Source organism: Liolophura sinensis, chromosome 8 (genome assembly GCF_032854445.1).
Source record: "Liolophura sinensis isolate JHLJ2023 chromosome 8, CUHK_Ljap_v2, whole genome shotgun sequence".
NCBI lineage: Eukaryota > Metazoa > Mollusca > Polyplacophora > Chitonida > Chitonidae > Liolophura > Liolophura sinensis.
Genome location: NC_088302.1, coordinates 37,662,235 through 37,806,413, shown reverse-complemented (window position 1 = coordinate 37,806,413; position 144,179 = coordinate 37,662,235). Strand labels below are relative to the sequence as shown.

General features: G+C 39.3%; 4 protein-coding genes across 4 annotated transcripts in view; 1 reads left to right on the top strand and 3 right to left on the bottom strand.

Moving 5' to 3' along the window:
• Positions 1-6,701, bottom strand: part of LOC135472953 (uncharacterized) — a 10,026-nt gene extending 3,325 nt beyond the window's left edge. Inside the window, exons 1-6 of the mRNA XM_064752698.1 lie at positions 6,604-6,701; positions 4,156-4,222; positions 3,519-3,584; positions 2,142-2,218; positions 1,477-1,591; positions 1-674 (exon numbers count right to left, since the gene is read on the bottom strand). The exon at positions 1-674 is cut by the window's left edge and continues 3,325 nt beyond it. Coding sequence (XP_064608768.1) covers positions 1-674; positions 1,477-1,591; positions 2,142-2,218; positions 3,519-3,584; positions 4,156-4,222; positions 6,604-6,675 — 1,071 coding nt within the window. The 5' untranslated portion in view covers positions 6,676-6,701. The remainder of the gene's footprint in view (positions 675-1,476; positions 1,592-2,141; positions 2,219-3,518; positions 3,585-4,155; positions 4,223-6,603) is intronic.
• Positions 6,702-6,847: 146 nt separating this feature from the next.
• On the top strand, positions 6,848-20,441 carry LOC135472867 (electron transfer flavoprotein-ubiquinone oxidoreductase, mitochondrial-like). The gene is made up of 14 exons (XM_064752573.1): positions 6,848-6,917; positions 8,383-8,493; positions 9,219-9,371; positions 10,179-10,255; positions 10,785-10,866; positions 11,163-11,281; positions 11,896-11,973; positions 12,383-12,595; positions 13,805-13,879; positions 17,188-17,331; positions 17,733-17,907; positions 18,470-18,652; positions 19,095-19,316; positions 20,000-20,441. Exons 1-14 carry the CDS (start codon positions 6,881-6,883, stop codon positions 20,161-20,163), a joined length of 1,833 nt encoding a protein of 610 aa, XP_064608643.1. The 5' UTR covers positions 6,848-6,880; the 3' UTR covers positions 20,164-20,441.
• Positions 20,442-27,527: 7,086 nt separating this feature from the next.
• On the bottom strand, positions 27,528-32,715 carry LOC135472565 (membrane-associated progesterone receptor component 1-like). Its single transcript, XM_064752121.1, has 3 exons — positions 32,403-32,715; positions 30,790-30,945; positions 27,528-30,226 (listed from the first exon to the last, which is right to left on the bottom strand). Exons 1-3 carry the CDS (start codon positions 32,713-32,715, stop codon positions 30,057-30,059), a joined length of 639 nt encoding a protein of 212 aa, XP_064608191.1. The 3' UTR covers positions 27,528-30,056.
• Positions 32,716-72,650: 39,935 nt separating this feature from the next.
• LOC135473491 (glutamate receptor-like) lies at positions 72,651-134,033 on the bottom strand. Its single transcript, XM_064753342.1, has 18 exons — positions 133,895-134,033; positions 115,817-115,969; positions 96,555-96,803; positions 93,841-94,043; positions 92,433-92,486; positions 91,452-91,613; positions 90,792-90,992; positions 89,526-89,633; positions 87,787-87,897; positions 86,776-86,851; positions 85,152-85,291; positions 83,890-84,245; positions 78,860-79,058; positions 77,993-78,237; positions 77,444-77,558; positions 76,432-76,632; positions 75,390-75,506; positions 72,651-74,646 (listed from the first exon to the last, which is right to left on the bottom strand). Exons 1-18 carry the CDS (start codon positions 134,031-134,033, stop codon positions 74,569-74,571), a joined length of 2,907 nt encoding a protein of 968 aa, XP_064609412.1. The 3' UTR covers positions 72,651-74,568.
• Between the last annotated feature and the right edge of the window lie 10,146 nt (positions 134,034-144,179).

The window sequence follows — 144,179 nt, the reverse complement described above, 5'->3', positions numbered from 1 at the left end:
ACTCTCCCCTGTCGATGGTTCCTCCTTAAGGTTTACCTTTCTACAATTCACACCGCTAACAACTCTGTCACTGTCATGGGCAGGCTGCTGCTGAGCAGGGTCTTGTCCTGCTTTAACAACATACGTTGTGTTTAAAGGGCAATCTGAGGGTCTGCCACTATCATAATCTAGAGTAATAATTTCATCTTCTTCACTCTCTGGTGAGCTTGGAATAACCACGTCATTGTTTCCTTGGACAGGTTTTAATTTCACCCCAGTAAAGTCAAGAGAATGTTTCCCAACAGCTTTTAGTGCCGCCTGACAAGCATTTGAAGGAGAACCGTTATTCTGGGTTACTTTTCCTCCTTTGAACAGGAGCTCTAGAAGTGGGTTGGTTTTTGGATTAGCCCTTGCAGAAGACGGGGGCATTTGTGACGTGGCAGTAGAGTCAGTGTCAATGTCGGCGTCATAAGACCTGCTCTTCTCGGTAGTTCGTTTGCTCATTGTGTCTTTGGGGTCCTCTTCTGTGTCCAGATCAGCATCATTGCCGTCACTTTCCTCGATCTCGTCATTACAGGCCACATCACTCTCTGAACCACTGGAAAAGTAACTGGAGTCTTCAGTAATGGTGTCTGCATCACTCGTTTCATCTACATCCTCTTCTGCACTTTCCTTTGCCACAGCCTCTCTGATCTCTGAAAACGAATGCATTAGTGAGTTTCTGAATTAATCTATTGATGAGTTTAATTTACTTGATTGTAGATTTACACCATAAGCAAGACTCTATTTAATTCAGTTTACAATGGCAGTCAGTTGCATGGGATGGAGGAAAACAGAGTGTTCAGGACACAGTTTCATGAAATGTACTTACCTAGGAAAGCCCTTGAATACCATGACAGCATGTGTTGTAGAGATATGACGTGCTCTAGGTTAAGGGATACTTAGCATGAAGTATGCCCAATGAAACCTACTCCAGGGTAGACCACTGACTTTGGCAAGTAACTGACAAGACTTTCCCACATGCATGGTACCGGTACACATTATAATAGGCACACCTTATTGTTGGAAGGCAACTGGTCTTCAACGAATGATTGACTCAGCAAACAGCCGTTCAAGTATTCTTGTGTGCATATTGTTATTAATGCTCCCCCCCCCCCCCCCCCCCAAACAACGACAGTGGGCCAACATATAAATTTTGTGCCCAGGAACAGGCTTTAACCCGCACCTCCTAACTCCTAACATCACATTCTACATTATTTTCGCTCAAAATTCAGAACTATTGCAATGTTGTGATCTGACCAAAATAATGCAGAAAGAATGAAAGATGTGGTTAATGCCACAATGGAAGCATATAAGCCATATAGTGGAGAAAAAAGATGAACTAAGGTCATTTTTGTAATATAGAAAGAGCAGTAGTCTCAGAGCAGAACAAAAGAAACATCTTCTCTACACATAAAAAGTTTCAGGATCTATAAGTTGTACCAAGAGGGAACTAACCTTCAATAGCTGTGATGTTTGCAGACTTCTCAGAAGCTGTGTACCTGATCATCCAGGACTCATCCTCCAGGGTACTGCGCACACTCTGGTTGTTGTAGGACACATACTGGTCCTGCTAGAATGAGATCATGGAAAGTCTCAAACTCTGCACTTGACTGAATCTTAATGTCAGATCTGTGTAATATGCTGATTTGCTGATACATACTTCATAATGAATGACAGAAAGCAAAAAGGAAAAAATGGACGGAATCTTTCATGGTCAGGAATTTTTTTTTTTTTTTTTTCAACACGTTTTCTTACAAATTAATTTAGTAATCACAGTTCACATTCACAAACATTTTGTCAATCAAGGTTTTGTAACTGATCTCATAATCTCACGGTGTTATAACCAAGATCATGCCATTTCAAAAGGCAGGTAATGAGAACTGGATATATAGCTCCATTGGTCCCAGACTGCTAAAGAACATTTAATTATAATATTGATCTCTGAATGTATACTTGACATCTAACCTCAAACCAGACAATACAAATGAAAATCCCACAAACATCATCACCAACAGACTATCAGCTACACTTTTAACTCATGGTTTCTGCTTAAAGTGATCAGATGCTGCAGATGGCTTTGACACTGTGAGAGGGAGAATCATTTTTGATGCGACAGTTACCCTTGACAGCTGATCATCATCCCCATCACAAGCAGAGGCAGAAGAAGCAGTTCCGTATGCTGAATCACTTGACCGATCTGATATACAAAAATGAGATTCACGTAAATTTAATTAATCAGGCTTGCTACCTGTAAACTTTTCTAATGAAATAGCTCTGAGTGCACTACAACAGAAATGCTACATATTTCACCCTCACAAACACCTCCAAGAAAATACTCATAAAGTTAAATGGTATTATTGTTCTACGTGAATGCAGAACCCTTAAAATTTGCTTTGAGTGTATTTTCATTTCAAAATATTATCCATCTAAACAGGTTCTTATTGCACGTTAATGGCATACTCAAGAATTTTCCAAAGTCCTAGTCAGGGGAGTTTTCTTATACATATACTTCCAATTTCAAGACTATACATCTGGTGATGTTGGAATACATGTACATGTATTTTCTTATCCATCTATCGGGGTTGATAGCACAGTTGGAAGAGAGCACTTCAGGAGCAGAAGATCCAGGCTTAATTCTAGGTCAGGTCACGCCTAAGACTTTAAACGAAGAAGTTATAGCTTCCTCTCTTGGCGTTCAGCTTTAAGGGGATAGTGCAACGACTGTTTCAGTATAATGGCTCGGGCGGGGCAGCTTACTTTCCTTCGGTAAGTTGTCTCAGTGAAGCAGCACTAGATAAAAGAGCCTTGGAAATCTGTTCTGCAACAAGGAGGCACATTACTCCTACATGCACACTGAGGACTCCTTCGTTGTCATATGACTGAAAAATTATTAAGTACGATGTTAAACCCTAAGCACTCCCTCACTTATATCCATTTGGTGAAGGTATGACAAATGTACCTCTTGGAAATGTGGTTCAAAGTTTTCTTGTGTAGCTTCTGAAAGTTTGATATATTAACTTTTGGGGAAATGCACTTCAAAGTTTTCTTTGATTTGTTTATTTATTTGATTGGTGTTTTACGCCATATTCAAGAATATTTCACCAGGCACAGCCCGGGGGAAACCCACGACCATCCGCAGATTGCTGCAAGACCTTCCCACATACGGCTGGAGAGGAAGCCAGCATGAGCTGGACTTGAACTCACAGTGGCCGCATTGGTGAGAGACTCCTAGGTCATTACGCTGCGCTAGCGCACTACCCAACTGAGCATGTTTTCTTTGAGTGGCTACTGAAAGTTTGACACACATACTTTTGGGGAATGTGGTTCAAAGTATTCTTGAGCAGCAATTGAAAGTTTGATACACCTGTTACCTTTTTAATATGCCTGGTGAAAGTTTGAAACATGTACTTTCTTGTATATCACTGTAAAGTGAGTCAAAAGTATCAAATCTGTACAATCATAATTTAGGACACTACAAACTGTAAGCCATAAGTTACCTCTTCGTTTTGTGATTTGCAATCTAGAGGCCCCAAAGTATCGTGGCTCAATGTGTTCAAGCTTTCCTGAAAATGAGAAGAACAGCTTTATCAATTAGTTAAGACATTAAAACAGTTCCAATAGTAATTTCTCTCCACTGAATTGCACATTCACTTTTATAGCTACTTGGGTGTTCATTTTAATGTTTTTAAGTAAAGTGTATAACACCAATCAAATAAACAAATAAATTCACTGGCATTTAGGTCATAATCAAGAACTTTACTTTTAATATACTACTATGGTGAGACTAATGGGTCATGTTGAAAGCAAAAGGAGTGTTTCGAATAAGCCACTGCCCTTTGCAAGATAACGGACAAACCTCCCGACTTATATATGTTAAACCAGGGAGAGCTGGATTTGAACATGAAATTTCATTGGTCAAGGAAAATCACAGCCAGTGAGAGACCTAGAAATTATTACTTATTTTTACTGTAATACAGAACATTTATAGTTAATTTCTAAATCAAAAAAAAAAAAAAAATAAAGATTATACAAGACAAGCAGTATCCTACACACTCAACTGGAGCCAACAATCATATCTACATGTGTATAGACTATTGCCATTGCTTAGATAAGATAGATGAGTTCCTGACTTACCATTATCCGAGACAACTTCAAAATTTGAAAGGTCTAATTCATCATCATCATGAAAAGGTCTATTGTACTGTAACAAAATAGAGAAACATTATAACTTCTTAGATAATGACCCACATCACAAAACTTATGTATTCCTTGTGTATCTTCGAAAACACACCAGGACAGAAAGATAACATCTAAATCTCAAGCCATGTTCAGATTATTGCAGCTAGCTCTTACCTTTAACAAGTAAAAGCATATTGCTGACGTCCCCTCATACAAAAACATTGGTATTAGGCATATACTCCTTGGAGTATTTGAAACAATATAATTATTTGTTTCACTTGTAGAAACAAAAACAACAATGTTAATTGAAGATGCAAGAACAACACTGCCAAGCCTGACCACAAAAACAGTATAATAGCACAACTTGATAGTTGACCACCACTAAAGGTCATGGTGAGCTGAGAAACTGTGCACAGCAAGGTTGGTATTTACCAGAATCCACCAATTAAACTTGCCAACAAATTTATACTCAAGTCTGACATGATGACCAGTCTGCATGGACACAATGTCTAATTGTTCTGTAAATTTATCAAGGGCCACTACTCAGCAGTTTGGTAAGTGTGTGCATGGAGAGCAGTGGTGAAATTTCATGTCGGTGTATATGCAGAATAACATAAAAAGAAAACCCTCCTGACCAGTCAAACACTACAGTTATCACTTTTATAGATTTGAGATCATAACGTTCCCAAAATGTATCCTAATCTATATATGCAACATCCTTTTCAGAATTACCAGTAGCCAGAGTTACTTTCAGGCCAATTAACACTGACCAAACTATACGCCATCTATGACCAGGTGACTTGCACTGGTTACTATTTGTTATGTATCATTATAGTCAACCTATGTGCGTCTGTTACGTTGGTGATAGAATTGGAATTGCCTACATACATCAATGTGTTATATCAATGTTAATCTTTTAGTCAGAATTTTAATGCAGATTTTTGTTATGTTGTTAACTGTTTCTCATCTAGTTCAAACATGTTCAGTCTATGCTGGAATTAGCTATGGCAACCATGCCAACTTTGGACATGACTGTTAAATACTGTTATATCCAATATATAAACTTTTTCCAGACTTCACTCTAGAGAGTAAAACATACAGTTAATAAACAGAAGTACAACTTTCAAGACAAGTGTCCAGAGCCCTTCCTTGATGTCACAGTTGAAGACTAAAAGCCCTCGTGATACATCCCCAAAGGACCCAATTCTCAAATCCCTCTAATTGGATGCACATGGCATTTCACATTGTGGCATAGATGAACATTTAGGATAATGTGGTGTTAAAACTTAAGCTTGTTGTATGTACCTTAATCATATGCCTGACATAAAGAAAAATGCCTGTAGTGTACAGACTGTAAACTAAATAACTTTCACATGACTTACGATATACATTTATTCATTCATTTGAATAGTGTTTTACGCTGTACTCAAGAATATTTCACTTATACAATGGCGACCAACATTATGGTGGGAGGAAACCGGGCAGGGCCCGGGGGAAACCCACGACCATCCACAGGTTGCTGCAGAGGATTATGATATATAAATCCAACAGTACATGTGGGCATACAGAGCTGTCTATCATTGAAGACTTCATGGTTTACACAATAAGTTTAAGTACATACACTCAGCCCTGGGCCCAGTTGTTCAAAACTGTTTCAAGTCTTAATACCAGATTTAAGTCAAGTCTTCAATTTTGTACTTAGCCCAAAGTAATTGTGTATCAGTATATTACATATGAACTAAATCTGCTGCTTTTATACTCTGACTTTGGACAAATATATTGGATGCAGAACTGGGTTAAAATCTTAAACGTACTTAATACCAGTATTACATAATACACATTCGAACAACTGGGCCCCGATGACAACTAGGATTGTGGAACCCAGAAATATTGGATATTACCATCTGCAATGTGAGTCCGGAAGAAATATGTTAAATGCTCCCAGTTTTGATAACTGACACAATGTAAAAGCAAGTCTCCAATTTGTTGGTCCAATCAGTGTTGTATGGATGTCTTTAGTTTATTTATTTATTTATTTGATTGGTGTTTTACGCCGTACTCAAGAATATTTCACTTATACGACGGCGGCGGCCAGCATTATGGTGGGAGGAAACCGGGCACACCCCGGTTGAAACCCACGACCATCCGCAGGTTGCTGGATGACCTTCCCACGTGCGGCCGAGAGGAAGCCAGCATGAGCTGGACTTGAACTCACAGCGACCGTACTGGTGAGAGACTCACGCTGCGCTAGCGCGCTGACCAACTGAGCCACATAGGCTCCCGTCTGACAGTTTAAGCTGAATGCAACAACAACAATGGCTTCATAATAAACATTCCTGACTTCGAAATTTCTAAATATTTTTCTACCTTTTGTTCTCATATTAGAAACCGTACAATCCTTACCTTTCGGATAATGCTTTCCAAGTTCAATCGGAACCGTCTTTCACTGTGCAACAGTTCAAAATTTACCGCCATTCTCGAAAACAATCCTTCTGCGCATTTTTTTATTTTGTTGCCGTAAACAGGTCTCTTGATTTTACGACAAACAGACTTACCACAAACCACGTGACTTTCGAGTCGAGTCCCATTGGCAGTGACAGCTTTAATAGGTTCGCCGTTCACATTTAGCTGTGAGCGCCTGGGAACGAGGACGATAGCCGGAAAGTGGTCCCACATAGTCATGGCGTTACTATCGAAGAGGTTGACATTGAAGAATGGTAAGAAGCCGTTCTCTAAAGTAGATGTTGTTCATTACTATCCTGTGTACCCTTATATAATCGTGATTAAATATGAAAGGCATTCCGTTCTTCCTGCTCAAAGCAGCGTCTGAGATTACTGTACTAAAGCTTGTATAAAATTGATATCAAGACGGTCAAGTTGACATTTACGACGTGTTGGCAGTGGTCAGTGTTATCAAACAGTCTAGAGGCAATTACGAAAGACTAACACATACTCAGTATCATTCTAGGGATCATTATTACCCCAATTTTAGTTTGAAGACCTAGAAATGATTCAGTTTTACTCTAATCTGAGCAGTTTGATTATGTACCAGCTAGTCATAGGTAGACTGCGTACTGTACCTGTATTTTACTACGCTACTGGTGTGTGAAAACATTGAAGTTAGAAATGTAGGTTTCATAATCAGCTTCAAAAATGAATTCATGGCAATTTCCACCAAATTACGCCACGGGGTTATAGAATTTTATACCAACTAAATATGTTTTTAATAGTACATGTAAGAAAGCACATTCAGAATGATATATGGTTGAATTTAATAATGATATTAGCTCTCATATTTATGTAGGCAGATCAGTATGGGATTCTTTATGAAATATAACCACAAAACAATGACAGGGCTACATGTATGTGAAAATTACCATAGATGCACATGTGTTAAATGGGCTGCAAATTATATGATGATGGGGGATGAAAAATTGGTATGTAGGTAAATCCTTGTCAGTCTGGTTTGAACTGCCTCTGTTTTGTATCAGCAGCTCTGTCTACTGTCAGAGGTAGGGCAGTTATTTCATACTCTACTAGTTCTAACCGGTGCATAAATATTTGCTGGAAATATAAACTATGTATAAGTGGACTTTGATCTCTTTCATTTGGATATGAAAGTAGGTCATAGTTTGCTCATATGTGAGTCACAAATTGAATTAAGTATCTTTGCCTTATTAGAGCTGTTCTTTGGTGCTAAGTTTATGAAGTTTAGAGGTTATCAAAATTGAATGGAATTGCAACACAATAATTATAAAATTGTTGGGGCTGATAAAATGTTGTTTGTAACATGACTCGTTTCATGTGTTTGCTTTTACTGGAAACTTTTTTTAACTTGACCTAGTCTCAGAGTATGAAGTCAGTTAAGTTACATGTATATAATTCTCTTTAGTTTGAATGGATTAAATTATTTTCCTCAGTTGGTTAGTGCGCTAATGATCCCAGGAGCCTCTCACCAATGCGGTCACTGTGAGTTCAAATCCAGCTCATGCTGACTTCCTCCTCAGCCTTATGTGGGAAGGTCTGCCAGCAACCTGCAGATGGTCATGGGTTTTCCCTGGGCTTTGCCTGGATTCCTCCGAACATAATGCTGGCTGCCGTCATATAAGTGAAATATTCCTGAGTACGGCGTAAAACACCAATTTATTAAATTTTAATAAATTAAATTATGTTCTCTTACAGCAAGATGCTATGTCAACTTGCTCAGACAGTTTTACAGATCGGAATCTTCTCTTCCCAAAATAACAACACATTACACAGTATTTCCCAGGGAGAGCGACCCTCGCTGGAAAGGTCAGTGTATAGCTGTGTTTGTATATAAGTCTATTTGCTGGTTTGGTAATTGTTGTGTATGTCCTCTTTGAAGGTTAAATAATTTTTATTTCATGCTTGACTGGCCCCGATGAATAGGAAAGGTACCTTTATATGTTACTATAAATCTGTTATGTCATGTTATGGACTTACACGTACATGTAACTAGAACTATACATGTGTATGTAATGAGGGGCCTTTGCGGCGGAGGGGTTTAGCACGCCAGCATGGCGAAATGACCCAGGAGCTTTTCAGAAATGCAGTCTGTGAGTTCAGGTCCAACTCATGCTGGCTTCCTCCCCGGCCATGCATGGAAAGGTCTGTCAGCAGTCTGCAGATGGTGGACGGTGGTGGATTTCCCCTGGGCTCTGCTCGGTTTCCTCCCGCTGTAATGCTGGCCACCTCTATACGAGTGAAATATTCTTGAATACGGCGTAAAACACCAATCAAATAAATAAATATATATGTAATACATGTATGAATTGTAAATACATGCACTGTTATCTTCATGTATTTGTGTACCAATTATTTATGGTTCCATTTTGTCATTTTTTTTTTCAAATAAACGCCCAAACTGTTAAATTCTTTATATTGGAAATATTTTTATACTGTGTAGCCAATCTTGTGTGATTTCAACATTGTACAGCATGTAAGCATCCTACATGTATATGTGTGTCTCCATTGCTGTTGTTGTTGTTGTTTGACAGATGTGGATATGGAGAGGTATGGCGATGAGGCAGACGTTGTAATCGTGGGAGGTGGACCAGCTGGACTGTCAGCTGCCTGTCGACTCAAACAGTTAGCCAATGAACAAAGCCGAGAACTCAGAGTATGCCTGGTGGAGAAGGCTTCAGAAATAGGTGAGGTTTATTTAGTAGGACAACGGAGCCCACTAATCCCTTTATTCCTATATAGATTGAGGTGCATAAATAATAGCAAACATGTACTGTACATGAAGAAAATACGAATGTTGGATATTACCTTTGTGCTGTGCCTATGATGTTAACATGTTTGTCAACAAAGCTAGTTGCATTTTTGTTGAAAACAATTGATCTTTGCTTCTATCATGCAAATAATATCTCTTCATTTACATATACAGCAAATAAGTTATAATTTTATCAAATTTTTCACCTTATTATAATTGCCATGTCCAGCGTTTAGGAGGGTGAAATTTTCTGTTAAATTTATTAAAATATTGGGTCTACTATACTAAGTAGGTGAAAAATCACATGAAATTGTATGTGATAAACAATAAATCACATCTAACTTCACATGATTTTTCGCCAGCTTATTATAGCAGGGTGAAAAAGGTGATATACTGTATTTATTAAGGAGGAAATTTATTTGCTTGTCTGTCGTATTAGCCTGCGGCCTCATTGCTTAGGGGCCCGTCAGTTACAGCAAGAACAACATCTCAACCAAACGAGTCAGCAAGAGCCCGTACATCATCGTTAGCATGCTGTTCAAGCATTCATGTTTATAGCATATAATATCTGAGTGTAATGTTATTGTGAAGTAGGCTACTATACCACATTGGTCTGGACAAAGAGCTGGTTCTCAGTGTTGAAAAATTAACTGTCTAAACTGTAAAGTCTTTCATACATTGTACTCCTCTCTCTCAGGTAGATAGGCTATTGTGAACAGTTGTCATTACTTTCTGCCCACAGGTGGTCACACTCTATCAGGAGCATGTATAGAGCCCCGGGCTATGTCAGAGCTGTTCCCAGACTGGGAAGAGAGAGGGGTAAGTGAGGAAGGAAAAAGACATTTTAATGCTTGAAATAACAATCCATGGTATGATGTTGTGTGACTATGATTCCTGTTTTATGAAATGCACAGGCAGTTATGTGCAAAAGAAAGTTTCAATTTCATAAAAACAAAATTTGAAACATGAAAAAATATTTTGTCGACATGAAAAGTGTTTTGTGTTATGTTAATACAAATTTATTAGTGTATGAACTTTTGGATGAATCAGCGAGGATCAAAAATCAACCGAGGAATCAGTTCCCAAGAACTGTTCAGTAAAATGTTTTTGAGAAAATGAAGTATTCTTGAGTAGGGCACAGACAGACTGAAAACCCTTAGCATCAAAGTATTAATGCAAGTATGTGAAAATGAGTTGATATGTAGATTTATTTTAATCTTGCTTTGCAGATAATAGCTAGATGTCATTGGATCTTTCCAGTTTCACACCATTTCTCTGATTGTATGTATTCACCATGTGTTTTGTGGTCAGTATATTAATTACAGCCAAATTGCTATGGTATTTGTAGGCTCCCCTGAAAACGAAGGTAACAGGTGACAAATTTTCACTGCTGACCAAGACAGGCAGAATACCTATTCCAGTATTACCAGGTACGATCACTAAACATATTGTAAACTAAAATATTATTGAGCCTGGCATGAAACACTCATGATGAGATAAATTGTAAAGAAAAGCCCTATATCATCATGACCATGTATAAAGACCATGGGAGATATTCACTCACAGTATGTGATCAGTACAGCTATGATACAGGTATTGTGGCTGTTAAAAGCTGGGAAAGGAACATAACACATTCTCTTACTAATAATGCCAGATATATCCCTCAATATTGGTGTAAGCAACATGATAATATTGTGAGTGTAATCTGCTACATATGTTCTTACAGGAATGCCTATTAATAACCATGGTAATTACATAGTGCGGCTGGGTAATGTGGTGAGGTGGTTAGGAGAGCAGGCAGAGGAGCTGGGGGTAGAGCTATACCCGGGCTATGCTGCTAGTGAGGTGAGTCAGCTGAGGCATTACTTTTTCTGGGTAGCAGTCACTGTATCAACTTTTTCTCTTTACTTTTTTGTCTGTCCAACTTTTGAGGACTGCATTTATAGGATACACTGCCATACTTTTTGCAGTTGAGGTGCCATACTCCTTATATATTATGATAGTGTGCTTAGGCATATTATTGGCACACAAGCAAGGTTATAAGAAGTTATAGAATGAACCACTGCACATAAGTACTTATGGAGAGAAAGGTATTTGAAAGCCTCATGTTAAATCACCAACTTTCATATAAAGTTTAAATACATGTTGTGCTAATTCTGTGCTACTTTAAGGCTATTCAGTTATGTGATGCAGTGCATTAGTGCTCTCCAGACTCTGCCCGTTTTACATCCTGACAGCGTGAAAGTTAAGTGTCATTGAGCATGGACTAAAATAAATATAGATATATCTAGAAGGTATCACTAATGGTAATTCTACACCATTCTACATCTATATGATATTCTACTATATTGATTCATGATTTACATGTTAATAATCCATTTATTTTTGTTACATTGATGTCTTTCATTTTTTGTACTTTTTTTTTTTTTTGATTTATTGAAAAAACTTTTTAATTTCAGGTTTTATTTCATGACGATGGAAGTGTGAAAGGTATAGCAACAAATGATGTAGGAATTCACAAGGATGGTTCACCAAAGGTAAGCAAATACTTTTATTGAGGGTTTTCTTTCCTTGATGTACATTGTTGCTTTATAAACTTCTTTGGTGATGATAGTATTATTTGTATCTGAAATCACCAAGTATTTTTTTTTTAAATGTTTTTGTCTTGTATCAAAGTGGTGTGTTATATGTATATGTAGTCTAGATTTTATAGCAAAATATTCTAACAGAAACATTGAATAATTTATTTATTTGTGCTTCATGTTATACCCAAGAATGTTTTACTTACTCACGACAACCAGCATATAATACTTTGTGTGTTCGCTGTGTTGTGTTGTGCGGTTAATAACCTAAAGATTTATTTTATGTTTAAAGGGTAGGACGTTTTCTGTGCTCACAATAGTTTGCATTAATTTTAAACATTTTATTTGTGTTCTTGTTTCTAAGGAAACGTTTGAGAGAGGGATGGAGCTTCATGCTAAAGTGACGATATTTGGAGAGGGTTGCCATGGCCATCTGGCCAAGCAGTTATACAAACAGTTTAACCTCCGTGAGAACTGTCAGCCTCAGACATACGGGATTGGGCTGAAGGAGCTATGGGAGGTAGCCCCAGAACATCATCACCCAGGCAGAGTGGAGCACACAGTTGGATGGCCATTTGTGAGTAGACATCCATGTAATATTACTCCACGCACACACTACAAGTGACAACTTAGCTCCTCTTTTCTCGTTGATTGTGGGTTTCCTCCCAGGTTCTGCCTGATTTCCTCCCACCATAATGCAGGCGCCCGTCGTATAAGTCAAATATTCTTTACGGCGTAAAACACCAATGAAATAAATGAATAAATCAATGCTTCTCTACCTGTAATTGCCAAATTTGTCATTCAGTCGTTCGACACACAGAGTGGGGGTTCAAATTCGGCTTTGTACAGGGAATTTGTACATTCACACACTCTGACTGCTTGTAGGGCCTTTCTGACAGTAAGTGGTTAACAACCCTGGCGATTTGCACAGTCTAACATTCATCGTCTTCCACTTGTATATGAGACTTCCACTTCCATAGGAGACCACTTGTCTTCCACTGATATGATGCAAGTCTGTATTTCCACTCATAAAACTGACTGCCATAGTAATTAAATGCTGGTTGAATAAATAGTAGCAGGGAAGACCTTCAGGTGATAACATAAATTCTCTAGTAATATTTCATCAAAACATTTAATGAAGAGATGAGTGAAAAATATCACTGGATGTCTTGATGTAAACTAGGAACATAAAACATCTCTGGAGTCAGTTGCTGCTCCTATTGTTTGATTTTACATTGGTCACAATAGAGTTATTTCCCTTGTATTGGACTAACGACCAAGAGCAGGCTGATGTACCCTAATACATGCATCCAGTCTATCTATCATCGCAAAGCCTGTAGCTCATGGCCTATGTTTTCTCGTTGCTATATTGTCCTACAAATCGACGTATGTATGGAAGCTCACTCAATTTTATCCCCCCACAGGAGGTACATGTTCATGTATTTAAGGGAGAGGGTTTCAGGTACCAAGGAATGGGGCTTACACTCACTGTTCACTGTGCACACTTTCACAGCTGATACAGTCCTGAAACAAAGTCTTGGTGTGATAGTAAGGCACACCTGAAAAATCAAAAGTCAGGGGTGAATAAATTTAGAGGTGCTAATGAAACTCCTGTTCTCTTCTAAGGGGTGATGATGTTGATAAAATTATAACTTCTTACTACCAGTCCTCCATGACATGAACAGAGGTTACTGATGCTGTATTGTGTGAATAAAACATGTAGTGATATATTAATAGGGTGCTAAACAAGTTGTGTGCGGTGGTTAACGTCTCCTTTTTCTAACAGGATATTCACACGTATGGTGGAACATTTTTGTATCATTTGGATGAAGGATCACCACAAGTCGTTGTAGGCATGGTGGTAAGTAATAATATATGAAGATTAATCTGATAAAACCAGGTTATCTGTGAAGAGTAAACTCTTTGATTCTATTATTAATCACTAATTGTTTCTATTACATTATAATTTACAGTCTTAATATATTAATACGTTAAACTTATTGCAGAATCCTAGATAAACTTCAACTTGAATTCAAATGGCACCAAGTCTTTGTGTTTTCTAGTAGATTCGTTCTCTATAAACACTATAAATTGCATACTTTAAGGTATGAATTTAATAATAGAAATTCATGTGGGTATGACAATGAATAGACTGATGTTTTGCATTTTTATGGGCCTACTGGGGAGAATCGCCAGAGTCCCATTATAGAGGCTTGAAGAAATGTGAAGAAAAATTGTTGGAAGTAGTTTCAATCAAGTACGACGTGTCAGTGCGCTTAATGAAATAGACCATGTGTTATGGTCAGATATTAGCTTCCTTTCATGATGGTTTCTTCATTGTTTTGTTGGGATCTATATGTTATGATTATGCATTGAATAAAAATTTTAGTTATGTTAGGAGTCATGCTTTCATTTATTATTTGTTTAGTTCCGTGCCACAAAAGGTTATCGAATGTGCTTGCACTGTTTTTAGGATTGTGATAGTAAATGTCAGATACCTGGAGGTACCTTCATTGTCTGTGAAAGTGTGAGCAGCAAAAAGATTTACTATAAGGTAGCCTACGTTCATATTAGTCACTAAAATGATAAAAATAAAAGTTGTCAGATGGCGGGTATGCCATTGGACCTTGACCCCAGTGCTATAAATAAGGGGCGTGCAGGCGTAAATGTGCTTAAAAATTAGATGATATGCTTCTAATATTAAAACAGAGCTTAGTACTAAATTCCTGAAAACTATGGAATAGTACATGCGAAATTTAAAGCAAACAGTCCTGTCAGAATTAAAAGTAGATCTCCAAAGTAGTTTATGTGCGCGGCGCTCTCCATGACCTGTTAGTTTTCAGAAACTGACGGTTACAGCAAAGGCTCATGTACCACTACCCCCAGTCACGGAGAATGACTGCTGTGATATTTGTATTTGTGACAATCTCTAGTGTTTGCCCTGAAGAAGATGTAGCAAAGCTAAAAAAAAGTGGTCATTTGGGTTACTGTACAGCAAATTCAGCTAATGCAAAGAAATACAACAATCACAAGAACAGCGAATATTCAGAAACACTTTAGATTTATACTGTATACTGCCACTAAGTAAAGCACAGATGATAAATTTGTAGGCCTGCATTTGGATTTAGCATAAGCGTATCATATTTTGATCCCAAAACGGCAGTTGTTCTTGTATACAGAAATGTTCCAACATGTAAAAAGAAATTACCAGTCGCATCAGGCAAGTTACCATAGAATGAAATAATACTGCAACCCCTGGTATCAAAGCAAAATGAAATTGTAAGGCTGTCAGTAAGTGGGTTATTGGAATAAACCCAGTAAACCTACAGGTTGAGGTGTAATAAATAATGTAGGCCTGTGAGTGTCATTCAGATTCATCCCTCATGACGAAGATTTATAAATAAGGAATTTATTCTAGAATGTTATGACAAGTCGTAATACGCAGTTTTCGAGTTACGCCAAACACGACAACAGAATGACGTCTCCGTGCAAAAAGACGTCGCCACATTATGGCACAGTAGGGCTAATTGCCTATCTTTTAAGATGGCAGCGAGCGTGTGTAGATCAAAGTAATGGTAGAACATCATTTTTTGTGCAATATTGGGGAATGCTAATTCACCCCTGAACACAATTCAGAAGATCAGTGTAATCCTTTCAATTACTTCTCTATATTTTGTATACCACCCCATGTTAAAATTACCAGATTGGCCCTACCGTGTCGTAAAGTGACAAAGTCATATCATAAAGGGACGTCACTCTGTCGTCGTAACGTCATATCTCGAAACATGCGTATTCTGGGCAATTGACATGCACATACATATACTTGTAGTCCTATATGTAACTACAAGAATCTCTGAACCGGTAGGCCTATACACATATGCACATATATGTCTTTTGATTTTCTCAACTCCCCTCACACAATGAACTTCACACTTTCCAGACATATTGCTGGGGACCCAAAATAGTGAAGCGTTCCGTATTTTCAAACCAATTGTACCGCAGTAGGCTTACCAAGTACTCCCTCACCCAGTATAGTAGGGAGTACCGCACTACCTGTGAAAATTACCTGTAGCACTGCTTGACCCCGTAAGTTACTGCCCAATAGTTTGTCTTCCTATTTGTGTGAATGCCAACAAACTTATTTCATAGTTCGTTGAAGAATTTACATGCATCTCTAAAATTGTGGAATGAGCTGTCATTTATGTTTGCTATAAGTGATGAACATTTGGATATAATCCTAAAAAGATTGACCGATCGTACATGTATTTTATGCGTCCTTACCATATTTGTACATGTATTTTATGTGTCCTTACTATATTTATACTGTTAAAGTACAACTGTACATTATAAAACAAGTATAATGATATGTTGCCTTGATCTATTGCCACATACAGCAGTGGTACAAATAATGAAGATTTTTGTGCTTGCACTAACTGAACAAATAGAAATGGAAATGACTTAGTTGAAAAAAAAAATTTTGAGAAAATGTCTACAATCTTACAGTATATCATAATATGACGTTCTGGTGCAATGCATTCTTTTTGAAGTCAAGTCATTATGCGGTGGGCTGGGTCCTCCATTACAAACAGAATAACTGATAGACACTTTGTGGGTGAAGATCAGTGAATTGTACTAGAAGACAATTGGTCATTAGTTACAACAAATATAAAAACAGAAGAAGAACAATAGACCCATTTCACAGTCCTTGGGCTCTAGGTTTAAAATATGTTTGCGCTATATATTTTGGAATTTGAGTTAACAGGATCGATGGTGATTGGCTGATGGTGAAGATAGGGTTTTCTGTGTTAAGCCCTGCAGTTTCGGTAATGCTTGAATAAACGTACCACATCTAAACTTCAGCTTAGACTAGGCATAGCCTGAGCTTTCCTTCACACCAGCCGATGAAAATTGATTCTGTGTACCTCTAAGATAAAAAAAAGCATGGAAGTACATATTGTTGCCCATCAAAAATAGTGAATTAATATTTGGACAACATTTGTTCAGTCCAGACTCTGTTTGAAAATTCTGTGTCAGGATCATATTTAACCAAAGCAGTGAACCCTCTATGTTTGGCCTCCATTACTTATCTTTTGCCAAAACCTCTTCAAACTCATTTGTACATTTTAATGTTGAGTTTTGATGTTCCAGTGTTATTGTGTATGTTTGCAGGTTGGTTTAGATTACAAAAATCCCTACCTGAGCCCCTTCCGCGAGTTCCAGAGATTCAAGCACCACCCATCTTTAGAACCTATGTTTAGATCTGGCACAAGAGTGGCGTATGGGGCCCGAGCTCTCAATGAAGGCGGCCTTCAGGTAATCCATTTTTGTCACACCTATCAGTGATGAAAAGTTATACGAATGGACGAGCAGGTATTGATCTGTGACATGTATGTTGAGTTAAAGTCTTGTAATATATCATCACTCGACTGTGAATTTAGATATTCACTTTTGAAAAATGTTTTTTTTTTAAGTCCTTGAAATTGCTTTATTTAAATATCACATTATATAATGTTGAAAAGGGACAAATAAACAAGGTACCCCGACATTATCTATTACTCCTCGTGAAGATCTATGCTTCTGTAAAGTGATGGAAAGCGCACAATATTAGGTCTTTGCAAATCCTTGAAATATTTTGGATGAGAACCCTGCTTACATGTTCTAAGGAAAAGCACATGTGAAAATATTTTCATTACTTTACATCCTGTTCTGTTCAGTCTCTTCCCAAGTTGACCTTTCCCGGAGGAGCTTTGATAGGCTGCAGTCCAGGTTTCATGAATGTGCCTAAGATCAAGGGCACGCATAACGCCATGAAGAGTGGAATGGTGGCTGCTGAGGCAGTGTTTCAGACCATCTGTGACCAGGAGACTAGCCCTACCTCAGCCACCAAGGGTGAGTGAAGTCCTGGAGAGTCATGTCAGTGAATGTGAAATGTCAAGGACTGTGGTGTCGATAACCCCTATACATTTGCCTAGATGAAGAAGAGAGTGCTTCCTTATGATGCATAGCTCTGCAGGTTCAAGCTTCTTCATCATAGTGTTATAACAATAAAAAATCGAGAAATAAGAACTGGAAGAAGATGGGTTTTCATCTTCATCAGTTTAATGATCTCACATTTATAATTGTAAACTAGAACTTGTTTTTTTAGGTTTTGTTCTGGTTTCTTTTACTCCCATTGTATGAGTGAATTGTTCTTGAGTTGAAAAAAGTAAATGAAATACTCTTCAGTATGGCACAAGACTCCAATCAAACAAATAAATAAAAAAATAAAATTGAATTGAATACTCGAAAAGCTCCAATACAGTATATCGCTGTGAGGCTGAATACCTTATTTTGTGACAGTTTGTGAAGTCATATCCTCTCCATTACTTAGAATATTTTCGGCTACACTGTTTACCGTTTAAATCTAGATAGGCTTTATTAAATAACTGTGTTGATGATTTCCTGTGATCAGGATTGGAGCCTGCTGTTTATGAAGAGATGATCCGTAAGAGCTGGGTGTGGGATGAGATTAAAGCTGTCCGCAATGTACGTCCGTCTTTCAACAGTCCCCTGGGGCTGTATGGAGGTTTGGTGTACACAGGTATCTTCTACTGCTTACTGAGAGGCAAAGAGCCTTGGACTTTGTCTCATAAAGGTGGGTCTTTACCTCAGATGTGTGAACCTGTTGACGTGTTACAGCTGAGACATCTGTTACAATGTTGTAACTGAATGATTGTGTTTCATCCCTGTAAAGTTGCTTGTCAGTTAAAAATTCATTTGTCCTAATTATTTATGTAATATGGGGAGGCATCTGTTTCTGCTTGGGTCTTCCGAACCCCACTTTGCTTTTCAACTTTTTGTGGGTGAGATATGAGTGATGCAACATTGTCTTTCCGGTTGCTCTAAGATTATTAGAAGTTGATATATAGAGTTCCCAAGCATGTCAGAAGAAATGCTTGTGAGCATTTAAGTCTGCTTTCGCCCCTGTCCTTAAATAACTCTGGTTATATCATGTGTTGTCTTTTCTTAATCATTTAAAATGTTGGTGAGTGAGTGCTGAGAAAACTCTGATATATCAATATATCAATGTTGTTTAGGAATGGACCATGCTCAACTGAAGCCTGCTGCGGAGTGTACTCCTATAGAATACCCTAAACCTGACGGAGTGGTAAGTTTTGACCTCCTGACCTCTGTGTCACTGACCGGGACCAATCATGATCATGACCAGCCTGCCCACCTGACTCTGATGGATGACAGTGTGCCTGTCAACCAAAACCTGAAGCTGTATGACGGCCCTGAACAACGCTTTTGCCCTGCAGGTAATGCACAGTAAATTGCATAATTTCAGGGGCTTGTTTAGTAGAATTGTACATTGTTTAAGATATATACATGGTACATATGGCTGTGATAATGCAAAAGGTAAAAAATAGTAATTTTAAAAATATAGGAGATCTATTAACATCGTTAATATGGATATGTTTTCTACTGTTGATATTAATGTCACATGTGCCCTTAAACCAGAACCTCAGTGAAGCACTACTAGCTAAAAGAGCGGAGGAAATCCGTCCTGCAACAAGGAAGCACATCACATGCACTCTAAGGATTCCTTCGTTGTCATATGACTGAAAAATGTTGACCTTTATCTTATGTCCTAACATAAAATGTGTTTCCACTGAAATATGAAAACATTCTCACGGTTACCATAGTCCATGACCAGTTAGGTCACAGCCTCAAATACGGCTAGTTTGGCTGCAACTGCAAGTGAAGAGTTTTGCAAAGTACCCAGGGAAGGGCGGTGGTTTACTTCCTCTCTCGGTAACCAATAAGCTTGATTGTCTTTTTGTAACTGGTAAGTGATTGATTGGTTCAAACAAAACCAGAAAAAGTATCTCTCCCTTTCAGAACAAGACATTGTCCTTAGTGGGGTATTAGTAGGGGAAAGAGGAGCGTAAGAAAAATAGTTCCAGCATGTGTATTAACACATGTTCTTACATTTTGACAGGTGTGTATGAATACGTAGAGCGAGAAGATGGCCAGGGCAGCCGGTTACAGATCAATGCTCAGAACTGTATTCACTGTAAGACGTGTGACATCAAGGACCCCAGTCAGAACATCAACTGGGTGTGCCCACAGGGTGGGGAGGGGCCCGCTTATAACGGCATGTGAGGCCTCATCACACTCATAGCAGAGCATTTATTCTCTCAGGTATCTTCATAGTAAGCAATTGCAATGCAGTGCAAAGTAATGGCTGCCTGTTGTGATAGAGTTTACCCCTCAGAAGAGTGAAGGTGGTGAACATTTATCTGAGGGTGGTGGCATATGCAATGTACACTTGTGAGATAATACTTCAAGGAAATAAAGATGAAAGCACATCACTTCAGTTGTAAATATATGCATGTATATATGTATGAAACCTATTTGTAGTCGTGTGAAATAAACAACAAAGTCCTTAAACTTTTGTTGGCTTATCCTTCTTTTCATTTATGCTTGATGTGAAAGTTTAGTCTCTCAGGCTTCTCTCTCGTTCTTACGGAGAGTCTTTAGTTCCATTAATCCAGATGTTCAACTCTTTTAATGATATAAAACCATTGGTAGGGAAATATTTTAATAACATTTTCAAGCATCTTGTTATGCATTGCTGTATATGTATGTTAGGTTATTGTGTAAAAACTACATCCTATACTCCTTTTTAAAATTCAGAAGCAAAACTGTTTGTCAATTATTGTGTATACCTAGATGTAGTAATATTGTGTACACAAACTGAACAATATTTACTCTGACATTCAGTTTTACGTATTTCACTGAAGAAAATATAATCTTTTACATCTTTGTTTTTGGTTTTTTTTAGTATTGGAGCTGAGCGCGTGACAATCCTCGATTTACAAATGATTAATGACCACGGTAGCTATAGTTGTCACAATTTTGCACTGTCAGCTGTTCTCATTCACATGGCAGTGTGTCTGCATTAGGACCCCTTGACTTAAACGCATCATTTGCTCTTGGACATTTGTGATGGTTTCATGCTACATTAAGTGAACTATTTATTTATTTATTTGATTTACGCTGTACTCAAGAATATTTCACTTGTGCGACGGCGGCCAGCATTATGGTGGGTGGAAACCGGGCAGAGCCTGGGGAGAATCCCACGCCCATCCACAGGTTGCTGGCAGACCTTCCCATGTACGGCCTGAGAGGAAGCCAACATGAGCTGGACATGAACTCAGAGCGACCGCATTGGTAAGAGGCTCTTGGGTCATTACGCTGCGCAAGTGCGCTAACCAGCTGAGCCACAGAGGCCCCCATTAAGTGAACTAAGTTTGCAGAAATAAAGTGTGGGCCTCTGGTTTTGTGAGAATGTAAGTGTGAGTAAGTTGTCTTTTACATATCACAAATTTTGGTTCTTGTTTTCAAATATGGTATAAAGTCATTTCAGAAAGTCAAGATCAAAATACCTTTATGCAATCAGTCCTAGTTCTACAGAGCTCCTACCACTCAAATCTGAAACTTCTTCTGTTATATACAAAAAGAATATATTGCACTGTATTTTTTTCCAAATTTTTGCAATTTAGAGAATAAATTTTGGCCACATAGAGTACCAGCCATATTTTTTTGTACATCTATATCCACTTTTACACAACTGTAATCCAGGAAAAGGAGTATTCTTTTCGGACTGGTTGTTTTCAATTTTGCAAAATACATGAATGACATTTATATCTGTGGCCATATGTTACAGTGTGGATTCTGCCTTGTTTTTGTGATCCCCCTGCATTTATATACCTGCGGGAATGTAGGCCAAAAACTTCCCCGGGACACTCTTATTTAATTGTATGTTATGTTCATTATTAAAACTGACGATGTTTTTCTGAACTGATTGGCAAAGCACGACCAGAATACAGAGAATTTGTACGCCCAATGAAGCGTGATAGCAACAGGTGTACTATGTTACAATGACCTTAAAGGTAAAACAACATCCTTGCTATATTAGTTTTTACATTAACCTATAGCCATATCATGGGAACTGATAGATAGGATACCAGTTACAAGTATTATTGAATGGAACGGTGCTGTAGTGTTTCATATGCTATGTATAATATAGCCCAAACACGACAGAAACGTCCCATATTGTATATGCCTACCACAGGAACATTGTGGCTCAGAGTAGCAGCCATACCCTACTGCGCGATTGTAACCGGTAGGCATGTTATTGAAAGTATAGGCCTACTCAACTAAAATATAAACTCACGATAAGCAATTTTAGCCTATGTTGTTTTCCCTCATTATTGAATAACTAAACTCATCAATTTGACTAAGTATTTATGAACAAATGTGGCTTCAATGCCCTCCAGATTTTCACATTTCAGGGCGGTAATGTGATAACCGACCACACTGTTTTCAAGCCGCCATAGCTCCTGGATTGTTGCCCTAAACTGTGAAAAACTGGTGGAAATTGAAGCCACAATTGATAATAAATACTTAATCTGTTACCCCGTTCACACGGGCAAAGTTTAGCTGGCTTAAATTGCGAAAGTAGCTTTGAGTCGGTTTGACGTCACCCGTGTAAACGCAAAGAGGGGGCATATTTACAACAGGCTTCGATTTAAACCATTTCAGATTTGATCCGGTTTAAATTTTGCCCGTGTGAACGGGGTATAATTGTTGAGTTTACACTTTATTTAATACTGAGAGAAAACAGTATAACATTGCTTCATCCGTTTATATTTTTGTTGAGTATACTTAGTGGCTGCACGCTGCGGTGTACTCTTTGGCCCACGACCGCACAGAATTAACCATGTACACTGAGCAGCGGATCATGAAGTGTATGGCTACACTGTATTGTATGGTGCGGTCACTGACTGGACGATACCGATATGAAAATGTTTTTTGAACCGTTCTGAGCAGTAACGCACGGCCCAAGACGGTTCAGTATAGCGTGATTTCACGATTTTGGCTAACATGCGCGCGCACACCTTGTTTGGGTTAAGATGACTTATGATGGGGTACACTCTAGATCTGTATATTATATATAACCTACATGCACCGAGCAGAACCAACTTTCTTATGGCCTATGTTTTGATAAACTTATCTTCCCCATAATCTAAATTCCCCATTGGCTTCGGTAAGCCAAAGTTGAGCCGCCAGATCTAAGAAGGCGAAACAGTTGACAGTTGACAGTATACCCCATAGTTCCTGTTTAAAAGTGCTCAACTTACGTGGTGTGCGCTCAATATCACTCATACGACGATGGTCAGTTTATGGGTGAACAAAAACCACATGGGAATCAGTTATAATACAGATTCACAGCACATATATCTATCTACATTCCGTTGGCTGAGAGTTTAGAACGCTCATCAGGTAGGCTGGATCTCCACGGATTCAAACAGGAGCACGGCCATAATGGAGATGACTTGCAAATCGACAATCCTTGCATTTCCCTGCAAACTGTCACCCCGAACCACGGGAGAGACCAGGTATTGCATGATTCACTCGGTTTCAGTATAGTGTAAGAGGATGGCGCAGTTAGCCCAGGGACCTGCTCAGTTTTCTCCCATCATGTACGCTGGCCCCAATATAAGTAAAATATTCTTGAGCACGACATAACACAGAAATCTAATAAATACATACATCAGTAAAGGATGTTTTACTTCTTAAGGCCTATTTAACGACCGTTGTCAGATTTATGGATGAAAGAACAGGTAGCGGTGAGCTCAGTGAAGACCATCATACCATCTATATAATATATACGTGTATGTATAACACTTTGAAGCCTTCGTGTTCAAATCAGTTCTTGTGATGTCCCAATGTAAAGGGTACGGTGCCAGTACATCTATCAGAGCAAAGTAAGTACAGGACTCCAGGATCAAGAAGCTGTCTTAGACATAAAGTCAGACTTAGTCTTATCTTCAAAGTAGTACCCTACACAAAATATTAGAGCTTAGCTTAGAATTTTTTTTATTACTGGTTGTCTTGCATGACTTTCATGACAAACTTTGATGATATAACTGAAAACTGGAGTTTAATTTCAAACAAAGGATTAAATAATACAAGTTAAGACTGGATTAAGCCTAAAAGAGCTTCATGTCCCTGGAACGAGGCCATCTATTCTAACTTTTATCTAGATGAATAAACATCATACAGTATAAACCCTTAAAAACGCCTGTACGACATCAGAAAATTACAGTGCAGTGTCCTGAGTGGGACTCGCTTGGAATCAGTGAAAAATCCCTCAATGGGTTAACCATCCCAACAGCGATGTTGTGAGAAACTTCAAAGAATCTGTCTTGGGTGTCATCCAGGAAAAGGATTATTCAGGGCGTCAATATATATACTTTATATCCCTCGATATATAGAATTATTTGCTCATTTCAAGATATCGAGTGATTCTGAAATATCTGTAAAGGTACATGTATCTCTCCATAACCCTTGTAGCCCAAGCTATAGGCCACTATATATATGTATGTAGAGCTCAGCATAGATCCTGTATGTAAGTCCATGCACGAGGAAAATGTTACTTACCTTCACAACTCGAATCGTCCTTATGTTTCGTGTACACTGAATCCTAAAGTGATCCTGTTCTCGAATATGTTAAAATCGACATTAATAAAGCCTTCTCAGTCAATGATTTAGTCATTGTAACTTTTGAATAAGTCAAATCACAATTTTTTATATACTCGAACATCCAGCAATGTACGTACATGTTGGCGGTTCGAAAATTTCTCCCAACGTGACTATTTCCATCGTTGATTATTTTGTTTTACAGGGTACAGGAGAAGTTTATGTCACACTGCGAGCGTCGTCATCCAATAACAGTGAAATTAATAATAAATTAAATGTTAAAGTGAACATAGTCTGCCACTATATATATATATATATATATATATATATATATATATATATATATATATATATATATATATATATATATATATATATGTAAAAAATTCTATTAAGATTTGAAAACCGAGATGGTGAAGTTCAGCATTGTGGATATGGCACTGATGGACAATTCACTCCGAGAAGCCATGTTGTAGAAATCCTGATGAACTTGGCCAATCACTAGCGCTTAAAGCGTTAGGTGATAACTTGCTGTCACGTCAAAAAACCTGTACGCTCTCCATTGTTAGAGGGGTTTCTTATAGTGGGTAGATACCTATGGATGCAATAAATTGGATTTTGTCGTTAGTGTAGGTGTTAAACTGATGGGTTTTGAACCACATATTTATGAGCAGGGAGCTGGGAACGACTACCCATGTCACAATGCGTACATGTTGGGCAGGATACTACAGTAACTTGTTTGGGTGAGCTGGCAAGAAACCCCTTTCGGGAGAGTCATTTCTTATTGTGAAAAATAAAAAAATATAGAAAAATATTGTGACTTTGTATTATTTTACAAAGTCAGATTTATCACGAAAATATCTCCCCCAAATCTGAATGAAAGAGCCTGATATAATTTAGAAGGTCCTGATATGTTCGGTTAAATCCCTGAAGTCGGTACAGCCAGCTATAGGCCAAGTGCTTACACCTATGCCGGACGAGGACGAGCAGGACCGCTAAAACAGGACGCTTGTGTCCACAAACATCACTCTGAACGAGCGCCAAACTAAAAGAAACATCGGCTCTTTGAACGCGGAACGGAGCTGATATTATCTGGTTGGGTATCAGGTCTTTTTGTTTGTATTTGCCATTGTCACATTGTTTAATACCAATGGTGCCAGAGAGCTCCTACGTTTTGTGACGTCACTGTGTATAGCTGTAACATGACAAAATGGCGTCACAAAATAAGTGGCTAGGTGCTGACGACTGTTTGCTATTTATTTTGTTGATAAGCGGTGTAGGATTTTTTAAGTATTTTTAGAACATTTCTGGAATACTACTTTATTAATTAATTCAGCTTTAGAGTTTATATTACTTTATTAGGGATATCTAACAAGCCCTACTGCGTGTATTGAACTCTGGTTGACCGCTTGTATATTGTATTCAATGTTGTGGTAAATATAACGGTGCATGATATCTCAAAGAGTACTACGAATAGTGAGTTCAGGTTTTGCACACGCGCAAATCACAATGACACAAGGTAAGGAAAGTCCTGTGTGCATATTAATTTCCGTAAATGATAAAATTCATGGGTTAGCCTCTAGTTGTGTACTGGAAGTAATATTAAGCGAAATGTTACGGGTGATATCTAATATAGCACTGCATGTTGTTAGCTCCAGTTTTGCGTACATGTAAAGCACAATAAAAAGAGATGGTTTTTGTATTGTTCATGCTCTGCATATGTATATTTTCTGTATTGGAAAGAGTGTTTAATACTGTACTTCAACACGCTGGATTTTTTACAAGGTTCTTTAACGGTGTAGTGTTTGGCTTATCTACAAACCGGATTAATTGGGGAATACGTGTATACCAAACATTTCGATGAGCTCGAGGTGTAAATTGTGGTAAGTGAAATTTAACTGCTGGAGTATACACAAAACAGTTGCCCATGGCCCTGAACAATAAAAGCCTTTGGTTTGATTGGTGTGTAACATCATACTGAAAAATTTGTCACTTATTTTTACATTTGCGCCCTGTCAGATTTATGGGTGAATGGAAGAAATCGGAGTGTTCGTATTTACATGTATATGCAGTAAAACACCGCCCTAACTACGCCAGGTACATGATAAACTTCCACACTTAAAGCCGCAGTCATCAACGCCCGAAGAAATCTCTCATCTGTTTAAAAGATGGTTCGGTCATCATCCAAAGTGAAGGGTATATGGCAGGCCATGGGAAATATTCCACGATCCGTTCGAAACAATTCATACCATTATTCTGAAATTATTTTGTATTGACAATTCTGATTGTTGGAACGAGGTTAAGATCACATATATTCCCACTAACCATTTTCACTTCTATGCAGTGACTGGAGTAGAACGCCGCGGGTAAACCGTGGACTCTCGTGCCGTCCATCGCCTATTCTAGAACTTTCGTACCTTGTGTATCAGCAGTTCGGAACCGCACACCTTACCATTGAGCCACCTGCCCAATGGTTCGTCCTTTACAAGTATGCTTGGGTTTTTACGTGGTACTTAACAATTTTCCAGTCATTTGACGACAAGGAATTATTCGGCGTGTGTGTACAAAATATATACTGTCCTCTTATGACTGGCGAGTCCATGTCGCCAAAGTGCTTCACCAATGAAGTATCGTGTCTAAGACACCCTGCACAGTCACATTATACTGACACCGGGCCAACCAGTCCTGTTTCCATGTTCTCCGGGTTTGATCCAAGATCTCCGGACTTCAAGGCGGACGGTCTTTTTGGCCACCGAAACAGTTCTAATCCTTGAAATTTGAGAAGATCATTAAACACATTACCAGTCAGCCCCGAAAGCTTACCACTAAAGGGAACCCCTTAATCTTGTGTCTCTTCCATCGAAACTTCTGTAAAGGCCCAACTTTAACATTATAATCTACACCATTAGTGAGATATAATGAGACTGTTGAGGGTATAATAAAGAGCGATAAACAAATTTTAAGTTAAACTAATTTTTAATAATTCCAACTTTATACAATATCATGATCATAATCGAAAAATTCACAGTTTGAAGACTCAAAAAAATATTGCAAACATCTTTGCTGTACAATGGACAAAGGCAGTATAGGTGATCCGCATGTGCCAAAACTTCAGGCTGAAGGTGGAGTGACGAACATTTTAAAGTAAATCACTAAGTAACATGATGGGAAGACACAACATATAGGGAAATGGAGCAGGACAAATCTAACAACGGGATGGATAAAATGCAACACATAATAAATCTTCTATGGTTATTTTTAAAATACATTTACAGGTTGTTGAGACAAACATATGGGTAGATTAAAAAGAATGATACAACCGGTAGACTTCTATGTAGGACGAACTAACCCCTCTGACCAGGGTTGTTTGAAGAGGCAAGTGAGAAATACCAAATCCATATATTTAGTTGGGTAACGTATATGTAAGTATACCAGGCAACTTTCCATAACTTTCATAATGTACCATATTTTTAGCACTCTTACAACTTCATAAATGTCACTATGGTTTGGTACCCTGGACAGAAAGTGCCCCAAGGTAAAATAAGGTGAGACGGTCGATCAAATCTCCAAAGTCATACTTTTCTATGTTATCTGCATTATGTCAACAGTAAAGGATACATGCAAAACCGATAGCTCATGGAAAAAGGCTCTACTACCTTGACAGTCAGTCATTCCCATATATTTCCACAAAGAACACCTTAAATCAAAAAACTGTGAACTACTCACAACCTTCAGTAGTATGTAAACTCTACGTAACACTACACGGAGCCAAGTAGGATGCCAGAACAGGGCTGTAGTAAACAGCCAACATGAAAAATAGTTTCCGGGTTTCATTTACTTTACTGAAAGATATGCAACATCTGGTATAGTAAAAGTCAAAGCACGTAAAAACACCACAACAGTACACATACAAGTAATTTAATATGCCATTGATTTCTGCTTATATACTTCCATACCTTGACAGACTTATTCTACAGGCTTTAAAGATATATCAAGATGAAGAACTCTGCTAAAGATCTATCCATTATTAAGAATTCTCTTAAATTACCATGTACAAAGACACTGTTTATCTATAAACAGCGTGTAATATATATCATACCTTGAATATATGTACATAACTCATTCACATACATGTACATGTATAGTTGGTTAATCCAATGACCCTGTACATAATTCATCCTATTTACAACGAAGAACAATACACACGTATGTTACAGTCTGAAATAGAAACAGGTTATGACTCAAAAGTGCTGGAAGAAGTGCGATTTAGAGCCTCTGATGGGCTCACAAATTTGACACAGAACCTTATTTTTTCAGCCAAGGAAGCGACTGGAGGTGGATTTGAATTTAAATCTAACAATCTGATTTAAAGCATAATCAATTACTGATACAGGCATATTTGGGGAAAAATATATAACGGAAATTAAACTGATGGACTGAAAAGAAAAGATGGATAAGTGGTCTGATGACTTGAACACATGTGAATATGCATATTAATACTCAAATAACAAGAAAAAAAGGTGAATATATACCAACCTTACTTTGAAACACAAGCAATGTCTGACACTATAATACTTCTATCTGTCACAGCTGGGATAACAAAAGGGATACTTCTACATGTAACTACATGTAATACTCAGCATCCAGGTTTTGTATTACTTCTTCATTGTAAAGAATTCAACTGAACTCAGTGATTGAAATATTTTTCCTGTGTCTGGGTAGTGGTCTCTTTTCAGAAGCACCATTCAACTATAAATATGGCAAACCTAACAGGTACAGCACCACTAGTATAAATATTCAATTACAGGAAATTTATTTGATTTGACTGGTTTTAATGTCTCACTCAGAATTTTCACTTATGTGACAATGGTCATCTTTATCATTATGGGTGGAGGAACTTGGAGTGCACTGTCTAACTCCTCACCCACCATGACTTGAAATAAAAAGTCAAAACCTAACCACCTCCTGAATTTACCAAGTAAAGCAGCCAGAATTCAATCCGCGAGCTGGTTGGTACAGCTGATTGGCTATGGAAAGCTTTAGCTCAAGGAGCCCTCAATATTCCTGATACTGCTTCAAGAGGAAAATTAAAAGAAACTATTAAGTGTGAGAAAAAAGTGTTTTGATATCTATCAGGTCTGGAGATCTTTAAATATTTTGTGACATACAGCATTTTTCCCTAAAACATGTGAGGTGGATAAGATTTAAAGTCAATTTAAGTGAAATGTTTGTGAACACTGAGCAAATAAAATGATTTTCGACAAGCTCAACGCACATCATCTGACCGAAGTAATCATCTCGCATGGATAAACTGACAACCGTACCGAATATGATTTCATACCACAATAAAAAAAAAAACAAAAACACAGGATTTGATGCGTCAGAATTACATTAAGCAACCTGTTTTAGGGTTACTCTAGTCGAATGTATAAACAATACATGCTGAATACACCACCAATTGGCTCACTAGTCCACTATGCTTGTATCTTGGCTAGTGGGCAAGTGATTTATAGAGATAGAAGACTTGATTTAGCATGAGACATTGCCACCTTTATCACTGTGACTTCTTTTCTGTAGCAGTGTCTTTTTTTATCATCGCCCTGTTCATCCTCAGTATCTGTATAGTCCGCAGGCTGTTCTCCAGGACGCAGAAGCTTACCAATGTATTCATACTTTTCTGTAAATTGACACAAAATATAATGTTTATGAATACAAAATCTGTAATGCTTGAGTTTTACAATGTTTCATACATTCTATTCTGCTGAAATTTGCATGATGGTGGTTTGTTAGTGAATGTGGAAATGATACAAACCGCCCTATTCCAGCCAACTTTTGAAGGAGCTGTGTGTGTGTGGTGGGGGTGAGAGTGCACTTGTACAATGTCAGCTCTCATCAAGAGATAAAGAGAGAGTGACAAGTCCCCCCCCTCCACCCTTTGCAGCAGGTATACAATATGTCCTCTCTTTGGAAAATTACATGGTCCCAATGATCACAGTGTTTAACAAGAAAGAATGAATGATTACAGCCTAACACCACCCTGGCAATCTCTCAGCCGTACTGCGGCGATGTTTAACAAAGAGCAACTTGAGTAATTTGACATTTATGTTATCTTCAGGCAGAATAATCTTTCTGTCAAGTCTACAATATGAAAACAGATAAAAACTAGATGGGTTGACAGACTGACTCCAATATAACATAAGAATCTGCATTAATAATGGGCCCGTTCTCATATAAATATACCTAAGAACTGCATCTCCCATTCTCGAACACTTTCCATCTGCATCGTGTTCAGGTCACTTAAATCATCAAATTCATCCTTGATGGCTTCTTCACTGAGAGAGAATGTGGCCAGTCCCCTGGAGGCGTCTCTCCCTGCGAACACTCCATACGGCCCACCTGAAAACAGAAAACATACACAAATACAGACGGGATATATCATATCTTTAACAGTTTACAAATGCATCAACTCCATTTTCTTAATTAAGACTAAATAATGCAGAGGAGGAGAACTCTCAATCTGATGTTCCATGCAGAGCTTAGGGTCTCATTTTCAGTGTAATTCAATATACAGATGCAGGTAGCTACACATGTATACATATCTACTTCATTCAAATAAATTGAACTACATCATCCAGTTAAAACTTGAAACTGAAGGCATGATCAACAACAATAGGTCACATCTTGCAACAGCCCAGGGTGGCCACTGATTACCACACCTAATGTGAATCATAACTGGAATCTAAGCCACTATATCTTACCACTGGCTAAATTCTAAAGAACTCAACAAGAGATGTACCATTCTTTGTCACTACTTTCTGTCTGAGTGTCTGCAAAATCTAAATGAACATTTCTATCACCAGTTATACTTACAGTATGTTCTCTAATGTTAATGTGATTCATAATACCGATAATAAAACCACTATGTATTCTATTCCAATGTGTATTACAGCTGGGCCCCATTGCCTGACCAATTGATTTGTGTTGTACATGACACTAAAGAATATTTATTGCCTCAGATGACCGAAAGAGCAAAAATTGAGTGAAGAAAACTATGATGAACCACAGTGTGCCTCCAGCTACCAAACAAACCTGACATAAACGGGCAGTTCACGCAAGCTTCTGTGCATGCATGATGACAATGCGTCACAATATGTGACAATGTGTACACAAGATTTCATCAAACAAAAGTAATACTGTCATAGTAACAAAAAAAATTTAACCTGATACTGACGCATTGTGGCATATCACCATACCAGGTTTGTTTCATAAAATCTTTCCATTATTAAACGATTTACACAGTACTAGGTCTGCATGACACACTGGCACCACATGAATGCAGCTGTTGCACTCACTTCAATTTTTAATAATGGTATATATATGAACAATATTGTTTAACACTACATTGTCTGTTGATCAATCACGAAAGTACATAAACCTGCAATACTGAATGTAATTTCTGTGTCACAGAAGTACACGTGCTACTTTTAGATTGGTTTAAGGCTATAACAGACTTGGCCTACTGCCTGGGTACGCTTAACTGTGTCGATCTCGGATTAAACAGGTCACGGTGAACTTATTGAAGGGCGTATTTATCTCGTCATGATTAAAATATTTACATTCACACAGTACGACACAAGTTCACTGTGACCCAGGGTTCAGTTTCTAGGCGAATAACCATGCTGCATGATCATCAGATTCTGTATATGCGTGTTCCACTGTCATAATAATGATGTAAACCTAAAGAAAGATGAGCTATGTCTGCATTTTGTTGCAGATGTTTGCATAGCACTGCTTCGCATCTGTCGACAAACTTCGCAGAGATTGATTCGAAAATCCTAAGTACATCATCATACCTGGCCCGTAAAATCTCTTGCCTCTCGTCACATCGAACACTTTGTTATTGACAGCGATCAAAAGACGACCGTCTTTCCCTTTCCCATCATACTCCCGTAGCTGTTCCAGAGTGAAATCTCTTTTCTTCATGCGCGGAAGTTGAGGTTGAACAGGTACTGGTGGGGGTTTTGCTCTTCTACCGGCTATGATTTTGTAGAGCAAATATGCACATATTGCTAACAGTCCAATGTTAAGAGGGCTAGTAAAGATCTCCTTCATAAGAGACGATAAAACACCGTCACTGCCCGTGTTGTTGTCGCTTCCCTCCGCCATTTTGACACACACGTTTGGGATGTAGCAAGTAAAGGTGAAGGACTCAGTGCAGGTCAAAGGCCAGCAGGCAACTGAGCCAATCACAGACGTGGGCGGCACATTTAGCCGGTTAGGCGGTCGACTTCTATGTCTGACAGATGTTAACCTACAAACCGTCTGTCTGTAAGACATTGCAACACCTGCCATCCAGATACCTTAATTTATAGCCGCCCTCTTGTTTTTTGTTATGATTCATTATAAAAACATATATTTCATGACTTTTACGAACAATAACTCAATTTTAATGGTAATGAAGCGTACTGTACACCTGTACTTCACTAAAGTACATGTATGAAGGACTGGGACTACATGTATCTAGACTATACTATATAGGCCCTCATTTTCCAGACTACAAGGCGTGTTTTTATACGTCTCTGTACGAACACCGAAACCACTGTCACAGTGAACTGGGAATATTTCTTATTTCAAAATTTCGACCTCTATAATAAAGTCAAATTTTCAGAAAAAAGACGAAATTCTCGTTTTTTTCTCCCCACTGTGGCAAGGCTTGGCAAAGCTGCTATGATGATATAGTCTAATACGCATATTATTTCTTCTGCTATAATGCGTTTTGTTGACATTCTTCGAGCAGTGTCTTGTTCTTGCGGCGTCGGCCTCGTGTGTCTTGGCTGTAGATTGTTCTGGAGCAATGATTGTGTGTATAGGCAGTTGTTAAAGCTGCAACAGATTTTCCCCAGCTGCAGCTGTTATCGGTCATTCACTGAATAGGACTGAATAGGACTGAATTGGGCGTGCCAGGATAGGAACACAATATACGTTCTATTAATGGAACAGCGTTTGTATTTAAAAAACAGCTGGCTTTAAATTCATGTTGACTATGGTCCTGCATACTCATTCAATATTCACGGTATACACTCAAAAAATGAATCTGTTAAGTTGAACATGAATTTTCCAAAATCTAAGTAAATTAGGCAATGTAATTCAATTTGGACCCGTCGCAGCTATCTCAATAACTCACATCAGTCCAACGCATTGACAATCTTTAGCGTACCGTTGTATTTAGCCATTACTTTTAATACCCAAACAATTACCCATATAGCTAAATACAATGTACAGTAAAACGATGCGATGAAAAGACTTTTATATTAACCACCACCTTATTCTCGATTGCCCACACATTTGCCCATCCACAATGACATGTGTATCAGAGGTACACAAATATAGGCCCTATACACAAATCCCTGTGGATATGTTATATGAACTACACAATTTGTGTACTTCTGGTACGCAAGATCATGTTGATATGCATTTTTGCCACAACTGTGTACCACTAGTACGAAGTAGTTTTAAAAACTAAGGCCAGTAAAGGGATATAGAATCTATTTTTGAATGGTTAATATGACAGATAAGTATTGTCAGAATAGGGGAGGGAACAAGGGTATAGGTACGGGTCTAGGTATGTCCAGGCTATGCTTAGCCCAAGCCGAAGGCATGGGACATTTATTCAAGCGTGACCAAGGCTGAAGGCTTTAACCCAGGAAACCCTTTGCCCGCTGTCATCAAATCAGTGTTGATTCTGTATCCTTTTAAATATGGAAAGGATTACATATATAAAGCAACACAATGTACATTGAAATGATGCAATCAAACGCTTTTATTTTATGGGACAAGCTTATTACTATATAATAATTTGAATCACTGGCCGCCGTCGTATAAGTGAAAATATTTCTGAGTTCGGCGTAAAACACAAATCAAATAAGTAAATAAATAAATAAATAAATAAATTTATATCACTATTGCGTGCAAAACGCATGCAAAATTTGTCTTATTGGCTGTACAACATTCGTTGTCATATTTCTAAAATAAAGACCATTATTTATGTATTGACTTCATCGATGAAAATTATTATATATAATAAGGACTATATACATCATAAGATTAAACAGAAGACGGTGCATATGGGTCCTCCGAGAGCAAAATCCGCTTCATTTGAATATACTGCCGGTATGTATGTGCAAGGGCTCGCCAAATACAATGTATATGCACTCACGCTTGCAAAAGATGGTACCGTATGAATTTATTCATATGTGTATATAGGCCTAGTCTCCCTGAAACTGACTGTTTTTTTTCTCGACATTTTGTAAAATGAAAGGTTGACTGTTTTCATATATCTTTATGTGACATTTACTACAATGTTATCAGCATTTTGCAAAGTCCTTAATTGCATGGTATTTACCAGTAAGAATTGTTTACAAAATCTGCGAGGAGATAGCTGGGTTCTCAGCGCTTTAGTCCACGGTTCTCCCTTGGCACTCAGCAAAAGGGGGTGACTATATAGGTATGGCTTGTAGGTCCCTATTCACTAACACTATATATCGCTGCATGGGTAGTGTTCCTTGACAGGTAATTTATCATAAATACTGTAAGTGACTATTTGACAGACCTGTCTGTATGTACATGTATATACAAATACACACAGAATACATAAACAAATGGGCCACTCCGGTAGCGTATAATGGTTAGAGCGTCCGCCTCGAAGTCGGGAGGCCAAAGACTCCAAAAATGGCGCTTGCTGCTGCCTCGCTTGACTCTCTGCGTTGAGAGGCTATAGTCCCGTGTCAGTTTATCGTGACTGGGTTGGATGTCATATCTGGATCCTTCGGCATGATACTTCAGTGGGAACAACACTTTGGCGACATGGACCCGCCCTGCCACAATATATGTACATACACCTAATGACTCCTCGTCGTCATATGACTGAAACAGTATTAAGTACGACAAGAAATCTCAAGTATGCATACATATATGGGGTTATGATAAAAAGTTATCGCTTCAATGATTTTCGTCGTTTTGTTTTTCTTCATCATCCTGAACTCCATGCCTGTTGCACATTATCCAGACATTCAGTACGATCCGAGACACCTTTGCTAATACTGGAGAATTCAGATGTTGCGTAAAGACGGTCTATAATATATAATGCGCTCATGCAGGTGATCTGACAAAGCGTTCAGTTCGTGGTAGCTGTCTGCGCCATACATATACGGATCTTTGAGAGTACGTATGTACCTAAATCTGCATAACGTCATAATTTCATTGATTATGCTAGCCAGCATGTGTATGGCTGCAAGCATGAATTACATTTCACACACCATGTGCATGCACGTGTACATATGGTTTATACCGTGCGACCGTTTCGGATTTTTCAAAAAGTCCCAAGCAGGGCATTCGGGATCATATGCATATTAAACTGGCGGAAAATATAATAAAGCAGTAAACAAGCTGACAGCACACTTGACAGCTTGTGTGTAGATCTTTAAGATAAGACATGATTAAACTGAACGTGGTTTTTCACATCCTGTAAGTTATTTAAAACAATGCAATAACCACTTAAATTTATTTATTTATTTGATTGGTGTTTTACGCCGTACTCAAGAATATTTCACTTATACGACGGCGGCCAGCATTATGGTGGGTGGAAACCGGGCAGAGCCCGGAGGAAACCCACGGCCATCCGCAGGTTGCTGGCAGACCTTCCCACATACGGCCGGAGAGGAAGCCAGCATTAGCTGGACTTGAATAACCACTTAAATATGCTATATATGACTATATATGCTTTTAGCATAGGTCTATATGCCTGACAGAAACACTGGTAGCATTTTGTAATCTTTCGTGAATTCAGGCATATAGGCCCACATCTTCTCATGAATGTAGGAATTGCATACATTCTCTATGCATATGCCTACGTGTAATGGTTGCATGGGAAAACTAAGATGAGACGTCTGTGTCTCACATATATTTTATATATATTTTAGGAGAACTAAAATATTTTCTGCAGAAACCAATTGAACATTGACTTGTGATTCTTTTCCTTTTACGATTCATTTCTGCAGTAATGCAGTATTAATAGTTAATACAGCCGCACTAGGATCAAGGGAGGCCACCTGTTCACAGCAATAATTATGAACAGTTTTTGGTGTTAGCTCCCCTTTATTTGTCGACAATATATTCATTCAATAGCAGTCAAATATAAACAGATTCCTGTCAAATTGATTTTAATCACTGTTCATTAAAACTACTTTTAAATACAAGGCCCTATATATCTTATTAATATATGTTCTCCAAAACCAACAGTGTAGCCTAAGTGTATGATAACACAGTCTAAATGGATACATCTGCGTTTGCTCACAGTGAGACACCACCTCTCATTAGCTTTGGTCATACAGATACACCACCTCTCATTAGTTTTGGCCACACAGATACACCACCTCTCATTAGTTTTGGCCACACAGATACAACAGCTCCCATTGACTGGTCACACAGACGCATCACCTCACATTAACTTTGGTCACACAGATACATTACCTCAAACTATGTGTTGGTCACACAGATACACCACCTCTCATTAGCTTTGGTCTCACAGATACACCACCTCTCATTAGTTTTGGTCATCCAGAGACACCACCTCTCATTAGGTTTGGTCACACAGATACATTACCTCAAACTGTGTGTTGGTCACACAGACACACCACCTCTCATTGGCTATGGTCACACAGATACACCACCTCTCACTGGCTATGGTCACACAGATACACCACCTCTCATTAGCTATGGTCACACAGATACACCACCTCTCATTGGCTATTGTCATCCAGAGACACCACCTCTCATTAGTTTTGGTCACACAGACACACCACCTCTCATTAGTTTTGGTCACACAGATACATTACCTCAAACTATGTGTTGGTCACACAGATACACCACCTCTCACTGGCCATGGTCACACAGATGCACCACCTCTCATTGGCAATATTCACACAGATACACCACCTCTCATTGGCTATGGTCATCCAGAGACACTACCTCTCATTAGTTTTGATCACACAGATACACCACTCATTAGTTTTGGTCACACAGATACATCACCTCTCATTAACTTTGGTCACATAGATTCACCACCTCTCATTAGCTTTGGCCACACATAGACGCCACCACTCATTAGCTTTGATCACACAGATACACCACCTCTCATTAGTTTTGGTCATACAGATACACCACCTCTCATTAGCTATGGTCACACAGAAACATCACCTCTCATTAGTTGTGGCCACACATAGACACCACCCCTCATTAGTTTTGGCCACACAGAGACACCACCTTTCATTAGCTTTGATCACACAGAGACACCACCTCTCATTAGTTTTGGTCACACAGAGACACCACCTCTCATTAGCTTTTGTCACACAGATACATCACCTCTCATTAACTTTGGCCACACATAGACACCACCTCTCATTAGCTTTGATCACACAGATACACCACCTCTCATTAGTTTCGGTCACACAGATACATCACCTCTCATTAGCTTTGGTCACACAGATACATCACCTCTCATTAGCTTTGATCACACAGAGACACCAACTCTCATTAGCTTTGGCCACACAGATACACCACCTCTCATTAGTTTCGGTCATACAGATACACCACCTCTCATTAGTTTTGGTCACACAGATACACCACCTCTCATTAGTTTTGGTCACACATATACACCACCTCTCATTAGTTTCGGTCATACAGATACATCACCTCTCATTAGCTTTGATCACACAGAGACACCAACTCTCATTAGTTTCGGTCACACAGATACATCACATCTCATTAGCTTTTGTCACACAGACACATCACCTCTCATTAACTTTGGCCACACATAGACACCACCTCTCATTAGCTTTGATCACACAGCTACACCACCTCTCATTAGTTTCGGTCACACAGAGACACCACCTCTCATTAGCTTTGGTCATACAAATACACCACCTCTCATTAGTTATGCACTACATTAGTCACACAGAATCACGTGCCAGCCCTCATCAGTTTTGTACTACATTACTCACACAGGAACACGTGCCAACCCTCATCAGTTTTGTACTACATTACTCACACAGGAACACCTGCCAACCCTCATCGGTTTGCACTACATTAGTCACACAGAATCACGTACCAACCCTCATCAGTTTTGTTCTATATTAGTCACACAGAAACACGTACCAACCCTCATCAGTTTTGTACGCTATTGGTCACCACACTGGTCATACAGAATGAACCCTTATCAGTCCTGTAAAACATTGGCCCCTCACTAACACAGCCGTAGCCATAGGGTTTGTACAACAATAGTTCCAATCTTTTGTGGGCCTAATTGGTTTTGTGTTTCATGGGAACAGACAGAGATACCATCCCTTATCGGTTTTGCATTAATATAACTAGATAGAGATACCAACCCTCATAGATTCTCTATTACAGTGGCCAGACAGAGATTTCAACACTTATAGGTTCTGTATTACAATAGCCGTATGCGGGAAGGTCTGCCCGAAACCTGCGTATGGTCGTCGGTTTCTACTGGGCTCTGCCCGGTTTTCTCCCACGATAATGCTGGCCGCCGCCGTATAAGTGAAATATTCTTGAGTACGGTACAAACCACCAATCAAATAAATATATATTACAAGAGCTAGATGGAGATACCAACCCTTATCGGTTCTGTAATACAGTGGCTAGATGGTGTGGCGTATAGGAAAGAATTTAAAAAGGTGGTAGGGGAAAATATCACAGAATATTATTTGTGAAAACCAAAGAGAATCTAGATCCATACTGTATAGCCAAAGTTATAAATAAATAAAGTTATAAAGAAATAAAAATCATCCGTGGAGATACAGGTACTTTTTGTCTGTTTCATGAAGAAGTAAAGATTTTTATCTAGTATTTGTTACTCATGTTGATAGAGTAAATGTTGAGGAGTTCTAACGTTAGGAAGTGGCGCTACAATATATATATTGCATTTCCAGTAAGATAAAATTCTTTTTGGCAGGTAAAAGGTGTGGGAGAGGGGGCAAGTATATTTGGGCCACATCTACTTGAAACGTGAGGGGGTTTCCCCCTTTCCCCCTGATTCCGAACCCAATGCATCCCTTACAAGTTTTTCATTATAATGGTAGCATCATCCCTCATGTGGGTCAGGGGATGTATCAACATTTATGTTTATTCGTGTTTTTTACATCATCTTGGTGATTTATGAACAGGTGCGATCAAAGCGCGACTAACATATCTACATGTATATTTGTATTTGACCTGAAAGTACCACGCGCAGACGATGTGGGCGGGGAACCGAGCGTAGTGTAATTTAAAACAAAATCATGCCCGAGGCTTTATTAAAGCTGTCACATTTGGTGATAGGCGCTCTAAATTATACGTCCAGAAGGGGAAAAATAGATCTGTTTCTCTAAAGTAGAACTTTTTGGAATTATTTCGATCAGTTCACCATGAAATTGACCAGCAGACAGATCACAGTGCCAACATACTTATAGTACTCACACCAGATATGGAAACCACCCAACGTGTTCTGACACTATGTGTACCAGCACGTGGTTTGTTCCGTTATGCTGACCATCACCACATACAGCACGGACCGTTGTAGATTAGTGAAGCGAGAAAGGCGCGCTATTTTGTTTTTAATCGAAGTTAAAGCGAAATGTTATCAAGTGAGCAATCACTACAGTTTCTAATTCATTTCTTTGACAGAGTTCTTATAAATGATAGATGTAGGAATGTCGATGGAGAAAAATCAGGGACCTGGATTCCAAGGTCATGAAAACAAGTACAGCAAAGGAAACCCAGGGCATACTAGTACCCGGTATGCCTTGTTTGCTGGTTACAAGGCGTTAAACACCAAATTGAATAAAAAAAACTAATAAATAAAATGATGCTTGTGAGTATTTTATATCTTTAATCTAACTTTTTTGGCGTAACTGAAATTGCAGACAGCGAGAGAGATAGACAGAGATGCAAAATGTAACTCCTTCACTGATGTAGCATCGTAATGGGTCAAGAGTTTTGAAATTATTGCAGTCAGGATTACTGGTTTTTGCTGGTTGATGTTAAGATACATACATATATATTTCCAAATTCGACAAAGTAATTATAATGCGTGTATTTTGCCAAGAGAAAGCATCCACCACACCAACTTTACTGGGAAAGAAAGACAAAAAACATTAATAGAAATAGAAACAGAAATAGATTTTGTATTCTGTTCAGATGCTTGTTTAGCCAATATCGAACACCCATGAATACTGGGAACAGTATGTGTGATGTTGCGCTTTTATGCATCTATTCATATATTAGTAATTAGTATTGGAATGTAACTGTTAGTGAACCAGTTACTGGTGAATCTTGAAATCACTCTGGAATAGTGAAGATCTGTGTCTTTGGTCAGATGTCATTGGGAAAAATTCAACAGTCCATTCCAGACGCAGTTATACATACTAGATACAATAAGTAATTGATTTGTTTGTCGTGTTGTGAGGGAAACACATTTCCTACTGTGTTCAAACCCTAAACAGTAGAGAACAAATCCCGCCACTAATCTATAGTAGCATTCAAATGCAAATATTATAGAACTACAATATGTCTGCATGGCTATCGAAGGAGTTAGGTTTTAGGCATTGAACCGGGTACGGTTAATTTGCCAACGTATAGAACATTATTATATACCTATAAATGTGGGCCGGATTGTACCTCGTGACTGTCCTGTACTTCGAGTGATATTGGACCCCGGAAAGTTTAAAGTTAGTCGGCGTCTCGTCCAATACGGATTTTCCACACAACAAATAAACTCGTACAATTCCACTCCATAATGTACAAAAACACTTCACAATAACCTAATATCATTCGTTGGACATGTATTGAAATAATTCCTGTGAACCTTGCGGTCGGTGTAATACATATAAGTAATGAAGTAGGCCTAAATGTTATGAGGACAGAGCGTGATACTGTAATTTTCTGTAGCCTAAAATTTCCTCACATTGTTGTATTTGTGTCACTTGAATAGGCTTTAGGGAATACTTAAAAAAGAAGAGATCTAAGAGAAAAATGGGGCAAGGTAATATAAAATATACAGATAACATCACTCTACCTTAAAAAAAGCACATCTATACAACAGATCTGTGCATTTTCTTCTGAAGAAAAATATCGTATTGTAAGTAAGACAACTTCTAATCTATGTACTTATTGATATGAAACAAAATTGTTTTGAGATGATAAATGAAGTTTAGGATTTGTCATTATTACTGAAAAATAAGTAAGTATTTGGTGTATAGTTACTGTATGTCTTTAAGTTTACGCTGTTTTGTGTCGCTCACAGAAGCTTGAGGTTTCATCCGAAGAGAACAGCCTTCATTGTATTGACGTGTTTAACAGAACAGCGGTGCGTTAAATGTATAGCAAGTGTCACTGTGATTGGAAGAGAAAAGGCCGCATTCAGACAATGAAATTCAAAATGACAAGACAAATTTATTAGTCTTCGTCGTGGAGAGAACAATGGGGCTAGTCTTGGTGTAGTGGATAAAACAATGGGCAATGGATCAGAGGGTACTAGGTATAGACTCATTTAGACTCAGTATATCCAGACAAACTGATGAGAAAATAACAGCGCAAAAAATGTAAAAAGTTCCGTGGCAATTTACTTTGGAAAAAAGGTGATGCTCATGTATTTAGGTTAAGTAGGGAATCTTGTTTGCCTTCATTAGGATAGTGGTAAATTGAATAAAACCCAACATCTTTGCAAAACGCCATCGATTTGTCTGAGCCCGTGAGGAAGTTTTGGTATTTTTTTTGTTCCTATCAATGAAACCAAGTTATTTGTAAGGACAAATACATGGTTGTTTACTGTAAAGTGACACATGGAGAAAAGTAGAATTTCCAGTCCAGTCTGGCCTAAGCTCTGAAAGTAATGCATAATTTAACCAGAGGAAGCAAAGATTTTGTCCAGAAATTCTTCCGGGCATTCTCTTTTAAACAGTTGTCTTGCAATCATGTAAGAAAACAACAGGCCTTTCACATGAGTGACTCAGGCCGAAAAAACCCTCACCCATAACCTTCCCTGAACCAGATCATATCAATGTATACATCAATGAAGTATACAAAGAAATATTCGACGAAATCCTTAAAGTAAGATGTCAAACACATCAAAGAACAGACAAATTTTATTGCTTTTCACATTTTCAAAAAGGCTTTTCTTCCAATCGATAAGCAGACTGGCTTTATTTCCCGTCGTATATGAGCGTGGACGAGATAACTGATGCTTGTGACTAAGGATGTCCTATCCACTTCCGTCTCAGGAAACCTTGGTAAATTAGGGTCAGGTCTTGAGGTGATGGTCAGGCCGAGGAAGGTTTTCGCTGCCTGATGTCTGATGACGCAAAATGTCTGTGGATGTCATCAGAATAATAGACAGGATTCATATCAGCGCCTAACGTCTGTCGCCGATGTCACAGGTAAAAGAGTTAGGGAAAACAGCTGTTCTCCTTGGCGCCTTGCCAGAACATATTGTCGAAATGACTTTCACTAGTACGTTAACTAGAATTAGTATGTGTGGATTTTGAAATATGAGGTAAAAGTGGTAGAGTATACAGGAGTTCATATTGGCGCGTACCAAAACGTGTACATAAGGTTTACTAGTATGTATTTATCACACCGAGAAACAATATTTGTAGAAGGTATATCTGTAATCAGAAACCACTGTTATTTGGCTGGTTACTAACGACAACCTTTCTCATCTTCACCTGCGGATTTACATAAAAGTAAAACGCTACCAACGTATTGTGCCACCAAGGCGTCATGAACGTTGGAAGGATTGGAATCCACATTTCACCGGTTACGTGTGGCCATTTGCCAAACTATCACGCTATCGTCGTTGTTTGGTTTTGTATATTCTCTGTGCAGTAAGTCTTTTATTATATTGTACATTTCAGGCACGTGCTTTCAAGTTTACTGCTACTAATATTATTTCAGCTATGATGCTGAGATTTTCATAGTTGTCTAATATCTAATATTAATAATGTGTGTAAAATATGAAAGTCTTACTTTTAATTTAATTTAATTCTTTACTTGTTTATAGAGGATTTCTTACAGCCGAACGGTCAGTATGAAGATCTCCTCACCACAACAAAAATGTTTTGAATAATTGTGTGTTATCGTTTTTTATAGCCCAACCGACAGACTACAGCATAACCTGCCAGAACTAAAATTGGTCACTCGGCGCATTTAGCCCGTGCAGTATGAAATAGAGAATAAGTCTTGCTATAAGTCATCATTATGACTACAAAGCACCTACTATTTACACAACATATATGTATAAGTCTGACTGAACTAAAAAACACATCCGACGATAAAAACAATGTTGTCTGTTATTATCAGCATGTATGTCCATATACTTCCACAATATTCACCATCAACCTAACCTACAACAGCATCCTTTCTACACACAATGTTTCTAAAGCTGATCAAACAGTTCATGACTTCCGCACAGATGAAAAAGATAAATCTGTGGGCAGTTCCTGAAAGCCCTTGTTATAACAAAAAACTGCTCACATTTGTGAACGTGAATATATTACACGCTGAAAGAAGAGAGAGTCGTGTCTGCGCATGTAGCAGTTCTTGGGATAGCTATGATTGCGTATTGTTGTGTAACGAGATGAAACAGTAAAGTGTGTGACACGTACATTCTTATAATACGTGGAGTGGTTCAGTGAACATCACCTTCACCAACCATAAACTTGATCGACGTTACATATGTGCACTATTTTCGAGTGCCAGTTACACCAGGCAGTCAAGTGCAAAAAGATACAAATTATGTTTCCTTAATTATAATAGAATGTTATTTTCCAGTGGCAGTGATGACTGTATTAACCTGAAATGATTTTTTTTATTATATAAATATGGCTTGTCTCCACCAATAATCTTTGCCATTGTGTGGGTGAAAGGTTTGTAGACCACAGTTTAAGTGGCAATTGCGTAAATAATACAGAAAATAAATGGCAGTTCATTTACAGCGAATTACAGACTGTAATGTTTTATTGCAGGAGTGACTAATACACAAACTGCCGCGATATTACAATTTATTGTTGATAAATATAAACAAAATTAATCAACTGAATTACAGCATCTTATAAGAGATTTGGCTGTGAAACAGAGTAACAACAGACTGAAGTGTAAGCTGCCTACATAACTACATTGAGAAAGAAAGACCGTCAGAATTGTACAGTATTAACTGTCCTAAAGTAGTGGATATTTTAATTGACGAACTTTAGTCCTGATAAAGACATTTTCGTTCCTTATTCCATCTTTTATCACTGGTCATTGTTGTATGTTGATTTATATTATTATTATTTCTTGTCGTTTCTAATTCTTAGTGACAGTCAGTTTTAATTTCAAAACTCAATTATTTATAACCTCATTATTATCTATAAAATTAACTGTCATCTAATTGTCATAAAAATCAGTAAAATAGAATTATCAAGAAATAGAAGTTTAGATCTTTGTTCACGATGATGTAGTAATGCTCTTGTAGTGTCAAGATAATAAAGTAATGAAGGAAAGAATAAACGTTATTATTTTTCAGGTTAAGGTTGATTCCTGGAGATTTCGGGTAAAGGTTGTAGTAAACAGTCATAAACTAATCGCGGATGGGTAAAGCAGGGAAAAGACAAATTACCTGAAATCCGTTTCGAGTCACTGCGCGTTAAATTTGATTTTGTTTCGCTTCGACCAAAGTTAAGGGCTACACAACAGGCCCTGGAAGACTCGCGATCATATTCTAACAGCCGTTTGCGGAACATTTTTTTTTATTTGATTTAGATATTTTTTTCTCGTAGGCAATTTTCACGAATTCTCTTTAACTCGATCAAACCAGCTGTAGGAATACAACCGGAAATCGCCCGGGTCTCACACCCTCTGCCCTTTTCATGTCACAGGCTTTAGTAACGGTGCCTCTTTTTTCGCCTAACCTGTCCGTGATCAAATTACAAGATTGTTTGAAAACATAAAAAATAGGAGTTGAAGTAGACTACTTTAACTAGAGGCTATATAATGTAATAGCTGGTGAAATTGGTTTTCAGTGATTGGTGTTTGTGTGATCATAGCAAGTGCCCGGATGTGTGAGACGTGCGATTCCATCCTGTGATGAGGTTATATAGTACATGTATACTCCGCCAGACGTAGTCTGGTCTGTCATGGTGTCACCGTGTACAAAAGTTTTAAATAGCTATCCAGGTTTGAACATCTGCAGTTTTAGACAGGCTTCTGTACTGTGTGCTAATAGTGCAGGTTTTAATAGCTACACAGGTCTGAACAACTGCAGTTTTATAACAGAAATAATGTTGAAAGTGACGTTCAAGGCAAGGTTAAATAACCTGTCAAGATTCACTTTTACAAAACAATGCTGCCGGCAATATCCACAAGAATCCTTATTGGTAGGATATCTTGTAGTAACGCACAAACTAAACCAACATCAAATAACAGATATCAGTAATATAGTTGATTTTTTTTTTTTTTGATTGGTGTTTTACGCCGTACTCAAGAATATTTCACTTATACGACGGCGGCCAGCATTATGGTGGGTGGAAACCGGGCAGAGCCCGGGGGAAACCCACGACCATCAGCAGGTTGCTGGCAGACCTTCTCACGTACGGCCGCCAGCATGAGCTGGACTTGAACTCACAGCGACCGCATTGGTGAGAGACTCCTGGGTCATTACGCTGCGCTAGCGCTTTAACCGACTGAGCCACGGAGGCCCCGAGTAATATAGTTGAAATGCATTGTAGTATTAGATGGGCATCCGTGGCTCAGTCGGTTATCGCGCTAGCGCATCGTAATGACCCAGAAGCCACTCACAAATGCGGTCGCTGTGAGTTCAAGTCCATCTCATGCTGGCTTTCTCTCCGGCCGTACGTGGGAAAGTCTGCCAGCAGCCCTGCAGATAGTCGTGGGTTTCCGCCGGGCTTCCTCCCACCTTAATACTGGTCGCCGTCGTATAAGTTAAATATTCTTGAGTACGGCGTAAAACACTATCAAATAAATAAATAAAATTGTAGTATTAAAAGAGCTGTTAATTTTCACACGTACTACAATATTAACCATCAGCCTAACCTATAACAGCATGCTTTCTGCATACAATGTTTCTAAAGCTGATCAAACAGTTCACGGCTGCGCACAGATAAAAAAAGATAAATCTGTCGGCAGTTCCTGAAAGCCCTTGTTATAACAAAAAACTGTGCCCATTTGTGATCGTGAATATATTAATACGCTGAAAGAGGAGAGAGTCGTGACTGTGCATGTAGCAGTTCTTGGTTATAGCTGTGATTACGTGTTGTTGTGTAACGAGATAAAACGATAGATTGTGACACATACATCCTCATAATACGTGGAGTGCAGTTCACCTATCCTTACACCTGAAAGATCCCAGCTGGTCACAGGTTCGAAACTAGCTCTCTGTTTACCAAGTATATTTATCAGGTTCAGTGAACATCACCTTCACCAACCATAAACTTGATCGACGTTACATATGTGCACTATTTTCGAGTGCCAGTTACACCAGGCAGTCAAGTGCAAAAAGATACAAATTATGTTTCCTTAATTATAATAGAATGTTATTTTCCAGTGGCAGTGATGACTGTAATAACCTAAAATGATTTTTTTTATTATATAAATATGGCTTGTCTCCACCAATAATCTTTGCCATTGTGTGGGTGAAAGGTTTGTAGACCACAGTTTAAGTGGCAAATAATACAGAAAATAAATGGCAGTTCATTTACAGCGAATTACAGGCTGTAATGTTTTATTGCAGGAGTGACTAATACACAAACAATTGCGATATTACAATTTATTGTTGATAAATATAAACAAAATTAATCAACTGAATTACAGCATCTTATAAGAGATTTGGCTTTGAAACAAAGCAACTGAATAGACTGAAGTGTAGGCTTCCTACATAACTGCGTTGAGAAAGAAAGACCGTCAGAATTGTACAGTATTAACTGTCCTAAAGTAGTGGGTAGTTTCATTGACGAACTTTAGTCCTGATAGAGAGATTTTCGTTCCTTATTCCATTTTTTTATCATTGCTTATTGTTGTATTCCTTTTTCCTCCTATTCCTTTTTACAACCGCATTATTATCTATAAAATTAACTGTCATCTAATTGTCATAAAAATCAGTAAAATATGATTATTAAGAAATAAAAATTTAGATCTTTGTTCACGACGCTGTAGTAATGCCCTTGAAGTGTCATGATAATAAAGTGATGAAGGAAAAAATGAACGTTATTATCTTTCAGGTTAAAGTTGTTTCCTGGATATTTCGGGTAAAGCTTGTAGTAAACAGTTATAAACTAATCGCCGATGGGTAAAGCAGGGAAAAGCAAAATTACCTGAAATCCGTTTCGAGTCACTGCGCGTTAAATTTGATTTTGCTCAACTTCGACCAGAGTAAGAGCTACAACAGACGTTGGAAGACCCGTGATCATATTCTAATAGCTGTTTGCATTATATAGGCTATATAATGTAATAGCTGGTGAAATTGGTTTTCAGTGATTGGTGTTTGTGTGATCATAGCAAGTGCCCGGATGTGTGAGACGTGCGATTCCATCCTGTGATGAGGTTATATAGTACATGTATACTCCGCCAGACGTAGTCTGGCCTGTCATGGTGTCACCATTTACAATAAATTTCAATAGCTACCCAGATTTGAACATCTGCAGCTTTAGACAGGCTTCTGTACTGTGTGCTAATAGTGCAGGTTTCAGTAGCTACCCAGGTCTGAACAACTGCAGTTTTATGCAGGCTTCCGTACTGTGTACTAATAGCGCAGGTTTCAATAGCACCCAGATTTGAACATCTGCAGTTTTAGACAGGCTTCCGTACTGTGTACTAATAGTGCAGGTTTCAATAGCTACCCAGGTCTGAACAACTGCAATTCCATACTTCACACAAGGCTTCCATATTTCACACAAGACAACGAATGTCCATACAGGTTTCAACGAGTGCAAGGTTTCCAACGGCTGAACAGATTTGAGCAACAGCAATTTGCAAGACACTTAAACCCTGGTCAAAGTGTAGGTTTCAACAACTGCCAGGTTTCAAGGACTGGAATTTTTTCGACAGATTTCTGTATTCCCTACAGTGCAGGCTTTAACGAATGTCAAGGTTTAAACAACATTAAAGCTTCCTAACACATATGAATACTCTTCTCACAGTGGTACTGCCGTTTACATTATTGATGTTTGTTACGTCTTTTGGGTTGCGCTTTTGACCGGTGTGCATGTGTAAGAAATAAACTGCGGTGGCATTGTCTCCATTTGGCTCACCTTCAACAACATGTTTTCATCCAACCGATACAAAACAGATTCTGGCGTAGACTGAATTGAGTGCGGGTTGATTCTTTGATTTTCTTTTGCAAATTATTTGGATTTTATTGAAACTTGGTGTAGTCTGACAGAGGCTATAGATTACCGCACAAGACTAAGGTTTTGTACAAAAACGCTGTCATTGCAAACATTGTGCGCATGGGTGTAGGTATAAACTGGGGTCTAATGTTGTTGTCTTCGGACGAGAACTACATGTACCATTGGGTATGTACCATACCTGCTTGCATTGTCGATCCTTTGATGAACCGGTCCTAACTAAACATTTCGCCATTTCCTAAAAGCACATACACAGTTTCTCTGATTAGTCTGCATGACTCTGCATGTCCTTTTATATCGCTAATATTAAAAAAATGCTCTGATCTTGACGGCGAAATTAATACATTCCCTTTCTGAGAAATAGCCATGAAGGTTTTTTTCGTAGAAATATTGTAACACTTTCTTACTTACGTCGTTTGTGAAAACAGTGAGAATCTTGCTCTAAATTGTATAGCAAAAGTTGTTTATTTATTAAGACGCAGTTATAAGTAAATATGAGTCATTCAAGTAAGTACATCAAATGTACTTTATCCACTTGATTAACAAATACTGATTTTTATCCCGCATCAGAAAAAATACTCCGCTTTTCATCTGACAACAACACACACGTGGGGTTCAAATATATTCTCGAATCCTGCAGACAACGTGTTTACTAAGTAGGCTCCCTTTGTTGGGTTGTGACTGCAATTAACAATGGTCACATCGCTGAAGCGATTCACCTATACGTTGGTCTTCTGCATTTGATTGGTCTTTGCAGGATATATGGTGTTAATAACCCTCATATTGGGCGAGGCGTTGACACCATATATTTGCGTATCCTAGCGAGCAACCATGTAACTAATATTACCTAGTATTTCTTGTTCATGTAAGTACAGTAAATGTGGAAGAATTTCCATTTTAAAGCGAGGCGCTTCAATATTTTTTGCATTTTCTGTAGGGTAAAAGTCATTTGTGGGCGGGGGCATACATATTTGGGCCACAACCATTTGAAAACATAAGAGGGCGGGGGTATTGCTCCCGCCTCTCTCATTATATGTTATATGTTATAAAATAATGTTATAATTGGGGCATGGTGATACCACCACCTGTATCAACATTCATTTTATCAGCTTTGTGGGTTTATGAACTGTTTAGTCAATATGTGACTGAGATCCATATATTTGTATTTGTCCTGAAAGTACCACGCGCAGACGATGTGGGAGGGGAACCGAGGGCAATGTCATTTGAAACAAAATCATGCCCGAGGCTTTATTAAAGCTGTCACATTTGGTGATAGACGCTCTAAATTATACACTCAGATGGGAAAAATAGATCCGTTTCTCTATAGTACAATTTTTTTGGCATTCGATCAACTCACAATGGAATTAACCAGAAGACAGAAGACAATGCCGACATACTTATAGTACTCACACAAGACATGACACCCACCCAACGTGTTCTGACACCATGTGTACCAGCACGTGGTTTATTCCGTTGTGCTGAACATGTCGACATACAGCACAGACCGTTGTAGATCAGTGAAGCGAGAAAGGCGAGCTATTTTGTCTTAAATCGAAGTTAAAGCGAAATGTTATCAAGTGAGCAATCACTGAAGTTTCTAATTCATTTCTTTTAGAGAATTCTTATATATGATATATGTAAGAATGTCGTTGGAGGAAAATCAGAGACCTTTATTCTAAGGTCACGAAAACGAGTACAGCACTGGAAATCCAGAACATACTGCTACCTGGTGTGCCTTGTTTGCTGGTTACAATGCGTTAAACACCAAATTGAATAAAAAAAATATAGAAATAAAAAAATGATGCTCGTGAATATTGTATATTTTTAATTTAACGTTTTGGCGTAATTAAAATTGCAGACAGAGATAGACAGATAGGCAAAACATAACCTGTCTCCTTCACTGATATAATAACCTTATGGGTCATTAGTTTTTCAATCTTTGGAGTCAGGAGTTGCTGGTTGGCGCCAAGATACATGTATATTTATTCCCCAATTCGACAAAGTACTTATAATGCGGGTATTTTGTCAAAAGCAAGCATCCACCACATCAACTTCACGTGACAAACGCATAGCAAGATTAAAACAACGATTTGAATTCTTATCACGTTTATAAATAGACAGAGCCAAACAAGAATTGCGTAGCACCTTTGACAGGTTTATGAATATTGGCTTCAGGTCAAGCCTTTGTCATAAAGCACGTCACTTATGCCAATGTAAACTTCCACGACCAGATTGCAAAGTTCTGGCAAGAGTAATATACATAGTTACTTCGAGGCACATCCCAGTAGGAAGGTTGAAAAAAAAAACAACATTTTGTATACATTAGTGTCGCATAAAAACAGAACTGGATTTTGTGATCTGTTCAAATGCTTGTTTAGCCAATATCGAAAATCCATGAATATTCAGAACCGTATCTGTGCAGTGGCGTTTTTATGCTTCTATTTCAAAAGGAGCAATAATGAAATGTAATTGTATGTAAATTTACATATGTAACGTTACTCGTGGATCTTGAATTATGCTGTTTTCTGTTCTTTTTCTCTGCACGTAGCTTACATAATGGTGACGGTTGTATTCCTATGCTTTGTGATTGGCTCGACAAACTTTAACATTTTCCATGTCATACGGCAACGGTGTCCCCAACAGCTCTTGCCTCACTGAAAAACCATGTCGAAGGCACCAGACATGACCTCCCACGTATTTACGGTATGCTGATACAATGCAGACCAGTACTAAACTGGCTTAACCTTTTACAATGAGTGCCCCTAATATTGCCGTATACTTGTGTTGTTGTTCACACTGCTATAAGACTGTACTTGCTTTCCAATACTTATTTATTTATTTGGCTGGTGTTTTACACCGTACAGACTCAATAATATCTCACTTATACGACGGTGGCCAGCATTACGGTGGGAGGAAACCAAGTCGAGCCCCTGACCATAAAACTCACGACCATTCGAAGGTAATTTCCCAGGAGTTAAATGAATATAAATATCCTTTCAGTAAACTGTATCATATCACAACTCTTTGTTGTTCACAATCCAACAAAACTAATGTCCAGTAGGTTTAGAAATATCATTATTGTTTCACCAGACTATATTTTCTCTGAAACGCAACAAACCAGACAACCTCATTACTGCATATCGGTCTAATTATACCATCATAAGAAATTGTTTAATTAAACCGATATATAGAATCCAAGAGTTATGGTTTTAATCTACAACATTCGGATATCCAGCGAGAATAACAATATCGCTAGAACTGGCATATTTATGGCACACGGCTTGAAGGTTACAAGAACTCATCTAGTTGTCCCCGTGTTGTTTTATCAGGTCTGGTAAGTAGCACTGGTAGCACACTGGAATAGAGAAGATCTATGTCTTTGGTCAGATGTCATTGAGAATAAACCAACAGTCTATTCCAGACGCAGCTATACACAACAAATACAGTAAGTGATTGATTTGTTTGTGGTCTTGTGAGGAAAACACATTTTCCGCTGTCTTCAAACCCTGTGGCCAAATAGAGGACAAATCCCCCCAGTAGTGTACAGTAGCATTGTGTTTTCACATGCAAATATTAAAGAGCTACTGTATGTCTGTATGGCTATTGAAAGACTTTAGGCATTGAAACGGGTACGTTTGTTTGACAATGTAAGGAACAGTATTTGTTGGCGTTTATTGAAATCATTTCTGTGAAGCTGGCAGCCAGTATAATAAATGTAAGTTGTGTATTAGGTCTGTCTGTAATGAGACAGGACATTATAGTGTTGTTTTCTTTACCTTAAAATTTGCTCGCATTGCTGGATTAGTGTCACATGGATATTTTGGGGGGAATAAAGAAGAGATCTTAGAGAAAAATGAGATAAGGTAATACAGGTATATAAATAACATCACTCTCCTGTCTAAAACGGAATCTGACAAACAATAATGAGGGCTTGGAAACCCTACACCTATACACCAAATCTGTACATTTTCTTGTGAAGAGCAATATTGTATAATAAGGAAGACAATGGTCTTCCAATCAATGTCCATACTGATATGAAATAAAATTGTTTTGGGATGTAAAATGAAGTTCAGGATTTGATATTGTTGCTGGAAATCAATCAGATTTTCGTATATACATTTCAATTACACATATGCATTACGCAATTGTTCCGGTCATTTTCCTTCAAAACAATTGTCTTGCAATCATGTAACATAACCATAGCATCCAAAAGGCCTTGCATATGAGTGACTGACTTTTAAACGCTCCACCCACAACATTCCCTGGACCAGAGGACAATGAAATATATAAAGAAATATTGATGATATCCCAAAGTTAGATGTCAAATATATCAGCGAACATTCAAAGTTCATTACTTTTCATAGTTTCAAATAGGCTTTTCTCCCAATCAATAAGCATCGACTGGCTTTATTTCCCGTCGTATATGAGCATGGGCGTGATAATTAATGCTTGTGACTGAGAACGTCCTATCCACTTCCGGTCTCGGGAACATTGCTAAATTAGGGCCAGGTCTTGAGCTGATGGTCGGGGAGAAGAAGGCTGGCTGAGCTCTGAGGACGCAAAGTATCTGTAGATGTCATCAGTTAAATAGACAGCATTTATAGCAGCGCCTAACGTCTGTCGCATCCAAAAGAGGAATGGAAACCAGCTGTTCTCGTTGACGTCTTGCCAGAACATGTGGTCAAATAACTTTCACTATTGGATATTGACTAGAATTAACAAGCGTTAACTTTGAAATATAAAGTAAAAGAAATAGAGTACACAGCAGCTCATATTGCCGGCATACCAAAACATGTAGTTGAGATAGGTTTTACTAGTATGTATTTATCACACCGAGAAAGCATTATTACTTGGAGAGGGTATATCTGTAACCGCAAACCACCGTTATTTGGCAGGTTACCAACAACAACCTTTCCCATGTTGATTTGCGGATTTTAATACATAAAACTCCGCCGACTGCTTAGTGTCACCTCACGAACCTTCTTTTTTGATGTATTGGAATCTACAATTGCACCGTTGCACCTGTCAAATTTCAAGTGTGCAAGATAATGCCGCTAGTAATGTCCGAAATAAATCATATTGTTATGATACCTTGTAGTAGCACACAAGCTATTATCAAATTAACATAAAATAGTAGATTTTAGTATTATAAATAGAATACACTGTTAGCTGTTATTTTTCACATTAACTAGACGGTCAAGGATAGGACCCTTGATGTCACACATGTGGTTTATGAACAATGAAAAGAATATCCTAACTGAGGGAAATTGACAAGAGGTCATATATCAGCGGTTATGTGTGAGCATTTGCCAACTATCACATTGTCGTCTATGTTTGGTTTTATATACTATATATGCTGGGAGCCTTTTATTATATTGTACATTTCAGGCATGTGCTTTCAAGTTAACTGTTAGTTATATTATTTCAACTATGATGCTGAAATTTTCACGAAAGGCGTCAAATATCTAATATTTACAATGCGTGAAAAATATCAAAGTGATACCTTTAATATATTTTGAACATTTGCGTATTTGAGAGGGTTGTCCGATATACTACAAAATAATCTGCGAGAGGTGGAATCGAACTCGCACACTCTGCAATATGAACTGTTTATGAATATCGCCAAGCTATGGTCCCATTATCATGGCTAAAAGGCGCCACCAAGACGACGTACATATATATGACTGAGTGAACTAAAAACACATTCGACAATCAAAAAGTGTTTCCTTTTATAACATATACTTCCACAATCTTAGCCATCGACGTAACCTATAACAGCATGCTTTCTTCACACAATATTTCTAAAACTGATCAAACAGTTCACGGCTTCCGCACAAATAAAAAAGATAAATCTGTCGGCAATTCCTGAAAACCCCTATTATAACAAAAAAACTCTACCCATTTGTGATCGTAAATATATAATATGCGGAAAGAGGAGAGAGTCGTGACTGCGCACGTACAGTAGTTCCCGGATATAGCTGTGATTAAGTGCAGTTGTGTAGCTAGATGAAACGGTAGAGTGTGTGACACGTACAATAATCCCCATAATACGTTGTATGCAGGTCAAATTTTGTCGTACGTTCCATTCTACCTCTTCGTTTGCCAGGTATGTTTATCGGGTTCATATGGTGAAAGATGGTGGTTCTAGCCTCACCTTCACCCAACCATGAACTTGATCGACGTTACATATGTGTACTGTTTTCGGGATGCACCCTTCTTGTAATTATCCTAAGAATTTACAAAGAGACCTTTCCGAGCTGTCAATCAAAAGCACGCAGTTGACTAATTATCAGCAGTATTGTTTCAAATAAGTCAACCGGATGTCCCACACATTGGTTACAAATGTTCAATCTTTCTGTGACGTCATGACGTCACAATTGCTTCCATCGGGAATGGAATGAAAAGTAACGTTGTCACGAGATGGTGAGGTGGGACATTGGATTTGTTGGGTCCACCCATTGGTTAATAATTTTAAAAATCTTGATTTATGGTATGGGTACTGTTCACAGCGTGTATGTTTGCTGCTTTCTTCACCAATAATCCTCACCGGCATTACGTGTGTGAACAGTTTGTAGATTATAGTTTTAACGGCAATCACATGAATAATACAGAAAATAAATAACAGCTGAGCTACACCGGATTTTACAATCACAATGTGTAATATTTTATTGCTGCAGTCAGCAACAGACAAACAGCTGGAATATTGCCACTGATTGGTGGTAATTATAAAGACGAATTAATCAATTAGACTACAGCAGCTTATAAGCGATCTGGCCTTTAGACAGAGCGACTGAAGTTTAGTCTGGTTACACAACTGCGTTAGAGAGAAAAGACCGTCAGACTTGTACAGAATTAGCCGTCCTAAGAGAGAGGATATTTTATTTCACTGACAAGCATGCATGAAGCTTTCTCCTGGAAAAGAGATTTTCTGTCTTCATCCTTACTTTTATCATTCGTTATTGTTGAAAGCTGTTTTTTTTTATGAAAGATTTCTTGTCGTTTCTAATTCTTAGTGACAGTCAGTTTTAATTCCAAAAATCAATTATTAATAACCGCATTATTATCTATAACAATAACTGTCATCTAATTGTCATAAAAATCAGTAAAATAGGATTATTAAGAAATAAACGTTCAGATCTTTGTCCACGACGCTGTGGTAATACCCTTGAAGTGTCACGCTGACATTTAAGATAACAGTGATGATGGAAAGAATAAACGTTATTATTTTTCAGGTTAAGGTTGATTCCTGGAGATTTCGGGTAAAGCTTGCAGTAAACAGTTATAAACTAATCGCCGATGGGTAAAGCAGGGAAAAGCAAAATTACCTGAAATCCGTTTCGAGTCACTGCGCGTTAAATTTGATTTCATTTCGCTTCGACGAAAATTAGGAGCTACAATAGACGTTGGAAGACCCGCGATCATATTCCAATAGCTGTTTGCGGAACAATACTTCTATTTGATTTAGATATTTTTTTCTTGTAGGCAATTTTCACGAATTCCTTAAACTCGATCTAACCAGCGGTAGGAATACAACCGGAAATCGCCCGGGTCTCACACCCTCTGCCCTTTTCATGTCACAGGCTTTAGTAACGGTGCCTCTTCTTTCGCTTAGCCTGTCCGTAATCAAATTACAAGACTATTTGAAAACGTAAAAAATAGGAGTTGAAGTAGACTACTTTAACTAGAGGCTATATAATGTAATAGCTGGTGAAATTGGTTTTCAGTGATTGGTGTTTGTGTGATCAGAGCAAGTGCCCGGATGTGTGAGACGTGCGGTTCCATCCTGTGATAACGTTGTATAGTAGGCCCTACATGTATACCCCGCTTGGCTTGGTCTGTTAGGGTGTCAACTTCACGAACATCACGAACAGCGTATATGTGCATATGGACAGCTTTCACCGTTAACCTTATAGCGAATATTGATTTTTTTCTTTCTGATTTTCCCCTTTATTCTTCTGTCCCGATTCAAGGACGACATACTTCCATACTTCGCACAGGCAGGTCAGCGACTGTCCATGCAGGTTTCAACGACTGCAAAGTTTTCAACAACTGATTTGAACAACTGCAATTTGCAAGACACTTAAATACTCCTCAAAGTGTAGGTTTCAACAACTTCAAGTTTCAGGTTTCAACGACTACAATTTTTGACCTATTTCCATACTGTCACAGTGCAGGGTTTAGTTCATGCCCATGATTAAACCACTGTAGTTTTCCTATCGCACTTCAACCTTTTCCGCAACCTGCGAGTGGTCGTGGGTTTCCCCCGGGCTCTGCCCGGTTTTCCTCCAACCATAAAATTGACCGCCATCGTATAAGTGAAATATTCCTAAGTATGGCGTAAAACGCCAATTGAGCTAATTTTGTCGTCTTCAGAAAGTACCATGTTCATGCATGTATTGTCGGTCCTTGAACTTGACACTCCTACCTAAACATTTCATCACTTCTTTCGTCATATCACTACATATATTTGTACAAGTTCTCTTATTATGCTTTTACTCCTTTAAAAGAGATAATGTCGCTTATATATAAGTTATGCACAGAACTTGACCCTAAAATTATAGACCCTTTCAGCGAAATCGTAATGAAGGTATTATTTTTGGAAAAAAATTGCAACAATATATTTAATGTTATCACTCTTGCTGCTTTTACCATTCTTTAGAATTGTTCAAATCTTTATTAGGTCCTCTTTTAGCTATTTGTTGGTTGATTATTTATTTTACATTTGTTTTTTTTTTCATGTTACCTGGAGACAAAACTCCATACAACGGTGAATAAGGGCCAATTTAGGTAAAACAAAACAATGGAAATTCATGAATGCCGCTTCGAACATAACATCATTCAGATCTGAATTACCCTGTGTCCCAAGCAACATGTTTGTGGGGTTTATTCTTCGTAACTATTGGCTGCAGTACCGCTGGAGTGACATCAAGTCATAATCATTCTTTAGTGGAAATATTAGCAGCAAATTTGTCATAGAATTTATAGTCCTAATTCAAACAGCCCCATGATTTACAAAGATGCCTACGTTTCGAGGAGTGTTGCGCCAAATCGCACTCAAGTCGCTGGGCGCTGAGGTCTATTCTGAGTGAATAAATCTTATTTGTTACTTCTTTCATCAGATACCCCACGGTTTTATTTATTGTAGGACTATTGGCCTAAGTACCCGTGCTACAAAGATTTGCCGTATAATTGAAAGGGATTTTCAGCGTCGTGACCATTCCTTATTCTCAGTAGCGTGTAACAGTGTACAGGTTTAAGCAGAGCTCCATACCAGACACTACATAAACAAAGGTTTAGCGGCAAATACAAGGCAATTCTGAAGACGCTGTTTACTGTCCAATGTACATACATGCCAATATATATGTAAAGACTTTTCAGGAATCTAATACAAAACACTTCGCAATTTATTGGTGTAAAGCTTGCTTATTTAACATAGTATGGTTACACGCTTGATTGATTATTTAAAAGTGAAGCAGATCGAAACTTCTCCGGAATATTAAGAAACGTTAAACAAACGGGGTACACGGAACGAGTCAAGATTCAGTTACGATCAAAAACATAATTCATGTAGGACTAAACCGAATAGTGTATCCATTTCACAAGACTCTAAACTGGTGTTTTCCAGAAAGATGTAATCAGTGCTTGTAGCGGGGCATTTTCATGGCTTCATGAAGTAGGTCTCTCTTTTTGGGATGAAATGTTCTCACTACGGAACATCTCAAGGATGGAATAGATATTCACACAGGATAAGTTTATCGGCAGAAGCTTTTGAAACGTTATGGTGATCGCCATCCAAATCATGACTGAGTTTCAATGTAATCATCCCGCTATGGCCAGCAGCCGAAATCAACACACACCAGTGTAATTCTCTGGGGTTGGGATTATGTTTTATGTATCTTCGGCTAAACATTATATAGCGTCTTCATGCGCTTAAAATGATCGCGATTTATGATTTATAATTTAGAAATTGCGCAGTACTAACCTTTCAAACATAAAAGCCAGAGGCGTGGTGTTTTAGCACTAAATTACGGTCTGCCATACAATTCTTTAAATTAGGACAAAAGTGCATTTTGTAAAAATATTTTCAACTTCGGTAGTTGATCACTATCATTGGAAATATAGGACGCTTAAACTCAAAGTCGATTTGGTTGCTTTCCCCAAAAGAAAAAGAATTCCTCTCGTCTAAGTGCCATAGCTTTGATTCCAGAAGTCACATAGTGTAGCCTTGTGTTATACGTGACATCAGCGATAGGTGTTATAGGCACTAATATGAATTCTGTTTATTTAACTGATGACTTGTGCAGAGTCTTTACGTCATCAGACCTCAGACAGCCCTCCTCTGTCTGATCATCAACTCAATACCTGACCCTAATTTTACAAGGTTCCCGAGGCCGGAAGTGAACAGGACGTCCCTAGTCCCTAGCGTAAATTCTGACATCCGTGTTTATATACGACGGGAATTAAAGCCAGTCTGCTCATCGATTTGAAGTAAACCTGTGTGGTTGTTATTGTTGTGATATTGTGATCCTTGTTTTAAAAGACAATGCATGGGAGAATATCTGGACAAAATCTTTACTTTGTTGCTGCTAAATTATACTTTACTATCGGTGACTAGGCTGAGGTGGGTATTCTCTTTTCTTTGTGCGCCACTTTACAGTAAACAGTCTTGTAATTACCCTTACAGATAACATTGTTTCATATATTCGTAACAAAAAAATCAACTTTTTGGGGTTTTGCAAATACGATGGGTTTTGTTGAGTTTACCAATGTCCTTATGATTTATTTTATTTGATAGGTGTTTACGAAAGATTATTTCGCTTTTACGACTTCAGTCAGTATTATGGCCGGAAGAAAACTGGTAGAGCTGTGGGCTATATACATAAATACCTTGTGAGAAAAGATATTCAGATAAGATATTAAAATAATTAGTATCTTTCCTATTAGGGAGATTGTTTTATTTCATTCTCAAGAGTCCTTGACGTTTCTTTCTGGTAAAGCTTTTATTTTTTAATAATGCTATTTTACTCATTTTAAGATAGAAATTCTTGCAGATATTAATACAGTTATAGATAATTGCATCTTGGATTTAAACCTCAAGGGCACTAAGAAATGAAAAAAATCAACTTAAAAGAATGAGATGGAAAAAGAAAAAAAAAGCGTGCTGAGAAAATATAAAGGCATCGTTTTCTTTCAATGACTGAAATCGTCAGATTTTAGCGGAAATTTGTAGTAAACAGCCGTAAAGTAATTACCGATGAACATTTCGAAAACCAAAATTACCTACAAGCCGTTTCGAAGTACTGCACGTTGAATTTCAATACGTTTGCTTTTTACCAGAGTTTAGGGTTTAGCAATGGACCTTAGAACCACATGCAGTCATATTCTAATACTAGCAGATGTTTGCTGCACAATACTTCTATTTCGTTTGTACATTTTTTTCCTAGCGGCTATTTTCATCTATTCCCGAAATCCGACTGAACTGGCAATATGAATACAAGCTGAAATCACCTGGGTTCCACTCCATTGCCCTTTCCAAGGTTTTAGTAACAGTGTCTCTTTTTTTCTCGCATCCCTACCTTATCAAATTGCAAAGCAGGTTTGGATGTTAAGAAAGTAGCGGTTGGAGGAGGTTACCTTAAACAGAGGATATATAATGTAATAGATGGCGAAATTGGTTTTCAGTGATTGGTGTTTGTATGATCAGAGCGAATGCCCGGATGGCTAGACGTGTGGTTCCATCCTGTTCACACTCATTTAGGCTAAGCTCAGTCTTTTGAATGTCAACATTCAGAACAGCACACTCTTCATATGCCGTCCAGTTGTATTGAAAGTTGTTTCTTTTCTTCGATTTCTATATTTTTTCTTACAGTAAAAGTACTCAGGTAACTCCGAGAATGGACTTCCGTAGGAAAAATCAGTATTTCGGCCTTTATTTGGTCATCATCAGGATTATTGTTATTTTTTCTTCCGTCAAATTTTCTTTAACTGTAGTTTTCCTATACACTTCCAGATTATACGCACAGTTTCATCGACTCTCCAGGTTCAGTATAGGTTGCGAACCGTGGTAATCCCAGTAAGGTCAAACGTTAGTCATTGTCAGAATGGCACATAAAGGATTTGTTGCGTTATTTTGTTGCTTTATTTGACTTTTTGGTATTTATGGCCACAGTGAGGTAATAGTCTCCTTAAAAGCGCCCTTTTAGGCCCTTTTTGTAGGTCTTGAAACCCCAGAAAGTTTTGTAGCTCTTGAAACCCCAGAAAATCTGGTGATTTACAATGTTGCCGAAGTTTCGGGGAAATTTTGGTTTGACTGCGTACACGTCTCTTGTGGGTGCTGAGGCCTATCTTAAGTGAAGACCATGACATAGTGCACTTGTTACGTTTAAGATGAGATGCCTCAAGACTGTATTTACTATAAGACGAAAGACAAAGACATGATTTACGTGTCTTGTAAACATTAGCCTTGTAATTGGAGCGGATGTTGGGCATGCTGTTACTACCTTATTCCCGGCAGAGGATAACAGCAGTTTTACCCGGGCACTGTGCCAGACTGTTCATAAAAAATGGCTTAGCACTAAACAGAAGAAAATTCTCGGCTGAGCTGCCCAAAGGAGACAACAGTCTGTACATGTATATTTGTTTGATAAAGCCTTGACAGGATTCTAGTGTTATGCTACGTTTCCTTCTTTAATGAATGTGCGCAGGAAGTTAAACGTAGTTCCTTGACGAGATCATCAATATCGAATTAAGAAGCCAGTCTTTTGGTCAAATACTTTCTACGGTTAATTTTTTATTTAAACAAGATGTCTGGGAGAGAAAAAAAAGAGAAAATGAAGAACATTGGAACTGCTCTTAAATGTAAAGAAAGGAGATGCACCCAAGGGTGCAGCAAACGATGCATGTATGTAGGTCAGTTATCATCTAACACATCGTCTCGTGGGACTCGAGCGCTTTATCCCATTCACCAGACTTTAGATGAAAAAGCTATTTCTCCAGTGCTTCAAGCGAGACATTTTCATGGTTTTATGAAGTAATTTTGGCTTATGACACTCAATATGGAAATTTCAATGATTTAATAACAAAACAACAACAACAACAAAAAAAACCACATATTAACACAGAAGAAGATTTAGTGATAGAGTCCTCTGAAACGTTGTGATGATCTCCACCCGAATCATGCCTTAGTTTTATGCCACTTTTAACCTATCAGGGGTAGAAATCACTACACTTTGTGACTGAAAACTGTGAAAAAGGTGAACATTGTTTACCCTGTGACAAGCCGACATGTATGTGTAGGCCTAGGTAGGGTCACAATCTTAAACATATTTTATCTGGTCTTGTCATGGTCTTTGATCACCATGTTTGTTTATGGTGTTTGAGAGGAAGCTCTCAAGGTTGTTTATATAATAGCACTCTCCAGGAAGACTTTAGACTAGCATTTTAAAACAACCTAACGCTTAGATGTTCTCACAGTAGGCCTATTCTTCACTACTTCCCACTTACGACTTGCTATCAAGTTTATTGCTGCAGTCAGACACTGGATGGAACCAAACATCAAAATCCTCACAGGCTACCTTACAAGATCGAAATGTGGAAAAATATGGCCTAACATAAAATTCATAATGTGCATTTTTTTTAACAGCATGACGAATGATGTAAACTTTTGTTGATTTGCTCCTACAGAACTGTTAATCACCATAGATCCAGTGAATAACGCTTACTGAGTCTTTACGACTAAAGTCAGACCTTATCTCCATTCAGCAATATAAAGATGGATCTAACGGTATACCGCAAACTATGACAATGCTTCAAAGTATCATGTTAAGCAGAAAATATTAAGGTTAGGATTCCTAATTTATACTCTAGATAATATTACTGGTAGATAAATATGCTCCACTTGATAATAACCCCTGCCTTAAATCTAAACAGAACCAAGGGATCAGGGCTGAACATGATCACCGTTTTGAATTACATAATCCCAGATATGATCGGTCACAATTAGAGTGCATCGGGAGAAGATGTATTTGTTCATCTTTGACCAGCACTGGTCTTGCCGTGGCCTTTAAGTCAGAGGAATGAAGTATACATTATTATACATGAATATATCTTCCGTTTCCATGGAAATTTGCTGAGAATTTCCAATATGTGGGCTAAATGCTATACTTTATTGCAACTTTTTTGCGCGTTTTAAGATTTATATCTTGAACTTGTTGACAAAGAGGGAGGATCGGCTTATTAACAGTTGGTGTATGATTAGGAATTGTACATATTACTGACAGTTTGTGACTTTTATAAGGTATACCCAATGGTGATTGGTATCAAGGAACGCTAGAATTTTGACTGATGGTTGATTGATGGTTTTATGAAAGGCGTGAACCTGCGTGCGTTCCTTTAGTAAACCATCGACCGGCCTTCGGCTAGTAAGTGACGAGCCTTCCCATATGTAAAGCTCAGATATTCACTCGCCAAGCGACATCACTGCTGTACTAGAAAATTAGTGATCTCCAAGGAACTTATATCAGACAACTAAAGTCACAAGTGAAACGTATACAAAGGGATTATGTAATGTTTAAAAAATATTTCATTTGTCAGTACTGGTATAAAACACAATAGGAGCTCATTTTTTTAACTCTTACTATTTTAGGAATGACTATTGTGACATAAATAGGATCGCACGCATTTTCAAGATGGACATATAAGGTTTGTTTCAATGAAAGGTTGTTATTCATGCATATCAGTCTGGCTCTAATAAAATAAGCTTAAATGAAAGGGCAGTAAATATATTTATTTATTTGACTGGTGTTTTACACCGTACTCAAGAATATTTCACTTATACGACGGCGGCCAGCATTAAGCGGGAAGGGGGGGGGGGTGGAAACCGGGCAGAGCCCGGTGGCATTAAATATAAGACTTTGTTTTATTCTTTACTAGTTCTCAAAATATTTTGTCGATTATGCCTGTTTATTAGTAATCTGTCTAGCTGTCAATGTCTTTGATGGGTATGTTTTCAATATTCTCTGGAGATAAATTTGGGTTATTGCTTGCGGTTAGTCACCCTGAGGTGAAATCGATTGATCTTATTGATTTTGTACAAACTGCATTACGTGTGATCACTTTGAAGTATATGCTCAACTTATCCCACGATTGTTTCTATTTCGCCAGTTAAATCATTTTTTTTGCTGACATTTCGAAATGAAAAATCTTGCAAAACAAAAAACATGAACAAAAAGGCACCGAAAATTAAGCAGAAAACGTGAACAAAACAGCCAATCTGTTTGGTGTCTATTCTTGCACAAGCCTATCAAATATTGGCATTTCTTCAATTACCAAAAAAAGCATAAGAAAGAAAATCAGAATTCAATTATTTGACTGGAAATATCCATTTCAGCATGACTGACTGGCAGTAGATTGTATCATTTAATGATGGGAGAAATCGAGCTAAACCCGTGTTGACAGCAGATTAACTGGTTCTCGTTCCTCCCGTTTTCGACTCAAGTCTTCGGTCTATCTTGTTCTAAAATATGGAGGAAAAAAGGTCTTGGCGTCGACAGAATTCAAGCAGCGCTTAAACTATTACGTGAATGGAATAAACCAGTATAGAATTTCTGCGTCGACATCATGATAACAGAGGCAAATTGTTCTGTCTTCTGGAGACCTGCTTAAAACCCAAATGTACAGTTGTTTTTACTACAAACAGACGCTTATGTGTACTGCGTGGACATCACTGAACTACGATTGTGGAATAATTGCTGGCCAAATAAATAGCTGTACATGTGTTTTATTCTTTTTATTGTTTATTTGTTTGACGGAACTTACGGTTGCATTCAACAGCACTTCATGACCCTTTCCAATGTAGGCATATTTATAAGCCAAGTGGAACACCCATTATTGACAAACTTACAGGAGCTTGATTCGAGCAAGCGACCTGTCAATGATAAAATGCTACGGTTGTCTTTCTGGATAAGATATTAGAATTCAAGCAGCGTGTCTTGGATAAACCTCCAGAGAGTTATCGATGTCGCCATCATGATAACTACACCCTAAATCGGTTAATCTTTTTAGAGCCCTCCTGAAAACAGATGCAGCAGTTGTATTTATAAGACTAAGAAGGCTATGTGTTCTGCGTAGACGTCCTTGAAGTACGACTGTGGAATTATTACTGGCCAAATATAGTTAATTGTATTTTTTTGGCCTGGACATTCGGTTGCCTTTAACAGCACTTTATGGCCCTTTTCAGTGTCAGCGCTTTTATAACCTTAGTGGAACACCCGTACCTGAAAACATAAAGGAGCTGGATTCGAGCAAGCGACATGTCAATGATGAAATGCTATAGTTATCTTTCTGTAGAGGATATTAGACACTCGGCGCTAGTAGAAAAACGTTGAGTAGACAGAGCTTTTGTGCACAAAAGCTTTGCGAATTTATGACGATTTTTGACAGATATTTGCCCACATCATTTCATTTCTTTTCTCAATGTTCGAATGGTTTTAGTGATAATAAGTGATCGACGGCGCTCGTGGAATCTTTTGCGCAGTCTTATCGTTCGCTGTGCAAATATCATTTGTTTTCCACCAATATGACGTGTGTATGTGAAAAAGCTTGTTAGGAACTTGTCACAGGCTGGTGGTTTACCCCAGGCTGTCCGGTTTCTTCCACCCATTATATAAAATGGATCGTTATGTTGTGTATTGTGTTTCAGCGAAATCGAAATCATGTTATTCTGTGATGTAGAGAAATTATAACGATATAGTCTAAACATATTTCCACATAGTTTGTTTATTTTGTTTATTCATTTGACATTTTGTTCTTTGCAACTGTCGTTTATGAGCAAAACTGCATACAGAGTCATTTTCTGTCCAAAAAAAGATACCAGAAATTTGTGAATATTACTTCCGGTGATATGATTTATATATAGAGGATTGCAAACAATACATTGTTAAATGAAGGACTAGAAATAATACGAGCAAATTATTTTGCACAACACCATTTTGCTCTCAGTTCCAACTAATTTCTTTGTGAAATAACCTTGAATAAGTTAGGCATTGTGTATGCTTAAGTCTAATTTTCCGTTTTCATCAACAGGTTCGTGTGAATTAGTTTCGTAAGATTTTCAATAATTCTGTGAAAAGTTTATACATTAATAAAGTCCTGGGACGTACAGTACTGTCGTTTCGAAGACACTTTTGTGACATCGCACTCAGCCTTGGCGGTAAAACCTAAACGTATCTTAAGTGAAAACAATCATATTACATTTATTCCTTTCAAGATAAGATATCTCAGGCATGTATTTACTGTATGACTAAAGACCTGTGAGAAACATTAGCTCTATAATTGGAGGGGATTTTCTACATGTTGTTCACACCTTATTCCCAGTAGAGACTAACAATGTACATGTTGTTCACACCTTATTCCCAGCAGAGACTAATAATGTAGAGGTTTAATCAGAACTCCATACCAGACAGTTCTTAAACAAAGGTTTGACGGCAAACAGAAGGAAATTCTGAAGAACCCATTATCTGTTCAACATTGGCACATGCCGCTGCATATATGTGAGACTGAAGGATTCCAGGGAAGATTAACCACTTTGTAATCGTAGGTATTTTACGACATTCTCAAATGTTGAATTAAGAATCTACCCGCTGGGTCAGATACTTTCCACGGTTGATTAGTATTTATATTTTCTTTCCCAAACAGGACGATTAAGAGAGGAAAGAATGATAAATACAAACAGACTGAAAGTTGAATGTTAAGAAAAGTGATGCACCCAAGGTGCACCAAACAATTTAATGAGGTAGGTCAGTTATCATCAAACACATCTGTCATGTGGGACTCAATGGAACGGTGTACCCAGTCCACCAGACTTTATATGAGACAGTTATTGCCCCAAAGGATGTAATCAGTGCTTCCAGCGGGACATTTTCATGGTTTTACGAAGTAAATCTTGCTTTATGACAGAGTTCTACTCAGTGTGAAACATTTCAGTGACTGAAAAAAAGTTACAAAGGTATTCACACAGGAGAAGGTTTTATGATAGAAACCTCTGGAAACGTTGTGATTGATCGCCATCTAAATCACGCCTTAGTTTTCATTTTACTTTTCACCTGGTCAACAAATCGAAATCCCCACACACCAGTCTATTTCCCTACAGCTGTAATCATGTATCAAGTCCTTTGTTCGGTCAAAGATGAAAGTATCTTTGAGGGTTATCTCGTAGACTTACATTTCACGCAATTTATAAGTAAAAACTGTGCAGCCGATCTAACTTTAGTCATCTTGTGACAAGAGGAGAAATATTGAGAGTAAAGTTTTATAACTTCCGTTATAATCTGATTCGTACCTGAACACCTCTGTACGTTTACGATGTTTAATAGCAAACTAACAGGAATGTTTACATTATATCACTCTTGAGGATGTTTTTGATCTACCCAAACAAACGTAGCCTTAGTGCTTAGATTTTGGGACTGGACCTCCATATCTAGACACTTTTGTGTAGTCTTTTGATCAACAATTTGCACTATTTAAAGCCTCACATCTCAGCGTGTTTGCAGGAGTTAATGCTAGCTGTTAGTTACATTAAATCACCTTTGATCCAGCAAATGTAGTTATCTGAACTTTTGAAGTCTAAAGTTACAATATATATGTGCATGTATACGATAAATTATGGCAATGCATCAAAGTCTCATATTAAGTAATAAATACTGGGTTTAGGATTCTTAATTTATACATTGGCTAATATTGCTGGTAGCTATACAAGTCCGGTTTGATAATTACCCTACATAAATCTAAGCTGAGCCCATGGATCAGGACTCAAGACAGTCATCGTTTTTAATTTCATAATCCCACATATGAGCATTCACAATTGTAGTGCACCTGACTAAGATATATTTGTTCATCTTTGACCAGCGTCGATCTTGTCATGGTCTTTGGACCTGAGGAATGTAATATACTTTATTCATCAGTATATCTTCGTCTATTCATCAGTATATCTTCGTCTATTCATCAGTATATCTTCGTCTATTCATCAGTATATCTTCGTCCATACATCAGTATATCTTTTCGTTTCCAAAGAAAATTACTGATGACTTGTAATATGTGGGTCAAAGCTTAGAATTATTTCTTGAGTGTTTTCAAGATTTATAGCTTGACCTTTTTGACACAGAAAGCGGATGGAATTGTTGACAGTTGGTGTATGACTAAGGTGTTGACTGCTTACTGATCATCAGTGACTTTTGCAAGGTACATTTGATGCTGATTGATACCAGGGAATGCCAGAACGACTGATTCAATTCACTGATTAATTTATGGATTGGTTTTGTGATTTGAGAGCCATATTTTCAGTATGCGATGGTGGTCATTTGTATGAGCAGATGAAATAGAAGTAAACCATTGGACTTTGGCGAGTAACTAACAATCTTTCCACTAAAGCCCAGAGAACAATGGATGCTAAGAATCTCATAGACTGCGTGATTCATAAATTAATTATGTTGTCCAAAACCAATATAATATAAACACTTATGTTATATAACTTTATATATAAATACTGTATAGATTGACCATGGTGGCATAAATAAAATCACATGCGTTTCCAAGGGGTGCATATCAACAAGGCTCTAATAACAGGATAGCCTTCAAAGGAACTCGTCACTTTAAATAACAGTCAGTGAATAAAAACATTTTTGTATTTATTGGTTCTCAATGAAGCTCACTTAGCGAAATTTGCCCTTAACTACCATGCCGAGTATGTTGTAGAGATGCAATGTGCACTTAGCTAAGGGCTACTTAACACTAAGTATGCTTCATTAAACCGGCCCCAATCTATTTGTAATCTGTCTAACTGTCATCGTCTTTGATAGGCAGGTGTTCAATATTATCTGGAAATAAATTTGGGTTATTGCCTGCAATTAGTCACTTTGAGGTGAAATCGAATGATCTTATTGACTTTGTGCAGAACGTACTATCGCCTGAATCCTGCCTCCCGGGTGAACACAGTGAAGAATACGGTCAACTTATCCACGATCGTTTCTGTTTCGTTAGTTGAATTATATTGCTCTGTCACATCGAAATGAAAAATCTTGCAGCGAACAAGCCAGAAAACGTGAGCAAAATGATCAGTCTGTTAGGTGTCTATTTATTGCACAATTTTAAGACGATCAGATATTGGTCTTTCCACAGTTACTCCCCCCCCCCCCCTCCCTTTCCAAAAAAAAAAGAACATACAAAACATCAGAATTCAATTATTCGGCGGGAAATATCCATTTCAGCATCTCTGACCATCCGGGTCTGTGGGGCGAACTAGGGATTGATTGGCAGTTGATTGTATCATTTAATGACCGGAGAAATCGAACTAAACTCATGTTGACAGCATATTAACGGAAACTTGTTGCCCTCGTTTTCGACTCAACTCCTCGGTCTATCTTGTTACCATCAAAAAAAAAAAAAAAAAAAAATAGAGGAAACACGCTCTTGGCCTTGACGGAATTCAAGCAGCGCTTAAAATATTACGTGACTGGAATAAAGCCGTAGAGAATTTCAACGTTGCCAACATGATAACAGAGGCAAATTGTTCTGTCTTTGTGGAGCCCTCTTTAAAACAATGGCCGTACAATTGTATGCACAAGAAACAGAAGGTCGTGTGTACTGCGTAGACATCACTGACTTACGACTGAGAAATAATTATTGGCCAATAGGTTACTGTATATGTGTTTTTTGCTTTATTTGCTTCATTAAACCTTCGCCTTCAACAGTATTTTATGACCCGTTTTAATGTTGACATATTTATAACCCTGTCTCAGTGTATCGGGATGCCAAGTATACACCAGATTTTGACACCGGTCAGATCTTACGCCAGTTTTATAAATCTGAATTAACTAGCTAAGTGCTAACTTCCTTGACGACGTATGATATAGTGATATGAAATGCCAGTTAAATTTCTAGTCTAGCGAAATAACGCCATCAAAAAGTAAAGTTCGGTATATGCTTTTTAACGCGACCAGATTAAGGAGTCGATTTTTAAAATAAATGCTTTTTTTATTGCTTTTGTGAACTTTGAGATATAACCCAAAACCCCTTTGCGCTCGGTAATTTCCGTCGATTTAATGACGTCAAAAGTAAGTAAGTCTTTTTCAAAACAGCTCATATTCATATTATTTTTACTTTACTGGTACAGATGAGTGTTGTTACGTGGGTTATTGGTGAATTTGTCGTAATGGCATTTTCATTGAAGGAGGACTTTGACACTAAAACGCTTCATGAACGTGACCCGAGTGCTTTAGTCAGTTTCCTTACAAATGTGGGATACAGTTCATGCAGTACGAAATCCCGCTTCTCAACGTAAATTTTCTGAAATTATTACGACTTTGATAACATGCAAGTCTCGCTCTAAAGCGTGATTTCGCCTTACATGAATTTCACACCCCTTGTGCTGAGCGTCGAGTAAGGAAGTTCAATGATTGGTAAATATTCTACAGCTAGGAAAATTCTCTTAAAACAAAAATATAGTGAAAAGAAAATTCCTTCTGAAGTGTTTATCGACATATAAGGTTTGAACATTTTGAAGATAGATAAACATTCATCAACTGTGACTGCCTCGATCCCGTGATATTCAAGTATACTAAAATTATCAAATTCAACCAGCGTAATTCTTTGTGAACTCTTAGTTTTGCTTCCAGAAGAATCCTGTTTCACATGGTTATTTATAAAAACATATGAAAACAAACGATCCTCACCAAGTACCGTACCTGACAAACGCCATTGTTTTATAAACCTCAACCAAACTCACGGAACATGGATTCCGTACTTCAAGTTCGGTAAAATAAATGGATAAATGTGAAGTCAGTGCTTGCCTACCAATCGCTAGGACACATGGGATGTTGGTCCATTGTCTTGTAGGCAATTAGCAGTCTTTTCCGTTCGTGTGATATTTAGGTTCTATGAAAATTAGTTCCCATACTATCATTTAGATTACGCATTTAGCTTGGGCTAAACTTGAAGCTTTTCACACTTGAAAACATCGGTTGCTGCCTCCCATAGACAAGTGATTTCCTTCGGGTACTCAAGTTTCCCGCACCCCCAACCCCACTAGAGTACAGTGTAAGTGAAAATTCTTGAGTAGGACCTTACACAGCAATCAAATAAACAAAATAAATGTATATACAATGCAATCGCCATATGCTGTGTTTAGCCACATTTGTCGATCTTAACTGAGCAGAGGGAATTATCAAATGTCACCAGGTACTTGGTAAACCTTTATCAGTTGCTTGATAAACCATCACCAGGAATCAAACCGACAAACCTTTACTACGTACCTGACAAAGCTCCACCAGGTACGTGACCAACAATCTCTCTGTACCTCAGGTATAAAAAACCGAGGGCAAGGGAAGGCTTGATTCAAACACGCGACCTCATTTGTCGCAGCTAGTAGTTTGAACTGCGGCAATCTGGGAACGCTCAACATGTCACGTAAAAGGTGTAGTCGCAGTTTGGCTCTGCTTAATCACTCTAACTGGATTCCACTGGTGTCATAAACCGTGGGCTAAATTTGGCGAGGCCCATTTAGTCAGATATCCTTTACTTGGTGCAATTATCCTTTTCAACGCAGATCATTTGCATATTTTATTAGGCAGCCAATATAGATTGTCAGTCATGTGTTGGAGTGTATAGGATAGGAAACGTCGTGCGAGCCCAAGAACGGATCACCCGTCGGATATGCTATTAATACGTATTCTACATTGTCTAAGTGACCAGCAAAAATGAATTCTTCTTTTGAGGCTGTGGACACTGATCCGGAATCCACCAACGGCAACCCGAAGCTGGGGACGTGAGGCTCAATACAGACAAGGCAATTCTCCGCTGACACGTCCTGCTCTCCCGGCATTTACACTCAGACCACATCTGTCATCATGTACTTTCGAACCAGGTTTAAAGGCTTATAGAACACTTTCACAAAACGTCCGGGCGTTGATTCCTCTCCACACATAACGCCATGTTATATGGCTACAAAATAGATAAAAATCTTCGGACTAAGAGCCAGGAATTTCACTCCAGATCTCAGCAAAGGCTTTAATTCAGTGATACCGTGGATTATGTTTCTTGACATTATTTTTGAGCTCCCATGCAAATGAAGTAAAAATATCAAACCCGACATGAGTGTCGTATTCAAACTCTGATTAACGGTTCTGATATAGATTCTATATAGGCAAACATTTTACACTGCACAGAAAGTCAGTTATCACTCAAACAAAATAAATGCTAATGACAAAGGAAGATAGCACACAAACTCCATTATCAAGGAAAAGGAAAAACATAAAAACAGATGAAAGGGACAATTTTTCGTGGTGTATTAAAGAAAAATTCATCTCATGTTTTCTGTGCTCTTGAAAAGTCGACTTTCTTCCCCCAGAGAAGCCTATGCTTCAAGGTGATCAACGTGGCTGCCATTTCAATTTCCCCACTGGTTTATCAGATTAAAAAAATCCATTCCTCGTCACTGCTGTTATCGTGTTGATGTTTCAGCTCTAGATTATTGCTTTTTTTTTTTAGCTTATCTCATATGATCCTTGTAATAATAATCAAATACTACATTGCTACTTCCGAAGACAAACAACACAAATACCACTTGTAATGTTTAATTTTTATATGACAATTTGGAATGGCTTTTAATAATAATAACAACAAACGGTGAAACTAAAATTGTTTATGGTAACATCACACTTTCTTTCGCACTTGTTACCATACATGTAACACTTTCGCTGTTGGTCATCATCAACACAAATGTACAGCCTATCGGATTTCCGGTACAGACAACTTAGATGTGTACAATTATATATACATGTTCACGTTCAAATCACGCGAGAAAAAGCTCCTGCCAGTCTGTATAAGATAAGCACGGTATTTAAATCAAGTGAAGGATATATAAAGGTGCGAGTTCTTGTGCACGGCGGCTATGTTAAAACATTTTGTTCCCGCGTAAACACATAAACAATGTAGACGTTAACAAACGTTGATAGTTGATCATATAAGACAGAATGTCCCACATTTTCCCCACACTGTGCCGCATTATCGCACACTGTCCCATACTATCTCACGATGTGCTGACATTATTCCACTCTGTGACACATCCCACATTATCCCACAAAGTCCCACGTTATTTCACAATGTCCCACATTATCCCACAATGTCCCACATTATCCCACAATGTCCCACATTATCCCACAATGTCCCACATTATCCCACAATGTCCCACATTATCCAACAATGTCCCACATTTTCCCGCAATGTCCCACATTATCCCGCAATGCTCCACATTACCCCGCAATGTTGTTAACGAATAGTTTGTTCCTTGGGCAGATGCCTAGAGTTTTGCAATGAAACAAGCGTCTGTCAGTGCATATAGGTAAACCAAACAGGTAAACCGTCAGTGTCACACTCCACTCAATACACTTGCATAGTTAGTATAGTGTGTATGTCTTCAATGCTGTACCGTCACGCGTGAAGACGATGCTTAAGTTATGGAGAGACCAACCTGTTAGTATATCCAAAGCCCCAGTGTTTGGATGATGGACCCCCTCCTTGCACTCCTCAGAGCCCGTCGTGATAGTATATTTACTGAGAAGGACAGTCTACCTGTCAACAACCCTGACTTTGAAGGGTAGGATTTGCTACGTGAATCATTGATGCTAACAAGGAAATAAGAGATAAATCAGGAAGTACCATCTGGATTTGTCAGAATTGAACAATTGGCAGCCGAGATACACCTGTTTTGAGCAAATACGGACTAGCACGGATGAGCAAAGCTTTGGAGCCGACAAGCCCGGTTTCTGTGTTCCTTAGTTGATATATCCGGGACCGTTCAGATCCGCAACAGAAGTCTCTGTCCGTTGTGTTAATGTCTTTCTTGTAATGAACATGGATTTGGACGTGGGGATACAATTTGATCATCACATTCTCAATACAGCTGTCGGCGATGATGCGCTGTGTATGAGAAGTGTCTTTGCCTCTGGCTACACTCTCCGAATATTAGTCAGCACAGAGAAAGTGTGCGCCAGAACGGAGATTATCCCGCTATAAAGCGTCAGCTGACAAAACAACTTGAGAGTCATGCCGAAGGGCTACCTCACGGCATAGCTCAATGGGTTAAGTAACAGACTCGAGGCTCTTCTGATAGCGACTGTGTCAATTACCCAACTTTACACAGCAACATTTGCTCATGTGGAGACCACGTAATTGTTCCATCTTTGCCATCGCGAACATGTCCAAGGAAAAACCGCCTGAGGGAGGACCCTACAACAGCGAGCCAGTGTTGCTCTGTAAAGAAGCTGTAGTCTGTGGAAGACAAAGTGGACTTCGGAGGATCCCAGCAGTAGAGGGAATACTCACGGGCCAGGATAGAAGCTCTGTGAAGTCATGCTTCTAATCGCAAATCCAATTTCACTCCTTTCATCTTGTCGCGGGAAGAGAGAGTTATCACAAAGCCCTGCCCCTGCGGACGAACACAGCACAGTCTTTGCTGCACGAGACACTGGCCCCACAGCCCCGCGTCCAAATGAGATCAGTCGAGTTGAATATTTCCCAGCTGTCATACTTGCGTGTGTGAATTTGATACACTTTCCTGGAGTGGTTCAAACCCGATCAGTCGTGGTGCGCCGTAGCTGTACTGTAACAGACAAAGATAATACACAATTATCAACCAGACAATGCTGAAATCCCGCCATCCATCAATCTGTCCACATTCCCCGACATACAGACGCAGGATATTTGTGGCCATACTGAAGTATAGGCTGTGTGAATAGTCCCCTAATGGGAGTAAGTAAAGGAACAACCAATTAATCCGGAAACAAGTGACCTTCAGGTGGCAAACCTCGCATGGATGGAGTCCTTGTGTTTTCTTTCAGTGAGGAACAACCTTGAGTGTAATATTCCAGGAGGCAATTGTGTGAGAAATCAGAAGTTACAGATGTCAACATTATTATGAAACTGGGTGTTTCAATGTATCATTTTTCAATGAATTTTCTCGACAGATAAGTAGTTCTGTAGTTGGCAAATATCTACCTCTATCTTGAACCACCTTTTGAATTATGAATATTTTATGTCAGACTATGAAATGTTCTTGAATGCTAGCCTTCAAGTATTTCTATAAGCCACTGTATCTGTAGGATGTGAAATCTTTCAAGTCATCTGTACGAATAAATATTTGTAGGTAATAATTTTGAACATTAAGACAAGATAATGTTAAAAGTGTTCAAGGTCTTCCCCAATACAGTGCTTTTCGAATACCATATTTGGGGAAACATTTCCAGACATTCCGGTGTTCTTGATTAATGTGACAGATTTCTTATTCATATTCCTAAATGTTACAAGGTAATGGACCATGCGGGCAATGAAGATAGTGATACTCACTGTTGATACAGATTTCTCAGGGGGCGGGTAGTCGCAGGCGAAGGCTCCATTTTCCCTTTCCGGGGGTGGAGGATGGTAACCCCTGTTGTTCTGAGTAACACCTATCGTCGATATATCCTACAAATTTGAAATGGAAGTTTATCTGTAAAGTCAGGGTTAAAATTTAACAATAGATATTCCGTGTTTAGAACATAAGCGTGGCTGTTTAAGAACAGATTTTATACCCTGATTGATAATGTAGCATCCCCACCAAGATGTGAGTCAACTACAATACGAGACACCTCCTGTAATAAACAGCGCACACCTCAGTGACCATTACAAATAGAATTATTTTCCTCTGCAGATATTGGTGATGTCTAGGAACATGCCACGACGTGAAAACATTCCTGACCAGTAGAGTGCAGCCCAGCGTGAGCAGGACACAGGCAAAGATATGTGTGGGGACAAGGAAGCCAGCCTAACCCAACGTCATGTTCAATTTGCCATTTCTCTTTTCATTCCATATTAACATATGACTTGTTAATGGAATCTGGCAAGCGGAAACGTGGATTTTTTTGTGAACATGTAGCGTTAGAAACAGGAGACATGAGTTCGTATATCCTCCAAAGGGCCGAATCGATGGGGATTTGCTGTCGAACCATTTACTCGTACAAATATTGCCATCAAATGATCACAGCGTGTGACATTTAGCCCCGAACTAATGGACACGGTGTCATATAGAACAAGTTTATTTCGCAGTCCATCGGTTCTGGAGTAAAACAGGGTCATCAATGAGGGGCACTGTCTATGGTGCCCTGACCAAAAAGTGCTCTCATTTTTCAACCAAACTTATTAAATTTGTTCCTCATCGTTGCTGTGTTTCTCTTTGAGTGCAATGTGACCATGGAAACATAAAATAACTGGATGCATATGTATTCTTGACAATAAGCAACAGAGCGCCATCGCCCACTCATTGAAATAAAGAAACAGGAAATAAATCAACACAAACAGTGGAAAATTATTTGCCCAAGTTAAATTATATATACACAAGGAGAATATTTACATTAGCATGGACATCCACCGGTGGGCTCGGCGCTGACAACAACACTTGCAAATTACTCTCTACCTTGTCCGATCTTTGAATTCTTGATTTTAAAAGAAGTTCAAAAAGCCCCACAATCATGGAGAGAGCGAGTCCACCGATGAGAATGTAGAATATCCCTGCTACATTGCTTAAAGACAAAGGACGCTTTAGTGATCCTTCCTGATAGTGAGAAAAGAAATGAAAGATGGAATAAAATTTATTTGATTGTTGTTTAACGATACGGAATTACAAGACACGATTGCAAAGATGGTTTAGTGTAAGTCAAACTAACTACATGTATTTATTTATTTGATTGGTGTTTTACGCCGTACTCAAAAACATTTCACTTATAGGACGGCGGCCAGCATTATGGTGGCAGGAAACCGGACAGAACTTGGGGGGTTCTGCCAGACCTTCCCACGTACGGCTAACTACATGTAAGTGTCAATAAAATCCTACAACAATCGTTATACACTACACGATTTAGTATGTTTAAATGAAAGCCACTGATTAATATGATAATGATTAGTCACAAAACCATGTGAACACATGCTCTTGAACAAGGAAAATTGTTGGCCTTGATGGCAAAACTTGACAGCCTGTTATGTAGACCTTCGTACATGTGAACAAACCTCACAAGCGGGGCATTAGTGTCTTTCCATTCTTGTGCTATTTACCGTTCATTAATGAAAGGTCATGTGAGAGACAACTCAGTATATTATTTGCCTGTGAAGAACTATACTATCAGCCTGCAAAGCCGGTCTTGATTTTTTTTCATTGAAGGGGGCATATTTCTTAGCACAAGAGGCCACCTTTTTGGTTCAATTTTACAAGGGCAATAATGAAGTCGTCCACATTTGTCTACACTGCTTTTCTTTCCAGGACCACATTATGTGGCCGGCTCTCTACATTGCTTACATGTACCTATAAGGCCGCCCTGTTCTGAGCCTGCTCCGTATAGATAATTTATCAAGTTCTCTATGGTATTTACCTTTGAAGAGCCATCTTGCGGGCCGCACTCCCCCTTGTCGTACCACCATTTCTGTTTAAGTTTTGTTAAAGTACCCTCTTCATGTAGCTTTAAAACTGCTAAACTTATTCTGTCACTGAAAGCAAAACATGACCCATACTGGTTTAAAAAGCAAATAACAATATTACAACTAGATGGACTCTTCATCACAGTTGGTTTGGTAAATGACAATCGTTTTATACATATTTGCACTGATATCGTAAGGAAGTTTCAATAACGCAAAACACTGTGCAAGCATTATAATAAAAAGTCTTTCCATTGAACTCTTAATAAATTTACATTCTTACTGGAAGTTCTCAAATGTTTAATTAATTGGCACACTCATGGCCTTTACAGGTTCATAAGTGTGAAAAAGGTCCAGCTAATTATATAAGACACACTGTGAATACAATGTCTGTCAAAGTCATTCTATGGACGTGGTAAAGAAAGGTATTCGGAAAAGATCGTTAATATGCTATTTTCAGGTGTATGTCAGATTGGTTTAATAAGCGATTAATAAAATGACGTTACCTTAAAGGGGACCCGGAAGGGGTAGCTATTCCAAAATTTTTAGCATCAAGATTGGTGCCGACTTTTATGGTGTTGCAGGGTAACCTATTATTCATGTAGTCGTTGGTAGTTGATTCGACGAGAAAAGCATACTTCCCTTTCGACTGTCTCACTCGTTTAATACCCTGCTCAACGCTAGAGACAAACAAGGACTGGTCTGACGACATATACGCCCACATTCGTTCATACGTGGGTACTTTAGAATTCTGCGAAGATGAATTAATAATTTATAAGCATGAATTACCATTAGCTTCAGCCACAATGGATATGTAAGCTTTGAATACAGGCTGATGTAAGAAGATACGTTCAAGAGTAATTTTAATTCATGGAGGAAGAAAACATAGTCCCTAAGTTTATGGTAACGAAATGAAACAAAATTTAACAAACCGAGAGGACAATCACATAGCATTATATTGTTATAAGTTATAGTTACGTCGTGGCAGCTTAATGATTGACAATCCATTATGCCATCAATGACCTTTTGACCTATATGTAAGAAAATGCGTGAGTGAGAAAGAAAGAGAAAAAAACGTAAGGAATCGCTGTGCTGTGGTCAGAATGTATCACAGATGAAGTTGGATTAGACTGAACTAAGTCTGATATTGGTCTTTCATTTGTTGTGTTTACGTGTCTTTCCGCTTTACTTGGGTAATTTCATGACAGTTCCTCCGTTGAATATAGAAGATTGTCAACCACAACTTACTCGAACTCAACTCATGTAGCTTATATATTTTGCTGCCTCACTGGATCGCCATACTGAAGACAAAAGCCAGAATTTACCCAGTACTAACACTGGAATAATTTTAGAGCTTCTACATATTGACTCACTTTAAAAAATAAATAAGTACTCCCTCCAAGGAGCGTTCCGTAAGATATCTCTGTCTGAGAGACGAGATCATCCGCTGATTCTATAGGTGTGGTCATCCTCTCGATGGTGAGGAAGGCCGCCAGGTTAGCAGTATAGGAAGAGATGATAATTAGAGTGAAGAACCACCATACACTGCCTATGACCCGGGCAGACAATGACCTGGAAGCAGAGAACACATACACTATATGCAGAGCTGACGCACGCTGCGACCATAGCTCAGCCTGACACTGGCCTGGAAACAGAGAACACATACACTATATGTAGAGCTGACGCACACAGTGGCCATAGCTCAGCCTGACACTGACCTGGAAACAGAGAACACATACACTATATGCAGTGTTAACGCACACAGTGGCCATACCTCAGCCTTACAATGACCTGGAAACAGCGAACACATACACTATATGTAGAGCTACCGTACACTGTGACCATAGCTCAGCCTGACAACGACCTGGAAACAGAGAACACATACACTATATGTAGAGCTTCTACACTGTGACCATGAACCGGGTCGGCACGGACCTGAAAACAGAGAACACATTCACTATATGTACAGCTGACGCCCGCTGTGGCCACAGCTCAGCCTGACAATGACCTGGAAACAGAGAACACATACACTATATGTAGAGCTACCGTGCACTGTGACCATGACCCGGGCCGACATTGACCCGAAAACAAAGAAGACATACACTATAAGAAGAGCTAAAACACACTTTGGTCATAGCTCGGACTGACACTGATGTGTAAAGAGAACAAATACACTTCGTGTTAAGCCACCGGACATCTGCGACAACTGTAACAGTTAAAGCGTAACCATGACCCGGTCCGACACTGAATAGAGAAACATAAAAAAGCTAACCTACACTGTGGCCATAGATCGGTCTGACACTGATGTATAGAGAGAACAAATATACTTCGTGTTAAGCTACCACACACTTTGGCCACGACCCGGCCCGACATTGAACTGGAAAGAGAGAACAAATACCCTCAATGCACATTTACGTGTACACTGTTCCAATGAACAATAATAAGCCATAAAGCTGATTGTTACACTACTCCATAAAACAATCCTGAGTTTAGTTGGCAATGAAAAGCACTGCAACATGTGTCTTTATTTAACATGAATTACATTCACCTTCGACTATGATAGCTTTGTGGAAAAAGGTGCTAATTCTGATAGCCTTTAATTTTGGTAAAACGAAAATCTAAAAAAGTAAAGAAAGGTATTTTCCTAAATAGTTTTTATTGTTTGTTATGATGGTTACTACACATTAGGTTGCTAAGCTAATCAAATCAACGGCTGTCACTTCATTTTGTATTTAGAGGTTTTAGACAATCGTTTCCATAAACGTTGGACTATATAACGTAAGATAATTTTATGAAACCATTTCGGGGCAGTGACAGTCCGTACCGACTGCATCAAGATTTCATATAATTCGAGGAAAATCTCTCAGGTTTGGCTTGACGAGTGGGCATCCCTGATTCGGTCCCTATGCAAATAGGTGAGTGGATACCCTTGTGGCCACTTGCTTTTTGCCCCGTGGGTGGTATATCATATATAAATACCCCAAAGAGAGTAGAAAGAAAAAACTCACAATGAATCAGGCCAAAAACAGGTGCCAAGACTACAATAGCACTTTTCGAAGAACAAAGGTGTTAGTTAGCCAAGGGCATTTGCTTCTGTAACTACAACGAGTGCTAAGCTTGAATGTTAATCTGAATAATAGATATTCCGTGTTTCTAATCATGGCGAGAGATATTGTGCAAGAGTTGTGAAAAGCCGTTGACGATGTGGCCGCTTATTTGTGACCGGAGAATTATCGCCAGCACTTGACCTGTGCTGAAGAACTTCGTCTTTGCGAACAAAACCCTGTTGAGCGGCATGTATTAAATGTTGAACAGGGAGATACCAGTAATTAGCAACCAAAAACACATCCGTCTCTGTCTCATCTTCATCAATAATTTCATAGGAAAATCACATTCATCAAGTAGGCCCTCGACGGGTGGGGAAAGTGAGCGGAGACCTGGCCAAATACGGCATTGTCCGTGCTGTTGATCTGCGGGCAAATACTGGAATTAGGCAGGAAGAAGTGCGTAATTACTTGGACAAGATGGAAGACTTACTGCCAACGTTGTAGCCCGAATTAATGAGGAATGGCGATAGGGGCGCCATGAAACCAGAGATGCCGCAGAAAAAACGGCAATATTGCAAGCAGCATATCTCCTGCAACTGTAACAGTTAAAGCGTAATTGTCCAGGATGCAAGAGGTATTATATAACATCAAAATTAGGAGGATTGTCTTCCCCTGTCCGGCTCACGTCGGAGGAATCACAAAGGCGCACCTCCTTTACTGTACTTAGGGCAACTGGAATCCACATGGGCACAGAGCTCCCTTGGCCAGATATCAAGTTACATACCGTGTAATTGTTCGTTTGAGGTTTAAGGTCGATTTCAATATTACCTTCTGCCATGATGCGTTGCTGTCGCCTTGTACGATTTTACATCCGTTTATTTGAGGGCATATTCACACCTGCCTTAGCGGAGTGCAACACCGAAGACACCAGATATGACACCCCATCCACTCACAGGACTGCACTGACACGGGTTTGATCAGTACTTGACTATATATTTCTTTTTACTGGACGCCACGCGCGAAAGTACCAAGACCGCCAGTTGGGGAGTTTTGATATAGTACTCTTTTTTCGCAAAAGGTACAGAAGTCTCACTGTATCATGTGACTTTCAGTTTCTCCATCAGTCGTCTATTCTAAATAACTTTTGAAATATAAAACTTTTCAGATGCCCCTGTTATAGCACATGTAATTAAGAAATAGTAAAGCATTCCGGACAGGTCACGTGGTAGGAGTTTTTTTACCTTTAGTTATAGAAAAGTTCCAACTCAAAACTCCCTTTTGTTGTCGTAAATATAACCCCTACCACAACAACGTATGTACATGTATAATACGTGTCGTCAAGCCACTCATTATGAGACATAAAATGGAACAAGGGAAATAAATACTTTAATATTTCGTATATATTAGGCCTAGTAACGCCTTACACGGAAACGAAGTAGGCTATTACGTCATTCAAATGAGGTATTAAGTCGTCTCAAACGAGGTGTTAAATCTTTCAAACGAGATATTATGTCATTTAAACGAAGTGTTAAGTCGTTCAGACTGGGTACTAAATAGCTAGGACTAGTCATAAAGTCGACATTATGTCGTTAAAACCGGTTTTTGTGGGAAGTCAACATTTTAGTTTCCATGCTCCCTGTGGGAGAAATTGAGTCGTTCCTCAGCACTCATGGCAACTCATCAGTGTATAGGATGTACTGTCGCCAGTGCAATACTGTAAATGTGTCCTTTTCTGTTGTTGTTATACTATTACTAACGCATACCAGTCCAGTCTAGTCTAGAAAAAAGCGTCGCGAATATATACCAGATCTGAGAACGATTACCGCTACAGACAATCAGACAGACATTATTATTATTCGAGTCATAGAGGCCAGTGTCAATGGGAATGATTTTAGAAACGTCAAAGGTAATAAACGGGGCATTATTAAATGTCAGTTTAACGAACTTCGCTATCAGTAACCGTCGGGTGTTCATATAGCCAATATTATTAATCGTCAGCACCTATAACGTTGATATAGGTGAATATCATATATCACCCGCAACATCAATACATACGACGTCAAAAGTAATTGAACCGGTTTTAATAGTGCAAGAATCAAAAGAATATGTAATGAAATAATCGATAACTATGTCGATATTCTAAAAAGAAGATCAACAATTTAAAAATCGAGAAATCTTGCCATTTAAATAGCTTTAATCTGAGATGTATCGACAATATAGCGGTCAACAAGATACTAAAATGTAAGGAATCTTTCATTCTTCCAGCTGAGCTTTCAGAACAGATCAGTCCGCTTGTTTTCGTTGGTTTGAAACACTTCTTTTAGTCTGTGTTGTTCTTACGAGGCAAAAGCTTTGCTTTACAAAGGGTTTTCTTTGAACTAAATCCTGGCGTACTTCTGACTTCACATCACCTAGTTATAAAGGCCATGCACAGGTTCCACAAAGAGATGTTGGACCAAAATCCAGACTTAAAACCTCCATTTCTTACACAGTTTATGGTCCCATGAGTTCAAGCTTTAGATGGACTTAACATAACACTCAAGTTCAGCATTTCAAATTTTAAATAATATTCTAACATCTGACAAGGCAAATAAGCACAGAATGGAACAGCATTGTCGTTGTCACCCAAGTGACGCGTTTCACAAAGCGCACGTAACTTCTGAGTAAGTTTTTGCAGAGCAAATTTCAGCCAAAATAGGGGAAAAGAACATGCTAACTTTAATGGTTAAAATTTTGACTTATGTCTAAGATTGCTTCGTTACCCAGGGGCCAGATGATTGGACGTTTTGTTGTTATTAATGGCTTTGTGTCGTCATGGTGGGTTGCGTGTATTAACGTTATGTGTATTCTGAATAAATTAGCCAATGGGCGACAATGCTCTGCTCCACTATATATGGCAACTCCCAAAACAGAGACGTATTTATTTATTTGAACGCTGTTTTTGTTTCAATTCACACGACGGGTGGCCAGTTTGATGAGTTAACCAAACCGGACTACGTGGAGTAAAACGTCCCTTCCTGTGGCAAGTAAGTGACCACCTTTTCCACATAAGACACAACACTCACCTGCTCAGCGAGCTGAAATATTTGTGGGAGACAAGACGTCTACAGCAACCTGCATGTAAGGCCATTCGAATAATAAGGTCACATGAGCAAGACAGAAACGGGGCCAACATGTCCAGTATTCTATATACCGATTGAATTTAACGCCACGTCGGCAATATTTCAGCCACATCTGGGCGATATACCGATTGAAAAACATTAAAAAACTGCAGTTTACTGCACCCCTTTAAAATAACTGTCATATAAATTGATAAAGCACATTATACAACATAACTGAAGTGAGATTTATTTTACCTTGGAAAGAAATCGCTTCCCTGTTGCATGAGGGCGCCAAGTGAAAACCAGAAACTGTTCGGGATATCGAACTCATTGACAGCCACCGAACCGGTCGGAGACATCATCTGTTTCCACTCATACGGACTAAGGCGGCTGACGATGAATAGTCCGATACTGACGCCCACGTAGGCAAATATAATGCACATCCAGATATATTTGGAGAGAGGCGCCATGAAAGAAAAGACGCCAGGTTTTTCAGTTTGAGGCTTCTTGATCATAATACTGATTCCCAGGTCCATGAAGGGCTTGGAGAAGTCCACAACTTTCTCCCGCTCTACTGTGATGGTTAAATCCGCGATGGCTAGGTCTGCTTCCTGTGGAACAAAACGAATTGTACGAAAATCTTGAATCTCCAAAGCAAAGTCTTTCTGATTTTAAAAGTTTTAACATTTAAAAATTTGTTCGTGGTAAACGAGTTGGACTGATTGGTGGTTTAACATATTTAACAATTTTGTGTGTTGCCTCATATCAAACACCTTGCAATATATCACAATCAACATTGGTATTTTCTTCTTATATCAAGTGTCTTGTACTCTGCCCCAATCAACACTGGTATTTCCTTCACATATCAATCAGTTTGTACTGTACCACAATCGACCTTGGTATTTCCTTTAAATACCAACCTGTTTTTACTGTACAACAATCAACATTGGGATTTCCTTCCCATATGAACTGGGTTGCACTGTACCACAGTCAACACTGGTATTTGCTTTCCATACTAAGTGACTTGCACATCATTCAAATATCAACCGGTTTATACTGTATTACAGTAAACATTGGTAATTTTCTTCCAGTATGAAATGAATGTTGCTTCGAAGCGCTTCATGTCAAAGGGAAATATTTAATCTTTTCACTCAATGATAAGTTTAAGAGGATGCTGTGTATTTACACTTAATTCATGTTCAAGAGAACAGTATTTATGCTCTATTGCATACAGGTAATTATCAGTCTGCTAATGTGCAACGGTGTGCATTTCATGTTAAAGTTTTGTAGTCTTTCGTATGTTGTATTCAGACAGAACAAAAAATTTTCTGTCAAGGTACTCTGAAGAAACTTTCTTGGGGCAGAGCTTGTAAAATCCACGATCTGCAAAAGTATGTATTTCATTTTATAACCTCTACTGTCTTATGAATGTTCTCTTCAGACAGAACAAACGAAATGACGGAAAACAATATGAAGCAGTCATCTTGAGACAGAGCATGAAAAACTGCACGACTTACATCTCTCACGAGCTCTCCAATCATTCCGGTCCATGAGCCGTTGCTTAGCCGCTTCCCATATTTAGCATCTTTCACAGGCCGAAGAACGTAATCAATTTCTAGGTGTTTTGCAATTTCCACTGCCAATTCAGCACAATAACCTGTCAGTAGTAAAGAATGATCTCATCAAGAACGTCTGTTCTCCAGAGATGTTTACATCAATTCATTGTGATATAAGCGTCTTACGGAACACAGGTGTCTGTCAGTGTTTTGGTTTTGTATTCGAGCTCCGCAATTTTAAAGTAAAATAAAGACTTATATGCATCAGTGAAACTAATCCCCATAAAGTTAGCATACCAATAGCCGATCTTATCTATTATTATATCTCATAGGGTACTTCTGGGTCGAGGGAGGGTCACATGATATTCCGCGAAACATGATGTACACCAAAGAAAGTCAACGTCACGCTGAAAAAGTATTATCCCACGTTCACGAGGCAATATCCAACGAGCTCGTGCCAATCCAACAATCACGTGCTTTTATTCCACAGCAGTTATCTCCCTTTGAGAGCTCTCTGGCGTCTGCTTGTTCGTAAAGTAAACAACCGGTGGTTATAGCTCCCTTATCGGCGATTTAAAACTCAACTCGAAAAGGTACTGATTTTTCGGTATAATAAAACATATGGTGCATGCTGTGGGGTGGGGCATCTTCTCTCGACAGGTTATATATTTCTCTCGAGCTGACAATTCCTGATGTCCCACCCAACAGCATGCACTATCTGTATGTTCTGAAATTAGAATCACTTTCTCTGGACAAACTGGCATCAGCTATACAGTGTATCGAATATCAAGGTTTAAGCACCGTATTTTATATGGTGGCGACCACCGGGTACTTGGCCATCCGTTAAATCCGGCAATCTACAGAAAAGACACCACTATGCTGAGTAAGTACTATCTCAGATTTCTGTCTAACCGACAAATCTCTTCAAGAAACCTTCACCAGACCTTAGCAAAACGAGCAACTTGTCAGACACTCTCCAGTAATTCAAACTCGTGACATAAACCAAGATGATCAAAGTGAAATGATTTTGAGGCCGTCATAAAGCAACAACAAAATCGGTCAGTTCAAAGAAAAGGATAACATGCAAGCCTTATTCACCAGGAAATTAAATACTACACAAAGAAAGTTATCTACCTGTTTTATTACGTTTGTTTCCCAGACAAAGTTATGGGTTCAAAGCCTTAAGTACAGATAACCCATGAAAGTAACTGGTTTCCAATCACACGTCTGCAGCCCTCACAAAATAGCTATTTGAAAGTGGACATGGAGCACTTAATGCCACGTTTTTAATAAAAAGCATTGTATATGGAAGTCAGCTGAGGCACGGTAATCACGTCCCCACTCCTCGATGATTATTATCTATTAAGCATGAAACGGCCAAGAAACACAGACTAGAATGAGTACACAGCAAGTTGTATATGTGCATATGGAGTTATTGTTCCCATAGCTAACAGATTTTCCATTACGTAATGGTTCTAGCCATGACATCAGTATTAACAGATTACATCGTGTACACTTCAAACATCGCAGGCCCTAGTGAACAGCCTGGATCGTTCACACGGGTATGCCACTGTGGAATTCTCACCTGTGTATTTCTGATTACCCACGGGGCACTTGCCGTCACGGTCAGGACAATCCTTTCGCATCAAGTAAGGCTTTGTCTAGAATCCAAACAAAAAGATAAAATCTGAGAAATTCTATCAACAAAAATTAATTCTGGGAACTAGTCTCGAATTAAAAGCTTTCAAGAAATATGGATAAACTTATTGAGAAGATTAACGATTAGATTAGATTTGGTTTAACATTAACACTTGTGTAAATGCCCTTGTTATATTGACGATAGCTGTTAAAATAGCAATATTAGAAATCCCAGTGGTGAAAATAAAAATTAACAGTCAAATGAATCCGAGGGTTAATTTGTTTGGCAATTACAAATCTTCACGATGATATTAAATTTTTATAATATTAAGACACGCAAAAGTTAAGCTAAAAACATCACATAAATGGCTTTTCAAGCAAGTCTGTTGAGTGTTTAGAATATCACTAGAGAATTAAATATCCGTGCAGTCATATTAAATTATGTTTTTTTTTGTTATGAATTCAATGATTTAATTTCAGATTGATTTAAGAAAATGTGATTAACGGTTCTTAAATGTCAAACCTAGTGAGTTATTTTTTTTAACGTAGAAATAGGAAGCTTCAATACAACGTAGCATTAACAACTTGACAAATGAAAAATACCTTCAGGGTGCCGTTTATAAGAGATAATCACCAGACATGACAACATAACCGAGAAACTCTAAAGAAAACAAGTCTATGTAACAATAATTATTTTACTGACTAATATTTTGGCGACAATTGTCTTAAGTTTTGTTACAATTACATATGGTATATGTTTCTTTCCAGGACCTTCTAGAAGGTCATGAAACAAAAACTAGACAGAATCGTGACATAACATAAATCTAGTGAAGCATAAACACAGCGGTTATCGGAATCTTAGAGACAACGTAAATCTTTCTTCACATTTGCAACTTACAACAGATAGGAGGATGTTAAAGCCACCGTAAATCTGGCTACATTTAATAACACATCTTACCAGAATTGTAGAGACAATATAGGTCTTGTTCAACATCACCATGCCTTTTTCGTCTATTTTTTCAGAACCCATTTCGCCGTTGAGACCAGCAGCTGAATTCCACTCATGGACCTATGATGAAATCGATGATACTAGGTAAGAATATCAGACTACTGCGCGCTAGAAAACACATCACATAAGTTATTTTGTTCAACCAAAACACAGTAATGATTAAAATGTATCTACAGCACGTATTTTCTCTTTACTGAGTACATCCTTTACAAGGAAGGCGGAATTCAGTTTCCGCTGTCATTGCTATGTTTTATCACCCAGCTTTGTGATAATCTTACGACCCCACTTCAGTTAAATTAACAGTTTATCGAATGCAAAACTGGAACTCTTAATTACGTTCATTTATGTTAACTGTAAACTCCTACAGGTGTTCATTTACGAAATGTTCATACATAAAAATAGCCTTCATACATGAATGAACCTCCAACCTGTCGATACAACGGAAATGAGACTATTAATATGTTTGCTGAGATAATGTAACTTGTCTTGGGTAAGACAGTATTGTATTCATCCACCTACAAAGTTCCCCATGAATGATCTCTGAAATTCAACAGCATTTACAATTCCAGGCACTTTAGTTACCTAAATTTCGTGATCAAATACTGCTCTTGGGGATAAAATGCTAATTGAGAGGGGCGAGACTTTTTAAACGTTGATGGGCATTTTACATTACATGAACAAGTTGCGGCTTATAACTGTAATTTGTTTGAGATATGCACCAACATCTTGTTATTCAGTAACCTGAACCAGAGGAAAACATTAAGTCAAAACTTGATCAGTACGTCTTCATCCATGTTGAGGAGATGCTTGTTCCAGAGGTTGAAAGCGAATTAGCCGTTGGGATGATTTTAGGCGCATTGGGATAAGCGGTTTATTAGGAAAAACAGTATCGAGTGTCATGAATTTGACATGTCATGAAGTCTTTTTTGGGAATGTGCATGATTTTATCATGCTTTTCGATCTTGCAAACAAACCTATATAACGGAACAAAAATGAGATTATTTTTAACATAAATTCAGTAGGCTGGCTGAATGGCTGGCTTCTTAAGCGGAAGGTCCGAAGTTCAATCCCAGAACAGGTCAAGCTAAGACTTTTATGAAGTGGGCCTATACTGTAGTTGAGTGGGTTACGACCTCTGATAACCTTAGTCTGATATTCTAGTGAGGCAGCACTGTGGACATGTTGGCATTGGGATCAGTTTGTTACAAACAGTCACCGTGAAGCCATGTTAATACTGAAAGAGACCTTAATGTGTAGAAATCAAACAAACGAATCTTTTCCGCTATAGAACAGGCAGGTTGTGATCTTTCGTTAATTTTTTTTGAAATGCTGTCTAGGGATATAATGCCTTATTTTTGTAGTCAGTTTTACTGTAAATTAAGATGGAAAATATTAAATTAAAGGTTTTGGTCCTTGCGGTGTTTCTTCCGATAGAATTCAAACAAAAAGGTTGGTTACATATTTTCTTTAAAACACTGTCTTGTAAGTGGGGTAAAATGTACTTTTTGGACTTAATTCTGACTGCTTTTACAGATGTTTTTTCTGTTCTCTAGATACTGCGTGCCTACGTACCCTTAAGTGCGCGTAACTACCATGACAACGCCATGTCCTCCCTACTGGTCGGTATGATAATCAGGTGCATGTAACTCTACGAGAGCTTCGTGAAACGGGCACCAGCTGTCACTTACCTGAACCGGTCCATAATGCAGTCCAAGTTCGTACACACCCAGCGTATAGTCCCGCCGCTGTCCACGCTGGTCGAAGGCCACGTGACCAGTCAGCCCTTCGAAATCTACCTGAAAAATAGTTTTTGCATGAAGTAGCTGGTTTAGAGCCCAGTGAGACAACAGTTGTCTTTTTGGCTTGCAGTTTTAGTTCTGTTTAATTTTGAGTATTTTTCTTATATACTCAATAAGGAGGTAGGTATTTAAAATGTGGTTGGCCTAATAATTCTTATCAGTTTATTTATTTATGTGATTGGTGTTTTACGCCGTGCTCAAGAATATTTCACTTATACGACGGCGGCCAGCATTATGGTGGCAGGAAACCGGGCAGAGCCCGGGGGAAACCCACGACCATCCGCAGGTTGCTGGATGACCTTCCCACTTACGGCCGGAGAGGAAGCCAGCATGAGCTGGACTTGAACTCACAGCGACCGCATTGGTGAGAGGCTCCCGAGTTTTTACTGAGCCAAAGAGGCCCCTCTTTTCAGTTTATGATAGGTTAAATAAAGTGCAGAGTTGACCGCAATCCATCACCCCCTCATGTGTCAAAGCGAGTTTGGATGTGAAAGAAAACATTGTTGTGATTTTGCAAATGTATGTTCATACTTCTTACAGCGCATGTGCTGCTCTCTGTACTCGTTTTACACCACTCCCATCACTAGACAAACTTAATCTTTGGAGCGTGTGAGGCGCACGTAGGCTTCCTTAGGCTTAGTCTCACACCTTGTGTTTAACGTTTTGGTTACAATAATGTTGTATAGGTAAAGAGAATGCATGTGAATAAAGTATTATTAGAAACAAAAGTTGAGACGGATTATTTGTGTTTTCTAACATCACTTCCTGCCTAATCACCATCAGCCCAGTGACAATGGTGGCAGCGATATAAAGCAAACGTAAGGGGGATGATATATGTTAGTAAAATGTGAATAAGTGAGTGAGTGCTTGGGGGTTTAACGTCGTACTTAACAATTTTTCAGTCATATGACGACGAAGGAATCATTAGAGTGCATGTAATGTGTCTCCTTGTTGCAGGACGGATTTCCACCGCTCTTTTATCTAGTGCTGCATCACTGAGACGCCTTACTGAACCGCCCGAGCCATTATACTGATACGGGTCACCAGTCGTTGCACTATCCTCTTCATGCTGAATGCCAAGCTAGTAAAATGTGACATATGACTGAGCTACAGCGAGCACATACATGAGTCAATGTTTTGCAGTGATGACCACACCTTTTTCATTTCCTCCATGATGTCCACACCATGTATCCAAGGGTTTCTCGGATTGCCCTCACAATGAACGCCTTCCGTTCCGTTGTTATACACACGCCCACGCCGAAACGTGAACTTAAATATATCATTCCTTTTTGCTATCATTCTTTTGATAGCTAGCACGAACACTTGTACAGAGTCTATCATTAAAGCTGTTGTATACTGAAAACAAAAAAAGAAAGTACACTCACTTTACGACATTCAGACAAAACCGATGGAGGTTTGGAAGCAAGTAAATTAAAAATTCACAAAATCAGATCTTTCTATCCAGAGTTTCTCAATCCACGACCGTGTGTGGGAAATTACTTGCGGTCTTTCCCTATGGCTGACTCGATCAAGAAATTACGTGCATGTTGGTATCATCCTGGGTCCGTTGTACAAATCAATCAAACTTTCTCTATCTCAAACAGGCGGTTACATTGGGTTTAACACTAACTGAAAGCGTTGATTGATGACGTATTGCTGGGCCAGGTTCTTGTTGGCTTCATCGATGTTCGCATATAGCTCTTAATAACTTCTCTACAATGATTGATAAGGCTTCTCATAAAGCCAAGTGTTTAATGCGAACGTCCATCAAATGAAGGAAACTTAAAGCGCAATTCTCAAAACAAACAGTCTTACGTTAATTTTTTTCTGTCCTGCGCCGGGCCAGATTCGAGGAGGTAGGGACTCCCACTTATTTAAAAAATCTTGCAGTTTGGGGGATGAATAATTCAACAATTGAAAACCCGTAATGTTGACCCCGCCATGTCTGAAACTTTCCAGCTCCAACTCTTTGAAACCCTATAATAGAACAAGGAATAACAGGGATTATGCCATGATGGATTGTAATAGCCACTCCCCAGCGTACGTTATTTTCCAAACGGATTGACACCACGAAAGGTCTAAACACATTCTCCCCATATACCTTTCCATTCTGGAACCCCCCAAAAAAAGCAAAAAAACGGACCTGCATACACGTTGGCTAATAAACCAGTGAGGAATGAAAAACGATCTATTCGACAATATCCTTTAGCAAAATAAATCAAGAACAGAAAACCTTAATCGTTTTTAACCCTTATAGCATGGTAGTCTTAGCAGGGGGATTTTATACAAGCCCATTTGGCTCAAGGCAAAGTGTCAATAATTAGACGGAACTGGCCATGTTGTATAAGCAGCCATTTGCATGGGAACTCGTTATCGACAACATACGGTAATTGTCGGCCAGTGGTAATGCTGTCAGGGTTAACGTGTTACGGTATTGTCCTGTATGGGATGCAAGAATAATAAAAATGCCCTCTGGAGGCACGAAATTGCATATTACATTGAATTATTTTAGTCTCTTGCGGTTTTGAGACACTAAACACATTTCATAATACGAATCTACGACGCGGTTATTCCTGTTGTAGGCCTTTATTTTAGTTTCACACCTGTATCCTCGTTATCTAAACAATAAATGACTAAGTAAACACAGCACGCCCTGAAATTACCAGTTTACTGATCTCTCGTGTATAACTTAACCACTACCGCATGAATAAATCCTCCAAATGGAACAACGATAGCAAAAACAACAAAAACTCAAAAAAAAAAAAATTGTTAAAAAGAACGGCAACAAACACATACCAGACCTCCGAGAAGATAATGGTACCCGTGTTTATTCATACCCACTTCAGATATCTGAAATATGAAAATACATTGAAAGATTTTAGTACCATAGGTGTCTTTATAGAGTCAATTGCGACTTTCGAATGCTACATTGTCCGGAAAGGATCACAAATCCAAACTTGCTTATCAGTTATTATTTTGCAAGTCATCCAACGTGTTGTCTAGAATGGTTGAAGTGCCGTTATTATCTGTGTTGAAATCATGTTTTATATAAACGTTTGGTGATTATTATTTCATCCTTAAAATCCATCTATGGAAATGGACATTGACAACTCACGCTAATAACGCCAGTCAACTTCAAGAGATGATTTAGGAATTATTTCTTCACCGGCACAGTGTTTAGACCTATCAGAGTGAATCAATTCATTTATTTTTTTTTATTTGATTGTTGTTTAACGCCATACTCAAGAATACTCCACTTATATATATTTTGGTTAGTTTTATGGGTGTAGGAAAGTCGGGTACTCGGCGTGCACCAAGGATCATTGGCAAGTGAACCTTCTCACGTGTGACGCACATATATACACACCATATTGGTAGAAGAAAAGCGGTCTTCAACGATCCTTAGGCTGCCTGCCACATGAAGACCGTTGACTGCTGTTTGTCACCAAGTCCCCGGGAGCACTGAGGGCCCATGTGCTGATAGTAAGAAAAGCAATAATTCTGCGAAACACACAGAGTATTTGACCTACCCTGTATTTTAAGACTCGCATCATTTTCATGGCCATGTAATATCGACACGTTCTTCCTAGTATATTTGTAAAAACAACTAACGAGTGCTTCTCTTGTGCATGTTATTTTCAGCCTGTCATTTTTTTGGGAAGCCTTGGTGACAGGCAATACGCGATGCCCATGTCGCTATTTGCGATGCCTTGTGTTCACTGAAGACTACTTGCTTGTGCTTCACACGTGGAAAAGTTCGTCTGGCTTATCTCTTGCTCTTTTTCCTTCACTAATAAAAACAGCTGGCCTCACAAAAGTGAAATAATCCTGATAAAAGCAATGAATCAATTTTTAGCATGCAAAAAGTATTGTAGATGTTAATGTTTTGGGCCATTTTCGTCATTGTGAGTTCATATCTAGCCAATGCTGACTTCCTCTTGGGTCACCCGTGGGAATATCTGCCGGGATCTTACGGATGGTCGTGGGTTTCCAAAGTGTTCTACCCGGTTACAGTGTACCTCCCACTATAATGCAGGCAACTGTCGTGTAAGTGAAATATTCTTGAGTACGGCGTTAAAAAAACAATGAAATAAATGACAGTTTGGTTGAAACACGTAAACTTTTGGAACGTCCTGTTGCTTTATAAGGGATATAGGAATGTCGGAGTTCGACACGGAAGCGATTCTCTGCTGAGATTTCTTACCTGTTTAAGGAACACCTGGTAGCGATCTTGACTGGACAGATCTACCACAATGGCTTTCATCGGTTCCATCATGTCTATCCTGTCTATGAGACGAAGTTCATCATGTGCATGATATACGTCCATCAGTCGGCGGGGTAAAATTCTCAAATACAAAGCGGGGTTGAACTCGATGAATTCATACAGCTCTTGTAACCGTAACAGACCTACAAAAACACAACCGTATTAAATATACCTTCATACGATACCTCAAAGTTTATTCGCTCCAGGCATCAATGTTTCAGCGGTCGATCGGCACAAGGCCAAAGAGGTCGAAGTTTAGAGCCCAGCTCTAGAGGCTTTGGCTGGTGCTTGAGGTCAGCTTAACAAAAATCGCTATATGGAATTGTGCCTAGGTGCTTATAAAGCTGCTGTGCACACCAAATTCGTGAGCTGAGCCAAATTGTTGAGACTACAACAATCCCTTTATAACAACATCTCCATGAAAAAAAATAGAATTCGGCGTTTGGATATGCTATGAAAGTGCCATTTCTCTCTTTTCGTATTGCCACATACGTGTAGTCTTAACCGGGATTCCAATGTAAGTATACGCTCTATGTTTCTGTGATTCCAACGACAGTATAAACTCTAACGGTATGTGGTTGTCACGTAAGTATAAGCTCTACGTGTCTAATATTGCCACGTAAGCATAAGCTCAACGTGTCTGTGATTGTCAGGTAAGTATAACGTTTACGCCTCTGTGATTGCTACGCAAGTATAAGCTGTAACTACCACGTAAGCATAAGCTTTACGTGTCTGTGATTACCAGGTAAGTATAAGCTCGACGTGTCTGTGATTGCCCCGTAAATACAAGCTTTACGTGTCTGTGATGGCCGCGTACGTATAAGCTCGACGTGTCTGTGTCTGCCATGTAAGTATAAGTCCTATGTGTCTGTTATTCCAACGAAAGTATAAGCTACGTATGGATAAAAGTTCTAATGGTTTGTGATTGTCATTAAAGTATCAGTTTCTGATACGTGTTTCATGTATAACTGTTTCGGATTCCCACACGAGCATCAGCTCTAACTGTTTAGAATTGCCAAACATCAGCTCTCACTGCTTCATATTGTCACATATGTGTCAGTTCTTAACAGTTCTAAATAGGTTTGGATTGCCCACATACAGTAGCACACAAGAGCTTATTATTCCTCCATCCCGTGAGACTTGCTTATCCCACAATATCCATCAGATCATTTTATGAGAACTGAGTATTCCACGAGAATGTCCGTGGTTAACAGTAACATATTTGTTGACGTAAAGAAGCACCTGCGTGAAAATCACTCTTTTCATCACCGGGGACTACTTATCCAAGCCACCTGGTTTTAAGCGCTCGCAGAAACACTGGACGAGACGTAGGCAGGTGGCGAAGCGAGGAAATTGACAACGCTAGAAATTGATGGATAGGAAACCCTCCAACATTTGCCGCGGGGAAGAGCAAGATCCGGTTAATTCTCCTCCTGCTTCGACTTTCATTCGATAACGTCTACGACATCGACACAAATATGTTACAAAAAAAAGGGATTAGACAAAAAGAACTAAAAACTTGAAACACGTGTTTTGCGGGACAGGTGTTGGTTTTTTCAACTAGATGTGTGGTGGATTTGGAGTTTCCGGTCCCTTGTGTGCCAGCCTCTGTGAGCTATGCATGCACACTACTTATGAGGATTGCCGGCTTCTGTGACAGCCGCATCACTCAGACGTGTGTAAAGCGCAGCGCACGTCACCATGTTATGCAAACCACGTGGTTATCACGTACGCCGTGCAGGACTGATGTATTAAAGCCAATACCCAGATCACGCAATTGCGTCGTGCTTAAACTAAAATCATCGTAAACAATTTTCACATCCATTATGGTGTTATGTCTTGCGCTGTATCGTATTCTATCTGCGTGATTTAATAATTACTTTTCTTACAAAAATAAAGAAAGAAAGAAATGTTCGGGTGAACCCAAGATATCCCCGGACATATTCCTATTGATATAGTAGATATAAGGTAGATATTGGCAATCTATTCACCATGGCAACCGTGGAGAGGCTCGACACATCGCCACCGTTTTTTCCATGTATTCATCAAAAATTAAAACAGTACATGGATTTATTTATTTATTTATTTGATTGGTGTTTTGCGCTCAATAGTTCACATACGATGGCGGCCAGCATTATGGTGGCAGGAAACCGGACAGAGCCCGGGGTAAACAGATGACCATCCGCAGGCTGCTGGAAGACCTTCTCTCGTACAGCAGGAGAGGAAGCCAGCATGAGCTGGACTTGAACTCAAAACGACCGCATTGGTGAGAAACTTCTGGGTCATTACGCTGCGCTAGCGCGCTAAATAACTGAGCCACGGAGGACCCAAACAGTTCATGGAAAAGAACTAGATAGATATAGGGAAATGGATATCTCGTTACCATAGCAACCGCGGAAATCGACAGATGAGAGACCAAGAATTAATAGCATCGACCCAAAACAACAAAGACAGACAGACAGACAGACAGACAGACAGACAAACAGACGAATTCAACATTCTACAATGCACATCGTCTAACGGAGGGCAGATATGCCAAAAATATTCGCCGTACTATAATACGCTCTGTCTAATGGAAGGTATATAAACATAATAAAAGTTTGTTTTTTTAATTACGCTGTAAAGTAACAGTGCACCCTTGACAATGATCTTACCCGTATCGGAATCATATATGTAATAGACTGAGTTCCATCCGTAGCTCATGATCAGATGTATCATAGCGTCCGTGTAAGAGGGTTTCATGTGCAGTTCAAACTCGGAGCCGTCCTCGGCAGACACCTTTGACAAACTGGGAGATAGGTAAGGCATGTGGAACTTCCGGGTGAGGGACTGGACGGCGTTGAGGGACGAGATGTTCTTCATGCCGAACACAGCGAACACTCCACCCTCCATCCGGGAGCAGACTGAAACAGACAGAACTCAATGATGACGTTCTACGCTAACGATTTTAGCTAATTTCTAAGCAGGCGAGTACTTTCAAAACGCAGATGTGTAGCGTTCTGCCCATATGTTTTTGTGGAACTTGCGATGTAATCAGTTATGTGTACCACATGTTCACAATTTAGTCACATTTAATGTCTAGGTACACAAAAGTGTGTGTTCAAGGTGCACATTACTGCACCTGAGCAAATTTGTTACAATGTGTATCTGTGTCTTTTGTTTACAAATGTTTTTAAAAAAGTAGTCATGCAAAAGAACGTCTTGAAATGCATATATTTATATGCTTGGTGTTTAATGTCTTATCCGACAAGAATATTTCACTTATACGACGGCTGTTATAGGTTGGTGGGTAGAGGAAACCGCTATGCTTGAAAAAAAACATTCGCATTTCGTTAGCATCTCATAGACCTCCTGATTCCAAGCTGCACTACGCCCTTATTCGTCACAGACCGATCGGCTGTGGTTATAACAGTGCGGTATGTAAATGGGGAAGGACCCAAACCAATATGGATTCTGTAAGCTAGTACCTGTAACAAATGTGTTATTTAAAACTGCAAATACCACGTTAAAATGCTACCTGATCCTTGCATTTGTTTCTTTATTTATTTGATTGTTGTGTTACGCCGTACTCAAAAAGATTTCACTTTTACGACGGCAACCACCATTACGGTGGGAGGAAACCAGTCAGAGCGCGGAAAGAAACCCACGACCATCCGCGGGTTGCTGACAGACACCCTTGCTTTTGGCTACGACATAAATTTCATGTGTTTCATTTTTAATGGCAGAGGATAATAAAAGCAAATTTACTGGCGGTTTAATGCCAAAGAAACCTTCTTTCTGGCGAAAACTGGATTCGATCCAGGAGATTTTGTGGTACGGTCTTGGGCAACTTGCTTATTTGGGCTAAAGGCTATAGATTTTGAGCTGAAAGTTATAGTATAATTATTACCCCATAAAAGTAAGCCTGTTTTAACGGTGTTTTACCATGTATTCTGAACGTCATGTGAACGAACCGCAGCCCTGCTTACGAGTTACAATAACAATTAACACGATACACGAGGCCTTCCTGAATGATAAAAAAATCAATATTTGTCTGCGTTTTGCACCGAGTAAATTGAATCATGGGGTGAAAAAAAACAACAACAATTAATCAACAAGTATCGACAGACGAGAAATTGCTGGCTGATATGTTTTAGGCTAAAAAGCATTTGCACATGTTGAGAGAATCTAAACCATTAAGCATATTCTTTGTTTTTTACCTAATGAAATAACCCGTTTAAAATACTCCTCTCACTTAATCGGATAGCTTGTTTACGAAACCCATATTAGTTTAGTTGGACAACTTGTTAAGGGTACAATTGTTTACTATATACCTATCTGAAAGCGGATAACTGGTTTACGATTGTCGTGTGTTTTGATCGGATTACTTGTTTACGATATCCGTGTTTTAAATCGTGTAACTTGGTTATGAAATTTTTCTTTTATATTTGTTCTGTAAGTTCTGAAAGTTCATCAGTTCTTGAGCAAATGAGATCACTCAATTTTCATGTTACGCTCCTTTTCGTAAAAACCGCAACAGCAACAACAAAAATAATATTCCATGCAATTATTTCATCATTACTATTTAAAACTCCCTAACACTTTGGTAAAAACAACATAATTCAAATACTTGGGGAAAAGAAATTAGGACAAGAAAAGTCATTGTGTCTAAAAGGTTTCGTGGATAAATAAAACTTTACAATACCATCCGAAATAACCATTAACAGAAAAATCATTAAGTCAGCGGGTTAATCTCAGTGCAAATGAACTGTTATGAAAAACTGAAGCGGTTCTTCTTTGTACATCTTAAACTTAAATCCCTCCACTTGAACTGGCGCCATATGATTGCCCCAAAATACAATACCACATATTTCGTCACCATCTCCAAGCTGCAAGGAGTTGTTACTTTAAGTAAATGATTGTGCCTAGTGTGGTTCTCGCAAGTACATATTTGTTTACATACTTGCAAAACGTCATTGATGAATTATGCAGGGTGCCAAATAGTTTGAGATTTTTCCTTTAATTTGTTAAAATTCTCTTATCTGACCTAAACAATGCTCAACATAACATTATGTTGATCATTGTTCAGGTCAGATTTGGTTAAACAATTCGTATATCAAACTGTGAGAATATGACGAGTGCATTCAGCATTAACTGTCCACAATACCTCGTACTGAGACTGAGATTTGTTAAAACCATTGTGATGTTCAATATATGTATATATATGCAGCCAGCAAAACAGTTTTAACTGTAAATTCGGCGGTAACGCATTAGCTTACAACGTAATTTGTACACTTGACTTCTCTGTAAGTAAACATATACAGCATTAATATTGCGCAGTTCACGTGGGGGTGAATCAGTTTTTTCTCATCTGTCTCTCAATTTAGTATTGTTTCTGTTGGATTTAGTTAGTTTTAGTCACAGGGTACAAACAATTAGCATAAATATCTGATATTTGCACAATAGTGTAGATAAGACGTTCAGAAGGAAAAAAAAGTCAAACGTCAGTGAAGACACTGACAATTATGTTAAACCTATGTTAATTTGACATAAACTAGCATACTATTCAGTGGTACCTGAACAGTATCATGGGAACGGTGTTCCAAAAGGAAGACGAGCTGGGGTTCATCTTACCTATTCATCAGCTATACTAAGATGTTTTCTTTCCTGTTATCGAGACATCCAAATACATGTGTAGCATATGTCTTTAATGGTGACTAAATAACTGGCTTACATCGTTTCCATTATATAAGAATACACCAAACGATAAAACTTCATTTACTGACCAGGAATTCATGAGATCCTAACAATGACATCATCTTAACAGTTTCAATATGTTCGAACACTGATGTTACATCAGTGTTAGAGTAGACGTAAAATGTAGAATTTTTGGTCTCCGGCTATACTTATGAAGGTCTGCCAACAACCCTCGGCTCTGCCCGGTTTCCTCCTACCATAATGCTGGCCGCCGTCGTACAAGTGAAATATTCTTGAGTACGGCGTAAAACATCAATGGAACAAATAAATAGAATGTTTGGCAGTCTTTCTGTCTATAACATTCCTGCTTGTTGGGTTTGGCAAATGACGTTTTCCGGCTCGTCTCCGGCCATAGATAACTGTCTCGACGCGTTAATATGAATTTAACGAACATGGTTCCGTACTAAGTGATGTATACTGAAGAGCGGAAGAACTGTTATACATTAATTACTTTCCGTAGACAGACTAATACAACTATAGGTGAGTGAAGACAGAATCTCTACATGCAAAACGAGCTTTGGGACATTACTTATGGCGTGTTACACTGTTGGGTTAATGCATTCAAATGGGTCCTGGTAATGTTATGGCGTTTATATCTAGTCACTCACTAAGTGTCCAGAGTGGTATAAAACATTTACGGTTACGGCGATGATACTGGATTCTCCGTAGCGAATAAGGGCGTACGATGAGCTTGATGGTTCTTAGCAGACAAAAGCGGTTGTCTGTTAGCGGGCTAACACATTGAAGTATTGTCTGAGCCTAGAATTCACCAGATACACACAGAGGCGCAAGTGTCTAAAACTGGTCATGGATTGATCAATTATGTAGTGTTGTCTCGCTGACGGACAGTCTCTTACTTGACCTAACAGGGACAAACTCAACCCACAATTTCCTTTCCAGACGAAGGTCCCAGAATGTCAATCGGATCACACTGTGACAGCGGACAAACCACATGTCTATATGAGAATTTACATCGACCATCTGCTAAAGATTCAAGATATTGGGCTCATAAATAGCCACTTAGGTAGCCTAATGTTAGAGCGTCCGCCTGGAAGTAGGGAGATCTGGGATCAAATCCCGGTCGGGACATACCAAAGGCTTTAAAAATGGTACATGTTGCCAACCTTGCTTGGTGCTCAGCACTGAGAGATTAGAGCAAGGAATCAAGACTGGTTAGACATACACAGGCAATATAATGTGACTAGGTGGGGAGCCATGTCTGATGTCTTCGGCATGATTCTTCAATGGTGGCAATCGTGGCGTGGACTCGCCGTGCCACAAGCAGAAGTATACGCTCACTTAACTACTGACTTCTCGTTGTCATATGACTGAAAAATTCTCAAGTACGACTTAAAAGTATGCATACATATATACATATAAAAAGGCCGAACGGGTACTTTTTTCATTGTTTGCTGTTGTTCTTTAACGTAATTTCCAAATTAACGTAAACAACATAAGTTTGCTCATATTTCGACGATGTCTCCTAGTCACGTGGCAGTTTCAGTTCCAACATATTCATTGCGCTGTTTTTAGAAGATCATACAAGTACTTTAAACTTTCCAGCATTAGAGGACTTTGAGATACATTCATTTCTGTTACCAGGAGTTGTCATTTCGCAATTAGTCGAAGACAGCTGTAATCTCACAATAATTAACACAATGGAAAAGAATGCCATTTGTAGTTGCAACCTTGATTCAGTCTCGGTTGCTCTTACATACGGCATAGATGAACAACGTTACCATGTGCACATCACTTGATAGATATTCATTGAAGTATTTACACAGGGTGTTAGATGTCAACTTTCTTTCACGAATTGACTTTGGTAATTGGCATAGGATGTCAAAATGTTTGAACGAGAAACGCTAGCTCTGGTAAATTGAGCAAACGTCATTGCTATTTTCCAGTAGGAATGATAAATATGTCAGTTATAATCCAAGTTAAATAAAACTTTGCAGGTTGATTTGATGACCTGTCAGTTTTGACACCCGAAGGTTAGCTTGCTCTCGAGCTGACTGTAATTGTCTGTCAGGGGAGATTATTTAACTACAGTAAAGCAGGAAAAAAATTACTCGGTTGAACAGTTTTTACAACTTCAGTTCATCTTAGCAAAATGAACACTTTGACGAGTATTCGGTGATATAGAAGATTTATTTTCAGCTACCCTTTGAAGCAAAGGTTTGTCTTGGCCATTAATTTGTTTAACGTTTTTAGACTAAGTGCTGGGCTGTTTTCTTCCAGGAATACGACTAGACCTGTGCACAGTTTTTTTTATTCGTTTTACACAAACTCCAAAAATTTCCTCCACACCTCCTTAATTATGACAGAGCGGAACGGCGCATTACGACCGAACTCAGTGTGAAAAAAGCTTGTGGAGTCACGATTGCATTTCACACACTCTCAGAGAACTCTCTGAGGAGTCTGGTTGTTGTAGAGGTAAATGAGTCATCGTGAAGTTATCAAAGTAAAGGTTCCTCAAAGGTAGGCCTGTTTCAAAAGAAATAAAAGATTCATTTATTTGATTAGTGTTTTACATCGTACTTAATAATATAAATAAAAAGAGTAGCAGAAAACTTAGCCTGTCTTCAAATAATTTCTGTAATATTCCCATAGAGTGCACATGCCCGTGCGGTCATTTCCAACTGGAAAGGAATAATTTACTGGTTGAAATAACACGTTTATGCAGAGAAGTGATTTGATTAGTGATGAAAATCACTATTAGTCGGTCATGTTTAGTGTACTTTGGTATGAATATAATTTAAACTGTCTAAACTTCGAGCAGTTAGGAGTTTTATTGATGAACACTTTTTACTTCTTGGAGAGGGGACACATGGTTTCAGGTAGTGAGGAGGCTGTGTGTGACATCTCTTTGACATTGCTAGGTATCCGTCCAAAGTGCTAGCAAAGGGATGGTCCAGATCTTGATATATGATATTATAATCATATATATAATAATATAATATATAAGGTATTATGGCTGCTTTCTCACAGACTGACCGAGGTAAGCACCAATGCTTATTGACCATGGAATGTTTGGAGCAGAGTTACAGCTCTAAAAGTTAAAAATATCGCCTATGAAAATTAGGCCATGGTTGAGCCATATTACTGGAAGGCCAGTGGTGTCTTCATGCAACAGACCTATGAGCGCCGTAGACTGTTAATTGCACCTAGGCTTTTATAACCGTGTTGGCAAGGCAATGTGGAGAAATCCCTGTGTGAGTCTCGGGTTGAACAAAACGAAGTTGCGGAGGAGGGAATTTGGTTTGAATTAGCATTCTTCGAAATGATGTTGCGTGCCAGCGATTAAGCATGTGATACGCAGCAGAAGAAAATCTGATGTGAGCTTTAATTCTCACGTGCGGCTAAAGAAAAAACATGCAGTGACTTCTCAGTTTTAATCAGCTGATACCTTCTGACAATACGGCTGAGTATTTCGTGAATATTACTACAGTTATGCCATATAAAGATGGGGAATAGTTCCTTGTCATAAGTCGCATTGGTAAATTTGTCTAGTAGTAGACATACGTGACAGCTCTGTTATGATCATCTACTCAAGGGTGAGCAAATATAAGGCAAATGATTCAGTGTAGAATGAATTCCAATCTATACAAGAGCTCCAAGGTTTTGTTTCAGCGTGTGTGAAGTAGTTTCGTCTGTTATCCGTCACCGTTACTGGCGTGGTCGCTGACGAATAGGGTGGGATTGGGATTGGGTGAATAGGTTACAGGTGTCACAGCACGCCGTTTGTATCATTCGTTATTGTGACTCTAATTACGGACATTGGAATGTAGGAAATGTTTAACCCGAAACCTCATCGGAGTTTTGAGACTGCTTTTGCGTGATCCTTGATAGGGTTAAATTGGCGAAGTTGAACATGTGGGAGTACTGTTATTAAAAGGCACTGCTCAGTTTTTCACAAGTTAATGAAAGCCACTGCCATAGAGTTTCCGTAAAATGACCGAAGCTTTACTTTGACAACAAACAGTTGAAGTGTTTCATAAATGTATGTACCGGAGGTGATGAGCGAGAAGAGTGAGTTAGAAGATAGACCACGGATAAGCAGGTACTATCCACTAGCCATGTCTCACTGGGCAGCGGATGTGACACTTTAGATGGCTAATGGACCCAGGGTTGTCTGACAGGACAGAGGCACAATCCATCTGGGTGTGACACGGACGTCTTAACACCGTGCCCGTAAGCGGACATAATAACGGAGTAGCAAGGAGAAAATTGTTTGAAATGCTGTCCGTTAGCTGCGACCACCTGTCTGGCAGTGCTTAACCCTGATAGAAATGGCCAGGCCATTACACGATTGCCGGAGAGGGGGCGACAGAAAGGCACTTAAGCTGCCTGGCACGTTGTCCTCGAATGTAAAAACACTGGGGTCACCCTCGGGCAATACTTACCTCATAAAGTGAAGCCGAGCGTAAAAGCGGAAAGCAATGCTTTAGCCTGCAATATAAATAACCCGGCGTATATTAGGCAAGTTTCTGCCGATTGTGTAACACACAACCTTGCTGGCGCAAGAAGACGTTTTCCGACGGCTCTCCACAGCTGCTACATATTCATTGGTACTACAAAGCCTCGTATTAAAAGCTTCTAAGCCTAGTAGCTGTACACTGGCATGCTGTTATCACGGATGCCCCTTATATAAATGGCTTATGCAAAGTGTACATCACTATTGCTTAGGTTACAAACGAAACTGTTCATGCTGCCGGCTGGGGAAACGACGTTGATGTAGGGACTCGGATTTCGGCCGCAGACTTTTTGTTACAAATACTGATTGATTACCTCGTGGATCACAAGCAAATATTCTCCATTTGCATAGACGAGTCGTTAGAGGCAGAAGCGAGCATGTGAGAATTATACAGAATGTTGACTGGATAATGGATTGGGACTTAAAGGGATTGAATCCGGCAAATTAAAATCTAATCTCTCTACCTGGACGTTAACTTTTTCTGTATGCTGTATGCAGAGTCTTGTACTGTTTTCTCTGTGATTTGACAAATTAAGACTCAATGCATGGCTGCGCCGAAATGTTAGCTGATGGAAACAGGGGCGGATAACTTTTTATCAGTGCGGTATCTGAGAATTAAAACATGAAAAAAAAACAAGAGTTGCACCAAGTCTTCTGGTCTCAAAACTCACACAGCGTGAAGATAACTTTGATTAGCCGTTGGCGTATATTATATAAGTCGTGACGGCTGTAAATTAAGGCTGTGCACAGCCAGACTTTTGTTAGTCGAAAGAGTAGAAATCTGCTCAGCTACAATCGTACATACCATGACGTTTGCCAGCAACAAAAGCCTGCCCAGAATGTCTTAGAACATCGCAGACGTTTGGAAACGACGTTGAACTCAGGAGAGAAACTCTGCACAGGTAGTCGATATATACCGCAGACACAGTCTCTAGCCACAACATGAGAAACAACGCAATCCAATTGCCGACGTCAAGATGTTGACTTATCACAAATGTCACCGGTGATTTGCAACATGATCGTCTGGTTCTCTGTTTCACAAGCATTGTAAAATGACTGATGGAACATAACCCTACCATGAGACTGTAACGGCAAGGTGTGAGGTGAATTATATATCATGTATATGATATATATTGTACTTAAGGAAATGCAAATTCCTTATAAACTGAGACCAAATTGTTTATTGCTGGACATCAAAAAGTTTGACATGGTACTAGATTAATAACATTACATACTATATGACTTTCACTATGGTAAGAAGTTGAACTGAGCAGGATGGTAAACACCAGAATCAAATCCATCAACGTTCCCATGGTGCCTTGTGAAGAAGCCTGGACGCAGCGAAAGTCTGAACAGCAAGCCATTAACATGTGCCAGAACAAGATGGAGAAAGAACACATTTACTATAGTACGGTAGGTTAAAGCCCACTGTTTACTGAATACAGAGCCGTTGGCAAAAAAAAAAGAAAAAAGAAAAAACAAACAATAAAAAACACAGGTTCTGGCAATGAAACTACCTGCATTTATTTATGTATTTAACAAGTAAGGGATTAAACTGTGAAACTATTCCTATGTTTACCGTGATAAGAGACAAAGGCCGTTCCCACATCGATTTAGATTTATTTCAATTGTTTTTTTTTTGTTTTTGTTTTTGTTTTTTTTTTGCCAAATTAATCAAGAGGCATATCCCTCCCCCTCTCATATCCCCCCATGTCAGGTTAAGAATAATACATTAACAAAAACCACTTAGTTTTTATCAACGATCTAAAGGCCGTCTTCTGACCGCCCAGGATAAACTTTGAACTCATTGGTGTTCCTGTTGGGATCTGTTAGCCATTTCTCGGCCAGTCATCTGGTTAACAAATTAACCCGCCGTACATCAATCTAACAAGTAAGTGATACCAGAAATACAAAGTAGAAAAAAAAGAATGCTTCATTTATTAGAACAAGGTTAACGCTGGTTTATCGCGGATAAGTAAACGAACTGATTGATGGATGCTAGTTGTTTGCATACAACACTACAAAACTACAGCCAAAGGGCGCGTGGGCCGAAGCGCAGCACACGAGCGTGGCACAATAACCCCGAATCCTTCCACCATGCGGTGGCTGTGATTTAAAATCCAGCTGATTTTGGCTTCTCCGGCCGTATGCTTGAAGGCCTGTCAGCAACCTATGGATGGTCCTGGGTTTCTCCCAGGCTCTGCCCGGTTTCTTCCCACCACAATGCTGGCCACTGCCTATAAGTGAAGTATTCTTGATTACTGCGTAAAACACCAATCAAATAAATAAACAAATAAATAAAAAGGCAAACATTTAGCAATAGAGCCAGAATGATTGATCGTTGTTTAAAGCCGGGCTCAAGAACTTTTCACTTACATAACGACAGTCAGACGTATTGATGGAGGACACAGGAGTTCCAGGAATAAACCACCGACATTTTGCAAGTACCTGGTAGGACTCTTGACTTAAAGACGTGAACGAGAGCTGGACTCGAACATTCGACTTCATTTTAGTCAAGGGACTGACAGTTGCAGCAAGTCAATTGTTTGACCACCTGAGCCAGGTCTTCTTCGCTTATACAGGCGCAACGGATGGAAAATGTGATCTAATATAAGGGAATGTTTTATAGATCATACACGTCTGTAAATGAACATAGTGAGCATATGGAAGTGTATCTCGTACGTAAGATAAAATATTAAAGATCACAGACACGTACACATGTGTATCCATAGGTGAATTGAAGTTACGTTAGTGTATCGTATATATAAGTAAACCAAGAAAAGTGTATGGCATAGGCTTATCGTGGGAGCATGGTTAACACAAGGGAAAGTTTGTTCAACAGTTGGCTTATTCTGACATTAACCCTTACTTTTAAAAATCAAGATTCGGTAAAAGATAAAAGAAAACGTAAAACGTTACAAGGTTGTTAAGAAGGATGCTTGTCCGGTACATGTGAGAAAATACGGCTCTTAACACAGAAGTTAATTTTCACCAGCTCTACCTGCCCGACACGGGGTCCACCCCTAGCTGTCCCCAGCGTACCACGCACGTAACAAGCGTAATTGACTTTATTTTACACAGAGAGGTTTTCATGTCCTTGCCGGTGTTGCTTCGAGAAAAGCAGGGACACGGGGCGCCAATCCTTGTTTGAGAACACAATTATTGTGGGAAGCATCTGCCCATTGGGCGATGTACAGTTCCAGCCCGCTTCATCTCGGATCAACCGAGATTTGCTCGACTGTCAGTTTAAGAGATTTCAATTTTCTTATCGCCACATCAGGCGATGGAGCGGAAAATGATAGACTGTTGGGAGTTTTTTTTGTGGTGTATAACCCCTAATGGGCGGACTGATCCAAATCAAAAGCGTAATTACACCTATTCTGGGGGAAACTGGACGAGCTTTGTGCGCAAATGTTAACACGGACGTCGCTTGTAACAAGCCATCTTCGCGGGCAGGGGAATAGGCTTATGTAGGGCAAACTGACGCATGGTGTAGCAACAGTTGCCGACTGGTTACTCGGAGCTTATTGCATTCCCATCTTGATAAACACTATGTAGAATGTCCCATTCAGACATTTCAGTTTAGTTCATGGGTTTAGCATTGTTTTCCAGCAGACATGTCAAACACATATGGCGAAGCTCTGACTCAACACCTTCTATTATCTCGACGTACGCAATAATGGTGTCATATCCCGGCGAATGTGATGACTAGAATATGGTACCACCTTCTGGCATGAGGATATATGATGGACGAGGGTCCGGGCAGTTAGGGTTAGCACTCTACTGGCGTGACAGCGTGTTGACCAGACCCAGCTGTCTCGACCGACCACGGTGTCAATACTCTGTGGAAAATCCCTCTCCAATAAAGAGTGGGAATAATTTATAAAATGACAAGCTCAGACCCTTACGTGAAACTCAACACGGCTGGATGTCCGACGTTAACTTACAAATGTACAGATGCCACTCACCATACCAAAATACTTGTGTAAAAACGTTTTATATATGCTACTAACAATAAAGATAAGAAAAAGTTCTTGTATATTCCTACAAAAAATTGCTTTCATGTTTTAAGAGCCAACACTGTTATAAATTCTTACTTTGCCATTAGAAAGATGTTTTCATGAATGGTATAAATTAGAATTTATTGCACAATACACTTGAGACACAGGCACATGCGTTTATTGCATTTAACTGATGTTTGTCCTTATTTCCTACAATGGTTTTCTTTCTAAGTTTGCCCCAGTTGAGTATAATATGAGGAACACTTTTCCATTACAAACTGATTGCGTGTTTACATTGTGGCAAAAAACATAGTGCAAACATGTCGAAGCTGAGAGATGAAGTCAACGAGAAACCTTACGGCTGTAAGGCAGGTGATACCCTTCACTATCTCTGTTTTAAACGTTTACATTGACACAGATTAGTTCCGATTTGGGTTTTCCGGATCCAGACTGCCCTGTAAACATTTGAACACGGTGATGTCCCAGCTGATTCTAAACGCTAGTTGTTATGAGAGTGTGGAAAGCGTACTAACCATCATTATTCACGTTACAGCAGGCCGGCCACCACACAGCCTTCCACGGTAAGAGGATTTACAGACCAATTACTAAGAGTGAGTAACCCCTTTCAATTTCTGCCCCACTAAGTCTTCAGGTATAAGTCGGGTTGCTAAGAGATACACCTGCAAATGGAAATCCGAAATTCAATTTATCCCGCTAAGATTCAAGAACCCATGTATTGCAGATGCGAGTAGAAAGTGTTGTTCAATGTTCATAAACCTCTCTGTTGCCACCAGATTTTCTCTGTTCCACATGACCGTGTTATCTGTCTGGGCTATCCTGACTGATTGCTTAAATGATTGATTCTTGATAGACACCAGGCATAAAAATATTCAAGGCATCAGACTTTGAACAGTTTTGCCTGCATATAAAAACAATACTTCTAGAGGGATGATGGCAAATGTAAGCGTAATCTGTTCCTGTATCCAACATCCTAATTCTATGGCTAACAATGGTTAAATCTAATGTAGTTACGTATGGCTGTTGGAGTAATTCTGGCAAAAACCGTTGGTGCATAGAATCCCGACAGGTTGAACAGAGCCAAAGATCAGTTTACGTAGAATGAAATGAGTGAAACTTCAAATATTGAATGTGTGCGTCGAAACAGACATTCGTATAAAAGCCTTTAACCAAGATCAATTGAGTATATAAAGTAAGAAATTAGAACGGAATCATGAAACTAGAAGCTTTCAACAGTTGTCAATGATGTTGCAAAGATCCAAGGCATGTTCTAGGAGAATAATTAAAATCACTTTTCAAATCGTGTACCATGCTAGTATATTAGTTGTCGATAATAAAATATGAACTCGTATCTCAGTTGCGCTTTGATTGCAACTGTTCCTATATCTAGCATGCCAGTCTAATTCAACAGGATGAAAATCTTGTCGGTAGCCCTGGGTTAAGCGGAATCGGACACAAAGCAGAGCGCCAGACAAGTCATTTTTGATACTCCCTATTTCGATGTGTTGTGTAGTCTATATCCATTTATAGGCCTATAAAATACATACAGACTGACAACAGGGAAAGGAAAGCTGTGTTATATACCGGGTGATTTGCGAGGAATTTTACAGCTTACACGTAAACCACAGTGAGGTTAATGTAATGAATGAAGGCTAAGGGTCCATGCAGCCAAAGTGCTGCCGCCACTGAAGTACCATGCCGAAGACACCAGACATGACACCCACCGACTTACAGTATACTATGCGAGCACTATGCGAGTCAGCAACAAGTACCGATGTTTTGACTTGTCTGGGACATTAATGTTCTAATCACACATGTAATTAATCATTCAAATTGGTACATTGTATATGGATCTTTACTATGTGCATAAAATAATTGTGTCATGCGTGATATGCTTTGGGGCAAGCTTTTAACATGCGAAAGCAGACAAACAAATGAAATAAATACGCATGCATAAAAGCATTTCGAGTAAAACAACGTTTTAATTCGGTTTTTATAGAAAGTATCACAGTAATGACGGAGTCGTTGTGAGACGTTTTCTGCGCAATTTGAACTGTGTCTCATCTGGATTTGTGGATACTCTGATGTGTATTTATCTCCGAAACCAAACACATACGTTGAAACCGGAACACAGATAAATGGACTCCTGGAATAGATTTCAAATGGATGCCCGTTGTCCGATTTAAAGTGGGGATGTCGAAATTAAGTCGCGTCCCAGAGACCTGTAATTGCCTGGCCAAATGGAGGTTATAATCAATGGCATCGGCCCCTCTTGGGATACTGTATGAGTGGGGTTCACCCTGAAGATCCGCCTCCACTTTTTATAGCTTTAAAGGACATTCGTCTTCGAAATATCGTATGATGTGACCAAGGAGATTTGGATACCTAATTGCTTTTCCATGATAAGTACAAAACTGGCAAAGTTTATTACCACTTTCTCCTAAGAAGTTGGACCCATGCGCCGCCATTACTCTAACATAAACAACCAGAATCACCAGCGGTGAGCTTCTTTTGGTTTTAATGGACAGACTTCATTTTGCTTCGTTTTAGGGCTCATAAACGTTCCACATTTGTAGACGACGAAAGCCACTGAGTTGAGATCAAATTGTTCCAAAGCTCCGCGGAAAACAGCGCGTTCGACGGAAAAAGTATATCTGTGTGGATGCTTTGTTGATTTCATTAAGCCGATCCATTGGTGACCTAAATGCGGGAAATTATACACGAGCACTAATACTAAGTATAAGTCTGAAATATTGTACCTTACCAAGACGTTTTAATGGTAATAAGTCGATTTCAAGAATGTAAACAAAATCCTTTTCACTGAACACAAATACACAGGGGAACTTTGAAACTATACAGTTGTAAAACAAGAATGAACTGAAAATATAATATCTTTTAAGTTTGTGGTAAGTGAAATGAAACAAAGAATGATTGCACTTTCGTTGCTATAAACTACTGATTATAAACTCCAAAAAGGTCCACAAAGTTTGACAAAACGTTATGTAACAATGCGATACCTATTGCAATACAGTTCGGCTCAAGCACAACATTTCCACATATGAAGGGTATATGAAGCGACACGCGGACACAATGCAGTCGGTTTAACGTGTTTTCATCGGTTTAACCGTTCTATTGAAACATGGTTGTTATTTTATTTTGTTCTTGAAGCAAAATAGGGTTTCGCATGCCGAACCCTATTTGCAGCTTTATTAGGGTTTCAAGTTAAGATTTGCTTGCTGTCAGAAGAGCATCCCTTCTCTGCCGTTCACAAATGGACATCTGATAGACGGTGTTTTGAAACGTCTAGTGAAGAAGCAAAAGGCTAAAAACAAGATTTTGCTGAACAGAAAGAAAAGAAACATTGTTAGAACTAAAAGCTTTTGAAACACTGGCTTATCTTACAATTCAACGTTGAGTACGATGAAATGCAGAGGCAGTGAGAGAGAAACAATAAACCTGAATCACAACTTAACACACAAGGGAGTATGGGTTATAATGTATTAATGAAGCAGATTCGGACTTGTAACCAGACTTTGGTCTCTGTGGGGTTTCAGAAGACTCTTTCTAAAGGCTACGGCGTCTCAAAGAAACTATTTCATCTGCCTTATCTAGGCGATTTATTTCGCCATTGCGAGGCTATTAATGCCCACTCGACAGGTAATGCAACATAAGGCATCAAAGTCAACGATAGCAATGTAGTAATCTTGCAGATCATTGTAAAAAAAGGCGAACACCATGTAGTCTCTGTTTCAATGCCGACGTGGACGTTCCCAAATTCTCAGCATAACCCAATTCCATTTTAAATGAACTCTTCCAATCTGGGAGTGAAAACGACATCAGTTCAGCTCACTTTATACCGGCGTGTTTTGCTCTGAGCTACAATACACGCAGATCATTAGTTAGCCTTATATACATCAACAACACACCGGATATTGCCTGGTCAATAGGGCAAAGAATTCGTGGAAAACCTAGTTTTCAACAAAGACGACCAGAGAAAAACAAGCTAAGACATGCCGGCGTTTTTTTTGTTCCCGACATAAAAAAACAGAACCCTAAATGTTTGCATAAAATCGAACCTTTCTAGAGATCACAATTCAGGTTTGTAACAAGCCAGTAAAGAAAACTTCTGTTTCAGAAATGTATATATTAAAATATGGCGAGCCAAAAATGTGGTCATGTTCACCATTAAAATTCCGTATCAAATTATTTGAGCCATTTCTCGTGGAACTTCTGTACCAGCAGCACAATACTAAAATAAGCTCAGAATGGTTGTTTGCTTACGCCATTAAATCAATGCATCGAGGCATCAAGGCCAATTATTTTATTGTTGTTATTTCAAAAGGAAAGAACTGATTGCAAAAATAACGAATATTCTATATATAAATATGTTTAATATTTGTAAAGTGCATATACCTAGATACATGTACATTAACAAAAATGACGTTATTAGTCTGCAATCACGTTTCCTCAGAAAAGCGATTTCTTTAACACTACCAGTGGTTTTTCCACTGGTGCCATTTTAAACTCTGGATTTGCTTGGTTGTCTTATTGATATTGTAGGTTTGCCTCTGACGAGAATACATGTGGTTTTACTGGGTAACGTGATTTACATGTAAAACACTTGCTCCTTCGTGTATTCTGGTGTCTTTGCAGGCCTACTGCGGACGAGGAAGATGCTGTAAAGTCTCCAAGGTACATTATATCTCCTAGATAATCGCTTTCCAGAAAACAACGGAATGATTTATAGGCTCTCAGCGGTTCTACAAGCCATCCTCTGAAGCCTCTTACAGTGGGTGTATTTGCTACCGCGACGTCCGTATAAGACTCGCACAGTCACGTCGTTCTCCAGACCATCTGTAAGCGTATCAATTATTGATGGCTTCTTTTCCTTCATAAGGCTTCCTGTATTAGACGAACAACCCATAAGCCACACGAAACACCTAAGCTTAAGTAGTTAATTACAGAGGTGGCACTCCTGCACCCGTCGATTCACCAAAATATGCCGCTTTTGCATTGCTGTGCGCATATAAAGACGCTCATGTAAGAAGATCAGGCGATGAAATAGGTGTTTTTTGCATTTGTTTCTGCCCCATGCTTTCCTCATTCATTTATCAAAGACGAAACCTATGCATTATAGATGACGAAGTGGAGATATTAAATGAGCCGCCTAAATTATGTTATGAAAGAATATTAATCTCCGTGTGTCTTACCGCAACATTATAGCAGAAGGCAGGAAACTGCTCGTTCCTGATATAACATCTACTTAAGCGGTGAAACTCTTCTACAAACGCCGTTGACAACATAGAATGCAGTCATTTGTAGTGTTCTTACACAGAGCAATTGCCTCCAACACACGGTGTTCCCGTTTAGAGCAATTTCCTCCAACACAATGTTCTCTTAACTACAGTAATGGTCTCCAACACAGGGTATCTGTACCTGCAGTAATGGCCACCCACAGAGGATATTTCTACCTACAGTATGATGGACGTTTTGTACAAATGACCTGCAACACATCCTGTTCCTACCTACAGTAATGACCCTTAGATTGATGTTCGTACCTTGAATGATGACCTGCAACACATGGCGTTCTTACTCACAGTAATGCCTTGTCACACACGTTGTTTCTACGCAAAGTAATGCCTTGCCACAAATGTTGTTTCTACCTACAGTAATGGCCTGCAACACACGGTGTTCATACCTACAGTAGTACCTTGCCACACATGGTGTTTTTACCTACAGTAATGCTTTGCCACATAGGGTGTTCATACCTACATTAATGGCCTGCAACACACTGTGTCTCACCCCACAGTAATGATCTGCAACACACGCCGTTCTTCTACACTAATGGCCTGCAACACATCCTGTTTTATATACAGTAATGGCTTTTGCAACAAAGGTTTGAACTACAGCAATGATAGCATTTTTAGTAAGTTGTCTTTCCTACAGTAATGCATTTGAGACAGGATAAGATTACCTGCGATAATGTGACATTATGCAAATTCACAAAACAACTACCGGTATTATTTTTTTAGTGTGATATGACTTCGTTTTTATCTATGGTAATGTGGTCCGAATAAATGCATTATACAAATACATAAAGCAACTACCGTTATGGCACTATTTCGTTTGGTGTAATATGACTATGAAAAATATTTTCAATAACCAATAACATTCAAAGCCTCCAAAATCCAAATGAGCGAATAAGCAATACTTTGTTACTTAATGATTTAACTAATGTGTTTGGATAGAAGGTGACAAAATAATGGAACTGTTCATGACCAGTGGCATCCACAGCTGGGTGAATGTTGGAGCATGTCTTCATTATCACAGCATGAGTCATAAACCACGAATGGAGTGGCAACTTTTGTGGCAAAAGTTTTGAATCACGCTCAAAATCAAGTACGTGATCCAGCCAAACTTAGTTTGGGAGGAAAAGCTATGGGAATGAGACGCCGCAAATTGTCCATACTCGTCTGAGCGGAGGGATCACATCGATCATACAAGATACATCAACTTTGTTCTTGCACAAATTAGTGTTAGACAGTGCTAGTAACAAACAGGGGGAGATAATCAGACTGGTTATAAATCATGTAAATCTCTCTTTTTCGGGATTTGTGTCAGCCTGTAGGGACGATGTCCATAAGATGTGAAATTTGACGTTTGCGAATTGCGAATAGTAACCGTCTGCCAGAATGTACTTCTTACTTCTGTTATGTCAGTGCTTACACAGCTTTCCTTCTCCTTCGCTCTCCCTATTTAATCTTGTACAGTTTAGTTGTCTACACAAATTAAAGATATCGGAGGAGGAGGCAATGATTGATGCGGATCGCCAGCTCACCGGCAACTTTATCGACATCCAAGTGACCTATATATCACTTTGCCTTGTTGGATTCCAGATAACTCTGACTGCCTTTTCTCCAAGACTTATTAAATTATATACAGATAGCTGTGTAGCGAAGACTGTAGAGGGACCAGACAATATATAGCCTGCGCAGTGTTGGCCAGTCGCGTACACGAATCCATCTAGCTCGACTCTTGTTTAACGGGATTACATAGAGCAACTGAACGGAAGCAAATTGGGATATCCTATCCCGACCAACTGAATTAAAAAATCCAATGCCAGCGGCCTGATTGGATATCGCTATTAGAACTTGCTGGAACTTAATTCCCTGGATGCCACAAACTTTGGCTCCAGAAGACCCGGATCTGTAACACACATGACAATTAACGCAAAGGCAGACAAATTAAGAAACAACTGGACGTCTGCATCGCTCGCCTCTCTCCAGACAAGGTTATGGTTGACGCTGGCCGATGAAAGCTTCTGTCTAGAAACATCAAAGTAACTCAGCTATAACTATCCATTACCATTTCTCAAGCGTATCATAGTTATCCCTGGAAAATGGGTTGCTAACTTAATATTCACAGAATGAAAGCAAAAAGCGCTTTGCATTCCCTGGTTGTGAATAACACAGTGTTTGTGAACATAACTGTAAAGGATTCAGTTTGCGTAAAACATCAATAAATAAATAAATATTTAAATATATAAATAAAGGGATCAAGTAAGCAGGTCTTCATACAATTTCAGCATGTATTTAAAAATGCAACAATTTCAGATGTTTTTTAATGTTAAAAACAAACCAAAGCCAGAATAAAAAAAGACTGGTTAATAAGAAAAGTAATGACTTACTTGCACTTGTTAGCTCGTAGCTGTTTGACACATCAATCATGTCTATAGTTGCTTCCAGTTCGAATGTCTCCCTGCCCTCAGCCTCCTTGTGGCTAACAATTGCATAATTGAATCCCACCTCAACTTCCACGGCATCCTTATGGAATATAGCTCCTGTAATAAGAAGCAGAACAATGTTGATAATGAGGTGGTTGGCAGTGCTGTTATCCCTTCACGGCTCGACCAAAGCCATGCTAATATCATTATCTCTGACATTTCTGGCCGAGGGGATAATTGTAGTCACAGTTCTCAGCATTTGTACAGGCTCAATCAGGCGAAGAAGACAATGAATGCAACAGTCCCACAGATGGCCAAAAACCCCGCTTCACATTAAAGTGAAGGGAGATAGCATGGCGATCATTACCTGTAAATATCTTGCCCTGAACACGGAATCGCCATGCTTGCGAAGACCTGATCTCTAAAACGACCTTTCATGTTAGAATTTCAGATTATTCCTTTAGTTAAACACAGTGCTGTTACATTTCCATGACCATTTCCATAACTGCCCAAATTCATACGCGTCGTAGCGTCAGTTGGAACATCCGTTTATTTCACGTCAATGGTAAATAAAGTATGTCCAAAGTGGATAATATTATCAGTTTTCATAAACAACTGTCAGAAATGTACATGAGACAAATACCGTTGAGTAACGCAGCACCCAAAGTTATCTCAAAAAGCAAGTTAAATTCATGCAAACAGACTGCATCTAGTTTGTAGTGAAATACTATGACGGAATGAATGAACAAACCAATAGGGGTAGATGCTGCATTGACAGGATTTCAGCTATACATGGACTAGAACATATTAACACAAAGAACACGTATAATAATATCCAAAATAAGGCTAAACAGGTATTAGACGCTTTTACATACAAAATACACAAAAATATGTTAAAATTAAAAAAAAAAAAACCTCATTAAATATGGCGTAAATTCGGTATCTTAATAAGTTCAGAAATATCTTTCAACTATTCAACTGCAACATTGTCAGCAGCCAAAGCTGTTAATCAAATGAAAATGAGAGCACCTGTAATAAATTCGGGGGCTATGCTATGTCGAAGACCAAATTTTATTTTAAAGCGGAATGATCTATTCTGTGCACACTGAAGAGTTCTAGGTTAGTCGCCATTTATGACAAGCAATCCTATTCTTTTTATCCCGGAAGCACACCGTGAATTTAATAATTTTCGAGATATACTGCAACAGTTCACATTTTTGTGCGCTCCTGTTTCTAAACATCTGTATGGATTGGTTTGCATGGCAACGGTTATTTATTTTAACATTTGAGGTCTCATTCAAGGTTCGGTCCGAACGTTGAGGTTTAAATTCAGGAAACACAGATATGTAGAAACAAGGTATTAAAGCCTTTAACAGAAAAACACAACCTTGGAAAAGCTTTTGTGTAAAGTTCCATCAAGGCACCGATAGCAGAGGTTCCGTTTGACCAGAGCGAACACACAGCTAATATATAGGTGCTCGCATGATGTTTGCGTGCATGACGAGTTAGTTTGCGGCTCCACATTCCAAGGTTACAGAATATTAACCCCTTCCTTTCGAAGACATTTCAATACACTAGAGAGTGGCTCTCAAACAGATGTCTGCGAAGATCGGGGGGCCAAGTAGCTTCCAAGTGCAAAATGAATTTAAATTGATATGTTGGAACTGTTGGGGTCCTGTATGGAGCCCCAGCTGACAATCACGGAGCTGCGACTTGGTGCACTTTTAATGCATCTGTCACTTAACAGTGACCCTAGAGAGCTATTGTGTGCCAAGACCACGCGTCACGTGATACAAACACTGAGCAGTCTCGGACCATTCTGGACAGGTAAACACTGCTGGTCAAGATAACAAGTCTGGTAACGTTATCAAAATGATTCCAAAGAAATTCTTACAAAAAATCTTTTGATTAAGTCAGAATTGTCTTGTTTTTTATATTTTCCCAAAGAAAAGAAAAGAATCATCCAATGCAAAACAAAATAACATTATTATTATTATAAGTAAACAACGAAATACATCTTAGCTGAAAATAAACTTTGTACTTGGGTATGAATTCTAGGGGGATTGGAACGATTGGAACATTGTGGAATCATTGCCGAGGCAGACATAACATAATATTTGACGGTAATCAACAATGGCTTGACTTGAGTTGAAGATCCAAGTAAATGGCTCGAAAATGGTGGAACTGTGCACTGTTTGCTGTGTACGTTATTGGTGGCAGGTTAGACGGCTTGAAATCAGACTGGGCACTGACATCATCCAGGCTGACAGATGGAATTAGATAGAAAAGATCTGGCCTCGTGAATATCTCAGCAACCAAATCAGCCCAGATCTAATCCGCCGATGGAAATTAGTTAGGTGAGTGTCTGTCTGTCTGTTTAGGATGAAGGGGTTATCCCAAATCTTTCTAATGCAGCTTTAACTCGGGCTGGTAGGGGGGACATAAGTGCAAAGCATCCCCCGGGACACGACTAAGAGCATTTTCTGGTCAGGAACATAGAAGGCTGTAAAGCGGTTGAGGGGTAGCGCGATCAAGATCAACGGTATTTCCACCTTTATACGTCAGTGGAGAAACGATGGTCAGGTTATAGGGTTCCATAATGTGCCCGTCATCAAATGATTTCAGATTAGTATGGGTAGAAGGGATGAACGACATTCTAAACAGGGCGTAAGGTAAAGTTTACGGAGCACTTGAGCCTGTCACAGAGTAATGGTCCTTGGTTTTTAAGGGTAAAAGTGTGATACAATGATTATAGGAAAACATCCCATATCACAATGAGGCGCTCAGGGTGGGTGCAAATAAAACAAAATGAAAAATTAAACAATACGGATTATTTGTTTGTCATGGACATTTAACACAATGAACACATTCATGTGTCATCATGAACACATTGTCAGGGACTGAGTATTGCGCAAGACAGGAATATCTGCAACGAACCAGATTATGAAATTCTATTATATATAGGGATATGATACTTAAATAAATAAGGCTCTTAGAACGTGACACGCATCCACACATAACCACCATAGCGTGAGCTTTCGAAAAGTACTTGGAGAATTTTGTATGAAGTAATATAGAGATGATAACACTCAAAGAAGCTCAATATTACAGGCGGTTCTCAGTCAACGTGTTTGGACAGAGGCCGGACTTTGCCAGAGCGTCAAGTCGGTCTGCTCTATTTGCACACTTCACACTAGTGGCTTCCACGATCAGGATTAATAGGAGTGATTATTAAAACATTTAGGGTAATGGATGCAGCGTACAAATTGCCTTTTCTGAGGAGAAAACATGCCAACCTGTCCGCTAAAACAGTTTACCATTCTGGAACACGGCAAGGTAATAGGTGGAGAAATCAATGAACTAGATAAACTGCCAGCCCCGGCTGAATGGCGGAGAACAAGAGACCCCCGACGAAGAATGTTCCTGGAAGGTGTTTACATTGGCAAGGCCACTTACCCCGTCTCTACAGAACATCAAAGAGACCCTGTTTACTTAGAACGGCCACCATAACTGGTGTATCTCAAGCGGGGGCCAAAAGACCCAAATCACATCAAACACTAATATTTTATGTAGTATTTATTAGGTACGTCGTGGCTTTTGTCCCTAGCTCCCAAGGAAAACAAGCTCACAGGCCTTTCGCTCTAAACGACGTTCGCGTTTCGAGTCTGTCTCGAAGGGTATACAGCAATAAACTTTGAGTGTAAGGGTTATGCTCCTACCTCTAATCAGTGCCGCTAACAGCTTCTATTTGCTCCATTAAATGGCTGACCTAGCCGTAAATCATTGCTCCGGCATGGCTTCCATTACATTGCAAAGCGCGCCACTGTGACTCAATGGAACGCGCGCAATCAACAATGAAGATAAACCTGCAAGTGACAAGTGAATCGGCCTAACGAACTGCCTTCAGTGAACGTAATGGTTACATCGTCCAGAAGGGCGAGCAGACAGGATACTAACAAGGCCGTCTGAATCTCACAGCCGATTAGAGCATTTCATGGAGTATTAACCAAATTTCGTCGAGATAGCCGACAACAAAAAGCAAGAGTTCCGAAAGATTCCCCAGTCGCTATCGGTGTTTCGACGAAATTCAGGCTATTTTGACTATCTCGCAACGCTAGCTGTCATCAAGTACATTTAGCCCAGCTCAGGAAAGTTTTACTATGCGGCAAGCGAAGGTTCTGTAAAAAAGTTCGTTTTTTAGTTGACTGACCGAAAATTCAATTGTTGATCGGAATAGCAGAACGGTATCTAGAGAAAATACGAGGTTGTTCTGTTCGCACTTTAAAAGCAACTTTTTTAACGGACATCTATATGCAGATGTTTAACAGCTATATGTTGATATGCCATGATTGGCCGATCAGCTTACATACACACTGTGTTAGTTCATATCACTGGCCCTTGAAGTTGGCGTATCTTTAGGAATCCAATGCTTGTACCCTTGTACAAAGATATTGTGTCATTTAGAATGCTGTTTATGTAACAGCTTTAAAGCTATTTCGGCTTTAGACTATCTGGTTATATCACAAATTCCATAGCCCGTATAATTCTCTGAGGTTATACTCTAGGTTTCGAATCAACGAACTCGGAGTAAAACACCTACAAGCCAGCAAACGACAGCGGTTAAAGCCGTAAAGTCATCCGATCGCATGTTCGAAGCTCAGAGTCACCTCAGCAAAGTTTAAACATGAGAATTTACTGTTTTCTTGTTTCTGTTTTCAGTTTCTCATCGCAGTCAATAGTCAAACACAGCGTCAAAACCAATCAAATAAATACACAAATGAATAAATATAAAGCCCCAGTTCGACCATTAAAAGAGGACAACACCGGTATACTCGTCGCTTTTATCAGAAAGCCGTTATACTATAGCTCAAAGTTTGCCATGGTTGGTCTTTGTGGGACATTTTCCAATATTCAGGAATGTATATCACAGGACCTTGCACTATTTTAGCTTGCTTAACCAAAACATCTCAAAAGCAGATATTTTGTACTTTGTGCTTAAAGGCGTCTACCTGAAACATGATGAGAATGTGCTGAACATAAATGCATGATTTGTTTTCATAGTTTTGAATAAACCTTATTAAGACTGAGTTGAGTTCAATCCAGAGCAGACTCAGGTCATGATTTAAACATGGGACTCTTGGTAAATATGTTGTTTAGTGTACCAGTGACTGACTGCTTAGATTTAACGTCGTACTTAACTATTTTTATGACGAGTCCTTAGAGTGCATGTGCGTGTAATGTGCCTCCTTGTTGCAGGATGGATTTCCACCGCTCTTTTATCTAGTGCTGCTTCACTGAGACGACTTACCGAGGGCAAGTAAGCTGCCCCTCACGCGACATAATTTATGGTACGGGTCAAGGAAGCTACAACTTCCTCTTTTAAGGTCTTAGGTGTGACACGATACAGGATTGACCCTGGATCTACCACCCCCCGAAGAGGACGCTCTACCAACTGAGCCATTGGGGCCCGGTAAGAAACAAGTTAGTGTTTACTCCTAATTGCACAATTTTAATACAAAATGTACCAGTTCATTCGATTAAGAGTACCACGTAAAACACCAATCAATTAAAGAAATAAATCAATCAATCGACTAAGAGGCTTCCTTTACCGACTGGTTATCGTGCTAGAGCAGTGCAATGTCCCAAGAGCCTTTCACCAAGTGCTGTTGCCGTGAGTTCAAGCCCAACTCATGCAACTTCCTTTCCGTATGGGAAGGTCTGCCAGCAATGTAAGGAAGGTCGAGGGTTTCCTGCCACCATAATGCCGGCCACCGCCGTACAGGTAAAATATTTATATATACGGCGTAAACACCAATGAAATAAATAAATAAACAATACCTGATTTGCAAGGCCTTATTTTAACATTCATCTCAGTGCTTACTTGTTCCCACAAACGGAAAGTTTGTCTTATAGCATAACGTTTATCATGTGCTCACAATTTTGACAAAAATGAGTACGAAAATATGCGTTCAAGGCACTTGCCTGATCTTGATTTAGTAAGAATGTTTTGAGAAATCAGCCTGTAGTCATGATTTATTGCATATCTAACAATATGTATGTCTAGATCAAACCGCCATCGTATCTTACTATCTTTCCTTCTTTATTGGATTTGTTAATGTAACGTCGAAAATATTTCTACTTCACTATTTCATGGCGACCATAATAATAATCGAGATAATGTGTGAAGGAAACCGGTCAGAATTCGAGTGAATGAAGATTTGATCAGAGTTTGTGTTATTACAGATATTTACTTCTTGCTTCAATGCTTCTTTGAAAGCTTGGCTATACACCGTTGGCTCTATGGTTCAAACATCTAATAGGCGCAATGAAGGGTCAGTTACCTTCAAACATAATTAAAGCATTTCCTTAAACTCTACATCTGTTGTATTAAATTTGAGATTGGAAAACGGATGACTCTAAGGAATGTAGCTTCTCCGTCCTGTGCAAGAGGCAATAGAGAACCAATCTATAATGGCGGCTAAATCCTCAACGATTTCGCTAAAAATTATCCTAACCCTCGATCACTTCACCGTTCCCGGCTACTTCATCAAACATTACTAAAAAAAAAAACCTCGCAGTAGCTGGCCAAAGACTGTCATTGTTTCCAATTATCTCAATAAAATTACGATAGATCTATTGTCCAGAGGCAGGTCGCGTGTCTCTGTAGTACGGAGCTAATGCCATGCACGTTTTTTTTTTTCTCTCTCTCGCTCTCTCTCTTGCTGGTTGCAGTTAATGTTTTGTTTCTAAGAATGGATTAGACCGAATAAAAAAGTCCCTAGGTCATTCATTGTGGACAGAAATGCACCGGGTGTAATGGAACAACTCACAACATATAGCAGGATGTCTTTATCCTCAGATAATTAAGCCATTTTCTTTGCCAATAGCCTAAAACGGCATTTGGCGTAACGTTCCGAGATTTTCAATTCTCCCCAAATGGACTGTTGCCATAAACTAGCGTTTTGCAGGACTTTTTAATTGACCCCAATTAAACCTTTTCATTATGCGGACAACCGAACAAGCGCATTAGCCGTGTTTAACTCAGCTTGTGTTTCCTTTGCTGGGAAATAGCCCTTTGTATCAAGAGCTTCATCTAAAGTATTTACCAAAATAATGATTATGGATTTGTTATCTTAACAAGTTTATGAAGACAGACTGGAGATTGTCGGGTCTTTCGATTATTACAGCTAGCAACTTTATTATCGGCTGGTACTTGTGATGGGGATACCAGGCTGTATTCAATGCCACGCCAGGCCAGACAATTCTATATATATATGCAATATCAAATCATCCACTTTAATGACTCTCAGTGTATGATGAAGAATCCTGAAACGCTGTATAAACCAGCCATTAAACACAGACAGAATTCACAATTACTTCTCATTTCTCAAACAGTAAATATTGCTAAATAAACTGGCAATTCCAAATTACTTCCGACAACTCGTTCCGTCTTAACTAATAAATTGGTTATGATTCTCTGTGCATGCATGCATTGCTGAATTAACTGGACTGGTGAGTACTCTAAATGAAAGTTTTCCAATATTATAAGTTTTATTATGATGGATACGTATTAATTTTATTAAATGACATTTCCCCTGGTGAATAAAATTTTCCTGCTAGCAGATTTATATCCGTGTTGTTGTTGTTCGTTTTTCTGCACGTGAAGATCCCAAAAGAGAAATATCGAGAGAAATGCTATGGGTCTGTACGGCCACTTATATTTTAAACATTTTTCGGAACCTGAGGGAAATTACGTCTCAGCCGGATTACCGCAAGATAAATACATAGGCTATACGTGATGGCTATTTTCCTTAGCAGCTGCATGATATAACTCGGGATGTGTGCTTACCCCAGCCCCTGACATATTCTTTTACAGGCTGTATTCAATTTCCTCTAAATTAGCCGAATGACAGATCCAAACCTTTCGTACTTCTGGCTGGTGTTTCCACATTCCAGTCCGCCCAGCGCTATTGCCACGGAAATTGCCTGAGATCCATAGCTGTTGCTGCTAGTCCTACATTTGATGAAAACTACGTACGAGTCTTATCGGTAATTGAACCCTGTTTCCGGCCCTGCCAGGAATACGCCACACCGTGTGCCGGCAATATTGAAGTTTACACCGAGAACAGTTTATCGTAAATAATATATCTGACAAGACGGCAGCCGGGAAACCGCCAAGTATCATCCAGAAATGACGATTTACAACTCAGAGAGTAAATAGAGCAAAGAATCGCAGAAAATTCTCGATCTCCGGACGCTATCTTCCTTAATCAGATTTGCATAGGAGACAAAATGAACAAGATTAGTAAGGCACAACCCTATTCCCTACATCTACCACTCCAAGAAGTCGCTTATGGAATTATTTTATTAATCTGGGACGGTACTTGAACATATTAAATGTGACCAACTGTTTGCACAGCTTGAGGACGTTTAAGGCTCATGGGAGGGCCTTGCCTATGCAGTACATCTTTAATTATATTGCCTCACTCCCAAGAAAATCTAATGAATTTATTTATCTTAATAAATATACTGATGTATTCTTATAGGGGATTTTATGTCCTTCAAGATGTAGTTTGTGGACAGTGGTGGCAGTGTATCTTTCCAGGCTCTCCTTGATTATATCTAACAATGTTTACCAACGGTAGGAGTAATAATGAGCCTGCATATCGGACACCTTAACATCGCCTGACAGATATGGTAAACCCAAAAATTATTAAAGAAAGGAGCTTCCTGTTGAGTAGGTGACCTTGACAGTGATACGACTGAAAGGTCCCCAGTGGTACAAGATGATATGAATGATGGGTTCCCAATAGGAAACACACCCAGAACGTACGACTGTGCAGAGAGTTGACGACGAGAGTTTTATAGCGAGCCTAAATTCAGGAAAACGGCAATGGGATTTCCCATAGCCGACCATCCAGACGAGGGGAAGGATGTAATTTTACTGCATATTCCATTTTGGATAGAAATTCATGTATAAATGGATGATGTGGAAGCCAGAGGGCATGAGAGTCTAAATGAAACTGGAGATTGCTATTCAGAAGCCACGGGGGTCTGGTGCCAGAGAAACACGGCGGTTGGAACAAGGATTCGCGGCTGAGAGTGCATAGATTGTTGTGTTCAGGCTTGCCACACTGGCATGTAAGCCAGATACAGTTAAAGTAGGCGTACATGGACATTGTCAAAACACTCATTCAGTCAGAAAGAAATGACTCGACGGATGAATACAAGAGATTGCGTTTCGGAGAAAAGGGATCGTTTCCCCGTGACCAGATGGCGCGGAATAACACTGAATTGGACGGTGTTAATTACACTGTGACACTCATGATTTTTATGCGAGCGAAGAGTATCGTTTGAAATGAAATACTGGGACATTAGTCCGATTTATCTCCGGCAACACGGCAAAAACCTCGGTCGTCCATAAATACAGAGACATAAAAGAAGAATAGCACTCATCATACATCAAACCGGCCACGTTTAATATACGGAATTTATTTTTGATCCCATTTGTCATAAATTTTTCGGCAGCTTCTCTTCCTTGTATTGACTGTTAGCACACACATCACCGATCACGAATTCCCATAAATGAGCTCAGTGTATGGATCACCGGGCTTTATACATAATTAGTCAAATCAGAATAGGCTTGGAAGGTGAGACATGGAAAGCATACGGAATCCAAGCGTCAAGTCCAGCCTGCGTATACCAGTGATAAACAATAAAGGGCGCTCCAAGTCAATAATGACAAGATTCAGTCCCAAAACAAGCCCAAATCACCAGTTTCAAGAGGATGTAAGAAAAAATTATATAAATAGTAAGTAAAGCCAGTAAGATGTAGGAGAGAAGCAGCCGTCAGTTTTCAGTTATGCAGGGAAGACGGTCGATATTCTAAGCATGGCATCCAAATTAAATTTCAAACTCGTAGTACGTGAGTAATTTACAGATCCATTACTTAAATAGGTATCCCTCCGCCCGTATGCTAACAACCTGCGGATGGTCGTGGGTATTCCCCGGGCTCTGCCCGGTTTCCTCCCACCATAATGCTGGCCGCCATCGTATAAATGAAATATTCTTCACTACTGCGTAAAACACCAATCAAATAAATAAATAGTTATCTGGGTCGAGCTGTGATTGTAACCGTTAATAAGAACAACATGTTGATGTAATAAACATGCAATAGATGTTTATACGCCAATTTAGTGGAACATATAGATGGTACATAGAAGCATGATGGGGCGGAAAAGGAGGCGAGATGTGACTGAATAGAAATCGACATGGCAGTACATTTATACTTACTATGCTTTCCAAGCTTAAATAAACTTCGGGTTGAGAGGAGGATGGGGTGGGTTGGCATGAGGGGATTTAGGGGCGGTGCTGTGGTATAATACGGCTCTGATCCGATCTGATCTAATCTGACCCCACAGATCGGCACTACTTGGACTAAGGGAAACGTACTCCGAACAAGGTGGTGCTACAGTATTTTCTGTAATAAATTTCTGAATGGATTATGCCACCGATATCCATTGTGTACCCTGGGGTACATATACCACGAGAAATACCATGAGATATACCATGCAATGTACCACGAGACTCTATTACAGCATGACAGTAAATTAAAGTGGTATTATGTAAGTAGGCCTCAGTGGTCGCAATGATAACTTAAAGAATAACCCCTAAAGTGAATGTACAACCGATATCCATTTGTATACCCTGGGGTATATACCACGAGTAATATCATGAGCTATACCATGCAATGTACCACGAGACTCTATTACAGCATGACAGTAAATTAAAGTGGTATTATGTAAGTAGGCCTCAGTGGCCGCAATGATAACTTAAAGAATACCCCCAAAAGTGAATGTACAAATCATTCAGATTCATCTCTACGATGGACACAAAACAGCAAAAAAAAATTTGTTTGAGTTTTACTACACTGGCATTTGAAACATTGTCACGGCATGTTTTTTAGTGTGACAAAATCCTGCATGACACGATTATGTCAGCGAGATATCTTGGTCAGAGACATACAATATAGGAGTATCAACCCAACAAAAACAGTAAATAGCAAATAAAACTGACAATAACACAAGCATTCATTTTACATACAAGATATTCAAGCGCATACACGATAAAATCTATAAATCACTCACCTAAACAAAACAATGAAGTTAATAAACCATGAGACGGAAGATACAGAGTCACGAGCAAAGTACGATGTAATGTAAATGCTCATGGCGTGTTGCGAGTACATTCGCATTCATAAATCCCACACTTCGCCCACTATGCCAACAGAAACGGGCTATAAGATTCATAGAAATGTAGAATTATTCCCTACTGGTTACACCTTCTCTATGTTCATAGTGCAAGTAAGCCTATAAATATGGACTCTCTTCTCGAAAAAGCGACACATCACGTCAGACGGTTTACCGCTTCGGAAAGCTTTCGATCACTTTTTACACCAAGGTTTTATTTACTGTGACTGAATGCTGATATTAATAATACACGCTGTTACAATCTTTATTTCCTACAGAGTTCCTTGTTTTCTCATAGTTTGCATCTCATTTGGAAACATTTTATTAATGCTCTCATTGGTTCGGTTATGGGCTTAGAGTCAGAAAACCTGTAAGTTTTCTTGCAAAGGGCAGTGGTTTTGTTTCCGGTTTCTTCCAAACATAAACCTTATAGCATTACACCGCAGTGAGATAATAAAGTTATGGTTCGCAGATACATGTATTAAATGTACACTTATAGCTCTAAGCTAGACCGGAGATTTTTCAAAAAACTTGCACACTCGGCAATCAAATGCAATTTTTCTATTTATCAAGTGTGACTCAAGTCATTGCCTCTCAGTAAATTTAAGACTCGTGCTTGTGCTGTTTAGAGTGTTAAAATGATTCTAAATTATGAAACATTTATCATGGAAGCTACTATATAAATTTTACGAACTTGTTATCAAATTTCAACGATAACACGTGTACATACATGGATGATATTTTGTCAGAGGTAATATTTTGAGCTATACTAGAATAATAGAAAAATAACACTGGATGTGCGCTGATTGATTTTTTTGCCAAGTGATCTTCAGGATAGCCTATTTTAGTGATTGGCAGATCATGTGCGTTTACGCTGGTTTACTGATCTGTTACTTCGATACATATAGCTTTCATATGACTTGTTATGTTTTCATACAAACAGGAATTTTTCAAGAGGTTTCACTGAGGTTGCACACCACACCGGCTGGACGTAAGTAACTGCATGTAAGTCTACACAAAAAGGCTTGGCGAACGGTAGTGTGCGGTAATTGTCGCCAAAACCCGGTGGACAATTAAGAACGTAAAAATCTAAAGTTCCAGCCCGGGGATGGGACTGAGTCGTCACATTTCTACACACTGGAAGTTTATCAGCTGAACCATCTGGTCAGAGCACGTGTTCATTATAAAGCTCTCAGACACATTGGTGTACGTCATGCTTAGGGTGCAACTTCCCACTTCAAGCGCCAGCTTTACAAACCCTTAAATGTGAGCTAGAAAATTATATAGGATGTGGACACTCGTGACGCAAAATACCTGCTCTTGACGGCAACAAAAAAATTAAAGTATACAAATTTCACTCAACTGCTCTTACCTTCTTCCAGTTCTACCTACAGACAACATAAGCTTCTTTTTGGAGGAGAAATGTCTGATGATATGGATATTAAGACCGGTGTCCCGCAAAGCTACATATCGGAACCTTTACTTTTTATACTATGTATAAATAAACTACCATTATTTATAAAAGACAGTGGCAATTCTATTGACAACTTGGCTGATGACACAACTACCTACTCCTCCTCAGGCAATATGTCTGACATTGAGCGCAATTTAAACAGCGGTATGGATTGTACAAAAGACTGGTGCATCAAAAACCTCATGTTTATCAATCCCCCAAAATCTAAATACATGATGCTGGATTCCAGGCTAAGGCTGCAGTTAATCAGACACGTTCCTTTCTCTGTTATACTTGATGGAAGTAAACTCGAACAAGTCAGTAATGCTAAACTGCTTGGTATTTATACTGATGAACATCTTTCCTGGAACACTCAAATCAATAATGTGTGTAAAAAGGTTTCTAAATTGTTAGGGATTCTACGAAGGAAGAGAGCTCTTCTAACACGTCACTGTAGTGACATTTTCTATAAGTTTTATGTTCTTCCTCACTTTGATTATTGCTGTTCAGTATGGAGAAACTGTTCAATTAAAAATACAGAAAGGAGACGCAAGTTACAGAAAAGAGCTGCTTGTTTAGCTCTACAAGAAGGCATAAACACTTATCTTATAGACCTGGAAAAGCGTTACTTTCGAGACTAAAATGGATGAATTTTTAATTAAAGGGTAAAGTACAAAATTCTTTGTATCATCTACAAAACATTACATAATCTCTGTATAAATTATATCAAAGAACTTTTCCCTCCACACAAACAGCTGCACAATATTGTTCTTAGATGAACACAGCATAGTATGTATTTCCCGAAAGAAAGGACAAATTACATGACAGAAAGTTTTACAAGTATAGACATCAAAGTATGGAACTTCCCCCCAATACACATTAAAGAAGCCCTTTCCATATGAAGCTTTTAGTCACGCTACTTAAAATTACAGTTATCTGCAGACAACAACTGAAATGTATATTAATGTATTATGATAGCCAACCTTTTCATATGGCTAGGCCCCTGTACCACTCTTGCACACATGTGCATTGTTCAAACCAAACAGGCGATGGGAAAGTGGCCTTCTCCCACTCCTTTGGTTTGTCCTCTGTACATGTGTGTAGGGGGTTCCAGCCAACAGGAAGGGGGGGGGGGGGTTCTAATGTTGGTTGGAACAATTGTGGGGACAGTAGGCCTACTATTGGTTTTGTTGTTGCTTTTGTATTCATAAATACATGTACCTTCACTTTTCAAACTACACGATGCTTTATCTTGTTTTTTATATATATATATATTGTTCTATTTTTTCGATGGACTCTGAAGAACATGTCTACTATATACTGTTTTCTCTGTGAAGGCCTTGGGGAAGTTGCATTGTAAATAGAGCGAGCTACCTTCAATAAATTAAGATATTGTTATTATTATTATTATTATTATTTTTATTATTATTATTATTAAGGTTTGTTTTCTAAAAAAAGAATAATCTTTCATTGTGGGGAGTTTTAAGGAAACAGTTTTGTAATAATGGGGCATTCGCAAACCAGCACCTACAGAGGAATCTCAAGATACTGTTATTGTTTTGATATTTTTGATACCACTAAACACTGATAAAGGTAAGCATTAAGTGTCGTGGTCTCAAAGACAAGAAGGCATCAGACGGCCGTCAAACGTACTAAAACATAGGCCATCTTATCAAATGTTAATTAAAACACTTCAGACAAGTAAAAAAAACTGTACAATGGTGCTAATCACTGGGCAAACACAAACTGATTACCACTAAGGCAGCTTTTGTGTCTATAAAAAGCACAGTCATCACATAAATACTAGAGCAGGTGTTATTTTACACATCCCACAGGCGCTGTTACATGTATCTTATGCTACCATGCAGTCTCACACTGAATTTATACATATACACACGCATGGGTACGCTTATTCAACTCAGCACAGGATATGGAAGTACCGATATTCCATAAACACTTCTAGCTTTCCAACCATTATTTGGTCGTGCAAAACGTAAAGCATTATTTGTGCTGCTATTATTAGTCTGTTACTTATCAGTTTATATTCAGGAATTGATATTCGAATAAATTCATACGATTTTCTTGTGAATGCGCCTAGCTATGCTTTAGTCATTCATTAAGCTGATGTCAGATTCCAGAGACCAACAGGCTGTGACATCAACGACACACACGGCCACACTGTCCATTACACTGTGACATCAACGACACACACGGCCACACTGTCCATTACACTGTGACATCAACGACACACACAGCCACACTGTCCATTACACTGTGACATCAGCGACACACACAGCCAAACTGTCCATTACACTGTGACATCAACGACACACACAGGCATACTGTCCATTACACTGTGACATCAACGACACACACAGCCACACTATCCATTACACTGTGACATCAACGACACACACGGCCACACTGTCCGTTAGACTGTGACATCAACGACACACACAGCCAAACTGTCCATTACACTGTGACATCAGTGACACACACAGGCATACTGTCCATTACACTGTGACATCAACGACACACACAGCCACACTGTCCATTACACTGTGAGATCAACGACACACAAAGTCATAGTTTACATTACACTGTGACATCAGCGACACACACAGCCACGCTGTCCGTTAGACTGTGACATCAGCGACACACACAGCCACACTGTCCATTACACTGTGACATCAACGACACACACAGCCACACTGTCCATTACACTGTGACATCAACGACACACACAGCCACACTGTCCGTTAGACTGTAACATCAGCGACACACACAGCCACACTATCCATTACACTGTGACATCAACGACACACACGGCCACACTGTCCATTACACTGTGACATCAACGACACACACAGCCACACTGTCCGTTAGACTGTAACATCAACGACACACAAAGCCACACTATTCATAAGACTGTTACAACACCGACACACACAGCCACGCTGTCCATTACACTGTGACACACAGACACACTAACCATTACACACAGACACACTAACCATCACTTTGGTCATCACACTGACACTTCAGTGACACACACACTGACCATCACACTCTGATATCAGTCAAACACACTGTCACACTGACCAGCATGCTGTTATATCAGCTATATACTGTCACACATCAGCCACACACGTATAACCACACTAATCATCAAACTATCAAACACATCAGCTATACATAAATCTAGACTAACGACACATTGTCACACTAACCTTCAGACTGACATCTCGGAATCACACACACTGTCCAGCTGATCATCATATAAACCTACAGTCATACTGAGCAGCAGACTGTCAAATCCGGTTCACCTACTTACCCTAACCCCCAGACTGACCATTAGACCGTCATATTCGCGACACACGCAGTCACACTATCCACCTGATTGTCGCATCACAGAGTCACAGTGACGACCGCAATGTCACATGAGCGACATCTAGAGTCACACTGCCAAGTTGATTGTCACATCATACAGTCATACTGACCATCTACATGTCATCTAGAGTCACACTGCCCAGCTGATTGTCACATCATACAGTCATACTGACAATATACATGTCACATCGGGTACACCTGGAGTCACACAGCCCAGCTTATTGTCACATCATACAGTCAAATTGACTATCTGCATGTCACATCAGGTACACATGGAGTCACACAGCCCAGCTGATTGTCACATCATACAGACAAACTGACCACCTGCATGTCACATCAGGTACATTTATTGTCACACAGCCCAGCTGATTGTCACATCATACAGTCGCACTCACCTTCTGCATGCCACTTCAGATGTACCTACTGCCACACAGCCCAGCTGATTGCCACATCATACAGTCAAACTGACAAACTACATGTCACATCATATACATCTACTGCCACACAATCCAGCTGATTGTCACATCATACAGTCATGCTGACAATCTACATGTCACATCAGGTTCACATGGAGTCACACTGCCCAGTTGATTGTCACATCATACAGTCATACTGACAATCTACATGTCAAATCGCCAAGCTGATTGTCACATCATACAGTCAAATTGACTATCTGCATGTCACATCAGGTACACATGGAGTCACACTGCCCAGCTGATTGTCACATCATACAGTCATACTGACTATCTGCATGTCACATCAGGCACACATGGAGTCACACTGCCCAGCTGATTGTCACATCATACAGTCATACTGACAATCTAGATGTCACATCGGGTACACATGGAGTCACACAGCCCAGCTGATTGTCACATCATACAGTCAAATTGACTATCTGCATGTCACATCAGGTACACATGGAGTCACACTGCCCAGCTGATTGTCACATCATACAGTCAAACTGACAATCTACATGTCACATCAGGTACACATGGAGTCACACAGCCCAGCTGATTGTCACATCATACAGTCATACTGACTATCTGCATGTCACATCAGGTACACATGGAGTCACACTGCCCAGCTGATTGTCACATCATACAGTCATACTGACTATCTGCATGTCACATCAGGTACACATGGAGTCACACAGTCCAGCTGATTGTCACATAATACAATCATACTGACAATCTACATGTCACATCAGGTACATCTATTGTCACACAGCCCAGCTGATTGTCACGTCATACAGTCATACTGACAATCTACATGTCACATCAGGTACACATGGAGTCACACAGCCCAGCTGATTGTCACATCATACAGTCAAACTGATTTGCCAGGATGATTCACCGTACACCTGGAATCACACTGCCCAACTTAGGCCACGTTCGCAAAACGGCGTACGACATTCACTTATCGTACATTTCTCGTTGGATATTTTGTAAGTCACTATTAACGTACCATTGTCCTATATGCGCGACATTGTACAAGTATGACATCTTTGTGAAACATCGATTGTCACATCGCACAATCAAACTGACCATCTGCATGTTACATCAGGTACACCTATACAGTCACATTGTCCAGAATTCGGTTAAAGACACTAATCAATACACAGCGTGATCGCTTAGCATCAACGACCAGGACCCGTTATGTCATCGCCGGTAATGCGGAGAAAATCTCTACGTAGATTGTATGGTTTGTTTGTCTCTGATCACCAGATAGACGCGGGTAAGCATTTATGTTAGCCCGATGCCATTTATCCTCTATTTATCCTCAAAAAGAGAGAAATACATCAGCGATGTAACTATTCATGCTGACAATAAAGAATACAACACGATCATACAGTACAACAGAGGATATTACGTTAATATTGTATAAACAGTATAACGGCTGGTATTGCAATGATTGGGCCGATGACAAAAAGCGGACTTATTCTTGACTTACCTATTGGTATGGTCTTTGGATAAGGATGTTTCTGGTTGACGGTGACCAGAGGGAAGCTGAGAAGGATGAAGAGAGTGGTCATAGTCCCGCCCATGGTCTTCACCCCGGTCAGTGGTCTCTCCAGGAGTGGACAGGGCATCCTCTCGAGAGGACATCGGTACCCCTAGGAGCGTCACACGGTCATCCAAAACAGAGCCACGGCGTCGAGAAACACGTTTACTCCTTCATAGCAAAACGCACTACCATTCACTGAAATTCAAGTTAAGACAGTTGGTTAGTGGCTCTATCAGTCTTATGAGGGAAGCGATAGTGACATGCGCAGATGGCTGGCTCTGCGTTTTAGGGTTAGAGGCAGGAGTCGTCGTCGTCGTAGACCGGCATGGCATAACGCTATACATACAGGCTCCCCAAACCCAGTGAGGTGAGGCCAGTGGATAAGAAGAGATCCCTGCAGAAGCGAGCAGGAAGCAACCAAGAACTAATTGTATTGCTAAATTTGTAAACGAAGGTCAGGCCAGAAAGAAATAAAGCCGGGCTTCATGCAGAAGCGACGTTACTGGGTCTGCACAGGGCTTCTACAGTTCGTGTCTGACCCGAGAAGCGCGGGGGAAGCCAGCTTCCCAGTCAGCGGCGCGCAGACAATACGTTAGTACACGGCGATTTGAACGAACACAACGGCACAACGTGCCATCCTAGATTGTAATGGGAGATCTCATCTCGGGCTGTCTCCGATAATGTACAACTTATCAATATAACAAGGTTTGCGTCAGCTGCCAAATTTTAACGGGGCAGTCAGTCAGCAAACCAGAGTTCACAGCTATCCACGCGTGTTGATTCGCTCCGACAAATCAGTGGACGGTCTGGCTTAGGAGCGCATGTTTCTTCCTTCGGGGCTCTTAATTCCGACTAATGGAGGAACTGATCATTAGCAACCCAACTTAGATAATGATTTTTTTTAATCACGCCTGGCCCATGCAGAACTTTTCATTCATTATAAACTTTGTTCCTTTTCCTGAACGCTGATTGAACATCGAACCTCGTGAAGCGCGTTTCTGGCAGGCACTGGTTTTAGTGATACTTGAAAGGAGAAAACAAATTACATGGCTCGAACGTCAAGATTTCTTGCCTCTAATTGATTGTCTTTTCCTTGTCACTGACGCTTTATTCCAACAACTTTCCCCCATCATTTCGTCATTTTCTAAAGAGCCCCGTAAAATTACATATCGGAATGATTGTTTTCTTCCCCACGATCGATAGCGAACAAACTCTTCATGGAACACAACGAAACCAAGGTAATTAAATTTTCCACATCACCTACGCAATACTAAATCATACCAATATTAAAACGGAGTGCAAAGCGATATTGTGAAGGAAGTGAAGGCGGTGGTGATGTAGGCTGTCCAAGCCAGGCTGTTCTGGCTTTCCCATAAGCGACACAGCGAGATGGAGGTTTAACGAAGCGCCGAGTTCTCGTCAGCCGGTATTGCCGCCTTATCCAGGGCGAATCTCAGGGGGGAATTCAATTTGCATCTTGTATTCCAGTAGTGCTGCATAACTATGACTGGCGTTAGACTTGCCAGCACCACAGCTTCTATCGGGAACCGTGTATCTGGCAGGGGGTGGAAACCGTGAGCCATGCTAAACCAAACGGAATTATTTTAAGCTGAAAAAAAGTATGTTGAGGAACGAAAAATGCACTCAAAAAAGAAAAAAATACTTTGCAAACATATACATGCCAAGGTACTAGTATTAAGCGCGTTAGAATCTGATTGAGATGTACATTAGTTCATAGACCTATGCATAAAAAACTAAAGATGTACAAAACCTAATGTACTCTCCATATAACTCCATCTTTTCCCACGGAACACTACATTTTCCCCAGGCAAAGCTGTGCTTATCCTATGGAAGGCTGTACTTTTCCTATGGAAAGCCGTACTTTTCCAATGGAAAGCTGTATTTTTATCTGTAGAAAGATGCATATGTTCAATTAGGGGCGTAAAAGTGAACTTAAGTTTAACAGCTCGAGTAGTGATGATGGAACGGTTTTTGTTCTGACTCATGGCCACCAAAAACGAATAAAAATAATAAAAGCCGATATAATAATATATATATAGTAATATAACCTTAACACGTTCAGCTGGCAGTATAATATGTGTGTAAAATAACTCCATTAATCACAATAGGGAAAAACTGAAATTTGACTTTCAATGACAAGGCAGTTTGCATCGCATTGAAACGGGCCCGCTGGGAAATAATGAACTTCATGACGTGTAAGATTCGTGGCAAAGGAACTATTTGTTTTCTTTTTCCGGTTATGTGGTACTTGTTGCTTTGCACATCCTAAACACCATAAAATCGTCTCGCTTTCAGGAATAATTAAGTCCTGAGGAAAACCCATCACCATAAATCCCTTCAAAAGTCTCTAAAACAAATAAAAATAAACATTTTCTCTCTTTGCCGACAAATGTTATCGTTATAGCCATTTGGTAAAAGTATTATCATCACAGTGATTTTTTTGTATATTATTCTGTTCAGTTTAGCTTGTTTTTTTCTCTTGAATACTTTATATGTTCGAGCCTATGCATATTTGGTTCTAGTTTCTGTGCTGGAAACTTTGACAAAATTAAGATGCTCAGTTGTTGTACGCGGAGAGGAAATATACATTTATTTAATACACGAATGTTGTATGAACAATTCATTTGTGAGAATGTACTAATTTAAGACACAAAACATTGTATTAGCGTGCCTTTGTCTCTGTAAGCGTTGATCTTTATTTGGTTCTTCATAGTCTTTAAACACTTGTGAACATTTCCTAGGAGATTGCAATGGATATAAATAAGTATACTTATCGTGACAAAAAAATCTGGTACACACCTTGGTTTGTGGCGTGAATTCAGTGCACAAGACGAACATGGCAGGTTTGACACCTGGCAAGTTCATTATCTAACTTTCTGACAATATCGGAACAGATTTTGTCTCGTTAAAATTTGCAAAAAAAGCTTGCAAAAGATAAATTAAAACAACTACTCTTGAACGTGTGTTAAACAGTGCTAACGGCCATATAAGCGCCGTCGACTTTTTTTGCCAAGGCTCCACTGACAACGAAAGTTGGGAAACTCCCTGCCCAACTCGTATCTAATGTGTCCTTATGGCGCATTTAAAAACAAGCGTCCATATCACACCTCTATTAATATTTTCCTATTTCGATGTGCTGCAGGTGATTCGAATCTTCAGTTCTCGACCAGTTCCCAAACAAATTACGACTTAATCTAGACAAAATCTAGCTCTGTACGTTAAATTGTGACCTGATATAATCTGAACGTCCAGTGAATTATGGATCCTGAGAAAAAGAAGAAATACTCCACCTGCAAGGGGATGCAGAATATGATTTATTTTGACATCGCTGAAATCTCTGACAGGACTGTTTATAGGCGTAATTCGGAAGACATTTAATATCCATTGCACCATCTTCCTAATACCACCCCGTTGCCGCCAGAATCTCACCCGAACTCACCAACGCTTAGAGCTACGGTTAAGTTAAAGTTAAGGTAAGGTATTTATTTGAGAGCACTATCTCTCCCTCCATTAAACGCTACATAGCAGATCTTACCAAGAACGTAACCAATGAGATTTGGTAGCATAACAGTCCAGAAAGCGTTTATTGCTTAAAGAAGCAAAATACAAACCAGAGTGAGACGTCTGAACATTTAAGAATATCTTCCTTTTAATCTCTACAAAATCCTGTGATGTGTATCAAAATGCATCAATATGACGACAGAGAATGTGACCGAGAACTATACATATAGGCCTGTGGGACAAGTTGGAACCCACATGGGGATCACAGCCACATAACATAATATATGACAACATGTGGGAGAAGTGGTGGTAAGTAAAGCGTATGTTTCGTCTCAATATTTCTTCGTGTTCAAATAGTAGACACACCCCATCAACTGTGTCATGATTACTAACATATGTCTTGACAGGTAATCATATCTTTGTCTTAATCACAGTGGCCCGGTTGTTCAAAACTATCTAAAGACTATAAGCTAACTAATGCCGTGTCGCCAGGTGACTGATATCTTATCGTTTTAAGCGTAACACTGCTTTGTGTTTTAAATGAATGAATGAATGAATGAATGAATAAATAAATAAATAAATGAATAAATAAATAAATAAATAAATAAATAAATAAATAAATAAATAAATAAATAAATCTGATGATAAAAATGTTCGTCTAACATAAAAATCTCCCGGGGATTTGGCAAACAACGCCCTGTCATCAGGTGACCCTAATGTCACTAACAATACGCAGGATTTGCCATGGCAACTTATATTCCCACAATTCCGTGCAAAGAATTCCTTTGTAGCTCAACAGCCGTGGATCTTTTACAATGTCACATTATGTATAACAGCTTTGACTGATGTTTACCGTCAGCTGTTGTGGTGCGTTAACTCGGACATTCAAGGGAGGCAAGCCTGGTGGAAATGACATAGGCGTGACCCCGTGACATCTATAATCGTTGTTTAGACCGGCAATTCTCCAGCAGATCCATTCCTGTCTCATCACCAAGACAGCCGTCGGAATGTAATACTTGGCTAAAGCCCTAAATCCCAGACTGATAAATCTCTTAAACCGTGGATCACTGAGGTAGCCCTGGGCACCACGTGATCGCACCACAATGGCGGTTTAAACGTCGATTAATGAGCCCCTAGTGATGTCGACCGACTGTAACTCTATCCTGTGTCTCACTGTTCTCTTTTGATAAGCAAATCCTCCAATGACAACAGTTTTCTCAGTCTCCTTAATCTCCGGCAAAGGCAGAATGTACGATTGATGGACGGATTGGAATTATTTAACAGATAATGGAAAGGAGAGATAAGATGGCATACTTTCTGCCCCAGGAAGCTAGCTACCTGATTACACTGACAGATCCAAGTCAGCCTCCGTACACGTTTTAATTTAGAACAACATGACTGTTGGCTTTTTTCATTCCGTCGTTTGTGGGAAACGAGTGCAAAAGTTTTCCATTTACAGATTGCTCTACTGTTTCTTTTGAGGCCCACGCAGTAGTAAAGAACTATTTTGACAATAGAAGTCATTTGTTTAGACGTGGCTGTTCAATGCTTTCCATTCCCAACCTCTTTCCGATAACGGTTTCCAAAGAGTGATCATTTCTCCCTAAAATGCCAATGATTTATAGCAACTCGGTGTTTTGTCAAAGAATGTCATTAATCAGGCCATAATGTCTTCTACGTGGCAAAGGATCAATGCGTCTACGGCCACTGGGGAATGAAGCCGGTTCCTTCCGTGACTTAAATATTTGCTGTTCGCCATGCTTATAATTTATCGCGTTGAGTAATTTTCTGTTCTGTCACGTCCCCACAGTCACCTTTTGAAGGTAAGCATCGCGGAAGCATGTGTGCGTGCCGAATACAACCAACAAATTAGTTAGAAAATTCTGTGACAAAAAATGGAGGAAACAAAGTGAAGGTTTAATGACCAATCTGCTAATCTAGCCCGGTGACTTTGACGCTGATTTATCCCCCAGCTCGGACACTTCCGTCGATAGCTGTAGTAATGGAGGCACGCTAAAGCCAACTCATCGCCATTTTCCGGTCTGAGAGCAGAAAACTGACCCCAATCGGAGTTGAGGATGACCCGTTGATAGTATCATCAGTCTGCTGATGTCGTCAGCAAGAGACGAGCCCCTGAATCCCAGGTATAAGCGAGCACACAGTCGGCATTGATCATCGACCTGACGCGTGCGATTTCAGCAGAGTTAACTGTTAGTCTTTTAGGCCTCCAGGAAGTGGCGAAAAATTTTCGACAGACTGGTAGCGAAACGTAGCTATGTAAATTGTCATAAACCAACCCAACGGCATTATTTATTTATTTATTTATTTGTTTATTTACGTGATTGGTGTTTTACGTCATACTCAAGAATATTTCACTTATATCACAGTGGACAGCATTATTTTGTGAGGAAACCGGGCAGAGCCCGGGGGAACCCACGACCATTCGCAGGTTGGTGGCGGACCTTCCTACGTGCGACCCAATGGCATTAATATACGCTATATATGTACAGGGTGAGACCATGATAAAGCTAGAAAATCGATTATGTGGCAACACCGTATAGCACAATAAAGTTCGTTATGTAAACTGCTTTGGATTGTTTGACGAGGCATTTCTCCATGCAGAATATACACTTGTGTATTAGCTGAGCTTCAATGGTTTTCATTACACAGGGAATAAGAAAAACACATACGACGAAAATATTGGCTATCAAAGGCTCCAACCTTTACAAGGCTAGTGTCAATGTTTCAAGTCCAGTGTTTGGGTCCACAACACAGAAGGAAAAGAAAACACAAGGAGAGCTGACTTACCTATTAGCAGTGTCGTGTTTAAGAGGCATGCCTGCAGAAGCGATGGATAAGGCCTAATCCCCCTACACGCGCCCACATTGAAGTACTCGCATCAACAAGTTCCAGGACAAACCGTGTCATACAAAAGAATAACGCTTGCAGGACAGATGGTAGCGTTTTGTCGCACGCAACTGTCTAGCCGGAAGTAGAAGAGGTATTCAACCAGCCTGGCCTGCTTCAATTTCCCCAAACAGTTTTCCCCGCCCGGTTTTCTCTGATACTTCGCTAATGTACTATTGACGTTGACTTTGTCTACAGTGGCGAGGGACTACCGGGAACCCAAGCGCTCTTGATTAAATTCTCTCCTATCTACACGGGTAGAAACTCATAGGGTTTTAGCAATCAGAGACGATAACCCCCAAGAAATGCCCATCAAAACTAGTCCGCCATAACCCTGCTATCGATTTAATTTGATTAGCACTCTCACACGGGCAGTATTAACCCAGCTGGCTCTCTGTGTGATGAATACAAAACGGAAAATTACCACCATTTGTGGAGCGGGCCCTTTAAGGGTTTGGGGTATCTTTGAAAGATAAGCCGGAATTACGAGAGAAACCAGGATGGCCAGGTGTGACTCCCCATATAACGCAGGCGCATTAATCAGTCTTAATGACTTCCGCCGGTAAACACCAGGCTGCCGTGGGCAATTACAGAACTCTGAAACTGACAGCGATGGGTATTCACTGGGGCACCAACTCTTTGGAGGCTTTTAGTGTGCAAAATACTATTACACACTTCTTATACTAAAGTGAACAAAAGTTAGGACAGAATATCAGGGTCAATAGTTAAATGGAGCTATACACTGGAGAGAATAACAGATTCAGATGCAGATCGTGTACGTAAAATCAGGTTTCTTGTACCAGCAGTTCTCAATACTTTATCCTGGCCTGAAGATGCCTATCGTGGATATTCGATGGCCTATGTACCCTGCCTTTGTCAAGAGAAGGCTACGACATAGTTGCCAAATTAGACTTATCTATCGCTCTGCAATATCTAATGTCCTAATCAGATACAGCTCTAACCAGAGTGATTTCATGGGGATGCTATTCTTCAATACAGAGCAGTGAACAGTGAAAGCAGAACATGGGAACTGTTGAAAGGAATAGCGAATTCGTCTTTACATATTGCTGCATTCGAGTTTGCTGGTGTTCGTTATTATATTGGACACGAAGCCTTGTCAAGCTGCCTTCTTGATCACCCTTGCCTTGGGGGGAGTGGGGGGGGAGGGGGCTCTAGGGAAATAGCGGGGAGCAGTATGACGATTAATTCTCATATGTATCTGGGGATGCGCACTAACGGGAATAATCTAAAACGAGGGAATTTTCTCATGAATAGAGGAATATTAGTACGGGTCTAATCAAGCCAGGACGCGAGTTACCGGCGATACCCTGGCTAAGTGTCCACGATTCCAACCAAGACATAAAATATTCAAAGCGGACTTAACGAGAACGCCTTTAGCTGATCGTAATGGAATTTGTCATTGATGCCCGGATGAAAGACTGTTGTATATAACCCAATATCCTAGGCATATGTGAATGTTTCGACACGCTCATAAGTAATGCTGTACAGTTGCGGGCGGGTAGATCCTCTCTTAATATCCCGGATTATGTAGAGGAGTTTTCAGTAAAGTACGTTTTAAATAAATAACGATACTATCCCTAAAACTGTTTCCCGACATCGATGAGAATCAGTCCTGGCTTAGACCAGACCCATATAACGTTAGGGCACCAAAATTAAGTACAGCGTACTATGATCAGCGGAAACGTAACCGAAAACCAGGGACGAATGGCAACACGAAACGACAAAAACTGCCTCGTCGAATTACCAGCACCTGTTTCAAACTGTTTCAAAAAGGATTGAGCATTCATTTATACAGCTAATACGCCCCAGATACTGTTGCATAACATAATATCATCTATCCTTTTTCATATGGAATTTTTCATATTTTTATTAGAGAACACCTGCCCAAAATTTGCCAGGAGAGCAAAACTAATGATATTTTTTTGTATCAAGTCGAGTTTACCTTCGGCCAAAGTGATTTTTGTGGAGAGATCAACGGTGTTGTGCGGTTTATCTCCATCAGTTTGTAAAAGCTTCTTGACCTTGGCACAGTCCAGCGTGTCCGATATTTGCCTGCTGTCGCTACTTCTCTGATAACAACTCTATTCGACATTGCAGAGTGGCGAGTTGATTACAGATACTGATGGCGTTGGTTTAGTTAGCGCGTAATTACAACAACGCTCCGTCAATGGACCCAACGAGCCAATGTTTGTCCGAAATGAAATGTGGAATTTAGTCACTGTCATCAACGTACAGATCGAGGCGTTGCTTAAAAGAGTTAATAAGGCGCAGAAAATTGCCGGAAAATGAAAATTTTGAATACTGGGTTGACCTTGAGTTTGTGGCTTGGGCAAGGGCGATACGGGGAGTAATTGTTCCCCAGACACTGTCCAAACCTGCAAACTAGCCAGTTTAACAATGATGCCGGCTACAGACACGAGATTGCCTTCGGCAAATAGCATTATCAAGGCCGGCCCAACTCTCGGGAGGCTTTAACCCACTCCCCAACACGGCTTGGCAGACATCTTTATTAGCGCTCAGCCAGCCAGCACTAGTCAGCCTATTTCACAGCTTCATCAATAAACACTGGGCCATTGTTTTTTTGCAGCCTAATTCAGGACACATTTCAACAAACATGGTGTTCAGTCGTTTATTATAACGAACCAGGCACTCTACGGCTCTCATCCAGTGTCTGGTAAGATGACTGAGCCGGAGATCGGGGCTTGGGAGTCATTATCTGACCAATAGTTACACTCTAGTTTTCGGTCTTCCATGCAGGCGACAAAGGTTAACGCACATAATGAGTAACCTTGGGAAATGCCTGAACATCAGCATGCTTCTCTCGACAGTAGAACAACTCTGACCGTCTAAATCACTCAGTGATTTAACGGTTTGTTGCACGTCTCTTCGAATCGGGGCTCTTTCTGTTCTCTCAAGTGTTATGGGCCTATAATAGAGCGCGGCCCGGTCATTTCTCTACACCCTCTACCTATTATCCAAAACGCCTTCGTAACCAATTCCCCTTGTCGTTCAGGGGACAATGACAGAGTGTTGCTGACAAAGTCGAACTGGCTGAAAAACCTTACGGTTAGAAGTGTTCAACAAATATTACCCAAAACAGACAGTCTACAACATGCGGCAGGATTTGACTAGCAGCCTATTTTTATCTTTACCCAAGCGCTCCAAGTATTCTGGGAAGTCAGATTTTAAGCGCGGTTTCAACTCGTAATATCGAGACTGAACCCGTGAAGTATTCCATAAAGGAAAGCTCATTTCCTAATACTCACAAGAAGCGTGTTTTTTTGGTTCAGGTTTTTATTAACTGTTTTTTTCAAAGCCCATTACTGATCTTTCACATCCTTTTGTTCTTGACATTCCACATAATGATTACATGATTGCCATGCAGGGCTAACTGTGGATGTGTCCTCAAGAATGTACGTTGTAACATTCGTCTTACACGCCAGTGACTCTAAATATGTGCCTGTCCTTTTAGCCACTCTTACTGACATTTAAGCAGATAGTTTGAGTTTGTGCTCGCACTGTTTAAGCAACGGTCGAGTAGTATGCGAGACCTTATTGACGCGGCCCGTAATCAGTCTTAAAACTCTGTGATCTTCAAAGCGCTCAGAGGTCTTCAAGATACGTCATTCCACTTCAGTAGACACAAATTTGTAATTTGTTTCCTTCCATGTGCCCCCAGACAAAGGATACCCTACAACAGCCTTATTTCTAAACATTGCTGCAGATGAAGCCTCAGTAGAAGACGTGATACCATCTGTGCTGCACCTAAAAGTTGTTTTTT

Coding starts and splice junctions, on each gene's coding strand:
- LOC135472867 (XM_064752573.1), top strand. CDS start 6,881: ATGGCGTTACTATCGAAGAGGTTGACATTGAAGAATG. Junction 11,974..12,382: donor ACAAGGATGGTTCACCAAAG/GTAAGCAAATAC, acceptor CTTGTTTCTAAG/GAAACGTTTGAGAGAGGGAT. Junction 12,596..13,804: donor ACACAGTTGGATGGCCATTT/GTGAGTAGACAT, acceptor TTTTTCTAACAG/GATATTCACACGTATGGTGG.
- LOC135472565 (XM_064752121.1), bottom strand. CDS start 32,715: ATGGCGGAGGGAAGCGACAACAACACGGGCAGTGACGGTGTTTTATCG. Junction 30,946..32,402: donor CAAGAGATTTTACGGGCCAG/GTATGATGATGT, acceptor TTCTGTTTTCAG/GTGGGCCGTATGGAGTGTTC. Junction 30,227..30,789: donor ATGGGAGATGCAGTTCTTAG/GTATATTTATAT, acceptor GTCAATTTACAG/AAAAGTATGAATACATTGGT.
- LOC135473491 (XM_064753342.1), bottom strand. CDS start 134,033: ATGCCCTGTCCACTCCTGGAGAGACCACTGACCGGGGTGAAGACCATG. Junction 92,487..93,840: donor ACCAGGTGTTCCTTAAACAG/GTAAGAAATCTC, acceptor TTCATATTTCAG/ATATCTGAAGTGGGTATGAA. Junction 79,059..83,889: donor GGAAGCGATTTCTTTCCAAG/GTAAAATAAATC, acceptor CTCTGCTTCCAG/GTCATTGTCTGCCCGGGTCA.